The sequence below is a fragment of the Corvus cornix genome, chromosome 1A (assembly GCF_000738735.6).
Source record: "Corvus cornix cornix isolate S_Up_H32 chromosome 1A, ASM73873v5, whole genome shotgun sequence".
NCBI lineage: Eukaryota > Metazoa > Chordata > Aves > Passeriformes > Corvidae > Corvus > Corvus cornix.
The window spans coordinates 43,034,609-43,147,087 of record NC_047057.1 but is presented as its reverse complement, the minus strand read 5'-3'; the positions used below and the strand labels follow the sequence as shown (position 1 = coordinate 43,147,087).

The 112,479-nt window shown below is 37.1% G+C and overlaps 3 protein-coding genes across 4 annotated transcripts; all 3 read left to right on the top strand.

The window, feature by feature from the left end:
• The first annotated feature begins 7,056 nt into the window (after window positions 1-7,056).
• LUM (lumican) lies at window positions 7,057-17,504 on the top strand. Its single transcript, XM_010413813.3, has 3 exons — window positions 7,057-7,351; window positions 10,408-11,304; window positions 16,470-17,504. Exons 2-3 carry the CDS (start codon window positions 10,428-10,430, stop codon window positions 16,622-16,624), a joined length of 1,032 nt encoding a protein of 343 aa, XP_010412115.1. The 5' UTR covers window positions 7,057-7,351; window positions 10,408-10,427; the 3' UTR covers window positions 16,625-17,504.
• Window positions 17,505-28,720: 11,216 nt separating this feature from the next.
• KERA (keratocan) lies at window positions 28,721-39,395 on the top strand. 2 transcript variants are annotated; one of them, XM_010413812.4, is made up of 4 exons: window positions 28,721-28,800; window positions 29,194-29,352; window positions 30,918-31,812; window positions 36,409-39,395. In XM_010413812.4, the coding sequence occupies exons 3-4, from the start codon at window positions 30,927-30,929 to the stop codon at window positions 36,579-36,581; spliced, it is 1,059 nt and encodes a 352-aa protein (XP_010412114.2). In that variant the 5' UTR covers window positions 28,721-28,800; window positions 29,194-29,352; window positions 30,918-30,926; the 3' UTR covers window positions 36,582-39,395. The 2 variants fall into 2 exon arrangements, with proteins under 2 accessions (XP_010412114.2, XP_010412113.2); XM_010413811.4 differs by lacking the exons at window positions 28,721-28,800; window positions 29,194-29,352 and adding an exon at window positions 29,360-29,567.
• A 19,308-nt stretch (window positions 39,396-58,703) lies between these two features.
• EPYC (epiphycan) lies at window positions 58,704-76,732 on the top strand. Its single transcript, XM_010413809.3, has 6 exons — window positions 58,704-58,880; window positions 69,011-69,164; window positions 72,714-72,872; window positions 73,476-73,678; window positions 74,698-74,793; window positions 76,323-76,732. The coding sequence occupies exons 1-6, from the start codon at window positions 58,713-58,715 to the stop codon at window positions 76,491-76,493; spliced, it is 951 nt and encodes a 316-aa protein (XP_010412111.2). The 5' UTR covers window positions 58,704-58,712; the 3' UTR covers window positions 76,494-76,732.
• The last annotated feature ends 35,747 nt before the right edge of the window (window positions 76,733-112,479 follow it).

Genomic DNA, 112,479 nt, shown 5'->3' with positions numbered 1-112,479 from the left:
TCCTTAAAACACTGCAGGATGACAGAAAAGTTAGTGCAGCTGGGCCATTCTTGACTTGGATGAAGATCAGCTTAGACCTTAAACACATTTGTGTCCATTCAAAATAAGTTTATGGACACCTGTGACACAGAATATCTTGAATAGTTTCTCTCCTTTCCAATGTATATAACTTATACTGTTATATATGAATAGCTTTGCTTGACTAAAGAAAAAGAAAACTGTTCAGCGAGGCCTCAGGTGATGGTCTAATGGAAACAGAGAACTGTCTTCTAAGTTTTTATTTGACCTTTCAGAGGACTGCTTATTTTGGTTGTTTTACTATTGTGATTTTTTGAGGTGGTAAGAAAACGGAAAATACCTGTGGGTTAATAGATCATGACTATTTCCAGACTTGTACATCTCATTTTGCTTGGCTATATTTCTGTGACATTTTGTTGCACATGTTCTGCTGAATACTCAGTTAAGAGAAGACTGCAGAGAAAATTGTTGGAGAAAATACTAGTCAGGCAGTTTACAGAAAGTGAGGATATTACTTAGGAGACTGATTATTTCCTGGAATAGAACTCCATGGGCACAATTTAGGTTCCAAACGATAAGTGTCTAATGTCATTCTGGGTTGCTTATATGTGCCTGGCCTCCTGCTACTACTTCAGGACAGGACAGATCTCTTCAGAATCCTGAGTCACAGTAGCCAGACCCCCCTTGGCTGTGCTGTACAGCCCAGGGCGTGTCAGAGAACAGTTAGATGTTCTTTCATCACCTGACTGAAACCCCTTGACAGCCGGCAATTGCTTAATTGCAGATGCCTTGCTATCAAGCGCTGTGGAGTTCTTTGCTTTACCATCAGCTACCATTTGAAAAAGGCACAAGTGTTAAAGTTGTCTCATAATCTGTAAAGATGAGCTGGACACCTGAGAGCCTCTCAAATAATACTAGATACCTACCTTTAGGTAACAGAATACTGTTATGGTGTCTGTGTTGGGGAACTGAATCACTCCCCAGGCTCCACAACTGTTTATTACATCCCCACTGACCATGAGGAGTGCCTGGACTCCTGTCACACATGTAAATGCCTGGGTTTGCTGTCTCTCAGGATCAAAATGTGAGGCACATCACATACCTGACACCATTTATAACAAAGTCTGCATCTTACAGAGAAGTTCAGGCAATCTTAGTGAGATATAAGGTGGAGTAACTTAAAAAACAAGTAGCTTTTCTAATGGGAAATGTGATATTGTGAGATGCTGTTAGCAGTGCCTTGCAGCCTGGAGTAAAGCATTAGTAGAGTTCCTCAACACTGCACAATTCCTAAGACAAAAGGTGTTTTGTACAGGATGAGGTTAATCCACTCTGGATCTCCTTACAAAAAATAATTAAATCACTGGATTGGAATCTGTGGTTGCCAAAGCTGACCATTTAATTTGGCCAAAACCATATTTCCAGCCAGTCTTTCAGACGAGCTCAATGTCTCCAAACAGGAAAAGGATGAACAAACTTTTCTGAGAGGAAAAAATGGTAAGAAAAATAAGAATACCTATACTTTAACAGAATTTAAGAGTGTGTCCTCAAATACCTCTTGCTTCTTGATATAATACCCAAAAAAGGCCAGTTTCAGCCATAACTTGCTTGGTTTCAGTTGAAAAAATGTAATTAGAGGGGGAAAAACTTGTGAGACATGAAGAAAAAAGAAAGATTAAGTATATGTAATAGTGTCCCTGTACATATTAGTAATAAGGAAAAAATAAGAGTTTCACTGAATATATCAGTGACAGTGACAGATAGCATGGCTGAAGATAGTTGGAAGAAGATGGAGTTTTTGATGAGGAAAATTAATTCCAGTAAAGTTATAGAAGCACACCTAACGAAACACAAGACAATGGTTAGCAATGGAATATGAACAAAAATAATCATTGTTTCTCTGCAATTAGAGAGAAGTAGAGTTGTTTTTTCTGAGTGATGTATTTTTATTATACCAGGTTCTTTCTAAAGGAAAAAAAAAGCAAAAAAAATATTTGCTAGTGATAAATACTTTTAGATTTGGTTGTCATAATAGCTTGTACTTAAACATCTCAGGAAGACATGTTCTTTCGTTCCTTTACTGTCCATTTTTATGAGCCTGGGAATACCAGAACACCGATGTGGTGTTACTGTTCATGGACTTTAAGAGCTCTACCTCAAGGCTATTAACCTGCCACCAGTCCTAGGGAAAATAAAATCTCATGCAGCATTCAGTTGGTAATGAACTAAGTGACAACTAACATCAAAATAGTTACTAATAGGTAGACAATGATATAATAGATATTATCTAGTAAGCTTTACTTGCTCATGAGGTTTTAAACTTGGCAAAGCATCTTCTGCAGTTGCAGTAGATTTGTCCAAGGTGCTTCATTTTAGAAATGACAGTGGACAGTATTTTTAAAAGCTGCACATTAAGTGGCTCCCAAACTGTCCCAGCTTCATGGCAAAGATGATTTATCACTTAGCAGATCTGTTTAAGTCCAGCGTCACATAAACTAGAAGAAGGCCAAATGCTGTATTGTGGTTACACAGCAGAATACAGGTGATTTAACATCCCTTCTGGCCTTAAACTGCAGTGATCTGAATGCAGACAGACATTGATAATGCTTAGATTATGGAAAGGTGTTTAGTATGATACACAAACAATAGGCAGTGAACTAACAAAGTTTGCCAAGTCCAACTCTTCCTTTTCCATAAATTATCTGTACTGTTTACAATACAGAGATGCTGCTATAATTTTCACCTGCAACCACAACTCTCCCACGAATTCAACAGCTCCTTGAGATACTTTGGATTCTTTACACTGGGAATCATTTGATTTGTCTCATGCTCCAGGGGCACTTAACTTTCTTTTATACGTGGATCAGAAGATTTTAAATGCTATGACAAAACATACAGTATATATTAAGGAGTCTGGTTTAAAAACAGACCCTTGCCTTCATGTTTAGCCCCTATCATAAAAAAACTTTGATCAAGTTTTGAATCAAATACAAGGAATTTTGCTGTTGACCATCTGAATCAAATAAAAAACAGTCTGAAAAGCAATGGAGAGGAGGATAACAGTACTAAAATATAGACACTGTCAAGTTTGAAACAAAACAGTGAGCAGTCTTTCGGAAGGGCAAAAACAAAGATTCATGCTCAACTAAAATATCTGTTGTGGTCTGCTAATAGGTTGTAATACTATTACCATTTTTGTAAGTTTCCAAAGCTGGTATTTCCTTTTTAGGAGAAAGGAAAAGAAGGATTTGGATCACCACAAATTTTGTAATGCTTATAATATGTGCTCTAACACTTTCCATTTAACATGTAAACCCAGTGTAGAGGCTGAAAAAATAAAATTTCAATTAGGAGGAATGGAAATTTTCAGATGAAAAAATAAACACCTAAAGCCTCCAGAATCTGGAACTGAATTGTTTTTAGTGGAACTTGTTAAATATGAGTCAACCTTCAGTAATATCTTCAAAATGCTGCAGAATTTTACAAAAATTTTACAAAAATTTTACAAAAATTAGTTAAGACTAATTGTTCCTGGTGATTTGAGCCAACATAATATTTTTGTTTATTCACTATATATAGGCTAACAGGCTGTATATTTACTATTTAGAGACATAGAAAACATCATGTATAAACACTATGTCACCTCTTTATAATTAAGTGGCTTGCTGCAGGTCGTCCATGGAACAGCCTTTTCCCTTAATGGAGGTTTCTTAACCCCTGCTGCAGGTAGCCAAATAAAATGAGCTAACCTTCATTTCATCTTGAGAGTAATATTTAATTTAAATTCTGAGTGATCAGAGGAAAAACCTCACTACTCATTTTATGTAGCAATGTGAATAGTTCAACAAGGGATTTTTCTGGGGCTGTATGTTCCCATGACAAATACCCTACACCTGATCCTGGGCACCCAAATCTCTTGGTTCTGTGTACCAGATGTGTGCGCAGGTTTAAGACGAAAACAAAGCAGCAGTTGGTTTAGATAATATCTATTAGGTTTCCATAACTTGAGTCTTTTTGGAAAAAGGGTATTAAAAGCAAATAGCTTGGGAGGAACTTCCATTTACGCAGAAGTGCATAGAAGCTATAGAGAAGGCAGTTTTACAAGAGAGAAAAAGCAGAGAGGGTATCACTGATGAGTGTAGAAACAAAATAGTGACACTGTAACTCGACAATATTTGAAGGCTGGATCTCAGCCACTGCAAATTGATACTCTTGCTGTGAGTTCTGCTTTCAGATTCTTTCATTACAACCTATTAGACTTGGCCATCTTCAGGCAGGAAAATATGAATTAAAAAAAAAAAAGGAACTTTGGATCACATAAAAGAAGTGTTTCTATTCATGTATTACAAGAAAAAGAAAATTAGATTATAATAAGTTTTGATCATATTTCCCATCAAAGAAAAATTAATAAATAAGGTACAAAAAGAAGATAAATTTTGAAGAAGAACTGGAGCACAGTAGTTGTAAAGGTGAATTCTTAATATGTGCTGACATCATCAGTGTGAAGTATACTCATAACCAGTTTACAACTTAGGTGACATAGGTGAATTTACATATTATTTTGTGTATTCCTTGGAAATTAGCTAGACTTCATTGACATGCTGTTTCATGACTTCTGAAGCTACCAAATCTTCTGAAGCTACCAAAAGAATCCCTACACAGAACACAAAATAGGGCCAGAAAAAAAGAAATCACCCAACCACACTCCCACCCTTTGATGCAGAAGCAACAATACCTTCATTTGCTGGGCTGTAGTACCTACCTGCTCTCCCAAACAGAGGCTTATGAGGTGAGAGCTTCATGAGTCAGAACAGTAAGATTGGGAAAAGCATAAAAATGATGCCAAAGGAACAGTATTAAATAACAGAGTAGAGAGATGGTAAAAATCCTATTAAAAAGGGAGGAAAATCTATTGGTTTATATCTTAACTTTGGAAGGCATGCGATACTTCATCTTGACTGTGCAATTTCCATAGCTAATTTAAAACAGTCAGCAAGACAGGAACTATATGAATGAACAAGTCTGAGCTGAACTTTATGTGACCCAAGCTTTTACCATATGTTAATTGCAAAATAACATCAGTTTGCTTAATAAGATTTGTAAATTATAAAGATATGCATGTTTTGTATTTCTGTTATCAGAATGAGAAAAAGGATGTATACTGGATGTACAGAAAAACTGGTTCATAAATACAGCTGTGCCAAAAATATACTAAGCCTGGATTATCCTGTACTCGCAGCCAATGTACAATTCTATTTGTACTGCAAAAGCAAAACTATACCTGCTACTGAGAGCTCAAAATATGTATTAATTTATCATAATATTGGGCTTGTCCTTCAAAAAAAAAATCCATAGAGAAAGCATTAGTGTCTTTTCCACAATTTTTAAAATTCTCTTTACAAAAGTTATGCTCCATTCCTCACCTTGATATATGTTCTTCCACAGAGAAAACCTTGGTATTACTTTAAAGGTTATCCCTTTCTGTATGAAATATACTTTTTTATTCCAACTGAGCTCTTGCTGAGTGCTCCTGCTTGTTGCTACATTTGTAGTCAAGTCACAGTTTAGGTTTCCTTAGTCAACTAAAGTTAATGAAGTAGTTTTCAGATAAATATCATTCTGTGCATAAGAAACTCCATCTGGTCTCCATTTGTTCACACGCAGAACAACAGCAGCTTTGTCCACTTCTACATTTCTGATACCATGCAGTTTCTCACTTAGATTAATTCACTATTGTAATCCCACTGCTTCACATTCATCTTGGCACCATTCAAGTAGTAATGTAGTTATGATCTGTCACCAACATGTTTCCCAGTGTGTGAATGGTTCTCCCACACCACGGAGACAGGCATGATCTCAGAACATCCAAAAGCATAACATTCACTCCCTGTGGGCTGCACTGGTACATGGCACTCTGTGTTGAGCACATTTGTTTGCTAATTGGGGCATTGCAGAAGCACAGAGGTCTGGAATTGTTTGGTGTCTTTCCTGTTCTTAGTGAAGGGCACTGGCTTTTCCCTGCTCCCAGTAACCTTCACTGCTGTGGAAACTGACAGGCATCAGCAGCAGATTTTGGGAGAAGATCATATCCAGCCTCCTCTTCAGGAAACTGTTAGGGTTCTCCAGCCCAGACACATTCTGTACCATGACTTTTCATAAAGACAGTAAGTTGAAAATGGACAAAATCCCTGAATTTCTACCCCCAAGAGTAACAGTCAAATGCAATTAAACACACAAGACGCTTAATGGCTTTTGCATGCTTTCTAGATGCACATTTGACATTTGTCCCAACCCAAATCTGTGAAAAAAAGATACCTCTCATTAAGAGGAAGATATCCTCCATTTAGAGATAAGGGAAGGTTCTTATGGAAGCATTCAGATACACTTTAAACAGTTACTTTCTTAATGCTTTATTTTTCGACATTGCTGGGTGAAAGTAACATCTCATCCAAACCTTAAGATGCATTCTTGAACTACATCCATGGAATAAGAAACAGACAACATAAAGCTGAGTAGTTCCAGACTCTGAAAAGCAGGAGAAAGTTGTAAATGCAAAAATGAACAAATGTATGAAGTGAGTTTACAGAAACTGCTGAAAACCCATTCCTGTGTTTTTATTAAACAAACATACATTCAACCACCAAAGAAAATCTCCAGACCAAATCAATTCCAATGATTTGCAGAAGAATCTTTGAACTCAAGTATGTAATCTTTGAAGTCAGTATGTAATGTGGAAAAGGGTATGATTCAAAGATAATATTTGAATCTGATCCTTAGGCTAAAGTTTTTATTAAGGATATTTTACTGTGGTCATAAGATAGTTAAAGAAAAAGACAGAAAAATGAATGAGTCACTTGGCTGAAGAAGAACAGCAGCATTGAGGTCTGAGTGCTATGTGTTAGCTCATGTCTAGCAGTATAAAATAAGTTGGAAAACAAAAGCCTGTTTGCAATTTGTTTTAAAATCTAACATGTTTCCCTCTAAAATACAAAAAAATTCTTGTATAAACCTATGGCTCTTAAACTTTCTCAGGTTTGTGAAATATCATTCTCTGATTCCACAGGAGGAACAGATGGGTTGTCCTTGTACGAAATATGGTATCCACCTGCAGTTCATTAGAGAGCTGCATTTTTGTACATGCCACACCACAAGATCACCATGATGACATAGCAGCTTCAGAGAACAGCGTGACTAGGGCTTTTTTTTCCCTCTTGTAACACAGAGGATCTGGCAGACTTTTACCTCCTGACACTGTTTAGAGCATATATTGGTTGATACAGTCTCTTATTGCATCTGCTCTGGGAATTAAGGAAAGCAGCTTCAAGGCAGTAAGGTAAGTGCTGCTGCATGTTTTAACGGTAATGTTCAGCTGTTTAAATGTAGCTGCAATGGGAACGTGAAAACATGACAGGATAAGTTTGCCAATTTGTAAATTGAGCACAAATCAACAGTTGCTTAGTTGATTCGCTTTCTCAGTTTCCTTAAAAGAACTTCACATATTTTGTACATCAGTGTTGCAATTTTTTACAGTCTGTTTTGTTCTACTTCCAAAAAAGATTTGATATACAGTACAAAGAAGCTTGTCAGAGTACTCACTGTTTACTTTTTCATTCATAGTATTAGTGAGAGCTCCGTAAATCCCATTTGTTAAATCATTTTGCTTCATTCTACAAAAAGACAAGGTATCCTTATATTTAAATAATTAATCACATAAACAATGAAGGGAAACAGTAGGTATTTTAAATTTTCTAATTAATTTTAAAGCACATTTTTAATATACTAGTGAAACTTTTAAAAATATAATCTTCTGCAAACTGTATAAGAAGTTTAGCTACAGAATTAAGGTTGATTGACTGTTAATTTTGTATTTATTTTGTTTCACAATAACTTTGTAATTAAGGAAATATAGACAAGGTCAAACATAGTTTGAATAGTATGTCTACTCTAATGTAGCAAGCATTTTTCCAAAATCGAGGGCTTACCTTTAGTATGTTTTGGCAAGTTGCCTGAGTAACTTCACAAATATTTTCACAGGTATTTTGCAACACAACTGCTTAGAACAGGCATAGGCAATTAGTTAAAGCATGTTTATGTTGTAAGATAAACGTCTAAGAATATATTCTGATTTTATCTCTTGGATTCTTGTAGTTCAGTGCGACAAACAAGCATGATCTATTAACCTTTTACACTTCTGACAGAGAACATTCAGATACCTGAATGAGAAATGTATGAATAAAACAAGTTAAATACGTCAGATATTTACTTTGGTATTTTATGTCACATGCATACCTATATGCCCTGGAACTACAGAGCTGTCACATATATTCTAAAACATTGTCGATAAATTAATTCAAAACACTTGTTATCTAACATTTTAATTACTTCCAGGGTTCTGCAGTGCAGCTAGACTTTGTACACTATTTAAAAGATTGTCAGACTATTATATCAATAATGAAACTTAGCATTACAAATATAATTTGAAACTAGAAGAACAATAGAATTTGAATTTAAAATGTCTATGTTATTTTAAAACTATAAAATTAAGGACGTGTGTAAAAAAAATGCCACTTTAAAGCCAAAGAGTGTAGTCCAAGAAGTTCATTACACTCTTTTTGTACTTTGAATACAGAAGCACTTGATTTCCTCTCTTTAATGTTTAGTACCTAAGTAGGACCGGACTTTGAGATTAATTGTGTTACTGCAGTCTTTGCTTTCAGACGAGATGTACTTATTCACACCAGCAGGGGACTGAGGGTTGAGCTCATGCTCATGTTGCATGTTCTCATGCAGTAATGAAAGACAGACAAAGAAAATTACACTGACAACTAATATTTCAATAATTGTCCTTGGGTTTGTATTTAGGTAAATATGATAGGACCAACACCATAGAGACACTATGTAATCAGATGCCTTTTTCAGGGAACAGCAGCTTAATATCTAGCAGCGAGACTTTGTGGTTTATTGAATGGAGGTAGCATAAGAACATTTTTTAAAAATCCTTTGTGCTGTACTGAATGAGATAAATAGGCCCTGCCTACAGGTACTTTAAATGAGATTGTTACCTCACTAGAATGTGATGTGGCTTTTATCAATCAATAGAAGCAAAGACATTCAGAATTAGGGAAAACTTTGTAGCTATGGCCCTGCACTTTAAGTCCTCTGTGTAACAATTCCAATAGCAAGACTAACTTACTCTGCTGGAAGATTGCCCAGATCTGAGATCAATGTCTTGTGGTCTGTTTACGGGCTTCACATTCTTTCTGAAACTACTTGAGAAAAAAAATGGTTTTAAGGATTTTCTTAATCCTCTCATTCTCTGAACAGTAGTTGAGTACTTGGAGCCTTGTCTCTTACTGGTGAAAATCAAAAGAAGCTTACTGACTTTATTGACTGTAGACCTACTTTTCCAGCAGAACATCTATCTAGCCAGTAAGAGGTTTAAACAAGATACTAGTCTTCACAGATTAATTGACATCCTGTGGAGTATCTGATGAGAAAGGTATGGCCTTAAAAAGTTAAGTGACACCAGTCATACTGAATCACAAATAACCCCAAGGACACCTAGGGGTGTCCTTTTGCTGTATGTGAACCGAAAGACTAACTACGTGAAGCCAGTGTTTTATTGCTCAATTGATTTAGAATGGGCATACAATATAACCAACACATTTGTTGTATAGAGGATTTGCAAGAAGATTTTCACTATGTGAAATTCAGCCATTTCAGATCCACTGCACACATATGCAATACTGGTTGTTTGGCGTGTTAAACATAATATGCTTTATATTTCTATAAGGTTTTTTTCTTTAGGTGGCTATGAACCTTAGTAGACCATGCTTTACAGAACACAATCCATGAGTAAAAGGTGTTTCAAGCTACATACAGCTTAACAACACACAATGCATCAGAACATTACCCTCAGTTTTAACTTCTCTGTCTCTTTCTAACTTAGGTCAAATAGCCACATGTTTAGATATGAGACAATTCAGCACATTAGGAATGCTTGATAGAATTTAAATGGCTGAACTGCCTCTGAACATGGCCTTCAGCAAAACTGAAAACTTCTGTGCCAAGTTTAAAAACCTTGTGCTTCATCATCTTTCTTGTAACTTAATGAATGAGTGCAGAAAGATATAAAGAAAGGTCTACCTACAACAGCAGAATGGCCAGCAATTTTGCATTACAAAGAAAGGTTATACAAGACATGGGCAGTAAGTTTATAGGAGTAACAATGTAATACTAACAACCTAATATTTTTTTCTGAACTAAAAACTTTAAATAGGAAGCCTAATTGGTTTTTTAATGATAATCCTTATGTGGTAAAATTTCAAATATTGCTGAAAGAGATAAAAAATTAAAGTAATATCTTGTCTATTCCCTTTCACCATACAGGAACAAGACACATTAGAAAGATGACTTTAAACTCCCTACCTGTCTTTCTGCTGTTGATAAGTGGCATTTTTTGCCAGTATGACTACGGTCCTGGAGATGATTATGGTTATGATCCTTTTGGGCCATCCGCAGCAGTCTGTGCCCCAGAATGTAATTGTCCTTTAAGCTACCCTACTGCCATGTATTGTGACAATCTTAAGCTGAAAACCATTCCAATTGTACCAAGTGGAATAAAATACCTTTATCTTCGAAACAATATGATTGAGGGAATTGAAGAAAACACGTTTGACAATGTAACAGACCTACAGTGGCTTATCCTAGATCACAACCATTTGGAAAATTCAAAAATTAAGGGAAGAGTCTTCTCTAAACTAAAGAACCTGAAGAAACTTCACATTAACTACAACAATTTGACTGAAGCTGTTGGACCACTCCCCAAAACTCTAGATGATCTGCAGTTAAGTCACAACAAGATCACAAAAGTCAATCCTGGTGCACTTGAAGGACTGATGAATCTGACTGTCATTCACCTCCAGAACAACCAGCTGAAAGCAGATTCTATTTCTGGGGCTTTTAAAGGCCTGAATTCACTTTTATATCTTGACTTAAGCTTCAATCAACTTACAAAGCTACCAACAGGACTGCCTCACTCTTTGCTCATGCTGTATTTTGATAATAACCAGATTTCCAATGTTCCCGATGAGTACTTCCAAGGTTTTAAAGCCCTGCAATATTTACGTTTATCCCACAATAAATTAACAGATTCTGGAATACCAGGTAATGTCTTCAACATCACATCACTGGTTGAGCTGGATCTCTCCTTCAATCAGCTGAAGAGCATTCCAACTGTCAGTGAGAATCTGGAAAACTTCTACCTCCAAGTCAACAAAATTAACAGTGAGTTAAATTTACACGTATTCATTAATGTTTACCACAGACTAGATAATGATGCTCAATGCAAGCATCTGAAATGATAGATGAACCAGTCTGAAAAAATAGTACTTGCTAGACTGTTAGCACACTGACATTTACCTGACAGCTGTCCACATTCATGTTAAAAGAACATGAACCTAACAGCCACTCAATATATACTTAAAGAGAGAAACTTCTGGTTTCATACTAATGTGGATATTACTGCTCAAACTCTCATCTCATCTAAATTGGAGTAACCATATAGAAGCCAATGGAGTTGTCTTATATAATTCAGGAAAAAATACCTGTGAAATGTTTGATCAGTGCAAAAGATGTTCAGAATTCTTAAGACAGCAAAAAGAGAGAGATGTCAGGTGAGGATCTGACTATGGTAACCTTACAGGAGCTGGTAGTCAAAGTGCTGGAGGGAGGAGAAAGGGAGATGACAACAAACTCATAAGGTAGCAGGCACAAGACTCAGTGAAAAATACACATCAAAGCAACTGCATTTGTTTCTTTCCTCCCTTGTCTCATGCAGTATCCCTCCAAACCTGTCTTGAAATCCAAAGAGCTGCCCCTGTTCTTTCTTTTCATTCCCATTTCCCACATCATATGATAAGGTGGCAAACTTGTCTCCATTCACTTATGATTTGAAAAATGTTCCTTCTGAAGTCAAGAAATGCCACACCTTGCATGAGACCACAGAGGTTTCTGCTGAGACGGGGCCTTTACAAGGCTGTCCCATTCCTGGGCTGACAAGGAGCTGTTGCAGAGCTGGAGAGGCCTCACCACCATGCCAGAAGCTCTCCAGCTGCACCTCTGTCAATGGTAATCCCTGATGGAGAGAGAGATGTGTCACAACATTGTTTCTGCAGGAGGATTTATATAATCTTGCTGGTTGACAGAAAGTAAACCACAAAATCCTCCCTTCTGTTTGCCTTCTTGTATCCATCAAGGTTTAAGAGCAAGACATTTTGAAATGTTTTGTATTTACTATGTTTCATTTTTCTCAGCGTTTTTTTTTTCTCGTGCATCTCAGTTCCTTGTTTTGATGAGGGGAAGCAATGAGTTAATGCATCCCACCTAAGGCCCTATGTACAGCAACCTGTGGAACTCTACCAGATACTCTGCCACTCCTAAAATAGCTAACCATGATGATTTTTAATTTCTCATGAGATATATGAGGCACTTTTCCCTCCTTAGAATGATCCGAGCCTTCTGCAACCTACCCAGGTACCAAGCTTGGCTGCTATTCACTTTTCCAAGGACTTCAGAGTCAGGAACTATGACAACAATTTTAGCTTTTCATGGAAAGCTGCATTTCCAGGGGGATGGTGTGGGGAGTGGGTGTTCACCTGCTACTGCTATACTGTCATTGCTGCTGTATGGACTGATGCAAGATTATGATTATGATTTACTGGGTTTTTTCCTTACCATAAAATCTAGCAGACTTCAATAACCAATTTTCTCATCTAATTTCACAGGCATAATATACAGTTCCCTAAGATGCTGATTGACAATGTGAGATCAAAATTAATTAGAAATAACCATTACAGTTTAATGAAGTACCATATATAGGGCAGTCAAGGCCTTTGGTTTTCACCATTCATGACATCTGACCTACAGCTGTGAGTGCTTAGTCTTTCGGAAAATTGAGTTGGTTGATCTCTGAGTATTTAGCCTCAAAACAATGACCAGTTTCTTTGTTTAATAAATTATTATAATTTACCAGTAATTTGTGTAAGGATGACTGTAAACAAGGTCATCTTCCTTTCCATACAGTGGCCTCATGGTACACATATGCAGTGAGAGTCTTCTGTATAAGGAGTAATGATAATTTGTCCTAAAATACACAAAAGGTATAATCTTTCAGATTATGCTTACTTAGTTTGAAGTTTTCATTATACTGAGACCTAACATAAAGATACTTCTCCAGAGTTCTTAACTTGCTATATCTCCCTCAAGCCAAAAAGAAACTCTGCAGGATGGAAAAAAAATGCTAGGATCAAAGAGATTCAGTGAAACAAGAAGAGGGTCCAAAGATGGACGTCTCCATATATCATTTGTATTTGTAAGGGATTAAGGAGAAAATTACTGCTTCCACACAAAACCCCAGGAAGTAATGGGATTACACCATGCAAATGGAGTATAAAAGGGGAAATATGAAAATGTTCCAGAAGACAGTTAAGAGACTATATATTCTGCTCCAGTCCATTGACTGGATCAAGAAATACACCATAACTGTGCTTATTCTAATCAGACTTGTGGAGGTGCTTTATGGTCTTTTATCTGGTTTGCTCTAGCAATTCCCAAAGGATTTTTTTAACATGACCAGTCTAGAATTGTTTCACATGCAATTACTGGACAACAGACCAAGAATTATGACTACAGAACTTCAAATCCTGTTAGGACTGCCCACTGTACTGTAAGATGAAAACCCAATTTTTATCCAATACTTCTTATTCTCTCAGTATCCAGCTTATGCAAGAACTCTGCGTTGGGAAAATATTTGGGAAAATTTCCAGGTACACTGCCTCTGAACCTGAATTTTATAAATTCAGGAAGACAGTTTTTCACCTGCAACATTAATAAGTGTAACAAAAGAGGAGGTAAACTACTGAGATATTTTATACCACTAGTGTTCTAGTCTCATGGATTGCAGTTCCTCATATAGTTTATACAGGTAACAGCTCATCAAGTGCACTCACAAAACTCACTTATTTTCTGCTAGTGGAGACTTCCATTAAAATGAAGCATTTTTTAATATGCTTTTAACAACTGACAATTATATGAGGAGTATAAAAAATTAACACCCACATTCAAATGGTGTGGACCAAATACTGGAGCAAAATCATACTGAGGTCCCTGAGAGAGTTCATTTGACTTCTGAGAGGACAAGATCTCCATCCACTTCCCAAGTGGTTTTAGTCTCATAAACAGACAGCACAGATCAGAATTTTGGTAACACAGTTAAATTTTGTGGTTTACATGTATGAGGTTTACATCCTTTGAGTAGTTAACCATCTATCCATCTTGTATAAGCATATCTTCTTTTGCAACCAAATGTTAGAATTTATGCTCAAAAGTAACAATATGGACAAAAAACCCCTAAAATTTAAATTTATAAAGTTTTTAAATGTTTTTAGTCAGCAAAACTATACTTACCATGTCATTCTTGAATGACAAGACAATGGAAGAAATCAATATTAGAATTCATGCTTATTTTAAATTTTACAAATTAAACCCAAGTTATCTGAAGAAAACTGGAACTAAATAGTCAATGGTATAGCCTATACCCCAAGAAAATGAGTTAAAATCTCAGGAATTTATGTTTTCACTCAGCAAAATTCCACACAGACATAATCCTATAAACATCTAGGATTTTATGATCTTAATGCACAAGAATCATTAGTTTGTTTCTGCTGGTACATTCTGAACCAGAAGAGTATCAGAATTGGTCTGAAGTCATAAAATTTTACTATATTACAACATGGGCTGCCCAAAGGATGCCGTTCATCTCTCACCCTTCCAAAACAAGGCTGCACACTACACAAAATCTAGGAAATTGCTTTGATTTGCTTTAATCAAACTGCTGATCAAGATCTGCCTTTTGAATTATATTTCCTTAACCCCTCTCAAAATAAATTATTTTGTGGAAGATACATGAGTCATTACCCACTCTTAACATCATATATCTGTCCAAAAATTACCTAAGCTCTTTTGCTCTAAAGAGCTGCCTGTACTTTTATACTTAGTTTACAAAAGCCATGTTTCATCAGTGATAGAAAATTATTGTAATGCAAGTTCTGGAAGAATCCGATTAGAAGAATGTTAATCCAAAAGTTAATGAAGAGGTTTGAAAGGTACTTCCTCCACTTCCTTTGGTACTACAATTTGATCACATTTTCTTAGATGAGTTAAGTAGCCAGATTGAAAAGACACATAAGGTGATTTATGATTGGTAAAACAAATGGCATTTGATTCTAATACTAACTTGATGTCTCAGAAATTATGAGATGCATGAGTTCATTGAAGGAGTCCCTTTAACCTTTTAAAGTATCTTCTGTGTGAATTCATCTGATTTCAGTGTTCTGAAGAAGTCTCTCAGACTGCTTCTTTAGTAGTTATGGAGCTTTTCAATAGACTAATCCTCTCTCTGACCCAAAGGAAACACAGGTGGGAATGAAGACCCTCTTTGAAAAATTACACAATGTGGTATGCAGGGGACATCAGATTTATTCACATACATTCTCTCATGAGGGTAGATCTTCTCTGCCTGTAAGAGGTCTATATAATGGGTATATATGCTCTCTGCACACTGAGCAGAGAATTTCAGTGATTCACGTAATTTCTAGCTTACAGTTAATACTGATCATAGGATACAAGACAGATTTCCGTTCAAGATCTGTCTGGTATTATGTGAACCAAATAATACCTCAACAGAATAGAGACCACATAAATCATGAAATATAAATTACAACACATATAAATATTTTTATAAGCATTTTTTGCATTTATACTTACCTTCTAATCCTGATGTGGAAAGGTTCAGCTGCACGATTTAAAAGCAAAACTCTTCTCCAACCCGAATTTTTTTTTGAAACAGGTAAATCAAAATGGCTCAAATAAAATACATACAAGATACACAGACACCCATTAGACTGCCTGTTCTTTAGGGTAAGACTGTATCATGCTTTCAATTTCTTCATAAACTTTTTACTTCCTTCAATATCTTACATAACAGCTTTACCCTTCCATTGTAATGTACCCAACATGACTGATTCCTCCCTCTGCATCTCCAGTTTTACTGAAGACTGATTTTTCCTTTTATCTAAATGCCAGATTAGACCTCTATATAAAATCTGAAGTCTAAAAGTCAAATTTGTACTGGGAGCAAATGGCATTTGAAAAACTCAGTCTTGAAATTCTGAACCTCTCACAACTAGTGGAAAGAACCTCTCCCAACACAAGTCCCTCAAGTTCCAATAAACTTATGGGGATTTACATCAATGTAAATGCAAAATACTGAAAATAGTATAATGAATTAAGGTCACAATTTCCAACTGAAATCAAAAAGAACAGAAAAATAATGATTTTGTCCTATTTTTCCTAATTATTCTCTCCTCTTATTTCTATTCCCTTTGCTTCAGAGTTCCCATTGAGCAGCTTCTGTAAGGTAGTTGGACCAATGACCTATTCCAAGATCACACATTTGCGCCTGGATGGAAACAACCTCACTCGGGCTGACCTGCCACAGGAGATGTACAACTGCCTCCGGGTGGCTGCTGAGATTTCACTGGAGTGAGATACCTGGGATCATCCAGTTCCCTTCCAGGGGGAGTAACTACAAGAATAAAACACCATGATAGTGCTTTAAAATTAGGATATGCCTTAAAGCAAGTGTCAATCTGCCTATTATCCATTCTGTTTGTTAATATTTAGCATGCACTTGGCAACCTTAAAGGAACGTGTGCATATTTTTTTACAAATGGCTCTATTTAGAAAGCACAAGAATTACCAAATCTGGTGCAAAATATGCCTTCATCTGGCTAGGTGAGCTGATGAAAAAGATTCAACTTCATAAAAATCTGTATCCATGCATGCAATACATGCCAGCAGGTTCCAGACTCACAGAGAAGTCAGGTGGGCTTCATCATGGGTTATACTGAGCAGTATGAGCTGGCCTGTGTAAATACAAGATTCCTGTCCATCTTTCCTAATTATCATGCCTTTTATATATTGTTACCCATTACAAATGATTTCACAATCCTTGAACAATTTAAAATTTATGAAAATATCTGTTCAGAGCCTATGACTTTCTTAAATTAATGGAATATGTGAAAGATAAGGAAAAAAAAATCAGGTTAAAAATTGTTTACTCTTCTTTTTGTCATACTTTCATTTAACTTTCTTGGTAAGATTTTTATTCATTGCTGGTATAATTGTTATTTCAAAATAAATCATATATACAAATATTTTTATTCAATTACTTGCATGCTACTTTTAACGAGACTGTAGAGAATAAAACATATCAAATAGTGTTCTTTTGTCCATATCATTGTCAACTATGTTTCTTTCTATTATAAAATGAAAAAAAAAATCAGGTTAAGACAAGAAAATCTAAGCTATTCTATTATTATTAAAATTTATTGTAAGGTTAAATAAACTGTTTTCTCTACTTTGAAGTTTCAATATGTTTGTAAACATAATTTAACATGCACCACTACATTTGTGTTGGCCAGTAAATCGAAGCCTTATGAAGTTTGCAGGATGGGAATCATGGCACTATGCAAACGTGAAAATTAATGCTTCAGTATAGTCAAAAGAACAGTGGAATCTCTCAGAAACCACAGGTGGTGAGTAAAATGCAGCTACACATGGTAAAGACATGGTAGTATATTCTACCCAGCAATAAATAGTCCAAATATTGTCAGCATCCTGGAACACACTAAAATAAATGTGTTAGTAACTGAGAGCTGTAAGTGGCTTGCTTGCAAGCACAGATCATCCCACGGGTACTATTTTCTTTTCAACTACTAGACTATTAAACACTCAAACAGAAACTTTGCTAGTTTCTATAGCAAAAGCAGAAGCTATCACCTCTGAAAAAAACCCCAAACCAGTTCACACCAAACCATTTAGTTGACACGTTGCCAATTCCAGATGTCCAAAATCAAAACAATTCACAAAGAAACCTGGGACTAAAACAAAAGGAGAGATTCAGAAAACAATAGAAGTATTTCCCTCCTTGCTTTTTTCATTTTGAAATTCACAAATGTTTCTGCTTTTTACCCACATACAGGAAGAACTGACAGTAAAATTTGTTACACGTAGGCTAGAATTTTCATAGAAGAATGAAATCTAAATCTGGGGCTTTTGGAACACATCAGAGTGCGAATCACTGTGGAATAGCACCTAGGCATTATAACATAGAAAAAGAAGAAGGAAGTGCATGCAAAACTCCCCAAAGAAAAGAAAAATGTACAGGATATGGTATTTAACCATTTCCAGGGAGCTTTTAACCCACTTGTTCCCTTCATAGAAAAATTAACTATACACTAAGACTCCTAGAGCACAAACTGTTAATGAGATTTGTCTCCTGATTGCTGTGATCTAACAACACAACAGAAGTGTGTTCTTCTTTTCAGCTTGTTTCAGCAAACCAATAACTTTTATGCAAAATGAAAAGGTATTAACAGTGAGACTGAGAACAGTCCACTTCATGATAGATTAGAACTTGTTGAGGATATTTTCTACATACACTTATGTTGCAAAGACAGCATTCACAGATGTCTACAAAGCATTCTGATGTTCTGTTCAAGGGATAAAATAGAGGGGAGCCCTCTGTCAAAATAGCAAACAGTACCAATGACCTCCCTCAGAAACTAGGGAACCTTTACAGCTTGCAATGAGCACTCAGCCAAGTAAAAGAAAATGGCATTTGGCAGTACATTTTCATCTTGAACATCTCTTTTCTGTGGTTCAGACATTCATGGTTAGTTGGGGAGATATGACATTGCACAACTTGCTTGTCTTGTTATTTATGAAAAAAAAAGTACATGCTAAAGGAGAGATGGGCCACTATATTTCTTTTTTCATATTATGAGGCACAAAAGCTCAGGTTTCTGCTTTTGCACTAATGAAGTGTTCTAAATCACTATAGAGACTGCTTAAGTTTGCCATCTCTACATATGTTCCAGAAACAGGCAACAGTATACGTGTTCCTTAGCTCTCATTTTATGGAAGCAACATAAATGATTTTCTAGACACTATGCAGAAATTTAGATGTTGGGGAATACTTAGCAGAGCTAATGCCTTGGAAACCGAGTCACTATAACTTGCAATTTCTGCCCTTCCTGGGAAGGAAAGTGATAGACCTCGGTTATAAAGCCCTCAGTATTCTGGAAACTGAAAAACATGATGCACACATCCCTGTTTCCATCTAACCTGGTCATACTATGAAATGTCTATGTGTACAGGTGCAAACTTGTTACTTAAAAGCAGGCAATGTGAACAGATAACTCAGCTGCAGTAGCATGGAGACAGTGGAATGGGTAAATTAGCCTGAATCTAGAACAACATACTATGCAACCTATAGTATAGCTATACAATTTACTTACAATATGTGTTCCTGTTGCAGTGAACCATGGCCAAAGCCAGGGTCAGCCGGATCAAGTGGACCCAAAGGTCCATTGGTTTGGTGCTGCCCCAGCCCAAAAGCCCTGAACATTCATAAGGCTGTGAAAAATACATAAATCCATGCCTTACCATGGGCCGCAGCCCTCCCCTCCCCTTATTTCTCATATTTGATTGTATTTCCAGAGAGTTCTATGTCCTTCGGTTGTTAATTGGTCCTTGTTACTCCTCCCAACCTACCCCTTCTCCCCTTTGCTGTAATTCCTTCTCCCCACCTCGGTAACACCCCCTGGCTGATGTTCCATTGGTTACTGTGTGTTTTCCACGCCCTGATCGTGGGAGTACACGACTCCCTGGTCTTTTCTCTGTGGATTTTGCTCCCGAATAAACCCCTTTCCCCACGAGGAAGTCCCTCTGCTTTTTTCCTGCCTCTTTGCACGCCCTCACCACCGATGGCCAAGGCAAACCCAAGCAGGTGCTTCGCCGGCCCCCCGGCGCCACGGTCGGCCTCTGTCCATCCTCACTCGGGGCAGGCAGAAGATTGCTCAGTGCCCGCGACAGCATGCTAGCCGGCACGGGACCATAGCATGTTCCTCCTTGTTTAAGGTCAAAATTGTTAAATATGTCATAAAACTTTCACATGAAGTTTCATATGGAAGAACTCACAAAAATTAAGAACTCTAGGAAAGACACGAATTGGAAAGCAGATGTAAAAAGGAAACTTTGCTACAAATATAAGGAGGTATTACAACAACAATATACAAATGCCACCGACAAAAACCTTACCCATGGAATTTTAGGAACTGGTCTGCAAATGTGTTGCACAGCCATTTGCAAAGATGCAGTTACCTTTCAAGTAGACAAACATTGTCTGATTTAAAAGATAATTTTCATCTTAGGTTAATTGCAGAAGTTCCCTAGAAGGAACAGGAAGAGACACAATAATTTTTGGACTACTGGAATAATAAATCCTTCATGCCCCCTACTGCTTTATAAATCCAGCATAGTCAAATGGATCATGAAAAGAGTGAGCAGTTAGCTGTTGAATAGAGCTGTACTTCTAGAGCAAGGAACCTGGCAGGGTCCTATCTCTACTGCAAACCTTTGGCTTTAGTGAAAGGCAATAAATAGGTAGTTGTTTAGCATGAACCAACTTATTTGGACAACTGGGGACTAAACAGCAAAAGTTGTTACATATACAGATGTAACAAGCATAGATTGAAGATGGAAGAAATTGTGAGATTAAAAAGCAAAGTGAAGTTTGGTGAAGAGTCACTAAGATGTAAGTCTGTTAAGAGAGCTTCCCTCAGCCTTCTTCTTTCCAGGTAATGCCAAGGTACTTCCCTTAGCCTCTCTGAATATACCATATGTCTCAGTCCAGTCTTCCACTGCCTAAAAGAGTGCTATAGAAAAAGTGTCCAGTTCTGGGGGGCATGGTCAAAGGGAACAGTGGCAAAGAAAAAGTTCCAGAAAGAGAAATTTGAGCTGGGCATACAAAAAAATTCTTCACAGTGAGTTCATAAAGCACTGTCACAGATTTCCCAAGGAGGCTGTGGACTCTCCATCCTCAGAAATCTTCATAACTTGCATGGGCAGTGCCCTGAGGGACAGATTTGTCTTTGAAGTTAGCCTTAGTTTTAGAAGGAGGTTGAACTAAATAACCTTCAGATGTTTCTTCAAACTTATTTATAATTTCTGTGAATCTGTGATTCTAGGAATACTAGCAACCAATGGGGAACAATATCAATTTTAATAACCAGTTGTACATCTGAAGAATTTAGCATGACATTCATGTGGAAAATTTGTTTCAGGTTCCCATCCATAATTCCAACTCCCATGATACAGGCTCTTAACTCAGCTGACATTTGGATATTGATTCCATAGACAGAAACTGTGGAATCTTTCTTTCGATACCTTAGCTGACTTGTGCAAATCTGCTCCCATTCTAACACTTGTGATTTACTAAGTAGTGAAGTCAGAGATCCATCCTATCTAACTCTCCCATGTGGGACAGCACTGGCAAACATGTTACCATCCTAGTGGACAGAATGCTCATGGAGGACATTTTGGTTCTGAATTTTTTTTTCAGATTTAGACTAAAAAAGTTAAAAGACTTAGGTTAGGTTAAAAAACTTTCTATCTGTAAGAAAAGAACTTAATTGGTAGGCCTTAAGGCTTTCATACATAAATAACTCTCTTTTCTACTTAATCTGAACAGTTCAACATCAGTTAGCACAGAGAAAGAAAAGGAGTGCTAACTGTACTTTAGGACACTCCTCACCTTGAAGGTAGAAAGGTCAGGTTCAAGTACCAGGGCAAATTATCACTTCATTATGTAAAGAAAAGCATCTTTAGAGGCTTAAACACTTTTTATCACACTGTACCAGGGTTTTGAGATAAGACTGTGACTGTGGGCTAAACAGGAAGTAACTGTGCCCATATCTACACACACTGGAACCACAAGAAGGATCCCATCTGTTGTCTCAGAGAGGTGACCTGCCTGAAGTGCCCAACTTGAATGAATTCAAAAGTGAGATTGATGTGCTCAAGGCTGTGCCCACTAAATAACATGAACACTTTGCTTTAAAAATTTCAGTTTGGATACTTTAAGTTGCTCTCAGTTTCATGCTTTTGTGGACCCTTAAGGTTCTATCTGCTGGGTTTTTTGTTTGTTTGTTTATCCCTCCATTAATTTATAAAGGTATACATATATTATCAGGTGCTGAGGGTTTCAGTGGGCACCAAAATATCTGAAAATGTACATATTGCTACTCTTTAGTGTTATAAACCATGATGCTTTGTGGGTGTAACCCCTTCTACATATTTTGGGAGGTGAATTATCTTCCTCTTTGTAATTTGAATTCTTAATCTATAGATCAGGTAGCAGAATATTTTTAACAAGTTTTGATTACTAGAATGTTTTTAAAGAATAATCCCTCTTATGTAGTACCTCTGTGGTATAGTATACCTTTTTAATCTGAAATTGTTAAAGAAAAGCAGAAAAGAAAGTCTAATTAAGAAGGCAGTGAAGAAATTGGGGAAATACATGAGAGGAGAAATATTATTTATGAACCATATAACAGTATAGAAACAAAGGGATTTGGTCAAATGCACCTGACTTCTGAAGAAGAGGTAAACTTTATTTTGGAAAAAGTACTACTGTTCTGACAAAAGAGGGCAAAGCAAACTCATCTCATAAGGAAAGATATAAATGATCATGGGGCTTTTCATTTCTCCCAAGAAAGCGCTCTTTGGTGATATTTTGAGTTACAGTGTCTAAATCCACTGTTACGAGATGCTCAAAAATATTTTTTAAAGTTTGTGAAAAAAACCCTACATTGTTTAAAATGGTTGAATTTAACACACTTATTTGCCAGAAAACTTAACTAGCTGCTTAATACTAAAGAATTTGCTCACTTTAGTCTTCTGTTCTTCATCAGACATGCAAAATCTGTCTTTACTCTGAGTCCTAGTGTGGGGCAATGCATACAAGACTGTTGTGGTATTTGGTCCACGTGATTAGAACATGTATTCAAATAATTTCAGATTAGAGCATATATTCAAATAATTTCAAAGACACTTTGGAACTTATTAAATAATACTTGTAAAATATGTATTTCTATTGATGATAATGCTTTCATTGAAACATGCATAATATTTCAGACAGAAGTACTGGAAGTCTTTAGAAATTTCATCTCTTATAAACTGATTTAACAATAAGCTGTCTTGAAGATAAACAATTATCAAATTTCATATTTCCATCATCTTTCCAGTATCACATAATGTGATTTTGCTATCCATCTTACTATGCGCACTGGTTTCCAAACTCCATGAACAAATGTTTCCTGAACTTCTTGTTCAGCTTTCATGATTACAGCCATTTTGCTGTCAAAAAAATAAACAGTAGGACTAATAAGTTCTCAAGATTGTGTGCAATACCACACTGATTTAAAGACAAATTTGTGTAAAACGTGTACATGCGTCAAATATGTAAAACATCTACATGTGTAAAAAATGAATTCTTTTTTTTTATTCAGGTTCCTAGGTTTGGGTAAGGAGAATCATCCCCTGCACTATTTTTATTCCCACCCTCGATTCAAAAAGAAGGAAAGGTATGTTGTTCCTAATGAAAATCACAGCCTTGAGCTGAGGTATATATTATATACAGAAAGCAGAAGGGAGCTAAGCATTTACTGCTAGGATTCCCAGCTGTCACCATGAAGAGCATGGAATCATCTAAGAAAAGAGCAGGAAGTGTTAAAGAACATCCCTTTGATTACTTAGGGCTCTGGAGCACTGCATGGTTCTGGGACAGGGATGGACAATGAATTCTCCCTGGAGATGGGTTCCAGAGCTGTCCTCAAACAAAAAGGTGGTGTCTGTTTGCATCAAAGTGCTGGGTGGTGAGGAATTTCATCTACACTGTAAAGACTTAGTTTCAACATGTTCCATCTGAAAGGATAATCAGTGACTGGAGTGGTCATGTTGAGTGAGATTTGAGCTTGAAGTTGGGACTCTGGAAGAAAACTCAAGTGCTTTGGGAAACGCCAGCTCTTGGAAACGATGACTGATACCGCAATTTAAGAAAATAAAAATCACATAGTTTAATGTTTAATTTCAGTATTTCTCCAGAGTATCTGCATTAAAAAATAGAACAAAAATGACTACAATTAATGGAAAATAAGACCTGAGTTTTCATATAGCTTATGCCATTTGGCTTTTCTTTCTAAATATTAAAAAAGCCCTGAACCTTGAATTTCTCATGTGGCAAAATCACTATAGCAGAGCATTACTATAAGGGGAATTTTTTTTTTTCATTAAGTTGTGGGAGTTCTTTTTTATGAAACCCTTGTCATTTATTTTAGAGGACAGAACTTCATATAAGTTTCAACTTCTGGTAATCTGTGGGGATCCAAAATGAAGATGAATTAAAATATTTTTGGACTTCTTTAACAACAGAAGAAAATAAGAAAACAGACGTTAACATAAATTAAGGATGAGGATATAATTAAATGATAGTGAAAACAGCTTGTTTTCACTATCCTTATGATATCTCAGAATATTTAATCATTGATGATCTATGTTTCAAAACTGCAGGTTTATAGAATGGGCATCCAAACACTAATACATGTTTTAATTTACGGTTAAGTGTCTGGAAAATATAAATCATCTAAATAGCCACATGTGGGCCAGTAACTCTATATATGTGTGAAATTGATAAATGCATGTTAGGTATTTAATTTAAGATACATTTAGCATTTTAAAAATCTAAACTTGCTACCCTGGGTAGCACAGATTTGTTTCAGTGTTGAAATTGTTGAAAGCATGAAAACAAACTAAAGTAAGAGATTGACAGCAACATTTACATAGTAGGTAAAGTAAACCTAGCAAGCCAAGACAAATACCAGATCTTGGCATTGTGTCATGGAACCTTATGGTGTCACTGTGGTAAAGAGTTCAAAACAGAGAGAAAGAGAACAGAGTGCCAAAAAATTACTTAATGAAGCATATTCAGAAGACCAGTATATTTCTCATAAAAGCTGAGCCCTTTTCCATAGTTGTTCTTTTCTGAAATGTGTTGCTCTACAATGATCTCTTTAAGCTAAGCTACTCAGTTCCCACTGTGGTTTTTTCAAGGGAGTGAAGTAGTGCAAAAAGTAAATCGCTCGAGTTTTGTTTCTGGACTTTTAGAATAGGATCTTATCTTCCTAAATCCTATATAAACAGGAGGTCAGGTGACATCTCCATTTAAAAAATTAAGCCAGTCAATCTGTTCTCCAGGGTTTCTTTAAGCAGTGTATTCTGATCTAAACCGAAAGCTCCCCAGGTAAATTCCCTACACTTCATCTGCCTGCATATGCACAAAAAATGCCTATTTAAATAAGAAATGCAATTTCTTCCACTGAGAGGTCTAAGTGGGTAATTCTAGGCTTTAGGAGTGGTGAAGCATTCCTGCTCCTAAGTCTGTTTTGTTTTAATTTCTTGTGTTCACTAGGAATGATGTAGAGTAAAATACATCCATAGAAGCAGGGTCTGGAGCATCTGGGCTGGTCCTTTGATCTGCCTGCAGTGTCCCTTGGGCTAGCCTGAAGGGCTCAGTCATCTGCTTTATTTTAGACTCTTTGATCTTGTTGACCTTTTGAGGCTTTTTTTTTAAAGGAGCAGCAGATATTATTAATTGAGATATATCACCGTCTGGTGATCCGGGAACCGTTTGGAAATAGAAGTTTTGTCTTTTTGACTCTGGGTAAAACTCAGACCCACAATGCAGAAAGAGAGATGTCTACGTGCCGGTCATCAGGAGTGAAAGCAGCAGACTGAACCCTGAGTAAAAAGTCAGAACCCCACTGAAGAAGTCTGGAGCTACCATTGGAGTATATGATGAAGGATACACAAACTGGGCTTACTGTCTTCAGGTTTTGAAATGTTGCCTTTTCTCTAGTAATCATGAAGATAATTCAAGAGCCTGTTTCAGATGAACTGATTGTCCTGTGGAACAAGGCACATAGCTTTTTGGTAAAGTACTGCCCAAATTTAGGCAGTAGAGAGTGTGGACTGCAGCCTTTGCTAAATGGAGCAATCCACAGGGCTAATGAATAAGCTCTGCTTGCAGTATACTCTTGGGTTTGCTGGTGATGAACTATACACATGCTTGATGCTTAACAGACCTTGCTTCGAATTAAATCGGAGACATATGGCAGCCATTACTGAAAGAAAGCAATGCGCTTTTTCACTGTCAGCAACTCTGATGCTGAAACAGAGCAACAGCTCCAAACAGCACTCCCAGTTGTCCATATCGCCTCCCAATGGGTCTTACTTTTTTACTCTTCAAGTCTTTCTCAAGGTTGTGAGCTGTTTTAGTTTCAAGCATGTACATTACTCTTCTCAAGGAGATGTTACCAACCCCTGCAGTTGTTGATGCGCCTCGCTTTTTAATATATTTTTAATACACTTTCTCTTGATTAACAGTGTGGATTGAAAGGAGATATATGTAGTAAAATCCTGTATTAGCTTGAGACATCTTTCTCAAACTAGAACAATCCCAACAGTATCTTTTAGAAATTGTCTCCAAAATTCAGAGTGAGTATCGACAGTATTTTTACTGTAATATTTTTTACCACTTCTTTTTATTGCTGTCCAAATACCTTTCATACTGTTACTTTTTTGGGAGATTGTTCATGGTCTCAGGAGCACTTTGTGTTTCACTGATATTTGCCTTTGATCGCTCAGCTTCTCAAGTTAAAAATTACCTCATTAACACAAAATTCTTAGCTGTCTCTTACTGAAAATAAGGTCCTGGAAAGAGTCTCAGGTTGGATATGCAACACAAAATGTCACCCAAACCATTAGTAATTTTTTAAAGTCTTGGCCATGGTCTTTTATTAGTCTGTAAAACTTTATCATCATATAGTCCACCCTTTAAATAGGAAATATTTACACCAGATGATGGAGGACTGAACAGAACAAATGCATGATATGTGCATAATCTTGAAGGTTTCATGGAAAGCAGGCTTTTTGCAAAGTCTGCTTAGACACCCACGTAATCACTTGTTTGTGCAGAGATATTTCAAAAATTTTTGAGCACATGTGAGAATATATATTACAGTTGTCACACCCTTGCTTCCTGATTTTGAGGACATTTCTTGTCTTTTTTCCCTGCTCTTTGTTTGCATCAGAAGAAATGGAAATTCACATTATTGAGAAAATCTTAGAAAACTTATTTTTCTGTTCTCTTCTCCTAATGAAGAACTCCTCCTTTGAATGGGATGGAAACATGTGCTTGATAAGGATGAAATACCTGGTCTCTAAATCCACAAAGGGCAGATTGTGACCCCTTGCTGAACAGCATTTCATACAAATAGTACCACTGCCTGCCACAAGGTAAACAGCCAGTCCCTTTGCCAGGGACTGCTGTGATAACATAATGAATATCTGGACATGATTAGCAGGTAAATTCAGACCACCATGAAGCCTAAGATAAATCAACCGTTTTTGTTGTTGCTAGATGTAGACGTCTGGCAACATGCATTTAAGTGTGTCACAACAGATAATCTGCCCTCAGGACTCACAATTTTAGACTCTCCAGTACAACATTCAGGATGGACTTGGCTTGTTCTTTAGTGACAAAGAGACCTCAGTGTCTCCATATTCTCTCTACACACTTTGTGAAGATTTAGCAGAAATTCAAACCACTTTTATATTGCACTGCTTTTTGTTTACAAGAATCATAGATGCAATTTTCATGGTGAAACCTCTTAAGTGGCTCCCAACTGGACACACAACTATTTTAAACTTCACACAGGGGTGCCTCTGCCTCTCTCCATCTCCCATGGGTGGACTCCAGCTGACAAGCACCCTTGTCACTAGTGTGGGGTACTAGCTCTGCTGCAGGAGGTCCAAGTCTTAAACATTTCAAGTTTTAGGTGTTTAAAGTGACACTAATAATGAATTTTTTTTATGACTTTTGTCCTATAACTAGTCCATCTGCTTAAAACTAGAACTTTTACTTTTAGCTATAGATGTAAATTAATTTAATCTGATTTAAACTATTAAAATAATCTACTTAGTATGCATGAAGGAAACAGTTTTATATATGCTTTGTAAGAAATCCCTAATAATCTTTAAAAGGTGTTGAAGGGCCTGGAGTTCTAGCAGAGTGAAACACTTAAGCACTTATTTTATTTTCAAGCACATAAATAATGCAAAAAATACTGATGGAAAGGATGCATTTTTTCCTAAACAAGAAACACGGCAGTACAAACATATACTCATGAAAAAAATTGATGACATATTTAACATTAGTCTTACTGAAGTCAGTGAAAGCTGCCCATGAATTTAAGGTTTGCTTTTCTTTTTTGTCTACTTTTTGTCTTTTCTACTTCAAAGCTTCTTTTGAGATATTCTGAATTTAAGAAGCAAGGTTTTAAAAATTATGAAAGAGGTTGTTACAGGCTTTATGGTTAAAATCAATCAGATAAAATTGAATTAAAGTAATTACGTAACTAAGTTTTAAAACTAATATAACTCATTAAAAGTATCAGGATATATTTTATATTTTCAATATTTTTCATTAGCTTTTCCCTTAAAATATGTATGTCATTGTTCTGGCTTTGAACATGGATAGTTTTTCTGATATGAAGTTGTTACTTTAAGTTTGGACTAAAAAGGAAAACAAAAATCTTCCAAAATACTTAATGTGAGAAATATGTGTCTGTCTTTGGAGAGCAAGTTGGCTGAAAAGAGTTTGCTTTAGATCAATGATAAAAGAAAATTGCAGGAGGCACTGGAGAGTATTATAACTTTGTAGAAATATATGTAAACAACCCTCTGAACAAAAAGGAAAAGGTAAGGTTTAATCTTTAAAGAACTGAAAAGATGTTATTAAAAAATTCTTAGCAAATGCTTTTGCTCTCTTCTTCTCCTAATCAAGAATTTTGTCTTTAAATAGCATGACAGCATCTGCATTTAATAAAAATCAAATAAAATATTTCCGTAGAAACAGATGGCACTGGTTTTAATTCTTTGTGGCCAATTCAGGTATTATGAGAATGAATTATGATGTAAGTGAGCTTTGCATGTAAAGTGTCTTCTAACAAAAATTTTGAATAAATGTACATTTTGGGTTACCTGTTTCATCTAGACCAGCTCTTATCATCTGATAGAACATAAAAAATCAAATGTCTTCAGCTCTGTGGCTGCTTGATATTGAGGCCAGGATTTCCTTTTTTTCCTGCCTAGGTGCTGAGGTGCCTTGGCTATTTCAGGGGTTAAAAGCTGTAACCACTGATGCGTATATATGAGGCCGTATTCCTAGAACACGGCTTGTAGCCTGACTCAAGCTATTACAGTCTAACAACAGGGACCAATAGAAAGAGAAGAAGATCCAAGAAGGCTGAGGTAAGCCCAAACTCTGAAGCAATGTCAAACTAGAAGCAATAGCTAATAAGGTGTGCATGGAAATACATCTGGGAATACTAGTATGTACTTCCAGTTTTATATGCTGCTAATTCTTAGGAGGACAGGAAACAAACACAGTGGTTAGCAGCCAAAAGCGGTGAATTTACAGTGATTTCTAACTGGCTTCAGATAGCTCCAGGATCCTGACTAACAAGGTAAATTGCTTTATATTTAATTTTTAAATGCTATTAAGGTTATGAATATTTACAGAGTAAGAAGGCTGCAAATTCACTGTGTAAAATATAAATGCTATTCTTTAGAAATACTTTATTTGTCCCTTTTTTTGGAATGCTTCCAGATAGCAGTTTCTGGGGCTGGAAAAGCTATAGGATACTGCACTTGTTGCTGCTAATAACAATGTTGAAAACTATTAAATTACTAAGTATCATATGCAGCAACTTAACTGAGCTCTTAACTTTACTGATGCATTAATCCTATGAGAGAATATACTTTTTATTTAAATACTATTTTTTGCCAAAACCAACCTCCTAATTTTGACCAGAAATTTCAGCTTTCAGTTGTTTGCCTCTACATTGCAAAATGCTTGTTAATCTTCTTGAGGCAGCAATCAAGATAAGAGAGTTTGTAAAGCACTGTTTTTGTGTTACACAAATATTTCCTTTTGGAGTAAATTATCTGTGATGATTTTTTTCATCATTCAGTGGTGAAAGAGGCTAAAAAAAAGCCAATAATTAAGTAGGAAAAATAGTTTGAAGGTGCACTAGTGTATATGAATAATTTGGTTAGGATTTACTTTTTGTGGACATTTGTTAAGACTTATTTTTTGTGTCGTTTAGATCAGGCATTTGGTTTTGTCTGTTTGCTTTAGGGAAGGAAATTTCTAACTTTGGATATGAGAGAGTGAGGCGGGGAATGGATTAGTCAAACATATTCCCTCCAAGCGTTTTAAGAACATGCCCAACAAACAGCTGTTAAAACAGTATTTGATCTCCGACTTTTGAATGAAGACAAAAGACCCTAGAAAATCTGATCCAGATGCCATTATAATTTAAGAGAGAGCAAAAACAGAAAAGGGGCTATGATTGATTTTAAAAGGAGGAACACTGACTACAATAGTATTTATATCATTGGTATATATGGTAATGATATATTTTCTGAAGATTATTCATTATATAATGTAGATCAGAGGTCTTTACAGGAAAACTTACACAAATTTAAAAGAAGCACTGATTTATTGTCTAAAAATGATCCATATTTTCATAGTCTTTGAAATGACACTTGTATGAACACCAGTTAAGCTCGTAGCCAATGTGGAGTCTAAGCTGAATCAGGTAAATGTTTATCAACAGATAGCACTGAATCATTTATACCTCTTACATTACTTTTCAGTTTTTCCTTAACATGCCATGGATAATACCCTAGAGGACAGAATTTAGCTGTTTATAAGGGAAATATTATTTTATATGCAAAACTGTTTTGTTAATCTAGTATTCTGCTATGGAGTTTTGTTGAGAAACAGCTAATTGTTTTTTTCCCCTTCCAAGGCAAACACAATGATTCTAAAAGTCTATACAAGCCTTTTGCTCTTATTCTTGGTCAATTCTGTGTGGACTCGAACTGTGAGACAAGTTTATGATGATCTGGGTCTTGACCATTGGTCTCACTATACTTCTGAGTGTCCACAGGAGTGCTTTTGTCCTCCTAGTTTCCCCAATGCACTATACTGTGATAACAAAGGACTAAAAGAAATACCTCCAATTCCAGCAAGAATTTGGTACCTCTATCTTCAAAACAATCAAATTGAAACACTTTCAGAGAAGCCTTTTATGAATGCCACTCATCTGAGATGGATAAATCTGAACAAGAATAAGATCACAAATGGTGGCATTGAGAGTGGTGTGCTGAGCAAGCTGAAAAGACTGCTTTACTTATTCCTTGAAGATAACGAATTGGAAGAGGTGCCTGCCCCATTACCAGTGGGTCTGGAACAGCTAAGGCTAGCTAGAAACAAAATCTCCAGAATCCCAGAAGGAGTCTTCAGCCACCTGGAAAACCTTACCATGTTAGACCTGCACCAGAACAGTTTGTTGGACAGCGCTCTTCAAAGCGACACCTTCCAAGGACTCAACAACCTTATGCAACTCAACATAGCAAAAAATTCACTCAAGAAAATGCCTTTAAGCATTCCAGCTAATACACTGCAGCTGTTTTTGGACAACAACTCCATCGAAGTTATACCAGATAACTACTTCAGTGCAATACCCAAAGTGACTTTCCTTAGGCTGAACTACAATAAATTGTCTGATGATGGTATCCCTCCAAATGGGTTTAACGTTTCATCTATTCTAGACCTACAGCTGTCTCACAATCAGCTCACTAAAATTCCACCAATCAATGCTCACCTTGAACACCTACATCTTGATCACAACAAAATCAAAAGTAAGTATGTATTACCAGTGTGGGAACCTTCAAAACAATATTTTAAAATGTCTATTTAACTATAAAAATACTCTTTGAAGTAAAGTGATTAAAATTATAGAATCATTGAATAATTTGGGAAGGAAGGGACCTCTAGAAGTCATTTTTTCCAACCTTCCTGCAATAAGCAGGGACATCTTCAACATGATGAGATTTTTCAGAGCCCTGTCCAGCCTGACCTTAAAATTTGCCAGGGATGGGCAACTGCCACCTCTCTGAGCAAAATGTTTTAGTGTTTTACTGATTTTACAGCATATTTGTCCTACTAAGATTTATGTCCTCAAAAGTTTTCCATTTTGTGTAAGTGAGATAAGGTTTTGTACCTAAGGCAACAGAAGCCTATTGGTTTTCATAGTTTCACGTCTAGGACTGTTTCCAAATTCATCCAGCTGTAGTGGGGATGTGGTTAGGAACATCAAATACTCTATATAATGAAATTATATGCTCAGTAAATACTTTTTTTCATACCAAAAGCCAAAATAAAACTTTTTATTTACCTCTGCACAGAAGGAAGACAAGTTTCTGTATTTATCTTCCTTTCATGGTGATTTAATTGAATACATGGTCCCTTACCAGTATTTTGGGCCACTATAGTTCACAAATATACTAAAAATAATGGTTTGGCTTTTGTATGAAACAAGGACCTATGAAAGGAAGATACCTATTAATAATTTACATTTGTTCACTGCATCTGGCAAAATAAATGTATGAAATCATGCAAATAAAAATAAATTTTGTGTAACTGGCACATATTTAAGTGGCCTGCAAGAATTCTAACAGTTAATCAGTGTTAAAGCTTATGACAGATGTTTTTTCTGAATATATTTAATTGCCCCCTGGTTACAAAGGGATTTATTTGAATTGCTTCACTGCGAGGCCTCAGGTGCAGACTTTATTCTGTCACTTTGAGTGGACACAAAATTGAAATCACTGGAATGTAGCCTGTCCAGTTTAAGAGCAGTTTTGTGCATAGGTAGTATTTAAAGAGCTGTCCAGTTCTCTTCCTTCCCTGAATAAATTTGACAAAGCTTAAGACCATGAAAATTAACTTTCGTTGTGTGTGTAAACTCAAATCTCACATTCCAATGACACCTGAGTACTTGTGGAACTAAATCATGATAGCTTTCCACAAGCCTTGTATTTCTTAATGCCTTTACCACTTTCCAAAAATCATTGTCAACTCAAGCACAAAACTGACTTTAGCAAAAAAAAAAAAAGAAAAAAGAATTCTTAGTAACTGAATATAAAATAGTTGCAACCTGATACCTTAAATAAAAACCAGGTATTATATAAGGCACATTTTACCACATAGCATAATAGTTCAAGAGGTAAGGGGTAATGGTGTAGTCTTCATGAGACTTTGCTCTAATAGATGATATCTCAAAGGGCCTTTGGGATTGCAAACAAGGAATGTAATCCCATCAGGTCAGAGTAATAAGACATAACATTATTTCTGCAGATTGATTTTGTCTTCTTAAATCCAGATCAGTCATTATTTTAAGATAATCAATAAAAAAATTTGAAAGAAAAATAGCTGTAAAAAAAAAAGATGGGATCTGGTTTCTCCACAAAAGAGTCCTTCTGAAGGTTTACTTTTATGTGTGCAGTACAAGCCCTTTTTATAATATTAGTTTTCAGGTATTCCCTCACAACTGCAAATCACTGCTTTATTTCCTATTGGTGAGTTGTTATTGCAAGAGTTCAGACATCAGCATTTTTATGAAAATACCATTTGTCTATGTTTTGCTGTATGTTATTTTGTAAGATTAATTCTCTCTATGAGTGCACAGCCTCATTTCTCTGGAGACCATTTATGAAGATATAAGGCCTTCTTCTGAAGCCCAGGACAGCCAATGATAGCCTCATCATTTGTCTCAGTGGAACAAGAATTTCACCTGCATTCCTTCCCTAAGGATCTAGTCCCTTCCCTAAGGATCTCAACACACAGAGGAAAAATTACTATTCTAATTTGGGAAGTAGAACCAACTTGAAACCAAAACTAATTATGGCTCCAACAGATTTGCACCACATTTATTCCATGGCATTTTAAAACACACATGCCAACATATTTACCTAGGAGCCTTATGAGGCTCTGGGGAGCTGTTAAATAGTGGAAAAGAGAATGTTAAAGTAAGCAAAGACAAGCTATGAAATGATGATGTAGCAAGTGAGCAAGGGTAAGCAGGTGGTATTAGAGTGCTATCAAAGACGAAAGGGAGCAAACAGTAAGTTCCCCTAGAAGAATAACAGGAGATTGAGATAGATACTCTGAGATAATATTATTCCACATGTAGAGAAAGGGAGAAATCCTTGGGTCAACTACCTACATTTTGTTTCTAAATTATAAGTTTCACTGGAAAAAAACCAGGATCTCCTGCAGTTCTTCAGCAGACATACAGTATTAGCCATTTAGGAGAACCTCTTTTGCAGTTTTCCCTTATAGCAGCTCAGGGTTTTTATCTTTCAATATTTTATAACATAACAATTCTGTTGACAAGCAGTTGAATTAATCTTTTTCGAATAAACTATTCCAGATTTTTTAATCAAAAAAGTCAAACAGACCTCCTACTCAATTGATGGAAAAGGGTACACTATTGCATAGGGAAACTCATCCCATGTTAAGGAGATGTCAGTCCCCTTTTGGAAGCATTCATCTCTCTCTAGAGTTTATAAGCAGAGTCCAAATTGTTTACTTAGACTGACAGTTAACCTCTACATGGATCAGTTTAGGCAGGGTGAATTGTACCTGTGGAAGGAAAGACCTGTTCCTCCTGCTTAAACAAAATTCAGTAATATATCCATGAAGAGGGTTAAAAGAGAGAAAGAGAGAGGCTTTTACTCCCCTGATAGTTTGGGTAGGATTTACTGTTTATGGGAAGAGAACAATAAAACCCAAACCACTTCATACCACACATCATTAGGAAATAACTTCTTCCTAGGTGGCCTGTGGTTAGATAACTGCTGCCTCACTTCAAGGCTGGAGTAATTAACCCAGTGAAAAGGAGTGCAGTGAGATAGTTTCTAGGTCAGAGAAGACAGAGATTTAGGATGCACTTGAAGCCATCTTGTCTCTATGAACAGTAGTGCTGACCAAACAAAGCAGATATTTTCTGCTACATAGTGTTGATTCACCTAAAACTTTTAATAGCTGCTTTCATAATGAAAATTCTCAAGCTTTCTGTGTTGCAAATTCACACATAAAAATAAGTTGTGGCTTGTTTCTTCCAAGAATATAAAAAACTTTGCCAATATTAATCAAATTTCACAAGATAGACAAATACATTTTGATATCACAGATATAACAAAAGTTTCAGGCCTTGGCCAACTGGATGTATTTATCTAGTTTCCATGACAAAGATCAAGTCCACTCCCAAGATGTTGCAAACATCTGGGCAGTTTTTCAAAATAGAATGGAGGAAAAAAAAATAAAAGTAAGCTATGGGAAAAAAAAGTAAGTTATGTTGTTATTTTTACATCATAACATTTATCTGATATTGGGGGTTGTAGTCAGAAGACTTGTGCATGGTATCATTACTAAATATAAAGGGAGAAAATTTTTTTTCCTATTTCTTTGTTCATAAAAATTGTGTTGAAAAAAATCTGTTACATACACATTCTCCATTCACTTTTCTTCAGTTGGTCTGGGACCAAGGTCCTCAAGCAGTCAGACCAACCAAAAAATATAATTTGGTCAAAGGAATTTGACGTCTTTGGTAAACAAACACCACTTCAGTGTTTTCACAAGACCTTTCTGAGGCTGAAATAGGGCAGCAGCTGCCTGACTATTTAAAAACTGAAGACAAAATATAAAAAGCATTTCAACCAAGTGATGATGCAGGGTTAACCTAGAGGAGACAATGTGAAGAACCCAAGCTATTCAACACTTACAAATATGGGTAATGATTGAAACCATAGTTTCAAATTTTATCTGTACAGAAATGAACTATGTGTGATGTATACAGAATTTTAAGAATTTGTTGGCTTTCAGATTAGAAAGAAAAATATCCCATTGCACAAGTTATATTCCTGCAATTAAGACCAGCTCTACTGAATAGTGTGAGAGAACAGAAAAGTACAGATGTTAAAAGTTACAAACACTATACTAAACGTTCCTCTGATTCAATACGGTCATTGTTTTGAATGCAAGATCTTCATTAGGGAATATTATCAACCTAAAATTAATGCACTGTCATTGAAGTAAGATGTTCAAAATCCCTCAGCAGTAATATTAATATTGTCCTCCTCACTCAGAGTGTAAAGAGCTATTTCTCAATGCTTACCATGTCTTTGTCTAAATTAGTATCCTCTTTTTCCAAGGTTAAATTATGCATCTAGTGGCCTTTTTTCATAATTGCAGCACAGTAAACATGTGATTCACTGTTCTAAATCACCTTATATTATGATGCTTTTTTGCTCCATCAACAAAGTAGTTAAATGTTGACAAAAGCAACAGTCTCACATGCAAACATCAGTGGAAGTTTACTTTATTTGTGTCCTAAGTGAATTTAACCTTCATGAATTTTTCCATAACCTAACAATGTTGATCTATATTTTCAGATGTCAATGGGACTCAAATATGCCCAGTTTCCATTGCCTTAGAAGAAGACTATGGTCATTATGGCAACATCCCTCGCCTCCGATACCTTCGTCTGGATGGAAATGAAATTCAACCTCCAATCCCACTGGACATCATGATTTGTTTCCGACTACTTCAAGCTGTTGTCATATAAAGATATTGCAGAGTCACTCTTGTACTCTGAGAGTGATAAGATACAAGTCTTGCTGGAATGAAACTTGTTCTAAGTCATAAATCAAGAAGTAACAGCTTTATTTGACTTTAATTTTTTTCTTTGCTTGTATCTTTTCTACAACTGAAAAGGCTGTTCTTTCAGAAGAGATTTTGTATGGACCTGAAACATGTGCTTAACACCTTACCCTATAAATTCCTAATGTGACTATATTGAAAATCATCATTGTAAGGTCCCAAATATTCCAAAGAAAATTCTTGCCTACTACATCTTTCTTTACTACATTGTCAAATGTGACAATGCCTACCCTGCTAACATCATTGCTATAGACAAATTGTATGTCCTTATTTTGTTATATAGTAACTAACACAATGAATTTGGGTGCACTTGGCCAAATGCATATGCTAATAAAATCATGAGCTGCATGATTACTAGTTATCAGAACTGCCACTGACATTTCAGATAGTGACTTGTGGCGAATAACCACTTAACATGCAAATAACCCATAAATTGCTGTCATCTTTTGAAGACTAATACTTTTAAGGCAAAAAGTATGTGAGGCTTAGCATCCAAAGAAGTATACTGAATATATATAATTGTAGGGATTCATTAAGTGAGTTTCAGGACTGGAATAAACTGATCCAACTCAAATCCAGGGACAAGAGAACATGAGATGTAATCTTGTTCTCTCAAAGTCCCAGTTTTCTGCTGTTTTATTCCATTTCTAATTTTGACACCATTTCTTTCTGCAGCTTTGGGATCATCATTGAATATTTGGTTAATTTTAGTTTGCAGAGAAATACAACCAAGAATAGTAATGATTACATATTTCGTGGACTAGGTACTTCATAAAAATTTGAATGGCTAGTTAATACAATGGTGATGAAGAGAAAATTAAGAAATTAAGCAATACATCCCCTCCCAATTATTTACTGAACTAGGCAAGCACTTGCATAGGAATTGTATCAATTAAGCAAACACAATCAACTCAGAGCAGTATTCAGCAAACTGCTAACTCACATATATGCACACAATAATACTGGATTTTAGAGAAGTGCAGGTAATTAGAACATGATACATTAACAACTCACTAACAAGGGAGATACCAGAAGGCAACTTTTTATGAAATATGCTTGATTTTATCAAATATGGTTGATTTTTTTCTATTTTGTAATATTGGCATTTCAATAAATGACTTGAATATTAGAGTCAACTATTGACTGAGAGAGTATGACATTCTTATTTCTGCTAGCCAGCACAACAGGCAATCCATCAGTCATTATTTTAGTCTTCTTGCATTTCTAGATAAATGCAATTAGTTGTTCATTGATGTCTTGCATCTATTGATAATATTTTAAGACTGACCTCAGTAGTAAGCATTTAAAGACCATGCATGTGGTATAATTTTTGCATTGAAGATTAGGTATTTTCTTAAAAGTAGATTTTTAAAAGTGTTGAGAACTACAGTTTCTAAGAAACAATCCTTTTTATCTGAAAATCAGTCCTTATTCTACTCTGGAGAACTTGTGGAAACAACCTAGTATAGAAACCCAGTATAGAATTAACCCATTCAGAAATCCTATCGCAAAGCCATTTACTTTTGTTGTTCTTTTTATGTGATTGCTGAGAAACTCTTGCCCTTCTAGCAAAAGTATTTTCTGTACCTCTGTGTTCACCCTATATAAAAAAAATACAGATTTTAAAAGTCTTTACAATATGTATGCATGTCATCTAAGTTCTTTACTCAATAATATAATAGTAATTTATTTTTGGAAAAAAAAATATGTGACAATACTATTAATTAGATTATAACATCTATTATGTTCTGGTCTTGGAAATTAATTTCTGCTTTAAGCAAAAAACAAGTACATTTACTCCAGAGTGAATATTCAAAGGCATATATGCATATTATTAATATAATTTATAGTTCTAATCATACAGCAAAGCACCTTGAAGGTCCAGTAAAAAATTATTACTTTTGAGGTACCATATACACATTAAAGAAGAAAAGACTAAACCTTCCCCAAAGAGATGTCAAGCTTACATAGAAGAGAGGTTGAAATGTAAAATCATAAAAGGGTACTAGAGCATCAAGGTACTCCATTTTCTGGATAGGGGCCATATTATGTGATGGGATCAGAAGCACAAGATCTGATGAAATAATTTTTAACAGTTATTTTTATCAGCTGCACTGCTATTTGTCCAATACAGTGTAATTCGGAAATCATTATAAATCAGTCCTTCAAATAGTCAGTACTTTCCTATGGAACAATTCTAGAACACCTGCAGACTGATGCTCAAGATTTGTCTCTGTCAAATCCCAGTTAATCTGAGTGAAGAGAAGAATTCTATTGGGATGAAGATCTGCTGCTGCCAAGTGCTCTGTACTCTGCACCTTTAAGACAATGCACTGACTCCACATCTGGGAACTATTTAATTAAAGAGAAAATTTTAAGTATCCTCACTTAGGCCAATTTGTTCCATCTTGAGTCTCTCTCCCAGAACCAGCTCCATGAAATAGAATAAAAAATAGCTATGTTGCTGCAGTGACCTTCACAAAATATGTCAGTATTGATTGGGGGTTAAGCTTCTTTGCTGCATGTAGACAGCCATTTACAACAGTTTTAATATTCTTAAATGTCCTGGGAAAGTTGGTAAAATTTCCTTTCAGACTACAATAGAAGGCCTAAATTGCATTATTGTGTGGAACTAAACAATGTAGGCTTTCAGCCACTACACAGTCAGTTCATTCATTGTGCCAGAAGACTATTAAAGGAATATGTAAAACACATTGTCTTTTTCCCAATGTTGAGAGATGCTAATACAATGTAAAAAGCATCACTGTGCTTGAAAATCTGATGTTAATTCTTCCTAATCCAAGATTGCTCTAAGACTCCCCACTGATATTTCCTGGTTCAGAAAAAATTGTGTTCTTTTCCTCTGAAAGGAGGGAGGAACTCAGCTGTCCTGTCTGAAAGTGCAGCTGGCATCATAGAAGAGCCATTTGCTTGCCTTACTTGTCAGAATACATTGCAAAGAGTTTTGAATGGAATACCACATACAGAAATAAAGACATTTACAAGAAGCTGAGAACGGGTCACCATAAGCATACTGCAGTCACAGTTGATCATTAACCAAACCACAAACATCTGGGACTTTTTTGCAGAAATCCATATTACATATTAGGTACATTTGAAATTAAGGTTGTTAACACAGATGTGCTATCACCTCAGTCCAGGGTACAGACAGTTGCCCTGTAAAGAAAAATATTAAAGCAAAGTGAGAGACTCAAGAACTGAAAAATACCAAGGCATTTCTGACATGCCTGCCAGCATAATTGGAGGCTGGAATGCTGGATCTATCAAAAGGCTGTGGGGTTTTATAACACAACTGGATCTGCAAGAAGAAAAGTCCTTTTCAGATGCTGCCAGCACAGTTAAAATTTTGGCCACATGCGTGATTCTCCCTGCTCCATGCTCTTCTCTGGCATTTTCTGTTTCTTTCTCAATAGTCCAGTTTGCTACCACTATTCTTCTTCAACATTTTGAGGGAAAAACACCACCATAACAATTGTGAATAGAAGCCAGTGGCCACAGCAGACTGTGTGACACTTGAAGGAAGAAACACAAACACTGAGGTAAAAATTCAGAAGACAACTAGAAAACCAATTTGCATGTTTGCAATTTCTAACTCTAGCACTTATCCTGAGTCATTGAAGGGATTTTCAGTCACCCTTGCTGCACCCAAGTGGTTTCCAATGTTTGCTACAAGTAGCTGCTGTTCACTTTTCCAGCCTAGAAAAACTATTTGCTGATACCAAATTGCAGCTAGTTTCATTACCTACCTGGGATCAGATTACTGTAGCATCTACATTTCTGTGTTGATTGTTAAACAGCTAATATCCCTCTTCTGCCATGTGTGGCTGAGGATCGTTGACATTGTTAAAATCAGCAAGTTAATATCTTTCTCCTGACTGAAAGTCTCCTCCATAATTGCATTTTTTTACCCAGAATTGCTTACCCATTTAAACATGAAGAGAGGCTCTATAGGGCACCACATTCTCTGTGTAGTGATACTCAGGAATAGTAATAACCACTTCACGTCAAGAGTAAGAAGCAATATCCATAATTCATATCATGTTCTGCCCTAGCTAAGTTACTATCTCCCTCATTAGTAGAAGTGATATTGCTTCTAAGTCCTGTGCTTGCCCTAGCAGTGCTAGTTCCAGCAATCTACACTTTAATGAATTCAAAACCTTTCCAAATACAGTTTTTTCTTATACTTCCTGTGCTGTTGCCAAGAGTCTGTACATTCTTCTTACTCTTTTTGTCTCGGTTTCTGTAGCATTGGAATGAGTCCAAAGGAGGGCCACTAAGTTGATCAGAAGGCTGGAAAACCTCTCCTGTGGAGACAGACTCAGAGGGCTGGGACTGCAGCCTGGAGAAGAGAAGGCTTCAGAGAAGTTGTGGGTGACCTATGCTTGGAACTGTTCAAGGCCAGGTTGGATGAGGCTCTGAACAACCTGGTGTAGTGGAAGGTTCCCTGCCCATGACAGAGTTGTTGGAACTAGATCTGTTGCAATCTAAATCACTCTATGATTCTTATATCCATTTGACCAAACTCTCTGCCTATCAGCTTCATTTAGTTTTGTTTCTTCAGTGTTTTTTCACTTATGCATCTTTACACATGTGGTGTTAATGTCTGTCCTGATGTCTTGCCCTTTCCTGGTGAGTCAACTCCATCCGGAATTCCCCAGGGAAAGGGTTGCCCTGGCTGCACACAGCTACAGCAGCAGAACAGCCCCACTGCTCACAGTGCTCAGACCTCCTCCAGTGTCTGCGTGCAGACCCAGGCTGGTGCTGTCATGTACAGAGAGTATATCTGGAAATCTCTTTTCCAAGGCTTACTCTCCCCACCCCCAGTCTTTTTTGTAGGAAAATTTGTGGGGGAACTAGAATCACATCTTCCACCAAGAAAAGCTGTTCCTAATTAGGGGCTGGGGCAATGAAAGTGGCATGTGGACTCAGCAAGTCTCAAGTGAAGCTAGGCTTTTTCAGTAAGTTTGTATTCATTAAAATGGTCTATCACCATTTTTATTAAATTTTAGTGGATTCAGAAAAAGACTTGCAAATAGTTTCAGCCAGAGGAAAGGAAAAATTTCATGCTTCTTATTTAATATTCTTCTTGCTAAGATGTCCATGTAGCATGATATGCCCTTCACCAGTTAATGAAATCCTTGAATTTGTTTGAAATCATGCTCCCACTGCTAGGAAGCCTATTTCAAGGGTGGTAATCTCCTTGTGATGCTCTACTTTGTTACAGGACTTGAAATAATCACTGATTCTCTCTCCTGGCAGTGAGGATAGGCTTCATGGTATTATAGGATCTAGGCTCAAGTCCTTGGCTGAATCAGAAGCAGATTGAATTGGAGTGTAGATTTTTTTTTTTCTCTCTGAGGAGGCTGTTTTCAGCACCAGACTAGAGGTTCACACTGCTTTGTGAATCCTAATATTTGTTTTTTGTAATGACTGGAACTGCTTCCAATGAAAAAGACTGATGGCAATGCTCCTCAACTATGTTTAGCAGCAAAATAGAAGTGAGTAACACTTATACTGTCTTTGACAAATCTGCCAGGAGCAAGGTCCCCAAATTCCCTGCTTCTAAATTAGTGATCAAATTGGGAAGAGAAAGCTGTGCATGAAGGTTTTCTCTGAAGGTCCCAGTGGTTTGGATCTTTTAAAAAGCTAGTTATTTATGTGTTTATTTTGGTTTGGTGCAAGTTCTTTAACATTCAATTTAAAATACCGCATATAAACATGGTGTGAGGTTTATTTTTCATTTTTATATAAAGAAGAAGATTAAAATAATTATTTCTTCTTTAAACAAATATAAGTATTTTTACATTGGACTGACTACCAAATAAAAAAACAATCAGAAAAGTAAATTTTCTGTTCTTAAGTCAAGAATTCCATGCTTTCCTTTTTTTCTCCATTGTTATTTATTTACAACTGCATTCTGTCTGGTATCAATGTGGCAGACTTATTATGTATTGAGGAACATTGAGCATTATTTCAGCTGCAGTGTTATCCATGCTTCTCATTTTCATCAAAGCATTAATAAGACTTGTGCCTGTATTTTCCTACTTTTGCAAACCCTGCGTTACAGTCCCCCTTCTGCATCACAAAATCATGGAGTTACTTTGTCAGTTGTAGAACTGGGAACAGATACAAACTGTGATGAAAAGGAAGTGATGTGATATGAACAAATCAGAAATCAGTTATCAGATCACATTCAAAATGGCTGTGGATGGCATTTTTTACTTAGAAAGGTATGCTAACATTAGCCATATTGATGGCCTTTTCCACTTTTTAAAAAGTGCCCTTTCACAGCATTGTAACTGTAGAAAAAGTGCCTTTTTAGGGAGAATTCTTAGAGATCTCAAAAATCTGTGCAGGACCCTCAGTTGTTACCAGTTTTACTCAGTATTTCTGGGTATAGGAAAAAGCTCTTGTTGTGGCCTGTATCTGAACAAGTAATAAAAATAGTGTATCTTTCATTTTTCATGTCACTAATATAATGATTCTTTGATAAGGAAGAAGAAAAAAGAACTCAAATACTAGAAAAGAGAAAATAAAAGACATTTAAAAAATGACTAGGAAGGGAAGAGGAAAAATTTGTGATGAGCGTATAAAAGAGGAAGAAGGAAAAACATTTGTAAAAGAATGGGGAAGGAGACACAAGATGCTCATGTGCTTTTAGGGAGGAAAAATGGAAGCTGGAAAGCTTGGAAAATATCAGTCCACAATGCTGCTTATAGCCTGAGACTTAAAATCCTTCAGCCTAGTCTAGAGTTATTTCTTTTGGGAACTGACACAACAGCAACAGCTAAGAGTAAGTGTTGAATATTTGTAATGCTGACTAAAGCACTGATTAATACTCAGTCCAAACACAAATGAACTGTGCAGATATGTGAATAACACCCATGAGCTTTCTTCAGATCATGCATTGCTGTATTCCGTGCACTGTTTCATGCTTTTTTTCTTGCCTTTTAGAATGAATTACAGAAGGAATATGATAATATGCCACAGCCATCAATTTCATTAGTTGGAAACCACATGAAGAGGCAATGTCAGCTGGCAAACCAATTCTGGCAGCATCTCAGGCTTAGCCTTCACCCTGTAAACCATATGCTTCTCTGTGTTTTATCAGCTTATATGCTTAGTTTCATCAGCTGATGTATCAGACACTGGTTGATGTAAGATCCAAGGTCTACTAATTTTCAGAGGCGTGTTTACTTGTTGGGCTTTACGGAAGTGCCATGGCCCCCTCAGTACTGTGAGCTGCTGAATCACAGCTCAGATGTACTACAACATCCAAAGCAAAGTTTTGGCTTCTTGCTAGCCTCCATTTCACATCATGCAATGAAAAAGTCCTATTTTTTTTTTAAGAACATCAGAAAAAGGTTGTGCATGCTGAAGGATAAAAGTCAATATTTGATGGTTATAGAAAAAATGTTTAAAGAAATTCTAACTGTCCAAACACTGCTTAATTATAAAATCTTTGCCCATCTAAATTGGCTGGCTTTGTAAATTCATCTTACTCATGATAGGAAAACAACTGGATGCTTAATGTTGATTGATATGGAGCAAATTTAAATTTAAATTCAAATTTTAGAATATCAGAAATCCAACTTGCAGTATTTTTTTTTTTATTAAAGAACAGGTTACTTTTCAAGATAAACCTTTTTCAGGCTTTTTTTTTTTAAAGGAGATAAACATCTGATCTTACATCCTCTGGGGTTCCAGGAATGTAAAAGTAAACTTCTTATTATACAGATAGATTGGGTTACATTGGTCCCAAATGGCTTCTGGTCAACAATTTGACAGTGAGAACAGCAGCACTGTTTTGAAATGGCCATGACAGCAATAGCAACAAAATTCAGCTGTTCCCTCGTTCGGGACAATGAAGTCAGTGAAGCAGCGGTTCCCAGACACGGAGGATGATCTTATGGGTTCCTATTAAAAACTAAGGGAAAAGTAAGGGCTAAAAGGTAAATTACTTGAGTTTCCCTAAGTCCTTTTCTACTCTAATCATATATAGAAGAGTAGAAAAAGACGTTAATTTTGAAAGTGAATTTCAAAGGAAAGGGAAAGCTGAGAAGAAAATACTCAACAGCTTATTAAATCCTTGTACCCACATTATTTCTTTTTGGCTCACCCTTAACACAACACATTTTTATTTCAATACACAATCTAATTAGGGAATAAAATGTTGGTTTGGATCATTCATTTTCTCTCCACACTGACTCATCTTCTTGCCAGAATTCCACAGTGGCAAGGTTGTTCTTTGTGTCAATAGCTCCCAATTGAGTGATATATATGCTCGTTTCAGTATGGTTTTTTTCCAATTAAATATGTGTAGCACACAAAAGAAACATACTGCATGCACGTATGCAACATAGGGTAGAGGAAGAGGCACAAGAATGAATAAAAGATACTATAAAATGAAGATTTTCATGAAACTGGTTTTAGTTAGAGGAAAATGAAGCTTTTAACCATAATCAATGCTTCAAGCTATTCTGGAAATAATCCAAAAGAAATGAAATGAGAATGAGGTACTTGAAAGCTGCTGGGTTTGAAATAGTAACAGCTGCGTCTAGAGAACCTGGACAAGAGGGCTTCTTATCCAAATATCTGTTTAAATAGTATTTCTGATTCAAGCATACATCTCAGTCCATTAAAACAAAGAAAAAAAACAGGGTAAGCACACAGGACAAACACCATATGATCTTCAATAAACAGCCTTATAATCAAACACCGTGTAATTATTTCAAGAATTGAGTGCCAACAATATGTTGTGATTCTATGAAATGTACCCTTAAGGATTTGTGAAAAAGAATAGATATTCTAGGATCTGTGCCCATTTATCCCCTTTTGTTCCACATGAAAGAAATTATATTAAATCAACTGAATATCTGGAAAGAATTAAATCATCATCTCTCATTGGCAAACCTAAAGGAAAAATTCACAAGAAGGCACAGTTTTATATAATAAAAGTTCTCATGTTTCATGGAGTAAAAGGGAAAAAACTAACTGCCAAAGGGAAAGTTTTTGTTGCCTTTGGTTATTCTTCTCAGACTATATATTATGGAGTCCTCCTCTGCTCCCTTTATTATCTTTATTCAATGATATAAAATTTCAGACAAAATGAAATGAAATCATTTCAAATTCTCTTGCATTAAGTCCTTCAGGAACAAACTTTTCTCTGTAGCAGCTGATACAGTGACAGTCACTGCCACTATAGAGTAGCAACCAAAGCTGACTGGTCCCCTCAGCAGGATTCTTTTTAATGACAGAAATGTTTGACTTATTCACTGCCCTTGAATTCTATTTAAAGTAGCACGTGGGCCAAAATCTGCCTGTGCTAATGGGGTTTCAGAGGTGTAAATGAAATCAACGACTTTTGCCAACAGACTGTGCTCACCACAGGCCCCAAATGATTTGCCTCAGAGATGGCTTTACTTCAGTAATGTCGTTTTACAAGTCACACTGCACTGTTCTTTAATTTACATTTAGTTTTGGCATATTATGCTTGCATGTTAGTTATCATTAAACCACCATAAATTGTTCAGGGCTCAACTTTCATTAATCTGCACTCTGATGGGAAAATCTGATGATTTTCACCAACTGCAGCTGTGTTCCTCAGAATTTACTAAGGTAAAGAAAATCTATGAATACTAGAAATTACAAATGAGATGAACACCTACATCTCTGCATAACAGAGATAAACTGTCTTTTTTTCCTTCCAGGAAATGATTATGTGAAAAAGTGGTGGTTCAGCATCTTATTTATGGGTTAAATAGCAACATCAGTAACTGGGTGTCCTCTTACATCTCAAGTCATTCTTCAGTAGTTCTTAGTCCTTCCCTCAATCTCTTCCACTCCCTGCTGATCTCCCATTGCTCATTTTCCTTAGACAAGTTTATTGATTCACACTTCTTGATCTTTAACCTCTGTGGTGGGGATTCCCCAGTCTCCTGCTGATGACTACATTAAAGAAACTGTAATTTTGAATGGGGAAAATTTTCTTTTTCTTCTGTAATTCTCCACAATGTCATCTATGTGTCTTCCTTACTGATGTTAATATCTCACCCACTCTTCTTTCAGACCCCACAATCTTCTGTGGTGTGAAGTTTGTCACTACATGTTATGCTCTTTCATATGCCTGAACTGTCTGTCATTCCTATGCATGGTTCTTTTCAGCATTTTTGTAAAGCTCTGTTGTTAAAATGTCTTTCTTCTGGTCTCCAGTACAGCAATACTTTTTCTTCTTTCTTCCTTCTCTCCTCACACATGATCATTCTGATACACTTCATACATTATAAATGCCCAGTTGCAAATACTTCTCCTTGCCTACCATTTTGACCACATCAGCCTATAGCTGAATATTCCCACTTACTCCCTTCCCATGGATGGTTAAAAAGCCCTTCTGATCTTCATATACAACTTCTTCATTTGGACCAAAAATCTCCATTACTTGTTATCACATAATCTAGTTAATGCATTTTGGTGCACTAAAACTACCAAAGGCTTTTCACCATCATAGGAGAATTCCTCTACTGCTCTTACAGATAGGAAACTTTAAAGTTTCCACCTGAACTTACATATGGCTGACAGAAGGCCTTTTGCCATGGTGCCAGCAGATAATTTTTTCCCCAGTTACTTACAGCAGACCAACTGACTACCAAAGGAATCAGCAAATAACTGCGGGCATTTGGGCAAAACAACACTATAATCACTGCACTGCTCATCAAAGGACTGAAACAAAAAGAAAGCACCATTTATACCATGAAATTCAACACTGTTTCCCTTGTGCCTGTATGGAGAATTTTCCTCTGCACCAGAGCTGGAGTTATTCCCTTAGTTTAAAGCTGGATGAATCCAGATAAATCTGGGTTTCCTGACTTCGGGAAACTTGCACAAGCTGAAACTTCCCCATGAATGATTCCTTCACACATTCATTAGCACAGCTTTGTGTGAAAACAAGACATAAGCAATGTTGAAATAGTACTGAAACAAACTAAATGTGCAATTACGTGGAAAGATAACACTTTCCTTTTCCCTTCTGTGTATCATCCAGTCCTTGTTCATTTTCCCAACACTTGCTTAGATCAGGGTTTTGCTTTGTTTATCTCTTCTGAATGGTATCTGATAGTGAAATTTCAGTCAGTGAACCATTTAACCTGTATTTTAGCTGTATTGACTGTGCTAGAAAAAAAGCCTTTCTTTCATCAGCCTATTCTGATCCTGCTTCTGTTAACAGCAACAGAGACGTGACAGAGATTGCAGAGCAAGACCACAGGGTAACTTGGTGCAGGTGGTGAGCTGAGTAAATACTGATTTTAGGCAATGAGGGTCAATGACACATTGTTCAGGCAATGGAGCAAAACAAAGAAAACCCCTAAAGACAATGCCACAAATTAAAAGTTTAAAGGCCATTTGATTACACTATGCTGAGATCCTTTGAAGCTGCTAGGATCTGTGTGAGTGTGTGTGTGTATATAAATTAGAAAAACACTTTTGGAAAATGCCCCCTATATTTCAAATAGAGCTGAAAAGCAACGTTTTAATACTTTAGTTCAACCACAAATAAGCACAGAGCATTAACTTAAGTATTTTTCTTGGATACCTGCATTTTAAAAATATGATGGTCTGACCTGTAAAATAGCAGAGAGTTTCACATGCCACTCATCAACCAATGATAGTTTCCTTCATTGTCATGCTCATAGCAATCTGCACTCTTGCTGAGCTGCTGTCTTTGTTGATATTTTCTAAAAACTTTTAAAAGCTGTTTTCCAAATATTTAATTCCTATAAGTGAAGGTCTGGCTAAAAACATGTTTAATTCTTGTTCACAGACACATTATTTTATTGGTAATAGATAAATCCATAGTCATTCCAAGAGCTAAAGTAAATTAATAGTTTTCCTTAAAGCCTACAAGAAAAACCAAGATTCTCACATTCTTTGTACATTAGTGTCTCAAAGGACATGTTCCCACATCTACTCAGAAAAGAAACAGTTTAAAGCAGAAATTCAAACCAAATAAACAATATAAAAAAAAAAAAATTTGGATGGAGGGTGATGTGTCTCATTTACAGTGCCAGAGGTCCTGGAGTCAGGCTGTGGTTAGCCCTGGCCCAGATCAGCTATGTCTGTCTCACTTTGTGCAACTGGCTTGTTCACTTCTTCCCCACATTCTCTGACCACAGCACCCACCTCCCATGTACCCACTGAGTGCCACATTCCTTCTGTACCCTCAGCCGTGTAAGCTGAAGCATCCAGAAGCTGGATAGAGCCTGAAATTCTCTGTTGTAGACAGAGTAGGATTATCTAACAGGACCATACTCAATCATTGATTCCATAAGAGATTAAGAGAATTAATATATTTCCAAAATTCTAGATCAGAGCAATGTAAATTGAGGATGGTAGAGCATCCCTTGATATCAAAGCCCTCAGAGCCAGTGCCTTGGCTCCTGCTAGAAGAAACAATCAAAAGGAGACAATGTATATATGGCATTGAAGGATGCAACTGATATTTAGAGAACATGAACACTAAATGCATGTCTAACACACTGGTGACTGTGTAAAGTGTTAAAATTACTGGTTTATACACTGCACTAATGATTCCCAGATTATATTCTGAAGTCTGGAGGAATTACAACTTTTTTTGGATCACTGTGTGTGAGAATTACTTGCTAGTGAGTTGTACTGTTATAAAATTTATGGTACTACAAGTTATTAATATCAATGCATTTTGTAAAAACTTCAGTGAAAGCAAAGAACACCTTTATGTTGCAAACATAGGATTAGTTGAAGGCATTCAAATGCAAATGAAATTGCAAATGCCATCTTCTTTACAAACATTTTTTAACATTTTGGAAACGTGTATAGAGGGTATAAACCACAGCAATATATTTAATACAAAATGCAAACCTAAGAGCATACATACAATTTCATATGAAACTGGGACATATTTATGCTAATGAGAAAAGCAACTTTAATTCATTACATCAGTTTCAAATTTTCTCAGGATATTGAGGACATTATGCTTCATAAAATCTCTTACAGTCTCTATCTATGAAATAAGTGCAGCATAATAGCGTTCACAATTTCATTTGAATACATGGGTATGTCAACATACAACACAAAGCTTGTCCTCTACTGAATTCCGTATCCTTGTCTTATTGAACTTGGTTTTCCGTTTATTTTTCAGTCCCAAGCAAAACATCATTCATCTTTTAGCGATAAATATGATAACCCAGCTCTGAACTGTACTTGTTTAGCTAAGCAAAAACATGCTGAAATTTTCCATCTCTGAGGCCAGGAACTGCATTTTCCTGAAAGGGTCTAACACCACCAGTCCACAGGCTGGGCTGAAACAGCAGACAATAACTCTGTATGCTAATAAAAACCATTTTGCAACACCACATGCTTGCATACGCAGCAGTGCTATCTTATATTCAACCATGATTAAAGAAAGAACTGTGATTTCTTTCCCTGCTCCTTCTCAAAACTGATGTAAATTATACCTCTTAAACACAAACTGTAGATTTGGTTTTAGAAGAATGACAGTCTGTCTAATGTGAGAGGAATAGGACCCAAGTATGTGAGTCTGAAGCTCTGACTCCTGCCTTTGGCCTCAGTGGGAATTCCTGAAACTGCTTTTATTAATGAGCTCTAGTATAACCTGCAAAGATCTGTGTGCATGCACATACCTGACAGACCAACCCACATGTGTAACCCAAGTCATTTCAAAAGTATGAAAGGAATAGTAACAAGGTAGAAAAAGTTGACCCATTAAGATTTCTCCAGCAAAGTCATTAGAAAAAATGTCTACTTCTCATATCCTTAGAAAAAATATATTCTCTTGATACTCTTTAATCAAATAAAAAGAAGTGCAAGGAATATAATTTATTACATAGGGTATTGCAGACCTGTTTTAGCAGAGTTTGAATAATTGGAGTTCTCTGATTTCCAAAGTGCTTTTCTAGGCTAACAGAATGGTTTATTCACATACACTATATAGTAACAATCTGACAAGGTTTTCACCTGCTTTGAAATTTATAACATACAAAAAGAGTGAATAACATGCTATGATGGATTTAACTTGTGAGCTTATTATTAAACAAATGTTAGAGATGTAAAATTGAAAATGTATTTAAGGAGGATCTTAGAATTTTACAGCAAGCCTTGCTTAAGATGATTAAAAGTAATAGGTTTTGGATCTTGCTCACAGTCTGCAACAAAGTTTGGTAATTTCAGAAGCAGATATTGAAGGCTCTAAATCACCCTTTCTGAAAGAAAAGTGGGAGCCATCCATTTCTGTTCCTGTAACTATGGATTGTTTGATTCTACTGTAAATGTGCATGGTCTCTGTTAAAGCTAACGCTTTTTCTTAACTTAGAAATTCTAAGTATACCAAATGCAATGATGTATCAGAGACTATATAGATATAGTCTTTACATATGCAAGAAAACAGTATTCTGCATGCTCACTTAGAAATTCATCACAGTCTGGTAGACCAGACTGCACGAAAATATTCTGAGATTTTACTGTTAGTAAGCAATATTAGACAGACCTAGCATACATCTGACAAAAAAACGGCATGTTATTTTTTTTCTGCAAGATTCAAAAAACCCTGACCAACCAAAAAAAAAAACCAACTGAAAACCCCCAAAATCCGAAACTAAACAGCTGGACAGGCAGTACAAAAAAAGCAACAATAAATATTTGAATGACAGGGAAAAAGTCATATGCTATCTGCCTGCATCAACCATGGAAGTAAGAGGTCACAATAAAAGTAACCATTGAGGAAAAAAATAACAGAGTTTAAGCGTATCTGAACTGAAAATGAATCCACCATTAAGAACCAAAAATCAGGCAAATGAGAAATAAGACACTTCAGTAGATCTGTACGTAACGGGTAGTTATTCCTCTGACTCATTAAAAAGCTTCTTTTTATTACTGGCATTCACTGTTTATGCAGAAATAATTAAATCTAAACAAGGCTTTGCTAGCAGAAACAATTGTAGCTATCTCAAATTTTCTGTTTAACTCTCTTTTCCCTGCTGTTTATGCTGATTTGCTCAGGGGATGGAACAGTTGGAGCACTCTAAATCCTTCTTTTGTACTTCTTTTAACTTTGATGAGCAAAATGGAAATGCTAATCCCTTCTGCAGACACATGATTTCCTTCCTTTCTCCTTCTCTCTGAGATATTTGTTTTTCTGTTATCCAGTCTTTGTTCCCTAGTCCCAGAGAGGTTCATATGATGCTCTCCTTTTCCCAGGGCCCTAGGGTGAACGAAGTTCCACAATCCAGCAATTCATGAAATGCAAGTGATACTGAGACAGGCAAGGGATCTATCAAAGCAGCCTTCTACCCCTCCATCCTCTCACTATGCCTTTAGAACAAACAAACAAACAAACAAACATTCAAGAATGTTCAGTATTGCAGAAGGAAACAGTCTAAAATACTGGCCTGGATTTATTTTAGCCCTCAAACTGATTGTAGGAACTTCAATGATTCCAGGATTTCACATTGTGCTTTTCCTTTGTTCAATATAATTCTGACCACATATTTAAAATTGGAAAATAAATAATAAATAATGATTCAGGAAACAATAAAGTCACAGATTATAAACAAGGTGAGAAAAACATTTATTTGGACATGAAGCAGATGCACTGGTGCATCATGTAACATCCATGAAAATGTTGCAGGATTTTCATATTAAAGGTCTGGGAGAAGTAAGATGTAAAAGAAGGTTGATCCAGGTGCAAAAAGGTAGTGCTCTTTGCTATGTACTGTAGTAAAATTCTTCATTCAGTGGGCATAATATGGAGTACTAAATACTACTTTTACTTAGGAAACGAAAACCAATGCATTTGAATTAGATTGAGGTACATATGTATAGGCAAAAAGATATTGTTTGAAAATTCATATTTTAAATCCTAAAATATTTTTTTTAAATTCCCAATAATGCATGTCTTTTCAACGAATTTAGAATGTCTGTAGAAGGAGTTGCATCTACTTTGCAGTCACTTGTCTACAATAAACTCAAAGAAAACAAACATTCATTTGCTTGCTCATACTAACATTAACAAGCTCATGAGGAATAACATATTTTGAGAAATGCATATTCATGGACCTCCCACTTTTGACCAAAACACAACTGTCTCTGTCACACAATGTGAGTGACCCCATTTCGTTCATCTGATGGATGCATTTCTGCTCACAAAATATGGAAGAGCTGGAGGAAACTGAGTGCAATTTTTTTAGAGACTGCACAACCCAACAGTTGAACTTACTGTCACCATTACTGGAACACTCATGTATTACCTCCCCCTTATGCAGGACTGGTTCCTGGCCCAGGAGAAAGTGATCTTTTATTCTGTTACTCTTATTCGAGATGAGAATACATCAACATGCTAATTTATTTTGCTTTATTACTCAGTTTCAGACCAGGAGATTCTTTTAGCCAGGTGCCAAGGTAAAATAGCAAAATGAATGAGATATTTTGGGATTCCCCTGTCACTCCTTTCAAAGCTGGATATATCTTGCTTTTCTCGTTAAAAAACAGTACAAAAATTTTCCAGAGTGGACACAGTAAACTGAAGACCTCTACTTCTGTTCAGACTGGCAGGCCAAGAAGCTGACAAGAGGGAAAGTTGGTACAATACCCAAGCTCTTTCTGAGGGTCGGATAGGTTTTTTCATTTTATGGCAAAGCTAGCATTTTTTCCACACATTCTTCCTTATCCCAAGTTCCTGGGGATGAATCTGTGAAGAGTGAAAGAAAAGAAAACAAAGAAAAAATTATATTTATAACAAGTGAATGTTGACAGTCTGAATAAAAGGCTCAGTGCTTTATAATCAAAGTTTTGGAAAAACAAGAATAGGATGACCCTGAGGCTTTGGCACTGAGTTCAAGAACACAGTTAGGAGTCATTGCACCTCAAAGAACTGGGAGAACTGAAATGGAAACAAAGCCCTCTCAAAAAAGAAGGGGAATAAATTAATTCATTTACTACTGCCAGAAACTATGCAGTGGGAATGCATTCTAACATGGAATGTGTTAGGCAATGGTCACAGCTGGATATGCTTCCAGTTTAAGTAGTGCCCCAAAAAAAACTGAATGTGATGGAACTCTCCATTAACTTCAGTGCGCTTTTAATCAAGCCCAACTAAGTCAGACAGCAAGATTTAAAGACAACTGAGGAAGTTCACAAGACAGTAACAGGCACAAGGCCAGAGGATCTGGAAAAAACCCAAATGTCAGTGAAGGGACTAATTAGAGGACGTGAAAACTCACTCCCAAATGTCCTTTAGACAGTCTCAGGAATTTCATTATCTTCTGTGATAACAGGATTCAGACAATGAAAGCAGTGATCTGAATCAGTTTCTAACTCAAGCACAAATTTTCTGTGAGCTTTTTTAAATGCTTGGGTTTTTGCTCAGCAATACCACAAGGCCTCTAAGTAGTCTTTTTTTCCTTTTATCTTTTTTTTGTTGGGTCTCTTGGGTTTCTAGCTGGCCTAGGATTGCTAGCGTCAGGACTTCTGTCATCCAAGTTCAAACAAATTGCCGAACATTAATTTCAGCATCAACTAAGGCACGTCCCCTACTGATACGTCACTCGTTCTCCAAAGTCTTGCTCTTTAAAGCATAAACCAAACCAAACAAAACTCTTTTCTTATTTGTGTGCTATACAAAACATCATGCTTGTAAGCTTGTAAAATTCTTTTTATAAAATATATTATTTTTCAGATAAGTTTCCCTAGTTCTAACAAAAAAATAAAATTCCAATATTTGTAAGTTAACATTTGCCTTTGATTAATTATAGTTACTTAGTGTTTCTGAAAAACAAGGCCGGCAAAACATAAAGTAGTCTGACAGGAATACAGTATACCACTAAAATCAAAGCTAAAATCCAGACACAAAGTGGTTCGAAGTTAATTGGTCTTATAAAACAACAAAAAAAAAAACCTACAGACCAAAAATACAAAGTTTTCAGGCCCTAGGTCTCTGTATGCCTAAATCTATTTAGTTGTGTAAGAATGAAGGAAAACATTAGTAACGATATGAATAATTTGTTATAGATAAGTTTTTTCCTTCAATAAAGAATAGAATATTGGGATCTTTTGTAAAAGTGAAAGAAATACTGGACCTGCCTAGAGAGGATATATTTTGTAAATGAAGGAGACACTTTGGGAGTGAGGATTTAGCAGAATAAATCTTAAATTACCAAGCACAGCAGAAAATACTATATTTAAAAATGAAATAATGTTAATTACTTGCAAACAGAGCAGCATAAAAATTACCAGAAGAAGTAAGAAGGTGAAATGATGAATTTTTGTTGCAAAAGATACAGATGTTTGCTTTGTTGTCAGGAAGGAGCATCCACAGGCATTGCAAGCAACTAGATCACTAAATGAAGGAGTAAACTGAGGCTCTTGACCTGAAGAAAAAGGGCAACAGGACACAATAGTGTGGTGTTTTCACTGTACTTACTGCCCTGATTCTTCATGGAAGAATATGCATTTGCAATGCGAAGGGACAGTGAATAAAGAAATTAAATACCTGATTTAATGATTCAAGATCCCTATTTTCATAGAAGCAATTAATGTTAAACCTTCCTTAGAAAGAAGTCTGCCATCCAAGAGGGGTCATAATACTGTAAGCCAGTGCAGACTTGACTCAGGTGTCAAAACAGCACATGATACCATTTGGTATGTTCCCTAACCTCTACCTATCTGCTAACAAAGCTATTGCTCTTCTACCCTTTGACCTGTCAGCCAAACCCTGTCAAACATCTTGGATTCACTAGGCTAGCTCTAGAAACTTGATGTTGGACATTCAAATTATTGGCATGTGGCTTAAATTCTTGATGTGCTTCCAGTGCCTCATGCAAATTTGGCCTAGGAGGAAAATTTTTTGTTGGAAAAAAAAATTTCTGCGGAAGTTACATAAAGCAAAGGGAATAAAGTTCCCTTAGCACACTGGAACCTTATACATGAATCTTACATCCCTCCATAGATACAGAAGAGGCTCTGTTGTTTCCTAGCTGTTAGTATTGGACGTTGACAGTATTAGGAGGCATACTTCATTGAAGGGTTGGAAAAATGATGAAAAGATTCAGAGAAATAGGTGCATGTTGTACAAATGCTTATAATATAAAAGTACAGAATTAAGTAGGAACTGATAATAAAGAAAACACAATCAATTAGGAGAAAAGATAGCTTGACTTATGCTAATATAGTAAAACCTTTTTCTGGTGTAACAGACCACATTATAGTACAGTGTATGCCTACCATTTGCAGCATATGGCAGAGGTTAATATCTATTAAGAAAGTGGAATTTCATCTCGGAAGGAAAACATACTGGAAATAGTATATTCTCATAAGTACTTAGAGAAAAGTAAAGGGGGGAAAATGCCTCTGAATACACAAAAGATAATACCTGCAGTAGATGGAAATTCATTAAACATTATCACATAAAATAAGTCACAAAATAGAAATGTTACATACAGGAGAAATATTAATATATCACCCAATTTTCTTAAGCCTTGATTTTGGACACTGAAAAATTTCCATTTCTGCGTTATCAGGTAGCACAAAAAGTTGTTTCCAGAATACAGCTGAGAGTGTTATTGGTGTATTGGTAGGAGCAGCAAGAAATTTGAGGGGAAGGGGTAAAAAACTGTGACATGAAATAAATGCCATTTCCTCACAACAAATCTTTGTTTGACCTTCCAAAAATTCAGTTCAGCAAAATCATACATATAAAGGTGTTTGCAGACTGAGAAACTCCCTGGGCTGAGGTCTTCAGCTGAGGGTAGAAGTTGTACTACCTCCCACAGCCCCAGAATGCCACTGCCATTGGTCAGGGTCTAATACCACTCTGGTATTCTGAGTAACTCTATCCCATTTGAGAGAGTGGAAGCTAAAGGTAAGTTTTGGCACTTCTCTCTTAGTTGAATTTTTATCGCTGGAAATACTAGTATTTGTTTTATTTTATCATGCTTAATACTGATTCAAAGCTTGCAGATTGTGAAGCCTATTTATTTTTCCCTAGATATGTCTTAGCTCCTTCCTGTGAGAGGTGTACATAATCTTCATCAAAATATTTGATCTTACAGCTACTGCAGATGCCAATATTTCTACAGTGCGTTCCAATATATTACATGAAAGGGAAATAGAGACATGCAAACAGTGCAAGTTAGTGCAGATACTATAGCCATAGGTAAACAATTTTTTTTCCACAGATTTGGTTTTGTCTACATATATAAAAAATTTAATTCTTATCAAGCCTTATACCCTTTAAAAATCTCTTATTTTTAGGCAACATGACATGAAAACAATTTTGCATAGTGAGCAAATTTTTATTTAAGAATTGTTTATTCAGAGGAAAAATTACACCACATATGTTAGTACCGCATTTTGGGTTGATAGACGATACCCTTTATAGCTGAATTATCTGGGGTAAATGACATGGAAAGGAAAAGCAAGACCAAAACCAATTCTGCCAAAAATAGGCAGCAGAAAATGTAAAGACAGACAAAAAAATGCAAATTAGCATACTTGCTTATTTCTGAGGTTGATTGAATTTTTATTTTAAGTTATTTAATTTTTTAATAAAGCAGAATACTTTTAGTAATATTGGAAGCTAATACTGAAAGGTGAAATTCATCTAAGCTTTCTCAAAGAGAAGACCCAGTGACTCTAGCTTCTTCCAGCAGCAGCTGAAGTCTTTCTGAATAAAGAAAATGAGAGAAAAATGAATGCCTTGTTAGTGACCGTCCCCAGAGGAATTTCATATCCTCATGCTTAAACCAGCTTTATAAAGACCTCTTTTCATGAAGCTAAAATTCAGCTTGTTGCACAGCACACACATTAAAAAAAGTCTCATGTATTTCTTAAAGTAGCTACAATTTTGAAATTAAATATTTAAGTGTGTGTATCATGGCATCCCATAAGGAGTACAATTTATTAGACTTACGCATTGCTTGTTATCACTGTGCTTTTGGTGAAATTAATGTGAGCTGCAGATAAGTAAAGGTGTAAGCAAAGAATGCTGAATAGAGCCTTGTGTCAGGCGTCTTATACGATAATAGCGAATGCACCCCTTACAAGGAAAAGGGAACGCATAAACACTAGTGCTCAAGCCTAGCAAGAATTTTCTACCATTTCACAAAATTCTGGAACTTTAAATGGGTGATAACTCAATTTTACCATTCTATTTTCCAAAGAGAACAGGTGAATGTACTACACCACCATTTCTCACTACTTTAGAAGTGGTGTTGACTAAATAATGAAGGAATTCAGAGTACTGTCGTTACTGTCCATGGGGCTATGAAGGACACATATTATTTCTTATTTTTCTCCCAAGACCTTTGCAAAAGTATGGTCCAAATATGCCACACCAATTAAAGTTACATTCTGATAAAACAACTAGTGGGTGAAAAGTGTTTTGATTATGCTCATCCAGAGACAACAGAGTTTCTAATGCTTTCTAATGGATTGGTGGGTTTTTTCGTTTTGTTTGGTTTGGTTTTTTTTTAGTTTGGTTCAGTTTGGGGTTTATATAATGGAGGAGAAATATAATATTACATTGTTATACATTTCAAAAGATTATTTATTGTGATAAAAACAATTAATATAATAATTTACCTTTTCACTGGTTTCACAAAAGTTCGTAACTAATGGTGCAATGAAAATAGGTGAAGTTGGATGAAAGGGGAAAAACACCACTCATACGTTCTCATTGAGGTCAGTTTATTTTTACACCAATAAAATTCAACTTTTCTAAATTATATAAATATGAGAATGGCCAAAGCAGTGTGCAGAATTCTCAGGCCCAAGGACTCTTCATGAAGAAAACCAGACTAAACCACTGAGTGCCCATGAATAAATACAAATTATTCATCAGAAATATTGTGTTATATATATATATATAAAAGTACTGTATTTGTGACATTAAATTGTCATAGATTCCTTGTGAATACCAGATTACCTACAATCTGTCCATTTTGTTCTCTTTCAGAAAAAAAAAACCAGAATGCAGACCTTTGTAAATGTTTTTCTGGGATTTTTTATCTTTGAGTTTGTTGGAGCTGCCCCTATCACTGATACCATAATTTATGATTCTGAGTTCTATAACATACCATTTGGAGAGCTGCCTCATGCATTTGCCTTTGATGAAAACAAGCAGTCTGATGAAGTAGAGGTAACTGGAACTTATTTATTCTGTCTTTCCAAAGTGCATAAATGCAGTAGCTACTGATCAGTTTCTCTCTGTCATGAAAACATTTATCAGACAAATCTACTCATGTGGTTTCTATTGCCTTTGCAGTTCATGCACTTTTTCCCTAACCTACAAACAAAGCCAAAATATATTCTGATTGTTTGGGGTTTTATTTGTGGAAATTTTTAAGAGTAGATGAAAGGTACCATGCTTTCCTCAGGTCTCCATGTTCCACAAATTCTGTTGGAGATTGTCATTGTGATTTATTTGTCTGTATGATGCATGGAGGCAGCTGAGACAGGACTTCCAGCAGTTCCCATTAAATAAGGTTGTAAAATGCTGTTTCCTTAGGTTTATGTTCAGTATAACTATTTCAGGCCATAAATGCTAATGTTTTCTCTTGCTGTTATGAAAGTGGCAGAAGGAAGAAAAAGAAAGGGAAAGCACTTGAATTTAAACACAGGAAAGTAAGAAAAATTACTGAAGAAAAACTGTTGAAATTCTAATACAATATGAGGTGGTAAGATATGTCACCTGCAGAAGGAAGGGACTCCACTTGTTGACTTAAATGCTTCCTTCCTCTTCTATATTCCTTTATTTCTTTAAAATTATTAAAAGGTTACATTAATTTTATTCTCGTGCTCCTGATTAGACATCGGCACAACTTCCCTGAAGGTAATATAAGCACTCTGTGTTTCAGGATTGTGTGTGATAGAAGTTGAGTGAAAAATACAACATTTAAATAATATGGTCTTTTCTTTTTTATACATAATATTTTAGTACTCTTTCACATAACAATGCATAATTCATGAAAACACATTCCTTTGAAAGATTCATGATTACAGCAGGAGGGATAGGAGCTAGTCTTTCATCATTGTGCAATAGAAATTGGATAACAGCTTTGAAATCAAAGGACAGAGACAATTTAAGAATAAATATATCCCAAAACAGGAGAACTGAAGAGGTACGAATAATCTCAAAGCTAGAGCTAAGATCAGAACCTTATAGTTTGTAGGAAATAAATTTTCAGTCTAAGAGGGACTGAGAAGAACTTTGCTCCAAAGAACTTACCTTGCCTTTGGCCTGTTTCCCTTGTGCCACTCTTGTGCTGTACTTGATTCTGTTTGAGCTTGATTTCCTGATAAAGTCACTACCAATTTTAGTCGCTGTGCTCTCTCTATTTCACACTGATTAATAAATCACAGTTTCTGTCTCTCTTTGTTCTTAAAAATGAAGCGTTTATTCCTGCAGAAATTACTTCCTTCCCAGAAATGGGAGAAGCTATTTTGAATGTGTCTCATCACTGAGTTTTTCTCATTCAAACAACAGATTTCTTAGTAATGCAGTGAATGGTAGATGGGACTCTCCCATGCTGTGCTTTCTCTGTGAGGTCCTATAACACCAAAGCATGGGTGTTATAGGACCAAACTTTCCCAAGATTCTGAGTGAAAGATAAAGATAAAGCAAGGCTTTAGTGTTCTTTTCCAGCTGAAAGGAAATTCAGGATGACTGATTTTGCACCCAACAAGAGAAGATACAAGAGATCCCAACACAGGTTGGGTTTTTTTAAGAAAGCATGGAATAGGCAGAGTTCAGAAAGACTGTTCATACTGTCTGGTAAACTTTTCCAGAGCATGATTATCTTCCATTACTGAGCTCTTCAGATGGACTTCTTAAAATTCATCAGGTGAAGTTCATCCGTCACAGTAGTTGAACAGAATTTTGCTTTGCATATGGATGGACCTCCCTGTATGAGCCATTTTTCATAGATGTTTAGCCAAAATCTTTTTTTTGCTTACATTCCTAATACCATGTACCACCCAAGAGAATCCTAAACATTCAGTTCCACATATCCCAGGAGATATGAGTGGTCAGTGCTGTAGAAATCAAGCAAATTTTATAGACATGTCAGTGTACTATTTGATAGGGCATATCAGTCTTGCAATTTATATTTTAATCATTGAATAATATTGATATCACTCAAGTTTTAAACAGAATACATTTGATTTCTTGATTGTGGTTATGACTTTCCTGTTTAAAATCTTGTTATCATAACGATGTGAACAACACAAGTGGGTCTATGTGTAAAACTCAATATTTATTCAAGGTCATGGGTTAGTTTTTATTATGCATAGCTTACATGATGAGCAATACCACAGAGACCCAGACAAACAGCAGGCCTTCAACAGATCTGGCCTGTGTGCAGTAACTCTTTAAGACCTGAATTTCCCTTTAGAGAGCTCTGAATCATGTCTTTAGACTTCTGAAATAGTGGAGAAAAAGTTAAAGTAGCTGTTGCTGTCTTCAATTTAAGATTTTAAAATTCAGTTATGTGCAAAGATAAGTCATTCTGTTTAACACATTTTTAGACTCGTTAGCAAAATGCAAACTTTACCATGGTTGTGCATCCAACTGATTTGCAGAAGGTCCAGGAGACTGACCAGTTCCAGTACCTCAGATGCATTTGGTGTGCTACTCCTGTTAATTTCAAAGTGAATTAACCACCTGAATTAACTCAAGGAGTTAAACTAAAGCACCTGTGTCAGCATGTCCTTTTCTGGACCCATTAGATACTGTAATCACACATTCAATGTGTAATCACCAAAATGAGGAAAGACCTAAAGGTAATTAGAAAGGTATAGTTTCCACTCATTAAGTCTGGTTTAAATTAGGCTTTGCATCCCAAGATCATGCTCCAAAACAAGTATGAATCATTCTCTTGGGATATGTATTGAGGTGGGTTGACCTTAGCTGGCTGCCAGATGACCATCAAAATGTTTTCTCACTCCCCTTTCTCAGAGACACAGGAGAAAAAATTAAGGTTAAAAACTTGTGAGTTGACATATAGTCAGTTCAATGAAGAAAAACAAAAATTGCACGTAGAACAAAGGGAAACAAAATGTTTGTTCTCTACTTCCCATTAGCTGGTGAGGGCCAGACACTTCCAGGGAAGTAGGACTCGAGTACGTGTAGCAGGTGCTCCTGAAGACAAACACCTTGATAATAAAGCCCACCCCCTGCCCTCACTGCCTTCTTTCTCTTGGCTTGTATTGCTGACCAGATGCCATATGGAATATCCCTTTGCTCAGCTTGGGTGACCTGTCCTGGCTGTGTCCCCTCCTGAGATCTTGACCACCTCTAGCCTATTGGTGAGAGTGTAATGTTGGAGAGACTGCCTTGGTGCTGTGCCAGCACTGCTCAGCATTTGCCAAACACAGGTGTGTTATCAACACCTTTGCAGCTAAAACCACAAAGCACAGCACTGAGGGGTACCATGGGGAAAGCTAATTCCATCCCAGCCTGACCCCATATACCTATCTTCCTCAAATAATTTTTGATGAACTCTAGACATCTTTTTCAGGCTTAGTACAAAACTTTTGCCTTAATACAGTTAACTAAGAGTGCCCGAGTCCAAGTTCATGACTTTGTTACTTCTCATACTCTGGAAGTATTTTTTCTTGTGTAGTGTGTATGTATGTATACACACACACACTTCATTGTATTGAAAACATTTTTCTGAAAATGTTTCTAGATAATGGCTCTTGATATTCTTCCACTTGAAGTCTATTTTTGTCATAGATTCTAGAGTAATCTCAAGGTTGGGAAAGGTTACTTAGTGTATACATGGGATACATTTTTAATGCAAATATTTGCACGGCGAAAATAATTGTAGCTGTGAATTACTTGTGAGAATTGTATTGAATCCTCAAGCAAAGCTATGTATTGTCATATATTAGGTGGGTCAAATTGGCTACATAATCTATGGTTTCTAAGATCCCAGGTTAGTGAGACACAAAATACCTAGCTAAAGCTTTGCATCCAAATGAAAATTGCTACTGGAAAAACTTTAAGTAATATCACTCAGAAATAAAATATGCATAGATACATTAAGATAGCAGAATCAACTCTTTCACAGAAAATGGCTAAAAAAAGGCAATATAAAAGAAAAGTCTATTATCAAGGAAAGAATTCCAAGGTCCTAAAGGAGAAAGATACTGCAAATAAATGTACTGTAAGTGTACAAGCTTTTTGTTGGATTTATCTTCTGAAACAGACAGTAACAACAGTATAAACATGAGCTGCTGTATCTTCCCTTTTCTTTACAATTCATTAGTATTTTGAATTAATTTTATATCATGATAGGGTTCAGAGGCCGCAATCAAGACTGGGTCTCCCAACTGCTCTGAAAACATATACGAAGAGAGATTTCCTTCTTCAAAATGAATACAATCAAACCAGTCTCTCAAAGGAATTCTTGTGTGAGCTTCTCACTTTTTCCCTCTTTGAAACGAAAACTTTGTTTGGAAAATGTGTGAGAAAAACAAATTGTGGAGAGAGATTCTTATGTACATCAGCTACTGATGCCTAATAAAATGGCTCTGCAATTTTATCATAATATCTGTTAAACATAATCAGTCAGTTTTCCTTTAGGTAGGAAAAACTAAGTTAGAAAAATGAGAAGTGAAAATATAGGCCAATCAGAAGAATATTTTCATTGCTAAGATAGGCAATCAGTGAGGCTGAAAAGCAAAGGAGCACTTAAGAATGGTTTGCCTAGCACTGAATAAAGAGAAAAGCAAGGGAGTTAAATTAAATAAGACAGGTTGGTCTGGGTCTGCTTACACAAAATAAATAAGCTGTAAAATAGGATCCACAAAATACTCAGAAAGAAGCAAAGCAAAAGTCTTGTATTTGATGCATTTGAGCTGATTAGCATTAGCTTGTTGAATTTGAATCGAACTAATAGTGGGATATTCAGGTGCCTGCACAAAGCTCAGAACTGCAGTTTGAGACATTTGCTCGTGTCTGTGTGCATACACACAAGCCATCTCTGCTGTTGCCATAACACACACTAAGAGGGGCCATACTTGAACAAGAACTCACTCTTGCCATTCTGCAGCGTTGAGAGAGGCTCACACTGCTGTTCATATCATTGTGGTAGGTATTAAATAAGAGACTTCTAAGTGGGTATACAATGACTTTTCAGAACATGCCGTATACATTTTTTAAAAACCCTTTTAATTAGTACAAGTAATGTACAAGTCAGCCACAGAGTTGATAAGAGAATCAAACTTATCATTTGAATTCCTCAAATAGGAATTTTTCTACTTTTTCAGGAAGTCTTTGAAAGCTCTTATTATTCACTTTTCTGAAGTGACTAACAAATCTATTTCTTTTTAAGGTAGAACAGTAGGAGAAAAAAAGTCTTTAAAAGCAAAATTCAAGAAGAAACCAGTACAAGCTACTTTTGGAAAGGAAAACAAACCTCCCTGCCCGTGACAAGGGGGTTGGAAATAGATGATCTTTATGGTTCCATCCAACCCAAACCATTCTGTGATTCTATGAATAGCTTCTACCATAATTAGACATATTCTTGTAAGCCTTTGGTAGTTTCAGAACAGCTATGGGGGAAACTAGTTCCTTTTGATGGGTCAGTGTGTGGAACAGCTGTCCCTTCTAGTTTCTAATGCCTCTTTATAAGTTTTGAATTTTTATCTATGTTTTAAGTGTATTTTTTTGCAGTTAAAGAAACATTGAAACAGAACACACTTCATATTCTCCTGTGGATTTAAACTTATCATATGTAATACATCAGTTTTGATCCTAAAAGGTGTAGACATAAAAGACACATAAAATAAATTCCTGAGCCTTTTCTAGTCTTTCATTTGTCTTGCCTCCTTTACTGTCAATGGTGAGAGACAGATACCTAAACATCCCACCCTAAAAGGAATTTCTGTAGCCAGTGTCTGGAGCCGCTTTTCAGAAGTTTTGTATCATTCTGTACTGACTGTGAAGAGATGCTAATATAAACTAAGTGCCCAGCCTATGGATGGCAAGTTACAAGTTGGGTTTTACCAATTGCTTTTTATCACTTACTGATGTGTTCCGATATCTGAATTCTTGACCTTTGTAATTTCCTGGTCTGAAAGTGCCTCTGAATTGACCAGCCACTCTAAGCAATTTCATTAGAAAATGGAGTCACATTGGATAAATACAAGGCGGGGAAAGAAATAGATGCTTCATGCAATCTCAGGAAAGATACCACTGTTCTTTGGTGTGCTCTGACACTAACCTGCACTGGTATTCTCTAAATCTCTTGATTGATTCCAAAGACAGAATAGGGTAACTATTAACCATATAGTTAGATGTCTAAAGATAGGTGATGTGATACCCCTTCAGTTTTTTCTTATGCCATGTATTAAAACTGTCTTGGACAGCAGATTATTATTTGAAGACTTGCAGCTATTGGCAAAGAGAAACATACTTTATTATATTTCTCTACAATGTTCTTCCTGCTTTGTGATTTTCCATAAAGCATATTTCTTAAAGTAGCAAATGAAATACAAGTCCACTCCCTGCCTAATTCCAGGCTCCCTTGTCCCTCCAAAAAACCCTATGGAAAATAATGCCATTAAGTGATATACAATCATTTATATTTCAAATTTATTTTGTTTTTAGTAAAGGCCATGTTGCCAAAAATAAACAAACATCTGGAAGATGAGGGATCATTCTGTACAGTATATAGTCCAGGAAACATCTTTGTCTTGTTACAGTCTTGCATGATTTATCAAACATGTAAAGGCTGCATGGATCAGATGACCAATAATGGGAAACAGACTTTTACCTTTAGGTCACTGGTTCAAGTCCACATTATGTACAGCAAGAAAATACAGCTCATGCCCTGGGTCTGGTATGTAAAACACATATGTCAGTGAACTCTACTCTGTTACCAGTATAAAAATAGCAACATCATTAAGCTGACGTCAATAATTTTTATTTCTTATGACACTCACAACTGCGGGAGACTGAATGGATAAAGCTAACTACTTGCAACAGCTTCCCTAAACCCTGGATTTAGTGCATTTGCAAGGAAGCTGCTGGGAGACTTTTAACTGCGCATCTACAAATCCAGAAAAAAACCTACAGAAAGAGAGAGATCACAGTCTAGAAACAGAAGTACTAGAGGTTAACACCTCTGCTTTGTTACCCAACAGCTACAGTGATTAATCAACTAAGAACCCCCAGAGAGCATAAAGTAAATCACAAATCCCAAGAAAGTTCCATAAAGTATGTCGCCAAATATGGACAAAAAAGTCCACCTTGAAAATACTCTCCTCCAGAATATTATTTTCAGTAGAACAAAGTTGCATATGAAGACATTAACAGGTCTCAAAATCTCTGGATTTAATTCCAAAGTTCAGAAGAGGTATTCTTATCTGATTTCCACAAAACTGGTGAAGAAGTAGACAGCATGTGCAAGATTTTTAGTGCTGTCCTAACCTGGGTCAATAAAAGTCTGGAATGCATCTCTCCCTCTAGGCTTCCTCCATTCAGAGAACAGCTGTCCCATTTCCTTTGTTCCCAAAGTCTTCTTTTGATTTGTCCCCAAGTCCATTCCTGGTTAAGCTGTCTACTCTCAGTGCTGCAGATGGTAACACTGTGTGTTTGTCTGCACAAAATGACAAGGTACATCCTTACTCTTACTTACATCAACTCAAGTTACTCAGTCATAGTTCAGCAGAAGGTCATCTTGCTCATTTGATTACCTTGCATTTTGTGAGGTTATGACCTTGGTAACTGTATTGGGTCATTTTTTATCCATCAACTCTAATTATTAATAGTATCTGTGGCTTTTTAGAATACAACTAAAGAATGTACAGAAAACCTAAATTGTTCTTAGTCAAAATCTGAGCCTGTGTAGTTCACAGTGCTTACTGGTTTTTTATTGCTCCCATGTTCTCCGTCTTCAGTGAAACTGATACAAAATATTTGACTCTATTTCCATTATATAACCTAAACCAAATTATTTTTGTACAAAAAATTAGATTTTAGGTAGTTATATAGGCGTTCTAAGGCAGTCCAGGATCACAATGCTTAATGCTGCTTGTAATGATATATAGCTGTGCTGCAAGATCCAGGTAGCCTATTATGAGTTGTAAAGTGTTTTTTTTTCCAAAATTTTCACAGATCATAGAATTTTCTGGGTTAGAAGGGACCAAGATCTTCTACTTCCAACCCCCCTGCCATGGGCAGGGACACTTTCAACTAGCCCAGGTTGCTCAAAGCCCCATCCATCCTTGCCTTGAGCAAGGGAATCCATAACTTCTCTGGGCAACCATTTCCAATGCCTCACCACCCTCACAGAAAAGAATTTAATAATATATAAAAGTTTCAGCTTCAAGCCATTTCCTCTTGTCCTATCACATGTCCTTCTAAAAAGTCTCTCTCCAGCTTTCTTGTAGGTCCCCTTCAGGTACTGAAAAGCTACTACAAGGTCTTCCCAGAGCCTTCTTTTCTCTGGGCTGAACAACCCCAACTCTCTGTCTTCATCTTCTTGGCCCTCCTCCAGACTTGCTCCCACAGGCCCATGTCCTCTTTGTGATGGAGACCCCAGAGCTGGATGCAGTACTGCAGGTGGAGTCTCATGAGAACAGAGTAGAGGGGCAGAATCACATCCCTTGAGCTGCTGGTTACATGTGAAATATATATACACATACAGAGAGATTCAAAGAGGGATCAAATACAGCAAAAGCTTTGCCACTTCTTGGAATCCAGATGTCAGGTGTTTTAGTTCCTTTAACTTCTATAGTCTACATACAAAATCAAATTTTAAAAATTCTAACCATTTGGCTAGTCTGAATGCAATTACTTTTTAACTGTCCTTTATAATCAGAATTTATGAACGCTACTGGAATGGATTTCAACAACTTGCTCTCCATAAAGACAGTAAAGACAGCAGTAGCTGTGGTATGGTCTCAAAAAAGGAGATGCTTGGTCAGGTGAAAGACTCAGGATTCAATAGTTTTATGGTGGTGTTGTGCTAGAAAGCTGCAGTGGATGAAAACTGAAGCAGAATTTTGGGCTTTGGTGCCTTTGCACTTGGAATAATGATACTGTGACAAAATTCCTATATTTGGCTGTGCCTTAGAAAAAGATAAGGAGTGCTAACTGCAGTGCAGGGGTGCAGCACCACAGGATTAGATACATCAAATTTTTAACAGAACCTCAGCTGTGCAAAACCCTATAAGGACACTAATTAATTGTCTTAGATTTAAAGAATAAAGATCACATTTTCACAAGGGGCTCAGTGCAGTCAAACAATATTATTACACATGGAGAAATGAAGATACAGCAGGAAAGTAACTTGCAAAGGTCACACAACTATGTCTGGGTGATTACAGAAAACAACTCTGTCTCTTTGCTAACACAGACCCCTCTGCAACAAGCTTAGCAAGTCTGCAATACTCTTTTTATGAACAGTGATATGATACAAGAAAATTGCTACATCTTAATTTTTATCCTAAATTGTCATATAGGAAAATCAACAGAATGTGTTTTTAGAATTAAAGTTAACCTGACAAAATTTACTGCTTTGACTAATTATGTTGAGTGAAGGACAAAAAAAAAATAAGTTTTCTATGTCCATGCAAAGATCCTCCAAATTTTATAAGTGTTTTAAAATCTAGATTTTATCCAATATTTTTATATAAATCAATTTTTTCATACCACATAATACAGGTACTAATGAATGCAGCTAACCAGAGTCTTTTGGTATTCAGATATAGGGGAAAAAAAGACAAAAAACCCACCAACATATTATCAAGTAATATGTGAAGTCAGAATTCAGAATTCATTAATAATATTTCTAAATGATGTTAGTGTTCTAAGCAGAGCCTCCACAGCTACATTGGATTTGGATTTATGATGGTACAACTTACAATTTTATGGTAAATGACTTGCACCTTTTTGATATTTCACAGCAAATTTTCATTTGTCACACACAGTTTATCAATTTTTATCACAAATCTAATTTATCTTTAAATAAATATGAAAAGGTAATTTTGCTAGTATATATTCTCAGTAATTAAGTATATGCATGTGTGAATACATAAAAAAACATTCAAAACACTGGGATAAAAAGTGAATAAGTATGTTGGATTTTCATGATTTTTTTATCTATCATCAGAATTCATTATAGTTCCTGGATAAAATGAAGCTCAAGCACTAAAACTCAGAAAATATGTGACCTCTAGTGGGAGAATACGAATAACTGGAAAAGAAACAACTTCCAAGGGAAGTAAACAGTAACATTTCCTTTTAATTTTCCCTAGACAGAGATTGGGACAGAACTACCTTCTGTAATTCAAGAGAGTTATTCTTCTGCACCATTGACAGAAGAAACTGAGGATGAAGCATCAACGCCAAAATTAATTGACGGGTCTTCAGCACAGGGGTCAGGGGTTCTTGGACCCCAGACTCAAGATGGTTAGTAGGAAAGAGAAATGAGGTTTTTGTGTGTAGCTTTGGTTTTGAGCAAGCCCACTTTATTTTCTTTTTTACTGAAGATGAAGTACATAAATTCTATACTTCTCTTACTGAAGAAATATATAACATGCCTATCTTGCATGCTCCAGATAGGTGTCAAGAGGTTTCCATACTATGTCACCATGAAAACAACTGTGCCAGTGAAGATTTACAACTTAAAAACTTGCTGATAGTTGGCAAATGCTACCAGTACTTGTTTTTTTGTCTTAGATTTCAATATCATTATCAACTGTCTTTATTTATAATGATTTGCTACATGTTTTCTATAAATGTTTTCATACAAAGTGTAGTTAAAATGTTGAAGAATTTTTGACCATGAAAACCTGTAGACTGAAAAACTTAAGGAAAGGGAGATGCTTAGAACTTTTGAGTAAATAAGATTTTCAGTTCTGACTACCTATAGTGAAATAAGAACTTTATAAATCTTGCAAGGGAATTAAAATTGCAAAACATAATCTGTCCCTCTCCCCCACAAACTTTGAAATGCTAATTATTGACATTTGTCAGAAGCTCCTCTAAATTCTAATAGGTAAAACTCACTAGAGTTATCCATTGCTGTGAGGGATCTTTGTGTTGTATGGTGATCAACATATGGTAGCAGGAAAATCCTACTTTTTACTATGCTTAACACTACAGCTGAGTGCCATAGAAGAAAAATGAAAAAAAAAAAACAACCACAAACATAAACCCCAGAGTTCCTGCTTCCAAAATTGTGTATTCAGTGAAATTAATAATTCATAATCTTATTTTGGTACATACAACAAGTGAGCCTGACCAGGCAAAAATAAACATGGTCAAAACAAACAAAAATGGAATGAGAACTTCCCAGGAGATTTCAGAAAAAAGAAAAAGAAAGGCCCATACATACATTTTTTTCAATTTTGAGAACTACAAGATGTTACAATATATCCTGTAAATATTATATATGGTGAATTCTGTATCGATCAACATTTTTGAGTACTGCATGCAAATCAACTAAAGAAATGCTCAAGACAGTATCATGTCAAATCAAATTTCTCGTGTCTTCCATTTTCTAGCAATACATTTTCCTGTCAGACATTGCTGCTGTTGGCCTGGTACTGAATAGAAGACTGCAAGGATCAGTAACATTAAGACAAGCTCATTTTTCTTGTTGATATCTTTTTGAATCCTTCCCCTACCTCTGCTTTTTTTCAGTGTCCACCAGACATAAGTGACAAATACCACTCCTCTAAGACCAAAAATAGGACAGGGTGAAACCCTTTCCCAGTACTATGCTATTATATTGCAATATTATGAAAAAATATCAGCCATCCTTAACTCTAAATTCATCTAGGCCTAGATTTGCTGGAATAGTTCAAAGTGTGGATATTTTTTCCCTGTGTCAGGCTTGCTCTCTGTAACCAATTAAATCTGTCCTGTGCAGAAAATTAGGGAAAGCATGAAAAGGTTCTTATCTCTCCAGAAATTGCATTCCTGGATGTCCAAGTAGATATTATCACATAAAAATAAAAGAGTACTCTGGTTACTGATTCTTTAATCTTGTCTCAAAAGGCACCTCAATTACCTACAGGTAATTGAGGCAGATTAAGAAGGCACATCTCTCATGTAGCCACATCTGATGTGGAGAAAAACCAATCTGCAAGAAAAAAATTTTCATATTCCTGAATTATCCTACGATTCTATAAGTAACGAGAGCAAACAACCTCATCTGCTACAAGAAGGAGGAAAATGTAACAGAAAAGTACTTCTGTGGGATTAAAAGCTGATAAACAGATATGATGATTTATACCCATAAACAAGGAAAATATGTATCAAAAAACTCAATGTCACAAGTATTATGATCCCACTATTAAAACTGTTAGAGAGATGCCTCTGCCTGAATTAAGGTGCAAACAAGACCATATGCCGAAGTCAATAAGAGGAATTTTATTTAATAGTAAATGGTGTGAGGGGGAGAGAGAGAGAGAGAGCGGGATAGAAAGAAATATAAAAAAGGAGGGAGGGGGAGAGAAAGAGAGTAACAGAGAGATAGATTAAGTAGAAAATATCACCACTCCATGGATCCTGATGGCATCCCATTGATCCTCATTTTCTGGTCTTCTTGGTAGTGAGGGTGCCAGAAAACAGAGTTCAATGGGTTAATATACATTAGGGCCAGGTGGGAATGCCCCGGTAGCTCTCCTTGGGGGTGACAAGTTTGACACAGGCTCTTGCGGCAGACTCTGGATCTGTTGCAACTCTTTGCATCATGTGCAGACCTGTGGTACAAGGCCTCAGGAATGAGTCTGGGGGCACTCTGGGGGTCTTTGATGGATTATGAAACCCCCTCAGCTGCCTCTTAAGTGAATGCCCCATGGATGTGGCCTTCCCAGGGTGGGGAGGGGTATACAGCTGAGCCAGTTTGTGTGAGGGAGGATGGGTGTTCATTGCCTCTGATCAGAGGTAACAGCGCACACCCAAAAACTCTCCTCCTGCTGCTGTGGTTAGGGGGTTGCTTGTGCCTCCCCAAACCCAGCCAGAGTTTATTTTCAGGACAGCTGCTGGGTTTTGGCTTTCTTGTGAATACATTCTTCTCCCTCAGCCTTGTTTATTTCTCCCCATACCTGAGATAATTGAATAGTGTCACCTTTATCTTATCTCAAGTTTCCTTAGGTGGTTCAGCTCACAGACCAAAGTTCCAGTCAGGAGGCACCTTCAGGGAGAGGTGGGCTTTGGTGGTCAAAGCTTCTTTATACACTTTTGCCATAATGGCAAAAAGTACTTCATAACAATGTTTAAGACATTACCTATAACATTTCAGTCTTTCACAAGTCTCACCAAATTTGAACAGTGCTATCAAAAAAACCCCTTTTAGCTTCATGGTATTCATGCAGTTTTATGGCTGGTATCATATGACTTCATTTTTCGTTTTCACAAACTTCTAGTGGCAACCAAATGTTTTGTTAACATGGTCTCCAGGTTACCTTAGCTCAGACTCATATTGAAAAAATTGTCATGATGTAGAATTCCTGTATCTGAAAATGTAATTAAACAACATACAAACGAAACACAGGTTCTTCTCCACAGCTCCATAGGAAATTACTAATTTCCTTACAAAACAATCAGAAGTAAAATTTACAGAACAAAATAGGAATTACAACAAGTTTCATTCATCAGCTATTATTCCTCTATCTAGATAGAAGTATATGCCTGCTAGCTTAAGGGGCAATCAACTTTTGGCTGGTTGCTGTCACCAAATATTCTATATAGTCTGAGAAACACTATATTAGAACAAGTTAATTGTTCTTCTAGGCATAGGGAGAAAAATAACTTCATTTTTAAAAGAATTTAATCACTTTATTGTTGTAATTATATGGTTTGGTGATCAAAGCAGAATGGGAAGTGAACTTTACCATAGACAAAATATGATCGCTAGGTACTTACGTGAGCATTTCATTGTAGTAATTTATGTAAAATTTTTATAAATTTCCATTCTAACAAAGTGTTTTCTCTTAAATTTCTTGATAGGTCTTCCCACTTGCCTTTTGTGTACATGCCTAGGGACCACAGTCTACTGTGATGATCGTGAGCTTGATGCTGTTCCACCATTGCCTAAGAAAACCACATATTTCTATTCACGCTACAACAGAATCAGGAAGATCAGCAGAAATGACTTTGCTAACTTAAGTACGGATAGCAGTATTATAGCAATTAACTTTAATTTTGTTTATTTCTGGCTCATATCAAGCTAAAACATAATGATATATTTTATATAATGTTTAATGATGGTAAATTTTACACATAAATGTGCATGCATTTTGCTGCTTTGGAGTAGAAAGGTCAATACATTAGATGCAAATTCTCTGCCAAATTTTGAGTTATAAATAACAATGATAATTGATCTTTTTGCTGTTACTTGCAATCATCTTTAGAAAGGTAATAAAAACCCCCAAATATTCAATTTAATTTTGGGGGTTTTTTTTAATTGGAAAAAGTGCTTGAGTGTATTTTATAAAGAAGCCAATATATCAAATTTCTTACATATAGGAAAATGTTGGAATAAAGAAATGTGGAACAAGGTAGTAGAGAATATGTTTGTTTCCCTTTAAGTGTTTGTTACCCTTTTTCAAAAGGTAATAATTGAAAAGATTCCCAAAACACACAGAAATCTTAAAACTCTGAACTTTGAAGTCTTTCACTGAAATATATATCAAGAATGACAAAGGCAGGGTTTTTTTAAAATATCACTAAATACATTCTCACATCTGTTATATCTCATTTCTCTGCCAGACCATTTAAAGAGGATTGATTTGACTGCAAACTTTATATCAGAGATCCACAAGGATGCCTTCCGAAGATTGCCCCAACTTCAGGAGTTGGTGCTCCGTGACAATAGGATAAGGCAACTCCCTGAGTTGCCAGCTACCTTAACGTTCATTGATGTTAGTAAGAACAGGCTTGGTCGCAGAGGGATACCAAATGAGGCATTTAAAGTAAGTTTGAGTGTGATGGGAAAATCTTTTCTTCCCCCCTCCAGAGGATGTGGATAGAAGTGCAGCCTATTCTCATGAGAGAGATGCTCCAGTCCCCTAATCATCTTTGTAGCCCTCCACTGGGCCTGCTCCAGGAGCTCCATGTCTCTCTCTTGTCCTGAGAAGCCCGGAACTGGACACAGCACTCCAGATGTTCCTCACCAGCGCTGAGCAGAGGGGCAGGATCACCTCCCTTGACCTGCTGGCAATGCTCTTCCTAATGAACCCCAGGATCTTATTGGCCTTCTTGGCCACAAGGTCACTGGTGGCTCATGGACAGCTTGTTGTCTACCAGGACCCCCAGGTCCTTCTCTGCAGAGCTGCTTTCCAGCAGGTCAGCCCCCAGCCTATACTGCTGTGTGGGGTTATTCTTTACCAGGTGCAGGACCCTGCATTTGCCTTTGTTGAATTTCAGATGGTTCATCTCTGCCAATCTCTCCAGCCTGTTGTGATCCTTCTGGAGGGCTGCACAGCCCTCTGGGTACTGGCAACTCCTCCCAGCTTTGTGTCATCAGTGAACTTGCTGAGGAAGCATCTGTCCCTCCATCCAAGTTATTGATGAACATGTTAAATGATACTGGGCCCGGTACTGAACCTTGGTGGACAGTGTTAGTGGCAGACCTCCCACTAGACCCCATGCCATTGATTATGTCCTTCTGGGATCTGCTGTTCAGTCAGTTCTCAATCCACCTCACTGTCCACTCTTCCAGTCCACACTTCCTGATTTTGCTATAGAGTATACTATGACAGAAAGAGTTGAAAGCCTTGCTGAAGTCAAGGTAGACAATATTCAGTGTTACCCCTCATCCATTCTGGTAGTTGTTTCATTTTAGAAGGCAATCAGGTTGGTCAAGCCTGATTTACCTTTATGAATCCATGCTGGCTACCCTACTGATCACCTTCTTGTCATCCCTGCGTATCAAGATGGCTTTTTCAAATACGTCCGTCATTTCCCCCTGCTTTTTTCCATCTTCCTCTAGAATCTGGATGAACTGCAGCACCTTTATATCACTGACAATAACTTGGATCATATTCCATTGCCGCTCCCTGAAAGCCTCCAAGCTCTTCATCTTCAGGTAGGCTACAAAAGAAATGTCTCCTTACATCATGTTCAAATAGTATGCACAACTGGGAAGGGCAACCATTTGTCTTGTAGTTCCTTCTCTTTCTCCAAAAATGTTCTTACTTGACTAAAAAAGCTATGGGAAGCATAAAATTAACTAGTGAATGCAACCTTTCAAAGAAGTAAAATTTAGCTCAGCTAAGCATTAATTTTCAAAATTTCTAATACAATATTTTCCAAAAATCAAATTCTAGAATTATTATTAGCACAAGTTAAAGTTATGTTCACAGCTGTCAAGAGCAACATTAGTCTAAGAGACTTACCTAAGTGTCTAAGAGACTAATGACAAATCCTTTACACTGCTCATATGAATCTTCCAACAGAAATACTTTTGAATACCATAGGGAAGTTATTTTACATATTTATTTGTATCTATACTCAGTGCATTTCATTCTTTTAATAAAGGCAATTCCCAGCTACCATTTTTTAGTCAAATTTTTCCATTTGACTATATTAGAACATCCTGTCCATCACCCTTCTGTAATCCTTTTTTTCTCTACTTCCTTTTATCAAATAGTTTCTCTCTGAATTCTTCCTTTTAGCCTTTTCCAGGTCTTTCCCTTTATCTCCTCTTATAACTATTTACATTTTTGTTTATCAGATATTTTTACTTATTGTATCATACAGAAAAAACCTTTCAGTACGCAATGTACCTCACATCATTTAACCTCTGTCTTTCAGTAAGTAAATTTATAGAAACTGCCTGCTAGCTGACTTGTTTTTTCACCTGTTTGTGACTGTAAATTAAATATTCAGTGCTGTGTGCTACAGAAAAAAGTTAGTGAGCTGGACTTTTTCCACACCAATTTCTGACTAGCAAAGGAATGGAGAAGTGAAGAATTTTCAGACGGCCCTCATTTTAGGTGATGAGCTTTTTAGTCCCAGTTTCCTGACAATATTGTGTTCCAGCATTTCATTGTTGAGAATAGTTCATTTCAAGAACGGAAGTTCAGAGAATATAAGGCATATAAGAGGAATTTAAATCAAAGGAATAAAACTGAAAGCATTCTGTTTTCCCAGTATACATACAGATGTGAGTTAAACTAATGTGAGAGGGCCTGGGGGAGAGAAATTGTCACAGATCAAATTACAGATTTGTGCCTTTGTAGGTTGAGGTACATTAAGATGTCAGGACGATAATTATGTTTCTATGATTTTTAGACTGGCCTATCCTGGCTCAAATTTGTCTTAATAAGGCTCTTCAATATAATCTGGAAATGAAAGTGCTCTATATTTCTACAAGGCTCCTCCTTCAAAGCCTGCCTCTGCTACTTGGTTTGAGTTACTTAGTTTTGAAACTTTGCACTGACCAAGAAATTTTCCTCTGCTTGGAAGATATCTCTGTTGATGACTTGCTGCAACAATCTGGGCCCTTGAGTTCAAACAAGTATCTCTCTAGACACTGAAAATACATCCATAAATGGTTTTACTTTCAGGCAACTATTCTGATAGCTTTGTTTTTGTTTGCTTGTTTTCTTTTAGAACAACAACATTCAAGAGATGCATGAAGATACTTTCTGCAAAATGAGAGATTTTACTTATGTACGTAGGGCTCTCGAAGACATCAGACTGGATGGTAATCCCATCAACCTGAGCAAAACACCTTATGCATACATGTGTCTACCCCGTTTGCCAGTTGGTAACCTCATCTAAGCTTTGACAGCAGCCAAGACTGTCATATGCTGTAAGAATCTCTAAAGACAAATCATTAACTCACTGCTACATTAACCAAGACGAATTTTTACAAATATCATTAAATTGGGAAATATTTCCGTTAATATTGGAATTGATTACTGAGATATCAAGATTATGAAATGCTAAAAGACAAATCCATTATCTACCCAACTGCAAGTTATTTAGCAAGATCAAGAAAAATCCTTTACTACAAAAACAAGGAAAATACCAATTTTTTTGCTGAATTTTTCAGATCAATGTATGAATTCTAAATTTAAATAATTTTATATATTAAAGTCTAACTATTACATGGTAAATAAAGGAATAAAAGTAAAATATGTCTACACACTTGATTATTTTTTGGCTTTTATTTTAATTAAATATTTTTCTCTCAGAGGTGCATCCATTTTTCTACTTCTTTCCTTGAAGGTCCCTTCATTTTGGAAAAGTACTAGCAATATTCAAAACAACAAGTTTTCTTCAGATAACAGAATATTTCCTTGAATCAATAATGAAATACAGAGCTCAAATTCATATCAGATTACCCTCCCATAATCTATTTATACTTTTGCAGCAACAATTTATCTTTGTAATGCTGATGAGACCCAAAGCTGTTTTCTGTAACTTTGATAAAGTTGCCTGACAAATTATGTGGTAAGAAAAATCTCAAATAAAATAGCCTATTTGAGAAATACTAGATTTTATTCTGCATAGAAAATGGAAAAAAATTCCCTTTGTCATATTTACACAGTCAAACAAAATTTTGGAGTTCAATACACTAAGGACGAGGATTCAGAGACCAAAGTCACGAACCTCCTTGTGGAACTCAATTTCCAATTACTTGAAACAATTTCACAAAAACATCTCTACTGTTCAACAGCCTTTGCAGGTAAAGATTAGAAAATTTCCCTCTTGGGATAGTTTGAATCACTCTTCTCGTTTAGTGGAGAAGATTTAATACATTTTTCTAGGGAGAAAGCCCCCAGGAAAGATCCACTGGATACAACATAGGTACCTGCTCATTCTATTCTATGGTGACAAGCAGCAAATAACACCTGCACATCTTCAGTGATAAAGGTTTGATGAAAGACTTTGGCAAAAAAAAAAAAAAAAATCCCTTCAAACATAACAAATCCACGTAGAAGATCTGGTATTTGTTCAGTATCTAAGTTCCCTTTCATCTACCTGAACATATATGCTCATTTAAAATGTAAATGATAAATTTCCCTTGGGCCGTGCAACAGAAACTGTTCACAGAGACCTCACTCTTCACCCTTGCTGCCACTTTCTAGAAGTGAGCACACATGGAACAATATCAGACCGACTAAAATCAGCACAGTTTGAGCTGGGAGGAAGGAGGTGAGGTGAGCTGAGCTAAGGACAGGATATGGAGTGATATGATGAAGCAAAAGAGGAAGTAAACAATGTTGAGAGCAGAGACAGATCATTCTTGTTCTCTCCTGTCTTGCTGAAAGGCAGAGGGAGAGCAGCAAGATTCCAAAAGTCTTAGACCCTAGCTGCAGTTAGTTTTGTTTTCAAGAAATTCTATGCTTTCCTTTCCATTCACGTCACCTCTCATGCCATCATCAGCTCATTGTGTTCCCAGCAGAACACATGTATTCTGGGAAAGATAAAAATTCAAAGGTTGAGGGGTAAGTGAGGGAGACCACTGAAGCCCTTTCCACAGTTGCTGCAGCCCCTGAACTCTTGTACAGAGGTCAAGCTCCATGCCATGGTGAGGGATTTGCTGTCCATTCCACAGCTGTTTCAGGGAAGATGTATTTCTTTTGGAGAGGGCAAGCCTTGCTAATCATGAGGAGTATGGTGCACCCCCATTATATAAAGGAATGTGGGTGTTCAGATGTCTAGTCCCCAAGCATATTCTATGGTGCAAACCTGCAGTGTCGAGATTGTTTTGCAAGATACTCTCAGATCAAGGACAGTGAGAAAAGGGTATACTGTAGACAAAAAACAACTATTGCACTCTGGAAGTCAAGAAGTACTAGATGGAGTATAATGTGTCTAAACTTTGCCTAGGAAGAAACCTCCAAAATCACAGACCAAAGCTCCCGCTCTTGTGTAGTGGTCAACTGTACTAATCTAATGCAGACATTATTCCGTTGTGGAAATCTAGCCAAGGAGTTCCCAGCTTTTGTGCCTATATTTTCCTTTTGTGTGTGCGTGTGTATTTTCCCTTACGGCATTAGAGTGCTATCAGAGGTAATACAGTTGCTGCTCTTCCAACTTCAGATAACAGTTCAGAGGTTAGCAGCAACAATGCCAAGGTTACATGTTTGAGTTACATATGGGCTGATCTGCTACTGCTTTCTACCATTCCTGTCCAGACACATACCAAAGTCATGGAAGTGAACAGAACCCTGTCTCTTCAGGGGTACTTTCTGCCAGTTGGCCTCCGTTGGGAAGAGAAATCTCTAAGACAAGCTCCTGTTAGTAAATCACAAAAGTAAAACCAGTGCTGATTTTAAAAGAAAAGATTGCTATTGCATTTTATAGACTGTTCAGTGCAGCAGTTGTGTGATTGACATCTTCTAAGAATGTCTGCAAGGACTATCACAGGAGAAATTAATAACTTGTAAATAATTTATTGGCCTGGGAAACTCAACAGTGCTGGGAGAATATAAGGCCCCCGAAACAGCAGAGCTATCTTACCCCTGAGATCTTCTCAGTAAATCCTGTTAACTTAGGCTTTTTAGAGTGATGCAGCTATTTCTGCTGCTGAGTTCTAGAGCTGGGGACCATACAGGGGTACTTCAGCAGCACAATCCATTGACCAGTACAAATACTTCTTCAGACACAGACTCAGCTTGGGAGACCCATGAGAATCTCAACCATGTAATTACTTTAAGTTACAGGGAGTTGATGTTAAATGTCTAGTTTCTATTAAAGATCTCACCCGAAAGGAAATCCATGAAGACATGTTCTGCAAAAAGGCTGAAGCCATCAGTGTTCAACAAGGAGACAAGTAATGACATCAAATCAAACTGATAATTGTGAGTATTAAGCTACATGTCTAAAAGACTTTTCCTTTTGCAATGAAAATGAAGTGGCAATGCAGTTTGAAAGAAGTTGTATTTGCTTAGTCAATAGGTCTCTTCAGGAAGCACCTTTGATACTTCACTCAAAATTGATCACAGCTAAGGGAGTATTGTTAGACAAATGGGCTGCTAGAGAAATCTTTGATGTGAGAAGATCACAAACTCTATCTGGGATAACATCTAGGGTCACCTTGATCAAGAAAAGACTGTGAAACTTCGTCTTTTTTCTTTTTTTTTTTCATTTCTCTGTGGAGCTAGGCTCAGAACTGTCAATATTTATAGGCAAAGGCTGTAGCTATCTCTAGAAAAAAAGGCCTAAAACAGATTTTGTTTCACTAAGGTACAGCATCAGTTAATCATTTCACGGACCGCTACTGCCACCGTGTGTTGATAAATAGCGACACTTGATATCATACCAAAGCCTAACATTAAGGGTAGACGAGACTTGTCTTTATTTGTTCGGTAAACTTGACCCTAGGCACATTTTTTTTCTTTCATCTCTAATGCAAGCTGAAGGAATGGAAAACTCTTTGATGATAAAAACAAAGGAACTTTATGTGGATTTTTTTGTTTGTTTTGGTTGAGGGGGTTGTTCGGTTGGTTTCAGTATTTTGTCTGGGGTTTTCTAATCAACCTAGAAAATAAAGAGAAAAAAAACTAAAGAGAGGAAAATCTTCTTTTTGTATAGAATATTGAAAACAAATATTTTATAATTTTTTTTAAAATTCTATTATTTTTCTCATTTTGTATTTAAATAAGTGCATTATAAATGCCATCAGAACAATTTACGTCACAGGGCATGATATTACACAGAGGCTCTAGTCATTAAGTACAAAAACTCAGCATCCTTGATAATATCTCTCAGCAAAAGATAGACACAGTTTCTGGTCTAAATGTGGATATGCATCACTCACTATGAAACTATACGCCTGATCTGACAGTATTAGTGAATGGAGGGGGAGCCGAAAACAATAAATACCCACTTACTCCCAGCTACACAAACTATGTAAACTTCCAAAGACAAACACAGACCCAAAATTCCCATTCATATCTTTGTGTGGTGAGAACGAGGACCCTCTTGTCTTCAGCCTAGCTGTCTTCCATATAGCTGTTTCTCTCACCATAACAGACACTTTAAAAAATATTTAATTTTTTATTTTTTTATTTTATTTAGTCCCATCCTTGGCAGTGTTCAAGGCCAGGTTGGGACTTTTGAGCAGCCTGGTCTAGTGGGAGATGTGCCTGCCTGTGGCAGGGGGGTTGGAACTAGATGATCTTTCTGGTCCCTTCCAGGCCAAACCATTCTGTGATTCTGTGATTTATTAGTTTTTATTCTGTATCACAAAAAGCCAACAAGAGGGATGCTACAAATAGTACCTGGTGTTATATAAATATACTGTGTATAGAAAATTAATCTTGAGATAAGCCTGGTATCTATATTTCTACCTTCTACACTGAAAAAGTGGGAATTAATTTCAATGGTTGACCTAAAGGGCTGGCTGCAGGATTTTGAGTCAGGAGGGCAAGAAAGGCTTTTGGAAGGTGCTGACTTTCTGTGCCAGCCTGTGACAGCTACTTAGTCCCGCCACACCCTTCTTCACCAGGTGCCCAGGACAACTTTCCTTCAGTCCCACAAGGTGTTGGGAGGGAAGCACGGACCAGGGCTGGCGATGGTTTCAGGGCTGGCGATGGTATCAGGGCCAGGGATGGGATTTGTTTCAGCGAGGCCTGGTCGGGGCCTTCAGGGCCCGCACGGAAGGGAGCCCCCTACTGACTGACGGACTGTGTCCTTGTCACCAGCTCCGTGTCACCGCCCGGCACCGCTGGCTCCTCCAGGCAGGGTGGCAAGGCAGTGTGCCACAGCCTGTCCACACGAAGAGCCTCTGCAGGACAGCAGGGTGTCAGCATGGAGAGGGCAAGGCACAAGGCTCCCTCACAGGCCTGCCAGGTAAACACCCGCCATGGGGCCAAGGGCGCTGCCATCGCTGCAGGGCCAGGCCACAGCAGGAGGGGAAACCAGCCCCAGCACCGTGTCCCCAGCCGTGCCGTGCTGCTGGCTGCAGTCGCTGCGGGGCTGCGCAAGAAGGCACGGCAAGATGAGGACAAGGACAAGAGATCGAGGCAGTGGCAGCAAGTACAGGCAGATAACATGCTCGTCATGCTCCTGTGTAGCAACAGGGCTAGCAGGGGCAGGACACGACAGCAGGAATGGAAGCACAGGGGCAGAAGGCATGTTAACAGAGACGATCAGCGAGGGCAACAGGAGGGAGAGAAGGACCTCATGGATCAGGACCCCTGTGCATCTTCCTCAAATGGCTGTGGGAGACAGGGTGCCCAGCACAGGGGTCCTGTGCATGGACAGCAGCAGAAGCAGCCTGGGAAGGCACAGTGGCAGGGTCACAGCTGTAGGAGGAATTGGAAGCAGCAACCACTACAACATACTGAGCCCCTCCACCAAGACCAGGCAGGTGTGCAGAGTGGCAGTGATCAAAAGAGAGAACTGCTCTGGAATGCGAAGAAGCGCTGCTGGATCACAGCCTCGCGTTTGCCAGCAGCACTGCGGCGAGAGGCAAGAACGCGCCTCCGGCCCATGAACATGGCAGGGTACCGCCTGCCAGGGATGTGCACACCTCACCCCACCAGCCAGTACCTCATGGGCCAGCATGACTACATGCAGATAGATGAAAAAGAAGCGGCAGTGGAGGTGTCTGGAGAAGTTAGCAACTGCAGCACTGAAGGTGAGGATTTTCCCTCTCATGGCCGCTTTCCCTCCCACAGCCCAGTAGGCTGAAGTCACAGCAGCAGAAGAGGAAGAGGAGAGCACATGGTGTGCCTGCCAAGACTGCAAGCACCAAGACGATAACTTGTGTGAAACCTAAACCTGAGTGACAGCACAAGGAAAGTGTCTGACTTGTAAAATCATCAGCTATTAAGAGCAAGGAACCACTTGACATTCAGCTCCCTAAATAAATATAAATATGTACTTCTAACGTTGCTGCCTACTGTCTAATGATTTGCATACACTAAGAGAGGCCTGGCAGAATAAGAACCAGAAAAAGGTTGTCATTGCATATGCCAGAGTGGTCAAAACTGCTACCCCAGAGATTTATTTTTAGAGACCCTCTGTTCCCCTCAGGTACATATATCCCATTCAGGAAGGTTTTTAAGTACATTATTATGTTATACTGAAAAGAGAAAGCCTAACTAGATGATGAAATTTTAAAAAATCCCAACACATCTTTCAGCCCACATTAGAAAGGAGGCTTTTTTAAAACATTAGGGAAAAAAAGAGTGTTAGATAAATATACTTTTTGATATAAACAGACACTACAACTTGTTTATTGATGACTGAAGTGTGTATTTACATATAGAAAAGTAAGGAAATTAAATTCATCTCAAAAATAGGAGAAAAAGAACAAAAACATCCCATTTAGATCACAGACCGTGCACCCTGACCTGTCATGAATGCTCATAGAGTTTTCCTTTCAGAAGATGTCAAGAAGAGGCAAAGGCTTGGTGATATGCCCTAGCTTTGCTTTTTAACGTGGCTTAAATAGCCATGGAAACCATCACAAACACATTAGTATTCCCAACAGTTAAAAACTCTCAGCTTAAGAGGCTGCTTGAGAGAGAATGATGTGGGCTAGGGATTTAAAACGGGGAGAAGGAAAAATGTTAGTGGGAAAGGCTGTGGATCTGACCCTTATATTTGTAGCCAAAGATAAAATGAGGTGCTATAAGCCTTTTCTGACTTTGGTCTAAGTTGAGAGGAGATCTAAAACTCAGCTTGTTATACAAGTATTAAATTTTTCATGTTTCTAGTGAAACAAACCACTAAAAAACATAAATAAAATCAATATTAAATACAATGTTGCTATAGAGGTTGATAGGCTTTCCGTGCAAAGCAACTATATATATATATATATTTGTATATATAAATATACATATTTAAATTTCTTGAATACTTCATGAAATTAAGTGGCTACCTAGATCTGTGGATCTATTTTTCTTCTTTGGGCTTTTTTCTCCAACTCATTTTTAAAAATCCAACATGCTCTTCCTGAAGTTCACCTTTAAATCTCATAATGTTTTAATACTTTTTGGTCTTCCTCCTTCGCACTCTTCTTCACTGCTGCTTAATAGAAACCCTCTGAAACCATTAGAACTTGAACATTTATCAGAATGCAAATCTCTTTTTTGGCAGAAAGCCTAGTTTTGAGCTCCCTTATCTTGACATAGCCCACAAGATGATATCATGGACTGTAATAGGATAGGGTGGTGTTGAGAGAGAGAGGGAGTAAGGGAGAGGCAGTAAAGCAAGAAAAGGTTTGATATGCCATAAACTAACAAGTAGAAACTATTAATTCATATCAGACTTATCAAACCCTTGCTTAATTGAACACCATGTTAATAAATTTATTCCTAAATCAGTGTAATTTTCTATCTTTTTACTGTCTGTAAAAATTACATCAAATCCACTAATCTTTAAGAAAACAATTTGAATAAGCGTAAGGTTTATAACCTCATTATAGTATCTCCTTTTGGTATATTTCTGTCTTTGAAAGACAATAAAACCTTCATAAAACTTTGGCTTACCAAAGGGGATCTTGATAGACTGCAGCACTTGGCAGTCATTAACGGAATGAAAATTAGCAAGAACAAATGCCAGATTCTGCCGCTAGGAAGAGTAATGCCTCTACAGAAGTGTAAACTGGGAGAGGAGTGGCTGGAGAGCAGCTTTGCAGGAAAGGATATGGGCGTGCTGGTGAGCAGCAGTCTTGATATGGGTCAGCAGTGAGTGAGCCCTGGTAGTCCAGAGGGCAAAATGCATGGGGTGCATCAACCACTGCATGAACTGCTGGGAAAAAGAGGGGATTGTCCCACTGTACTCAGTTTGGGCTTACCCGGAGCACTGTGTGCAATCCTGGGCCCCACACTTTGAGAAGGATATGAAGATCCTTGAATGCGTCCAGAGGAGGGTAACAAAGGTGAGGAAAGGGCTGGAAGGCTGACACTCTGAGCTTGTTTAATTCAGAGAAGAGGAGGCTGAGAGGCTTTCTACAGCTTCCCAAGGAGGGGAAGTGAAGGGGGAGCTGCTGGTCTCTTTTCACAGGTATCCAGGAACAGGATACATGGGAACAGTTTGAATCTCTGCAAGGAAGGTTTAGCCTGGATATTGAGAAGCACTTCTTTACTGAGAGGGCGGTAGAACACTGAAAGAGGCTTCCTGGAGAGGTGGTCGAGACTCCAGGCCTGTCAGTGTTTAAGAGGCATTTGGACAATGGCCTTAACCACATGCCTTAACTTTTGGTCATCCCTGGAATGGTCAGGCAGTTGGACTAGATGATCGTTGCAGGTCCCTTCCAACTGAAAATATTCTATTCCACTCCTATTCTATTCTATTCTAATGTTGGAAGGTTAACAAGAGCTGCAGTATCCCAAGAACAAAAAACAGAGCTTTCCCGAAGGCATTTCAAATGTAGCTCTCAAGTATTTTGCATTCTCATTCAGATGGCTTCTATTCAAATTTTCTTATTGGTTTTTAAATTGAAAGATTAAGATAAACATCCTTATTTTCTTTTATGGATAAGAAAAGATTGGTCCAATTTAATTAAGTATTTTTGTAATGGCTGAATTTATATTTCAAGCAACATCAATTAGCATTCAAAATTCAGGAAAAAAAATTTTAGCTTCTTAACTCAAGAGTTCTTTAATCATTGTAATACCAAGTCCATATAAAGCTGGAATTGCTTATTCCCTTTCTCTGTTTTGTTATCCCACTAGAAAAGATGACAATTTAATGCACCACAGTTAGCACAAAATATTTATCATTTTGATACCCAGTCAAATGAGTCCAAATTATTACAGAGTACTTTCTCCATTCACAGTGTACAAGTTGTATGTCATCTTTTTGAGTTGTTATGAATGGATGATGTGGGTTTAAATCAGTCCCTGCTTTTTGCCGAGGCCTTTGGCAGCAAGCAGTTGCATTATTGAGGTGGCCAGCACCCCAAGATCCACACTCATTCACAAGTTCTTTAATAATAGCTGATCCTGTCTATTATAGAATGAGTTGTGTATTAATAGACACAAAACTAACAGACAGAAAATGATATAGTTGTTTACAAAGAAGGCAATTAAATTACTTTCAGATCCCAGCCTTCCCCATCCAGGAGCTCTTCATCCATGCTAAGCACTTTCTCTAAAACCAGCTTTCTCCCAGTCTTATGTTTTCTATTTAGACTCCTTACTCAGTCCTCTTCTCTAATGTTCCCAGACTGAGATGTTCAATGTTTTCTCTGTTCTTACCTCACTACCACCAGAAGCCTTCATCTACATGAGAAATGTAAAATGCACAAGGGAAGATGTGTATATCTTCAATATAGAGCTTGGCATCCTTTTGACCTGAATGAACTAATGCATTTCTTCTCAATACCTGTAGTCAGCAAGGGCTGAAAGACCGTTCAAAGCCAGCAGTCTGGAGAGGCCATTCTATTTTTTGGTGGGAAGGGATGGCAGCTATATAGAAATAAGCTACACTGTGTCAGTAGGCCTCAAGGTCAAGTGCAACTTCAGAGACTTTGTTGCTATCTGTATGTCTTTCCTTGTTTGAGCCAACTTTACTCCTGGTTCAAATTTTCTTGTTGGTAGCAGCTCAGTAGTAAGATTCCTATTCTGAATTTAGTCCACACACACCCTCAACTCAGCCCGCAAAAGATCAGAGCTGCCCAAATCCTTTTGTGCCCCTTTCAATGCTGCCCTAGGAATATGAGCTGGTACATGTGTCTGTGTGGATAGCACTCATGTATGCAGAGCAAGTGGAATCTTCAGCCAAACTGTAAAACCTTTGCAAAACCTCCTATAGTCATTATTAAACTGCACTTTTTTAAAAGGTTCATAAATGGAAGAAAAATTAGTGATGCATTTTTCATTTGCAACAGAAGAAGTGTGCCCTAAAATAAAAGTAATACTTCAGTTCAACTTTCAGTTCTAAAGTTCCTGCCCTTTAGAGGAAGTGCAGGAGGTTGAAAAAGGAGCGCAAGGATTTTTAACAGGGACATGACACCTCTTCATAGTCTTATTCTAAGAAACAGCTAGAATAATTTTATTATGTCTCCAAAAGTTAAAACTGAAGAATATATCTAACATGGAAAATTTCAGTCCACGCTCAATTACAGACACCTGAGGACAGGGTACTATAGTGACAATTACAACTGATAATAGGCAGTGCTTAAAATTACAAATTACTGAACTACCAATAAAAACTGCACATATATGAAATAATTGTCCCCCCATGAAATTACACCTGAATATAAACATTCTGAGAACACAACAGGATACTGGATGGAATAAACAACTTTGGTCTGTGCCAAACTCTCCATACCTAAACCTGTGATAGGAATGATCCCACCTCTTTAGACATCTAAAACGTCAGTTGTCCCCTCCAGGACTTTAAGAACATGGTCCAGACACAAATGAAAACAATAATGATCTTCGTCCCTGAAAGCGTAAGATAGGTTCTTTAGATCACACTGAGCAGAAGTCCATGCCTCATTCACAGCATGGCTGGCTTTAGCCTCCAGAGAAAAAGGCCGTTTCTGAGGCATTATGGAGTTCAAATTACTGTAATATTTTGGCAGACTAATATATGCATTATGGAAATATTAGCAGGATACAGTATTTACCTATCCACTTCTTCAGATAACCACAGAAAATTTTTGTAATCTAGGTAGGAATAAGGTGTACAGAGCCATCAGTCATGATGTTTTCAGTCAGAGAACTAGACAGGTTGTGATACTCAGCTATGACAAATTTGAGATTCCAGTACTGGACCATTTCTTCAAAACTGTGCCTTAAATTATCTACTATTATCTTTTAAAATCCTTTTGAATGGGAAACATTTGGATGGAAATCCTTGAGTAATTACAGAACCAGCATGACGACACAAGAGAGAGGGTGCATTAACCAAATTAAATGTGGCAGGCTTGGGGGGGAGGTTATTGTGGTGCTGTGTTGTTGGGTTTTGGTGTTTTTCTTTTATTCCTTCTGTATATGAGTAATTTGCAGCCCCTACATTTTACTCCTGCTTTTCAGAACGCGTTGCGCCCTATTGCCGTGCAGAGGCTGTCGAGGCGGGGCTGCTCCCGGCCGGCGGCGCTGCGCGCCCGGGAACGCGGGGAGACGGAGGCGACGCGGGGAGACGGAGGCGGCGCGGCGAAGGGGAAGGGGAAGGGGAAGGGGAAGGGGAAGGGGAAGGGGAAGGGGAAGGGAAAGGGAAAGAGAAAGGGAAAGGGAAAAGGGAAGGGATAGGCGATGGCTGCCGCTCCTCCTGCCAGCTCCGGAGCAGCGCCTCGCTGCCCCTGCCGCACCGCCAGCCGCGGGGCTGCCCAGCAGCGGCACCGCTCCTGTGCACTCAGGGAGCTGCCAAACAGGGGGGCAGCGGCATTTCTTCACTGCCAGTTTAACACGTATTTGTCACCACCAAAGTGGCAGATCCTTTGCAGCAAAAAGGTTTTATTTGTAATGGTAGCTTTTTGTCAGATCCGAGCTTTCATTCCTGGCATTGAAACCCGTCTCTGTTCAGCAGTTTTTAGCACCAAGCTACGGCAGCCTGAAAAGAACAGATTAAACTCAAAATATCCTTTCAATTTCCCTGACATATGGCATCTAGGCACTAAGGCTTTACATTATTTGGGCAGGGAAGGGACAGTCATTTTAGGACAAGTCCTAAATAGTTTAATAGCCTTAATGGTTAAGAAACAAAATAGTTCAAGAAAGCATGAATAATCTGCCCTCAGACATACAAACCCCAAATTTCAATCTCCACTCCAGTCCTGGCATTCTGAATGGGGATAAGTGGGTTGCCAAACAATTTTAAACTTTGATTTTTCTACAGGCAAAGCAGCAGTCTTTTACTTGAGGCTGCTAGATATGCCAGCATGTTTAATCCATTCATAAACTGTTTAGAAAGCTCTGGATGCACACTGCAAAAGAAATAAAAATGTCTGTGTATCCAGGGGTCATCCCAGCTCTTGTTGCAGGTGGGGAGTATTTTTAACTGTTACTGAGAAGCAAGAAGTGAAAAACAGGAGAAAAGGCTGGTTTCAGCCCCAAAGAGGATTGAGGGTTGAGAGTGGGAGGAGAAAAATTTGAAGCCAGTAAAAATTCCTGGGAAGTGAAAAGCATCAACCCCCTGAATCTCACTGCTGGTGGGAGTAGTACAAGTAGCTTTCCATCTGCTCAGCTCTAGTATGCAGAGCTAGTCAGAGAGCCCAACAGAACATTTTCCTGCTTGAAAACACAGTTTGTCAAAATTAAAGCATAGTTCAGGTTGACAATGAAAAATTGTTGCTGTTTAGAAAATAAAAATGGTGACAGAGGGGAGATTCTGCTAAAAGCAAAATGGAATGTTATGGTTTTGTTTCCAAATAATTTTTTGTTTCTATTAGCATGAGTTTGAGGAAACTGAATTATTTGTAAATGATAAGACCAGGATCAAGTTACATCATACACCCCAAAATATTGCTAAAAATGGCCATTATATTCCACTGCCATGTTATCTAGATATGCCACAAAGTGTGCATAAAAGCTATTTTAGAAATATTTTGTAGACTTAAAAAAAAAAAAAATCCACACATTGATTTTTTTTTAATGTCATTATCTCTATGGAATAGAGCTTGAGAGCATGAACCCATCCTGAATTCATTAAGTACAGTGATTATTTTATGCCCACAGCCCAAAAAAAAGAGAGATTTGCTTAGAAAAGTGCCTATAGCTGGTGCAATATGCCAGTGAATTTGGCAGTTTGACACAAAAAGACAGTTCTACCATTCTAAGGCTGAATGTTCTCTTTTTTAGGCTCAGTAAAATAAAGGTTGGGGATACTTTGCTCTTAAATGTAGAAGAAAACTTACTTATAGTAGATTATCTGAGGAGACAGAGGCAATTCAAAATATAACAGTAAATTTCAGCAAAAGGGGGTGCTTGGCCAGAAAATGTCTGATATCATGGAAGATTCATGAGGACTTCATGCACTGGCAAGTAAAGACAATAAACTATTCTCAGAAGACTTTGTCTTCATAATATTGCTTCTTTCATAGGTACTCAAGCTTATGAAGTCTTTTTAAAGGCTAGAAAATTGTCCAGTTTGATGTACACTTGCAGCATAATGGAAGGTGCAACAAAATTATTCTACTATTCCTGTGACTTTATGGGAAGGAAGACCCTCTAACTGCCTGGGGAACTAAACTGTGTGGTTATATTTCATCTTGTCTCCCTGCCCTCAGCACCCAGCCCATGATAGCAGGCAGTTGAGTAGTTTGGTAGATACATTACAAAAATCCAAAACACATCAAGCTTAATTTTCAGGCTATATTAATAAGAGTGCCATTTATATCGGTGGAACTCTGTCACTTTATACAGATATACGTCATCCATATTATTTAAAATGCAGGCAGATTTGTCTTGATCTTTTCACCAGCTTTTTCTGCCATCTTACCTAATTATCAAAATGATGTCTTGCCCCTAGAGAGAAAGTAATTTGATATGTTTTTCTAGTTGCTGCAGTAGCTGAGTCATAATACGTGGTTTGTGAAATTACATCCTTTCTTTGGTGATGGCAATAAGATAGAAGGAGCCGCATGAATTAGTATATACGTAGGAGAGTTTCAGAGAAGAGAAAAATTTTGGCAAGGTAAAGTCTACTCTTAATCAACAGAAGTGTCTCTACTGTAGAAAAGAGGACTAAAAAACCCACTGTCAAACTAATGGTTTTGGCAGAACATTTCTCCTGGAAACATGCTTTGGTGTGAATTGTGTCTAAAAAAAACCCCTTAGATAATATATTAAAGTAGCTTGAAAGTACTTCTTGTACATTTTTACATCCCTAAGCATGTAATTTCAGAGAATCATGCTTTAAAAATCCAGGACTTCTTTAAGAAGAAGATGGCTAATTAGAACAGACGTCCAGAAATTACATAACTGCTGTGGTGTACTGAAAAAAGAATCTTCAAGGGGATTTTTTTCCTTCTCTTTTAGCAATTAATCTTTTGAATAAATTCCTATACTGATTAAGATAGCTATCTTGGCCAAATAATTAATTAAGAAAGCAATCAAACAGAAGGCATAAGTGAACAGAGTCCTGTGACTGGAGGGCTTTTTAATGCTGCACATGTTCCTACCAGTCAGCATTTCCTTTGAAAGGCTGGAACACCCTTGTTTGCTCTTCAGTGACAGATTAAGCACAGATGGAAATTCAACAGTCTTGTCTGCACATGTTGGCCCAGCGAACGTGACCTGCATCAGTTTTAAGCAAGAGACTAATGTGTTTGCTCAAGACATCAGCAGGCATTGCTGAGTAATCCTTGGATTCACACGAGAGCCTCTTTTCTTGCCTCCGAGACTTCTCCAGTGTGGAAGAGCAGGTGTTCATACGTGCTGGCTCAAGGTTGAAAGATGGCTTTCTGGAACGTGGTTGAAATTTTTATTTTGAGACATTTTTGTGGAGAATGTGAAAATAAGCATATTATATTTTAGAGAAAGGTTAGTGGATGCTATGCCACAAAAATTTTGTTCTTAATATGTAATGGCAGCAGGCCATGATTCAAATGTGCATTTTAAATAAAAATCAAAATATTTGTTGCAAGTCTAAGAATATTTACTCTGTGCATGTACAGCATTATTTGCAGACCAGTATTTTTTGTGAAGTAAACACAAAATGTACATATAGCAAGTTTATTATCAAACATTAAAGTTTCCTTATTGTGTTAATTTCTATGCAACACTGGATAAAATCTAGCACATATTTTGTCCTTTGTTCAGAAAACTGGTAAGATAAAATTAACATGGAAAATAAGGACTTTGTGTATTTTCTGGAAAGCATTCTAAGGTACTACCCCAGAGTTGTCAGATAATGCTTAGATCCTAATGGCCAATGTTGGCTTCATTTGTGTTTTGTTTTTTTTTTTCTCTTAAAACCTTAATGAAATCTTTACCTTGTGTGTAACATTTAAATGATTACTATTAAAAAAAAAGTGCAGTCACGTTCTGAAGAGCTGCTCAAGCTTCAAATTAGTGGAATTTCTATCTGGTTGTGTCACAGGGTACTTTTTTCCAAAATCAGTTTTAGTTGTCCTTTTTCCACCGTGATAATATTGCATCAGAACAGGATATGATCACAAAATGTGAATTTTGGGTTTTATGGCAGGAAGGCTGAGGACTGCAACAAAGCAATAAGGAGAAACAATTCATAATGTAGGGACAATTGTAAATTTTAGATATTTTTGTTGTCAAATTATATACATTGCTTTCAAGGAAAAGAAATTTCACTGTTTTCACACAATTCAGTTAGCACAACCTGCAATTCTGTAGTTAATTTTAATACTGATATATTTACTTTTCTAAATCCATTCATCAAACTCTTTAAACTCACAAATAGAATTAACTTGAAGTTCAATCTTAAGACACTTATAATTTAACAGGTTTTTGCAATCCTTCCAGCTCTTTTTGCAAATTTATTTTCACTAGTTCTTTACAAGGAGGACAGATATAAATTCTACAATTTTAAGGAACTAAGAACAGGAGACTTTGGAGTTAGAATATTAAATAATTTCTTGATACAAAACTCCTGCAGCACATCCTTGCACTGTACTGAATGTGTCAGTACATAATACTCCTAAAAAGAAGATAAATATAATTTTTTTGTCAATTTTCAGCACTAAAACCTTGCAATTTCATGAAAAATCAATATTGTTTCCCTAGAGATGGTAGTTGAACCACACAATATTTTTTCTTCTCAAATCAAACTCTGGAGCCAAATGGCAAGACCCAATCAATATGACTAAAGAAAATCCCTGATCAGTTTTTCTACTTTCTTTGGGAGCTATTTTTGGGGAAAAAATTATGAGAGTCTGACATTCATTTTTTACATGTAACTTGCTCTTCAATAAAAAGTGTCACAAATTAAAACTTTGAATTTTAAGATCACATAATTGATTAACTGGTTTTAAAAGAAATACAAGTAATAATCACAGAAAGTGTCTGCAGTGGCCCTGTCTTAATGAATCAAGCAGTCTTCACCTAATAAATGCTGTTATTTGGGACAGTTGGAATAGACGGTCAGATTATTTTTTTATTTTAATTTTTTTTTCATAAGGCAAAAATAAAGAATTTTTCAGGTCATATATAAATCTTTTTCCCTCTTAAGTGTTAGATTTTGTGAACTGAAGCCACTGTTCAAGTTAGCAAAGCTATTAAGAATTATTTTCCTGCTAATTTAAAGCCTGTATTCCATTCCACTCCAAGGAGTTTAATTTACTTTTTCATTACCTTCAAAAGAAAACTGTGTTATACATTATGTGAAAAATGACACCTGTTCTAGCAAATTATTTTTGCAAGTGGTGGCATATACGTTACCAATGCATATATCAGAGATATTCCTAGCTAATAAAAACTATCATTCCAATCAGCTCAGTGTTGCCAGGATTACCTGTTTCACCTGGGTTATTAGTAACCAATGTCACACTGAATACACTGAGTAGTTATTAAAGTTTTAAAACAAAGACTGAGATTTCTCTAACTATCAGACCAAGCTCACTGAAACACAAAAAACCAACACACAACATTGACCATAAGTACCATAACTGTGATTTTTTAATTTTTTTTTTTAAATTTTTTTGTCATGAACAAGAATAAAATAAATTCTGGTCAAAACCAGATTATAGAAACCTGTCTATTGACATCACCAGCCTCAGGGCACACCAGGTTCACCAAAGCAAAAGGGTTTGAAGCATTCTAATTTCAGCTTCATTCCTGCTATTCTTTTCAAGCATATGCTGCTCATCAGTCACTGTGTTTATAATACAGAAGTTATCCAGGACAAGCTATAGGTTGTGGGTAATCCCTCCCAACCAAATGTCCTGTCTGGCCTCAGCCAAGAATCATCCCTAAACTAGGATAGAGAAGACAGACATGTCTAGAAACTGCTGCCCATAAAGCCCGTTGGTCTGGTCCTCCACTAAGCCTGCCACTACCCATGACGGTGCTAGGTCTCACAGAGAGCATTATCAAGAAAGTCAGAGCAGGACCTGTGTATGCTGAGGTGAGACCATTTATCATTGCCAGGTCTTGCACAGGTCTGTTGGTTTGCCCTGGCCCTCAGACAGCAGGACATGTAACCATTTCCAACATCACAACCTCTCCTTGTGCAGGATATGACCCTGATGCAGCAGGATCTGGAACTTGCAGTCACAAAGCAAGAAGCAGGACTTCAGGGTTGTGCTATAGCCAGCACTTTGGTATGCCAAACTACATTCCTGCATGTTAAGCCTTTCCTAAGATGAAATTTATGATAGTGCAAAGGTCCCTACAGGTGGAGACTTCACCACTTGGAATTATGAAATCTGAAAAACACAGGAGAACAAAGGAAGACTAGGCAATGTGGGCTAATTGTTCACTGAGTTGGGGACCTGGTTACACAGGACTCAGCGCATGGAAAAGATGGAAATACCGAATACCTTCTTTGTCTCACTCTTTACTAGCAAGGCTGCCCTTCAGGAATTCCAGGAGGAAAATTTAGAGCTGGACCCTTAGTGGAAGAGGATCAGGCCAGGGAATACTTAAGGAACTTGGCATTGATCATGGTGGCTGAGAGAAGTGCCTGAAGACTGGAGGAAAGCAAATGTCCCCAGCATCTTCCAGACAGGCAAGAGATAGGACCTGAGGAAATACAGGCTAGTCAGCCTTGACCCTTGGGAAGGTAATTCCAGAAACTATTTCTAGGCACACAAAAATGAGAAGATCATCAGACGTAGTCAGCATGGCTTCACCGGACTGAAGTCATGGATTGATGAGCAGACAGTGAGGTGGATTGAGAACTGGCTGAATGGCTGGCTCCAGAGGCAATGAACAGTGCCTTAAAGTCTAGTTGGAGGCCAGTGACTAGTGGTGTATCTCAAGGATCAATTCTGGAGCCATTCCTGTTTAATATTCTCCATTAATGATGTGGATGATGGGGCAGAGTGCAACTTTTCAAAAGCAAAATTGGAAGGAATGGCTGATACACCAGAGGGTTGTGCTACCATCTGGAGGGACCATGGCAGACTGGTGAAATGGGCTGCCCAGAGCCTCATGAAGTTCAGCAAAGGGAACTTTGAAGGCCTGCACCTAGGGAAGAACCAGCCCAGGTACCCAAATATGCCATGAGCCACACAGTAGGAGTAGCTTGGCAGAAAATGACCTGGGGGTCCTGGTGGAGACCACATGGAATGTGAGCCAGCCATCCTTCCCATTTATTCAGTGCTGTGAGGCCATCTCAAAAATATTGGGTCCTGTTCTGGGCTTCTCAGTATAAGACAGACATGGTCATCCTAGAGACAGTTCAAGGAAGGCCCACAAGAATGATTAAGGGACTAGAGCAGCCAACTGATGTCTTTTTGGGACTACCTAAGAACAGAGGCTAGACAAAATTAAGACAATAAAAAATGGTTATAGTTATTGAAGGGCCTTCAGGTACATTTAGAGCAGATAAAGTGCCCTCCCCCGCCCCCGGGGCTACACCCAAAAATGGACAAAGGGTCATGGGTTTTCATACTTTTATAAGTTTGGTCCATTTGCATATTGGGGATTAATTCTCCAATTACAGCTTCAGGTAATGAAGTCATTTACCCCAAGTTTGCTCCCCCCCAAATCTCTTCTGTTTACATTTCTTGAGGCCTGAGACAGCAAGGTGTCCTTGATTCCCAGGTCTAGAGAGGAATTGTTTTGTCTGACTAAAATGGCAGAACAGCAGCTAACACTGGAGTTTAGAGTTATACACTAAAGAATTGCAGGATTACAAATATATAGAAAATATAAAAACTAAAATCCTAAGGCATCACAACATATGAGGAAAGGCTGAGAGATCTGGGACTGTTCATCCTGGAGAAGGGAAGGCTTTGGAGAGATCTTATCAATGTATATAAAAAACTGAGGGCTAAGTACATAGACATAAGGTCACTCATTTCTGTGGTGCCCAATGATAGCACCAGAGGCAATGGTCACAAACTGAAACTCAGGAAGTTTCTGGAACATCAGGAAACACTTTTTTTGCTCTGAGGGTGACAGAGCACTGGCACAAATTGCCCAGAGAGATAGCGGGGACTTTTACATTGGAGATATTTAAAAGCCATCTAGACATGGTCCTGGGAAAATGGCTTTAGGTGACCTTCTTAACAAGGGGGCGCGAACAAGATGACCTCCAGACATCCCTTCCAACTTCAACCATTCTGTTACCCTGATTTTGTGGCAGACATTCTCTCTGCTTAACATTCAGACCTTGCTCAAATTCCTGCAGAAGTGCAAATATACACTTAAAATATGCAGGAGAGAAAATCCAGGTAGGGAATGTTGACAGATATCTACTAAACACACAAACTGAAAATGCAGCAAGTTTTAATTACTTTACTTCAGGAGAACAGAAATAGACATTGCTAAGTATATTATCCTTCCAACTAAGTACAACTTGAAAAATAAAGTATTGAAAAACTTTTTAAAAGATAATCCAAACCAATCAAATGAGGAGGCATATGAGGATGAAAAAAGTAATTAATGTGAAAAATTTTATAGAGTAAATTCCTGAAAATACTGGATATTTTAAAAGGAAGATTCAGTTCAAAGTTATGCACATATTAGACATGTTTTGTTTCTCATCAGTTTAGGGTTATGGAGAGAAGTGGATCATAGCAGTGCTATCCTGACTTTGCTGCAGTAACTGAAAATTGTATATTTTCCAAGATCTTGTCTTCAAAACTATGTTCTCTCTATAATTTTGATCCTCATCTGCAGCATTCTTCTACAATATTTAATCTTGTACATCTAGATAGGATCTCAATCTTGCTCGTTTTCTTTAAAGAGATATCTGAAATATCTATTGGTGTGCTTGTCTTACTGCATCCAAATACGTCTTCAAACACAGCATAAGGACACTCAGGATTTTAAACTTTTTTATAAATACATTGTTAGAGAAATATATAAGCTGTATCTCTAGTAATAAACCGAAGAGTACAAAGACATATTTCCAGGACCTGAATCAGTATAGACCTCTAAATTGTTAGAATATATGCTGTGGTGATTTGGCCCAAGTCAGCTATCCCTGCTCCAAACACCTCCTCATCACTGTTCAGAGGTTAACATGGGTTGAGTACTGCTCTCATTAGGCAGGAACAAGGCTGTTCTGCTTAGAAAATAAGAGTTTAATAACATAGATGTTAGTTTAATAACATCTAATTTATAATAACATTTAATAATAGCATTTAATAATAATTTAATAACATTCAGCTCATTAGTCTTGATGGTTACTAATGTCTATAGTCTTTTGACAGCTGTAGATTGAAAGCTTCATATATAGCCTGAAAGTCAGTCAATACACAAACCCTTTGTCAATTATTTTTCTCTTCTCTTTGTCACAGCAAAAACTGAAGTAGGCAAACCTTATGACAGCCAAAACCTACCAAATTCAGGCTCAGAGAGATCAGAACAAGATCTGAGAACAAGAATCTCATGCAACCTTTTATTTACCCCTCCTTAAAAGAACCAGAGACTTTTTGCATGACTGCAAACTCTCAATCACCATCCAGCTTCAAGATAAATAACCTATGTGAAACAACATAGCTAAAATGTAGCTCAAAGATTAAGACACCTGAATTTTATGCTCACGCTCTTATCTAAGCTTCCAATGTAACGTAGATTTCCCCAGCGAAATGACAGTCTACACACCTTGCTCAGTGTAGGTCTGAAATTCTACTTAGAGATCCCTGCATTAGGTGCCATAATCTATATACTGAATCTGATTTCCTCCTCTATCACTACAAACTAAATTCTAAAACTAATTTAGGGTTGTTTTGTTGTTTGTTTTTTCCTTTTGATTCAATGGAGATATAACCATTTTAATCTATTGACTAAAATAGTTAAATGGCAGCTGAGCAACCACTAAAAAGTGTATCTATGAATGAAAGCTTAAACTAAAGGAAACTAAAAATAAAGGTCTTTAATAAGGCAATCAGTAATGACTTTGTCATCTTCCAATTTCAAATTCTAGTTACTTTAATGTTTATTTTGGTTTTGGTTTCTGATCAAAGATACTCTGTCAACATTTTGGTGCGTCTCAATTGGTTTTGCTGATATAGATCAAGTCTGACATAAAATAATTGATTTTTGTTCTCATCATTGAAATACTTTCCTCCTTTTTCTTGTTACTCTAAAGTATTGATCTATGACATGGATAGGCCTTTAAACACGTGCCTTAGAAACGGTGAATATTAGTAACTCATTAGTTCTGCTATGTCTTCAGAGAGATCTGAAGTGTCTTAACAGAAAATTCATGTGATATTGTGTCATAGATTTTTCTTACTGCATCTTCCTACATTAAAGAATTCAAAGATTTATTAACTACCACTGGAAGTTAACCCAATGCAGCTCGACAAAAAGTAGCAAGGACAGTGATCTGGACTATACATATGTAATTATAGAAAAATAACTATTTTTTCTTTGACAAGATGCTTTCAAATTCTTGCAAAATACCAAATAAAGCATATGTATGCTAAGAAAGGGAAATGAATAATGAAATAGCTGTAAAAGCATCCATCTCAATAACTCTTCTTCTGTAATAAGAGTCATAGGGGTTTTTTTAAGAGAAATCCTATAAAGCTGCCATAAAGAAAAAAAAAGCTATAGAAGGGGTATATCACATATACAGATTTGATGGTTTGATAGTCCTGAGATTGAAGAATTAATGTTAACACAGGAAAAGGCAGAAAGCTGCTTTTATTACCGAAACAAAATAATTGACAAGGTTTAATTTGATAAATATTATGTATGCTATAAAACCTAGAAGTACAGTTGACTATTTTAATGTCATTCTTTTTTATTTAGAATCAAATGGATTCACCTTTGATATGAAACATTTTCTAAAAACAAGTTTATTTTCCAGGAATGCCAATGAAATGGTTTTAAAGCTGTCAGGAGACAGATGAAGAGAAGACAGGCATCAAAAGTACTTCACTGTAATTAAATGTAATGTAATTAAATCTATGATTGTAAATAGTAAAAGCATTTACATGAATCTCTGATGTTTCTTCTTAGAGTTCACAGCAATTGATTGAGCTTTTAAGCCTGTCAAGAAAGAGAAGTATTTATCTAAGGTGGCCCAGCAGTCACAGCATGCATTCTTGGTCAAAAGCATTGAAAATTTCCATATACCATTTTCAAAATTGCGTCACTGGTGTAATCTCTTCCAGCCTGCAGTCACAGAGCTGCCTCCTTCACTGTCTCTTTGCACACAAGTTGGAATTCACTGCTCTAACACATCTGCCACATACTCCCATTGTAGTTAGAAGATTAGACTTTTCAGAAAACTGCTAAAAATGAAATTATTTTAAATATTGCACTGTTGGGGGTGAAGTAAGATTGTAACAACTGCAGCCCCAAACCTGCAGGTACAGAATCTAAACTCTGATTTATTTCATTACAGGTTTCTCCAGATCTGTGAAAAGTGGAAATCAACATTGTCCTTAGTCCATGCAAAAGAGGACCACCCTTAGGTGACTGTGTTCTGTGTTATTAATGATTAAAAAGAAAGAAAAGTGAAAGAGCTCATCATTTTTCACCAGTGCAAAATGTGACTGTCAGCAATTTAAGACACATTGTGCGAGCTATAGAGCATCCCTGCCCCATCCTTCACAGACTATGTTTCTGTTATATCCCATGTTGCTTGACTGACAGCAATCATGTCTCACCACGTTCCCTGACTACATTTAAGAAAGGGGTTTAAATGTCACAAAAGTCAAGCAGTTTTGCTTAGAGGACAATGGATTTGGTCCTTGCTATTTTGAGGAATGCTTGTTGTCATCTTGATATGTATCATGATTAGAGAAAAGAAATTAAGTTAAAGCAGAACTGATAGTTTGCTTAATGCATAAACTTATACTCCCCATGAACCAAACAAGAGGAGACACTTTCAGCTTAGATATAGAGGGAGAAACTGAATAGCCTAAGAACTTTGAAAAACATCTCCTTATGATCCCCTGTATTTTTAAACAGGCACATACTTCCAGTGAACAGGCAGCAATTCTCCAGCAACACCAAGAGACCTCTTTGACAGACTCAAATTCCAACTCAGACTCCCAGTTTAGGGGCATTACCCTGACTTTCTAACCCATACTCTTTTCTGCTGCACAAAAGGCTTTGAGAATAGCTGATACTTCTAGTTGGTGAAAATGGTTTTTTTAAATATTGTGTAGTCAAACTAAAATGATTTCTCTTAGCATCCAAAGTGTTGGACACTTTAAAATTTTTTCACCCTTTTGCTTGCATTTTCAATTGTAAATGAAAAACCTTCAGAACTGACTCATTCCAAAGATAACAACAACAACAAAAAGGTTGTGACATTTCCAAATTTTTCCATAGCCCAATTCTTTTTTTAGCTGATCCTGAAATAGAGTGATGTTCACCATCCGAGAGGGCAACATTCTGCCTGACATAGACCTTATACTTTTCACCCTGTCTGATGGAGAGGATATACCTATCTCCTGTTCCAAACCATTCCCCAAATTGAATGGAAATATGTAAAGAATTAAACTTTAGTGTCTGACAACTTTACTTTTGAATTAAAAATGTCTTTTGTAGAAATATCACATACATATGAGTTCTTAGCCTTTTAATTTTATCTAGTAATAGAAAAAATAACAGGGACCATTCAGTACACTTAGATGGCACATGGTTGTTCAAAAGTACTCTAACTTGTCTGACTTTCTGCTTTTAGCTGTAGGGGTTCTTTTTGTTCTAGGCTTTTTTGCTGATAACTATGAAGTACAGTAGCACATCTCCTGTCCAAATTCTGGTCTACTCTCTAGGATGTCCTGGTCCTCAGACACTATAAAATTCAGCTATAAAAGAGTTTTTGTAGATCTAGGAGTTAATATCATATTCCAAATAATTCTTGTATGCTTAAAACTTCTCTAAATCTTTTCATTTCTTCATGATTTTCTTGTAGCATACTAAATGAGAGTACCGTGGTAGCTATGGCTTCTAGCTAATAAGATGATTATTTTTATCATCTGTAGTAATTAATTGGAATGGGTCAGGTACCTGAAGGCAATCAAAAAATAAATCAAAAGAACTGAGTTAATCAGGTTAGAATTTAAAATGTCTGCAAGAAGATTTTTTCCAATATAGAAACTAGCTTTGAAGAAAATGCCATAAAGTGACATAGGTGAACTGAATACAACTTTTCAGAGAATTAAAAGAAATAGTTTTCAATCTAAAACCTGAAATACAAAAGGAAAATCTTGTAGCAAGAATATGTAAGACTTTTATTCATAAAGTTACATTTCCAGTTCAATTCCTTCCTCATTGAAAAGTGTTTTTCCTGATCAGTACATGTCTCTGAAATAAATGAGATCAATAGGAGACTTGCCAAGGCTTCGATTTCACTCTAAATGCTTTGCAAGTAAGAAGATGACCTTTTCAAAATAGCAGTCTTGAATACTAGATCTGATGATCCTTAGACTTACATTTAAATTTCTGCTTGCATACTAACAGAAAGAAAGGTAGATTCATAGGAAGAAAATCTATGTAATTAGACCTTCAGTTTCTGTATTCCTACTGTATTTGAGAAACTACAAGAGGCTGACTCAGTATTGTTATAAAGTGGGAAATTACTTACCTTTTCGTAGACTATTTTTCAGTACAGGAGCAGTTCTATATGTTATTTTGCAGTAATTTTTACTAGAGGTCACTCTTCATAGCTGCTCAAAGCAGAACTGGACAATAACTTCATAAACACATTTTTGGGTCTGTTTTCTCTTCTCTCCTCCTGATTTTAAGGACTCAAGGTACTCTATTTCTGTTTCAGCTTGGAGAGCCGTATGTACTTTTCTTACCACACCTCCATTAAAGGAGTTCCTTGTGCATCTTCCTTTCCCACAGTCCTAATTACCTTTCAACCAACATACAAATGGTTCAGGTTATCAGTATTTTGAGCTATTCTGGAAATCATGGAGGTGGAGAGGAAAAGGAGTTCTGCTGTGCTGAAAGACAGTAACTCCATAGCAGGAGAGCTTGTTATGACTCAAGAGGCTTGACCACCAGACACAGCTAATATCCACACAAGCTACTTGTGACAGAGCAGGCATCCTGCCTGCCATAATCTCTGCTAATTCATTGTAACTCAGGAATTTATAGTATCGATATACATGACAAGCAGTTATATAGCTCTGAGATTCCTCTCTACAAGGACACTACTTATTTCCTAAATTTTTTAATGTCCTCTACTGCACTTCCTGCTGCTGATTTTATTGTGAAAACCCTGTGTTAAATCTGAAGATTTGCCTTCTTTGGTTTGTTTTCTTTGGTTTGTTTTCTACTTTCCACAACTGACAGTCTCTGTTTCCAAAGCTTTCCTTAATGTGTACCACAGAAATCTCTTCTAAGGAGCCAGCAGTTGCTTTTTTTTACCTGGGATTGAATTTTTGAACAGCTATTTCTAGTAATCTGCTTGCTCACAGCAGAGGATTATTAAACCCTTCATTTATACTTTCTGGGTGGCTGCATAACTCAGGGTTGTTTATACTCTATCACGAGTTCCATGTGTGCCTCATGAGTCTCTGTGGTTTCCTAATTTCCAGTTAATAGACATTCCCACAGATGTCTTGTTCATTCCTTAAGACATTGTGTTCAAAAATCACCGTGCTTCAGTCAGAAGAGCTAACATTTGGTGTACAGGACATTACTGTCTTTTTGGATGTAGGTGATTGCATACACTGAGGTTGAAAGGATAAAGAAAAGCCATGCTATGGGACAAGACACATGGAATCTTGCACTCGTACACCAATGCTGGGATGTCACATAGTCTCACCTAGTCAGTGATGTTCTGTTGTTTGTGTACTCAAGTCAGACATGGTTTAGGGTTATTACTGCAAACCGTTTGGAGGACATTGTTTGGAGTGGTGATCTAAGGGATGGACCATTTGTGGCCATGCTTTCATCCTGCACTGTCTGCATGTGGACTTACTCAGAGACTGAAAATAGAACTCCACTAATTCAAAACTGGCTAATTCAGAAAGAAGGACTGACATAAATTAGTCTTTTGATTTTTTTTTTTTTTCCCATTGGAGAAAGAGCTCAGATTGTCTTTCTATAGTTACACGAGTGAAATAGTTTCTAATTGATCCACTGAGGCACTGACAGCAATTTCATCCAGTCAGGGAAATGGAAAGAAGAGTTCTATAGGTTTTCTATAGAAAGACAAGATTTAGCTTTCAAATGCATCACAGAACAGTATCAAAAGATGTTTGCAGACAGGCAGGGAGAGCACAAAGTTTGTACCAGCTGCAACTGAAAGTTTGCAGAAGGTTTGCTGGAGCTAATATCTGAATACTGAGCAGACATGAATCAGAGCCGCAAGGTGCTTGACATTTTGATAGTGTGTTTCACAGACCTTTAATGAATATATAAAGCTACAGAGCAAATGGTGGACTAAGGAATACACAAAGCAACAGCCCAAATACCAGAATTTCATTGAAGAATAAAGCTACACAGCTAACAGGAGACAGCCATTGTATATGCCCTTCAAAAATAATGAAAGAAATAAGAAAGTATCAAAGGGATGTCGCCTGGATTTAAAAATAATGATTTTCTGTAAGAGCTCTATCCTGGTTCCAGCAAACAAAAGGTTAATTTTTTTGCATTAGCCAGGAGGGAACATGGCTACTAGAACACAGATGTTGCTCCATACCACCTCATGTCATTGCTGAGGGCCAGGTAAAGAAACTCTGTTCCAGGGAGAAGGGGTTCCTTTGGGTTAAGCAAGTGCAGCAGATGGAGTGGGGGGGTAACACTTGTCCTGAGCTGGAGGAAGCAGTTGGGGTGAGTGGCTGCAGTTGGGCTGAGCTCCTCACTCTCTGTTTTCTAGACTTTTGTTATTAATATTTTTTGCTGTCACTGTCCATTTTCATATTTTATTGTTGTTTCCAGAAAATTGTTCTTATCTCAATCTGTGATCTTTGCATTTTGTGCTTTCAGTTCTTCTCTCCAATCTGCTGCAGTGGGGATGCGGAGAGGAAAAGGGGGGCAGAGAGTGAACATTGTGTGGTTTGGGGTTTCAGTGGGAACAGTACATTGGTGAGTGCCATTCCTAAACCATGACAAAATCACACTAATAATGACATATTTAAATATGGTATTTTCCTATTGAGAGGCATCAAATACCTAATTTTGAAAATCCCAGGAGAAAAAAGGGTTTCCATATTTTACATACAACCAGTAAGCTGTTGCTTTGGGAACACACTCACATTTCCCTACCAGATTATCCCTTGGGAGTATATGCCAAAGTGTACCACTTCACATTCATGGCTGGTGAAGGAAGTCAGAGAAGAAATGGGAAGGAAGGGTAAAGGAGAAGATTACAGTCAGTTGTCATTACCAACTGTTAACACAGCTTACAAGTAAGTATAATGGTCTAAACAGATCAATAATGATAGATTTCCCACAACTGTTGGAAGCAGCAGATTGGATAATAGTCTGTCCAAGGCTCAGAGCTAAAGTGGAGGCCACGTAGGCACTAACAGCTCATGAGCCATGCCACCACCAGCAGTTTCCAGAGCTTCAACTGAGGTTGAGGGCAAGATGGGCTAGCAAAGGGAAGGTTCCTGCAAGTGCTAAGTTGTAAGATTTTACAAAGATCACAAATTTTACAGAATCACAGTGGAAGTGGAGCTTTGATATCCCAAAATACACAAAGCTACTGAATGCTAAAGCCATGTGACTGTCCTTTGCTGGGTCTTTAGATACTGAGAAGAGTGAGAGAATTATAATTGACCTTGCACTGATGTAATTTTATTAGTGACACCCTCCTGTGGTAGAGTGTTTATTCCAGGAAGGGACTGGAGAGGTGGAAGTGTCACTCATACAGAAGTAAAATCTACATTCAGGATGAAATTCACCTCTTTGCCAAGAAATGCTAGTGTTATTTATAGAGAAATTTCATATACTGGGTCCCAATCACCTCCTTGAAAAGGGACAGTGTGAATTCCAGGCTTGCATGAAAAATGTCTGCCATCCTGACCTGCACATTGGAATAAATAAAACTTGTGGTAATGTGCTCTGGTACATATCATACTGTGTAGCCAGTAAGGCCCTGAAGGTAGATTATTTTTTCCTTTGTTGTGCTCTGAAAGGTTTCCATGTTAACAGAACAATCAGCTTTCTTTTTAATCATAAATTGGCATTTCTAAGCTGTTCAGTGTGGGTGAGCACTGTCACTACTCTAGTTTTTTGCCGCAGGAGACTGTGGAATGAATAAATAACTGCTTATTTCTAACATTCCCCTACTCACTGAATGTAACATCTGTCACAGAATGAATCAGGAGAGTCAAGAACCATTGTCTTCCTTTGACACATCTATAGCTCACATGGTCTCAGTCATCAGCTGAATTCATTAGATATTCTTGTAGAGACTTTTTGATTACAGAATTTCATTCCTGTAGCAGAAGCTTACTTTAATAATAGTAACAATAACACCAAAAGTATGACCAACATCAACTCCACAAGCAAAAAGAACTGAGAAATAAAAATACTGACTGATGATCCATCATGAATGTTTTAGGAGTGAAGAGTTAAAGAGACATCTAACTAGTATTAACAGGCATATTCCATCAGTGGTTTGGAAATGGAACAAAGCATCACCAAAATATAATTCAGTGAGTGTGTTTTCAGTGTTCAGGTTTGCTATAAAATCAAGTCAATAATTCTGAGACATCAGTGTTACAAGTTAGTGCAAATCTTTTCTGGACCACATGACAAGAAAAATAGATTTGATATCCTATTAAACTTCACAGATATGGAAGTATCAGGTAAAAGCGCTGACTGGTAGTAAACTAGAAGGGATGCACAGAGGATAAGAACACAAGGAGTAACAAGAAGTAGGGTTGGTGTGCTCCGAATGAGCAGAGGTGGTGTTACTTGGAGAGACAAGAGATCTGGCTGTGAGGACCCAATGGGGTGGGGACTGTAGGTCTTGAGATGTTGCAAGTCCATCAGAAAAGAGAAAAGGCATATTCACTCACTGAATAAAGCATTTTTACCAAAAGCCTGAGCATGGAGGAGTGGGTGGAAAGAGTGCAGAACAGCAACTCTTGGCTCAGTGCAGGAAGGGGAAGGAGACTTTCACAGTGGTGGTATCCTTCATGCAGGCCCTGATCAAGCATCTTTGGTCCCTGTCTCCTGCCCTTACGGTTTCACTGCCCTGAGCCAAGGCAACTACTTACAGAGCCACTTTCTATCGGTCCTGCCTCCTTCCCTTCCCCTTGACTCCTATCATCTCCTAGCAAAGCAGAAAACAAGCAATCTGGTGTAACTGAAACCTACAAGGATACTGTGTCAGGGAAGACATAATTTGAGCAGCAGGGGGCTATGGATTGTATGTCACTAGGGAGTGAGTGGGTGAAGCAGGAACGCATTAGAGGATTCAGGAAGGTATGAAGACACTGCAGATCTTTTGGGAGAAGAGAGTTAGATAGATGATACCAAGACATATTAGTAACATCACCACAGGATTTTCTACAAAATCCTGTGGTACAAAAATACTTCCCTTATTATCACACCCTCATTCCACTGTGTGCATCCCCTTGTTCGCAGCCTTCACCAGGGAAGGAAGACACACAAGTGCTGCTCTGGATGCCTCATCCACTAGCAAAGGGTGCAGAGGGCTATGCATATATACGCCAAAGACTCTAGTTCTCATGGTCTAGATAGAAAGGTGGACCTGGGTGGAAATGTTATCTGAGCACAAGGTTTCACAATACACAGCAAAGAGCCATGTTTTGGATAATTGGGGAATGCTGGTATCATGTCTGTCACACCATGCTTCTTGCCTTGCTGTCTGAGGTCAAAGCTTCAAACTTGACATAACCTGTGTTTGCACAAAGGGGGTTAGTTTTCATCTACGTGTGGGGTCCAGGTTAAACCATTTGGGGACAATATGTCCAAAGAGGACATTTAGCAAAGGAATTTCTCACCAGAAGTGTAAAAATGAGGGGAGGGTTACAGTTAATGAAACATCCTGACTTCTTTCCTGCAAGTTTAGGATTTGGTTAGTGTTCATAGGATAGGAGGCATATCCTTTCTTCTTAAAGTGCTGCATGGCTTGCTCTCTTTGATCTCCATACTAAGAAAAATAATGTTTTACAGCAGTTTCTGTCACTCTTCTCTCCTAAGTTAATGAAGAAAACTCCCAGCTCCATCCCTTCCTTTTGTTAGCTTTCCCTCTGGAAATCACTAAAATTCAGTGTTTCTTCTAGTAGAAAATATTTTGTCTTAGAAGGGACAAGATACTCAACGGACTTTGGCCCAATGTCTCAAATGTTCTAGTCCCAAAAGATGGGTTTCATAATTTGACTGAAACATATTTCCAGTGAGTTCCACAGGGCATTCTAAACAGTCTGTGGTATTTTTCGTTAGTTGATTGTTTTGGAGTTGTTTCACAGAATGCACTGTGGCACATGTCCTTGTCATGGCAGAAGATATAGTCATAACCACTCATCAAGTAGTTATTTCTGGGCTTTCTAAAATGAAATCAACCATCTTTATCAAAGTTATTTTAACCTTTTTCTTCTCAAAAACAAGTGTCCTGGTTACAGCTAGGGTAGAGTTAATTTCTTCTCAGTAGCTGTTACAGGGCTGTGTTTTGGATTCAGAATTAGAATGGTGTTGGTAACACACTGATGCTTTGTTTTCTTGCTAAGTCTTGTTTATCCTAAGTCAAGGACTTTTTTCCTTTTCTCATGCTTTGCTAATGAGGAGGTACACAAAAGAAACTGGGAGGGAACATAGCTGGGCAAAGGGATATTCCACACCACAGAGCATCATAAACTGGGAGGAATTAGCTGGAAGCGTGGCCAATCTGGGTTTGGGAACGGGGGCCTGGCATTGGTCAGCCATTGCATTGCGCATCACTTGTTTGTTTCCTTTTTATTATAATTACTGGTTTTTACCATCATTATTGTATTTTGCTTTATTTTAAATTATTAAACTGTTTTATCTCAACACGCAAGTTTTACTTTGATCCTTCTCCCCACTCCACTGGGGTGGGGGAGTTGAGGGGGGAGGGTTGAGTGAGCATCTGCATGGTGCTTAATTTCCATCTGTGCTTAAACCACTACAGCAAGACAACAGGAAACCTCTACAAGTTATTTTTTTAAATTCGGCTTTGTCTTCTAAAATAATTGTTCTTCATGAAATATGTGCTTATCAGACAGTGTCAGTCAAAATTTATAATACCAAAATAACCTCCTTTTCTCCTCTGCCTTTTTTTCATCACACTTAGGCTGTCTGCATATACTTTTACTTTTCCTTCTTCAGTTATCTCAGAATCTACTCTTTCTTTTTATACTTGCCATTACAATTCTATTCCACTCTCCTATGCTCTTTTTCATCTTTTTTCCTTCGTTCTATATGCAGTTCAAATACCTCATTCTCAGAGCATAAGTGAATTCATGGTGCTATCCTTATCTCAATCTCTGCTTCCAGTTAACGCAGTCTATTTTTGTAGTTATTATTTGCAACTTTGTGCCTTCATCCATTGTTAAGCACTTTCCTCCATTCTCCTCTTGGTATCTGAAACATCTTTTTGCTTCTTAAGTGATGATCTCTTCTGTCTGCATCTAGTGCAAACTGTGAGATTCCCCAGCATGCATAAACTTATATTTTATTTTGAATTTTTAGTAATGTAGGTGAAGCATTTTTTTAACCCGTGCATTACCTTGACACAATCACATGTAGCCTGATTTTTTCAGATATTGAACAAATTGCACTTGCAATTTTTCCTCCATGCTTGTTAGTTGCAAAAATGTAGCCATTTCAATCAATTTCAAATTAAAAGTTAATTGTAATTTCCTTTCATCGTGAAAAAAAAAAAATCAGGATACAATTTTCTGGTACCTCTAGGTCATTTCAAAATAATTTTTTTTTAAACAAAAATTTAAAACTTTTAACATATCTCTTAGTGATGTCCATAACAAAGAAACTCATATTGATGAAAAGGTAGCAATTCAATGGGAAAAGCCCTTTAAACAAATTATTTTCAGGAGGTTTTCATTTTCTCCAAAAGAAGATAATACATTGGGACTGTTTTTCTGATGTCTTCATTTGTGTAGTCATTTAAACTTTAACAAACTGAGTGGAAGTAGGGGGTACCTTCATCCCTCATTTCTTCACCGTGCTGACAGAAGACGGAGGAGGCATTGCACTCTGCAAGAGCTGAGGGGTGCAGGTGGGTTGAGCACAATGCTGTACTAAAAGGCAAATATTCCTCACAGCAGAGTGAGGCAGGGGTAGAGTAAGAAGTCTGACTAACAAAAAATTGGTTTGCTTTCTGGAAACATGATCACTAGATGAAGTTTTATTCAAGAAACATGCATTAGTATAAATTCATTCCCTTTCTGGTTGAACAAATTGAGGTTTTTTTTGCTTTCCCTTTTCTCAAGCTAAAAACTGTGACCACTGTCAATATCCTCAGCTTCAGTGCAATGTTCTAAAAACATCTGCAGGAGAAAAAACAGCTTTAGATCAAATTGCTTTAAATACTACTTGCTAGTTAGTGGCACTTCAGGGGCTAGCCAAGTAATAAAGAAAATAACTTCATTTGAATTGCCTGTTTCCTAAGAATGTGGCTAGTGAGCACAGACCTAGAGCAACAATAGTATGTGCTGTTTTCAGTAATGTCTGCTACTGGATTAACTGTTCTTTTATTATTTCTGAAAGAATTATTTCATAGCTGGTATGTAGCTCCACTAACTGACAAAAAAGTATACTGGTCTTTGGAAAGATCTCATTTGGGTAACTCCTGACCCTAATTTTAACCCTCAGTGCTTCTGGTTGCATTTCTGAAATGGAGTGGGTTTTATCAGACCAATCCCCACATTTCAAACCTTCACGTTGTCCAATCTACTGTCTTACAGTTAGCTAGGCACCTTTTCATGCTAGGTTGATCTGAATCCCCACAGCAAATTTTGTCTTTCATTGGGAATGACCTTTATTTCTTTTTCATGAGCTGATCAGTTGTGTTAAGGAAAAAGAAGGAAAACATAGTGCCTAAGAATTTTGAGCATTTTGTGACATGTTTATGGTAACATCTCAGATATGCACAAGCTGCTGAAGACACATCCAAGGACAATACCAACAACTCCCTAATGCACCATTTTGTGATTTACTATTATATGGTTTTTTTTCCTGATCAAGGAAAGTATTTATTTTATAAATACATATACATATATGTGTATATATATATATATTTTATAATACATTACTTGCAAAAGTTTGCACTAGGTGAGAGTGTGTTTTAGGATGTTTCACAGTATTCTATTGGGCTCTCATTTAGTAAACATTCTTCCTGTATACCTTCACCTTTCGGGAATTGTAACATATTTCATACCTGCTCTGAAATACTTCAGAAACCTGAAGGTAACATAACTCTGAGACTCTTACCCTTAAGCTGCAATGTCTAAGTCTGCTTTAAAAAAGAAAAATGAATTTCTTGTCTGACTAGAGGATTAGGATAGGCTTATGGAATTGACATCTGTTTGACAGAGAAGATACCAATGCATCAGCTGTAAAACTCATTATTTTCTGAAGCTGATGCATTGAAAATATGTTAACCCAGCTTAAAATATGTGTAAAATAAGAGACTAAGTAAAAATGACTGTTTGAGCACTTAAGTTGTATTTTGAAGCTGAGGTACTAAACAATTGGTCCAGCATTCCCAGAGGTCTTTAATACATGCTTTAGAGAACATATATCTTTACCTGAAAATGTACCATGGTTTATGTCAGTTATTTAGGAAATTAACATTCTAGTTTGATATAAACAAGTGTACCAATGAGATTCAAACAAGAATTTGTTGATGTGTTTAAAAGTAACTGCATTTGCTGGATGCTGGATCATAGTATCATAGAATCACAGAATCACAGTACAGTTTGGGTTGGAAGGTATCTTTTAAGGTCATTAGCCCCACCCCCCTGTAATGAACTGGGACATCTCCAACTAGGCCAGGTGGCTCAGAATGCTTCAAGGGATGGGACATCTACCACCTCTCTGGTTAACTTGTTCCAGTGTTTCATGACCCTCATTGTAAAACTTTCTTCCTTATATCTAATTTGAATCAACCTTCTTTGAGTTTGAAACCCTTACCCCTTGTCCTATCACTAAAAATTCTGTCCCCATCTTTGATACACGCCCTCTTAAGCATTGAAAAACTGCAAAAAGTCTCCCCCAGAGCCTTCTCTTCTCCAGGCTGTGCAACCCCAGCTCTCTCAGCCTTTCTTCATAGGAGAGGTGTTCCATCCCTCTGATGACTTTTGTGGCTCTCCTCTGGCCCTGCTCCAACAGGTCCATGTCTTCCCTGTGCTCAGGACCCCAGAACTGGAAGCAGCACTCCAGGTGTGGTCTCACCAGAGCAGAGCAGAGCAGAGAAGAGAAGACTGATGAAGTAGAGTGGAAGATTGATTGCTTTTTATTTTGATATTCTTTCATTTATGCTTTTGGAATGGAGCTTGTTAGCTATTCATATATCAACCTTCATGGACATTTTTTTTTGTTTTCAATAGTGCTCTGACTGGAAAGTCTGTATGCTCTTGTTACAGTTTTCAAACTTGCATATAGCTGTTCTTAACCTGTCAGCCGCTTTGTAGCTCTCATCTTGAAAAAACTATGTGAGAGTTAAGTTAAATGCCACAAAACCAGTTGTTTTCAAGATTGAATGTGGATGGATCTGGATAATAGTTGTATGTCTTAATAATTTTATTTTGCTGTTTTGTGGAGATAAATCAACCTAAGGATACAATAATATATCCTTAAAATATATGCTATAGCTTGATATGCAATTCTCATGTATTGCCATATATTTGCTCATATCAACCTAACTAATAGAATGAGTACTAACCCACACTCGAACTAAGCAACAGATTTGAAATTGATGATTGCATTCACAACCTAATAGATGGAAACTAATTAAAGAAGTAGCATGTACACAAAAAAAATACTACATACATAACAAATACACAGAATCTTAAAAATCTCAACGTGGCAAACAGACCATTTTGAAGAACATTCTCCCTACTTATAAGCAATAAAAAAATTTGTATTTTCTCCCACAATTTTAAAAATTTCATTTTATAGGGAATTTATAGAGCTTAATAAGAAGAGGAATAGTAAATTTTTGTTACACTGAGAATTCTCACGAGCATGTGAGGTAGGTGGTGCCGCATTTTGCAGAATCCTTTGTGTATTTCTGACCTCCTGCTTTATCAGATCTTTCCTGACAACTGATTTACATAGTGATTTTATGATCCTAAGATACATCTGCTAAGAGTAATGTGATTCATTTTTTGTTTTCACATTGTGTTGATATGAAAATATAAAGCCAGGTTTGGAGAAAAGAGTTTTTAAGACACTAAACCATGACAGTTTCCTATTTTTCCTTTTACAGGAGAAAAATATTGTTATCTGGTTTGATGCACAGAGAAGATTCAAGTATGTTTACTTAACCACATGGAATAAATTTCATGAAACTTGCAGTATTGCTTTTTCTTAGTGTTGTAATTCTATTGTCAGTCTTAAGGTTTAACTTATCTATCATTAAAGCACATTTCTGGCATTTTGAAATAAATAGTTGAGCAGGTAGTATCAAAGATGAAGGAAGAGAAAATAGTGCTTTGCATCAAATTATTTACATGCACTCTTTTTCATCTCATCTTTGCACATTTAATTGCTCTGCTTAAGATACTGGCATAAAGTATAAAAGTGAATGGAGGGGGAATATCAGCTCATATAAAATTGAATGTGTATCTTCTTTGAGTAGATAAGGGTTTATGGACTATTAAGTT

Excerpts from the sequence above, each read along its gene's own strand:
- LUM (XM_010413813.3), top strand. The coding sequence starts at position 10,428 with ATGACTTTAAACTCCCTACCTGTCTTTCTGCTGTTGATAAGTGGCATT. Across the intron at positions 11,305-16,469 it reads CCAAGTCAACAAAATTAACA|AGTTCCCATTGAGCAGCTTC; the intron begins GTGAGTTAAATT and ends CCTTTGCTTCAG.
- KERA (XM_010413812.4), top strand. The coding sequence starts at position 30,927 with ATGATTCTAAAAGTCTATACAAGCCTTTTGCTCTTATTCTTGGTCAAT. Across the intron at positions 31,813-36,408 it reads TGATCACAACAAAATCAAAA|ATGTCAATGGGACTCAAATA; the intron begins GTAAGTATGTAT and ends CTATATTTTCAG.
- EPYC (XM_010413809.3), top strand. The coding sequence starts at position 58,713 with ATGCAGACCTTTGTAAATGTTTTTCTGGGATTTTTTATCTTTGAGTTT. Across the intron at positions 72,873-73,475 it reads AAATGACTTTGCTAACTTAA|ACCATTTAAAGAGGATTGAT; the intron begins GTACGGATAGCA and ends TTTCTCTGCCAG. Across the intron at positions 73,679-74,697 it reads TACCAAATGAGGCATTTAAA|AATCTGGATGAACTGCAGCA; the intron begins GTAAGTTTGAGT and ends ATCTTCCTCTAG.